The following is a 116,771-nucleotide window of genomic DNA, read 5'->3' on the forward strand; positions in this document are numbered from 1 at the left end:
GACATTGCCAGATGTGCCCTAGAGCAGTGGTTTAGGAAAACAGTGCTCTAAATATTTCTTGTGGCTAAGGATGTTCCCATTGCCTGCTCACTCACTCACAGTCCCTTTACCAACCCTCTTCTCTGGACATTCCCAAGTTCAGAGGTAAAAAGGTTTTTTTCACATCCCCAGCATTTGGTGCTATACATCAGAAACAGTCATTAGTAGTGGCCATTCCCAGGCCCCCAGATGTGGACACACTGATCTGATAATCTTGGTGACTGATGCCATCAATACAATGCCATCTACCTGTACTGACACAGTTGCCTTACTAGGGGCATGAGAGGGCCGTTTGTGAGGAAAAATCCCTAGAGCCCCTTGTTCTCTGCCACCCAAAGTTGTACAAAAGGACCAAGAGGACAATGCTTGGATGGAATATATTCAAATGTGATAATAGTTTTTCTGAGGTTTCTCTTATACCAGGTACTTTACATGTGCTACCTCATTTAGTCCTTATAAAAATAGAGGTTACTACCATTTTCCACAGAAAAAGACTGAGCTTAAGAAAGTTGTTAGTAAGAGGTAGAGTTGGGATTCAAATGTGAATACAAAATGCTTAATGAACTCTCAGCCCAGTTTCACTCCTGGCAGTTCTCCCTCCTTATCTCTGGCTTTGCCCAGCTTTCATTACCTACAGGAAGACTCATTCAGTCTTGTACAAACTTCCCAAGCCCCTTACTGCAAAGCAAGACCTGCTTCTACTCCATTGTCCCATCTGTTATTCAACTTGGATTCAGCCTCATAATTGCCTACTACTAAAAGTAAGCAAGCCATTATCCTTGGAGTCTCAGTCTCTTATCCTCTACCCTCTCTCCCCAGTCTGGTGAGCTAGGAAAATACCCTTTCCAAATGTCCTTGGAAAATAATCTTTTATTGCTTGGAATAAAAGATTAGAATCCAAGGCCTAGTCATTGTAGGCATTTAACAAGTACAACAATTATGATTATGTGTATTATTATTAGTGAAAAAAGGAGGAGAAACAGTAGGTTAAAGGTATTCTACAGACTGTGCAATGCAGAGACTTGAAGGGAGGCTGAGATCTGAGTAGGATCTATAGATTATATAGTTGTACTATATCTATTTTTACTTCCTGATTTCAATTACTATGATGTCATTATGTAAGAAAATTATTTTTATTTTTAGAAAATGCAAGGTATTTAGGGAGTAAAGGAACACCATGAATACAACTTACTTTTTTTTAAGAGGGAGACTCACTCTTTTTTTTTTTTAGTTGTAGATGGACACAATAACATTATATATTTATTTGTAAGTGGTGTTGAGGATCAAACCCAGTGCCTCACACATGCAAGGCAAATGTTCCACCACTGAGCTACAGCTCCAGCCCTACAACTTACTCTTAAATCATCAGCGTGTGTGTCTGTGTGTGTGTGTCTCTGTGTGTGCGTGCACACATACACATACATACTAAATATGTGAAAAATAAAATAAATACAGCAAGGCAAATTTAAGGAACCCAGATGAAAGGTATCCAGGAATTCTTGTACTGTTCTTGCAATATTTTTGTAAATCAAAAATTATAGGGATAGAAAAGATTGTAAGGGACTGGGGTTGTGGCTCAGAGTAGAGTGTTTGCCTGGCATGTGTGAGACACTGGGTTTGATCCTCAGAACCACATAAAAAAGCAAAATAAACAAAATAAATGTATTGTGTCCATCTACAACTAAAAATATTTTTTAAAAAGAACAAAAAAAGATTGTAGGGACAGGGCACTGAGGTAATGAATGCAGCATGCTCAGTGAAGGGCATGGCACAGGTCTCAAGTCCAGGCTTCCCCTTGGATTGTTAGGCCCTAGAAGAAAAGTCCCTCTGCATACAGAACTTGAGCAACAGCTTCCATGACCAAAGGTCCAGGCCCTATGAGTTTGGTCCACTGGAGAAAGCAGATACCCATCTACATTTGTAGCTTTCCCCAGCTCACAGGAGGTGCCTGCCTCCAGTACAAAGCAGAACCCCAGAGTGGGGCACATGAAAGTAAATCAAGGGGTATATCCCCAGGAAACCTAGTTCAGATGGGGAGATCCACCATACTGTGGGTCCTACTCCACACCCCTTTGTCAGTTAACCAAGACCCTGACCACTATTTCACTCAAAACATAATGTGAAATAGATGAATGGATAAAAAAAATGTGGCATTTATACACAATGGAGTATTACGCAGCACTAAAAAAAACAAAATCGTGGAATTTGCAGGGAAATGGATGGCATTAGAGCAGATTATGCTAAGTGAAGCTAGCCAATCTCTAAAAAACAAATGCCAAATGTCTTCTTTGATATAATGAGAGCAACTAAGAACAGAGCAGGGAGGAAGAGCAGGAGGAAAAACTTAACATTAAACAGAGACATGAGGTGGGAGGGAAAGGGAGAGAAAAGGGAAATTGCATGGAAATGGAAGGAGACCCTCATTGTCATACAAAATTACATATAAGAGGTTGTGAGGGGAATGGGAAAAAAAAACAAGGAGAGAAATGAATTACAGTAGATGCGGTAGAGAGAGAAGATGGGAGGGAAGGGGAGGGGGGATAGTAGGGGATAGGAAAGGTAGCAGAATACAACAGTTACTAATAGGGCATTATGTAAAAATGTGGATGTGTAACTGATGTGATTCTGCAATCTGTATACGGGGTAAAAATGGGAGTTCATAACCCACTTGAATCTAATGTATGAAATATGATATGTCAAGAGCTTTGTAATGTTTTGAACAACCAATAAAAAAAATAAAAAAAACATAATGTGAACCTTCAAAACTTACATGGGAAAGGGATATTGAAAAGGGTCACCCTCATGGTCAGGTTTTCATGACCTGATTAGTCCAACCACCAGGACTTAGGTGCATATATTTCATAGATTTTTCTTTCTTTCACCTTTTTATCTTCTCTTCCCTCTCCCTCTCCCTTGCCTTTCCCACACATGCTAGGCAAGCTCTCTAGCACTGTACTACTGAGCTATATCCCTAGCCCAAATGCACAGATTTGATACCATCAATCCAAGTTCTCAGCAGACCCAACTCCCAGGAACACTGCTCATTACCTTCACCCTTCACTGAGGTATCCCAGCTCAGTGACACTGAGTTCTTTAGACCACAGGGAAGAAAGACATAGTCTGCCACCAAAGGTTGGAGTTCTGCCACTGGCTACATTAGAGGACAGGAGGGTCAGGGACAGGAGTAGACTTGGGCAGGAAAGCGATCATAGCCAAGACAGGCTGATGAGCCAGGTAGGAACTTTTGGAATTAATGAGACAGATGTCCTCATTTTGAGACTCCTTTCCCGGCAAAGGCGTCCCAGAAGCTGTATTTGTTCTGGAGACACTCCTCCCCAACTGGGAAGCTAGCCATATTGGACAAAGGCCAGGAATTTGGAATTGGGATATATGGTCATTTAGGCCAGTATCTTGTGCTGATTATGATACCTGATGGTTATGTGGCTTCTCTATACAGAAAGTGGGGAAAAAAAAGTCTACAGAGAAAAAAAGCGGTGGGCAGAAGGGTGTGCAGGGGTGTGCCCTGCTCCACAACTGGCATGCATCTCTATGTTAGTTTTTTCATCCCTGTGACCAAAGTACCTGACAAGAACTATTCAGAGGAGGAAAAGCTTATTTGGGGCTCACAGTTTCAGAGCTTCTGTCCATGGTCAACTGGCTCCATTGCTCTGGGCCTGAGGTGAGGGAGAATATCATGTCAGAATCACACGGTGATGGAAAGCTGTCAGTTTATGGCAGCCAGGAAGCAGAGAGAGAATGAGCAACAAAGTGCCAGAGAAAAAATATAAACCCCAAAGGCACATTCTCAGTGACCAACTTCCTCCAGCCACACCCTACTGCCTATAGTTACCACCCAGTTAGTCCATTCAAATTATTAATCCTTCAAGTTGATTAATCCACTGATGAGATTACAGCTCTCATAATCTAATAATTTTACCTCTGAACATTTTCTGCATTAACACAAGAGCTTTGGGGGACACCTCTTATTCAAATCATAAAACCTCCCACAACCTCAAAGCATCTGGATTTCCCCTGAAAACAGGAGGATGATGAGAAAGGGCAAGAAAATTAAATTTACTTTTTGAAAAGCTAAGAGCAAACACAACTTAACAAATGAAGGCAGCAACCATAGAGGAAAAGTCCTCAAAAAGAAACTATAGTGCAGGCCATGATACTGCCAGTCCAGACTGAGCCATGTGGTGCCCCAGACCTGAGCAATCAAAGAACATGCCTGCTGAGGCAGTCACTGGTTAACATATGGACACCTGATCCAGGCCTCTGCCAATCAACACTGACCATTTGATAGGCTCCTACCTCACACCAAATACAAAAACCTACTCCAGAGCCTGTTAAAGAAGAGGACTTTGGAAAAAGGTAAGAACAAGAGGTATAATCTCAGAATGGCTGGGTGTGCACTCAACACAAACCAACCCAGAAAGACTGAAGTGTTGAATATACCTTTTAAACTTTTGGGGAAAATATTAGAAGCAAATGTGGAAGAACATTTTTATAATTTTGAGATGAAATGCTTTTTTAAACAAGATTTGAAGCCTCCAAATAAGAAAATGAAGATTGAAATTCATAAAAACCGAATACTTTTGTATGATGAAAGACATTGTTAATCAAGTTTTAAGTTAAGCAATAGACTGGGAAGATAGAACATATTTGATAAACAAAATTTATAGGTATTGTAGGTGGGTTCTAAAAAAATCACAAATCAATTAATTAGTAGAAAATACTTTAATAGTAATGGTTATAATATAAAATATCCCTAAAGGAAGAAATGTAACAATGAATAAACATATGAACAGGTATCCAGCATTTTGCAATTCAAAAAACAATTATGTGTGTCTGGTTCTCAATTCCAATAGTTTAATGAAGATCTAAATAAAATGCTAGGTTTAAAAGAAACCAATGAGATCAGTAAAAACCATAAAGTTTTATCATCTCAAACATAGACCAGGATGTAGCCAAATGTTGGCAAAGAATTCACTGGTGAAGCCATTAGAGAAGGTAATATTGTTCTATCAGTCAAAATGTTAAATGTATACAGTATTTCAACTAGTAATTCAGCCTCTATAAACTCTCTAGAAGAAACATTTGCACATTTTTACTCAGCTGAAATACTAAGATTTCTATCTCAGTCTTGTTGATGATATTAAAAACTGAAATTGCCTCCAGGACTATAAATAGGAGGTTGATTTTATAATATAATACATCCATCTGGAGAGATCTTACTGCTGCTCCTCCTTGCTTCCTCTGCCAAAGCTCCCTCTGCTTGGTTCTGAGTCCTCTTTGCTCTCTCTACTGGACACCATCCAATACGGTAGCCACAACCCACATTGAGTGCTTAAAAAACAGCCAAACCTAATTGAGAAGTACTGTGAGTGTGAAATACACACCAGATCTGTGTCCTAGGTCAGAAACACCACATTTTGTTCCAGACCATTAAATGAAACCCCAAGCCAGCACCTGAGGTTGCTCCAGCACCCTGGCCTCCTGCTTCTCCACCAGGTCTTCCTACTGCACTGCTGATGTCTCCAGAGGCACTTGAGCTGCAAGGATGAGAGATTAGGTGTGCATCCTGGGCTGAAGCTTCTGAGTGGACCAGGAGAAGCATATTGGCCTCAGCTGGACTCATGTGGGCCAAGCCAAAACTCCTTCGTGGTCCTCAGCACACACTGTAGTGATAGCAGCCAAGATGCCAGCTCTTTTCCTCTGATTTTCAGACATGAAGATCGATCTCTGCTCATTATGACGTGAGTGTGGGAGACCCTGAGACACTGTCCTGGGAACTGAGCAGGTGGTAATGTCTTACTAGGCTGGAAATCACTGTGGTGACAAGGTGACGGAGTAGTCACCATGGTGATGGGGATGGAGGCCTTTGGCCATAAGTCCCAGTTTTCTGCATGGCAGCTCTAATGACAGAATGGTCACTATGGCAACCACGGCCCTCTCAGGAGCACAGAGGCCCTGCAGGAGAGTCCCTTACTCCACACCTGGCTAGAGCAGGAAGTACCGAGTGCTACTGAGCCCAGGGAAGCTGGTTGGAGTGTGAGGGACACAGTCACTTGTGGCCTCATTACTCAAAAGCCGTCCCCAAGCCACTGGAGGATACAGACCTTTTCTGCTGAGTCTGTCTAGTGGACAGCAAGCCCTCACAGCTCAGCATAGCCAGAGAGAAAGTCGACTAGCACTGAGGACGCTGCCTCAGAGACGCCATGGCCCTGCCTAGAGAACACCCGGCCTGATGAGGCCTTAGCAAGGAGTAGTCCAGAAGAGAACAATGAAAAGGAGGAAATTGTAATTGAACTTCAAACCCCAAAGCAACCTGAGGTAGACCATATTCTCCCAGAGGCCCAGGGCTGGCTGTGCTCAGTGCTGGGGAGAAGCCTGGGATATCTCTGCTTTGGAAACCTGGTAGGAAAGGCTGGGGCCCAGCTCCCCCGAGCTGGCTGCTGTGCAGATGCTGGATGACAGAGCCAGGATGGAGGCTGCCAAGAAGGAGAAGGTAATTCTGCCTTATGAAGAGTTTTAGAAATGTCTGGTTTTGAGTACCCAACACTCGGGTTCATATGGCACCTGCAATAGTTTGTACCTTGGAATCAACTTTATATATAGGTTCTTTAAAGATGTGTCTGGGGTGCCCTGTGGGGCAGGAAGGCCCCTGCTTTCTAGACTGGCCCTGTGATCTGGGAGTCAGGCTGCCAGGAGGCCTGGAAAGCAGCCTCCACTGGGGAGAGGCTGGGAGGGAGTTCAGAGCCCCAGCTAGAGGGCTTGGGGGCTTGATTTTGACTCAGTAGACATCATGATAGGTCAAAGGCACCTCTTCCTCACAGGAAGCACCTACAAGATCCTGAGAGTTGAGGCTCCCTGGTGAGGAGTACAGAGAAGTTAGTTTCTCCAGCAACAAAGAGATCCAGGCATTCTCTGAACCAGCCCTAGGTTGAGCAGTGAGCAAGGAGAAAGGTGGGACAGAGGGCATTTGCTGTGAAATGTTGGGGAGAACACACCCACATCTCTCATGCTAGATACTGATCAGAACGAGAAAAGACATGATCAGTGAGCAGGATTCAGTCACTTTGGGCATGTTTTCCTCTGGCTTCTCTCCTCCTCTATGTGAAATGACATGGTCAGCATAAACACCCCGCTGGTCTGCTTCTAGCAAAGCTAATGATGTTAGGAGAAAAACAAGCAGCCCAAGTCATAGGGCCTGCACAGTGAAGTCAGAGGAAGGTGCCCAACCAAGTTTAGAGAAGAGATTATGCCCAAGGGGGCTACTTCAGACCATCTGGGGAGAAGGGAAACATGTTTTTTGGTTGATGCAAGCAGAGAAATTGCTAAAAGTGGTGAGAGCTGAGTGTATGGGCTGGAGATCTGGTGCTGTTCCCAAAATAGGGGAGAAACCATGGTGTGTGCATGTCTATGCTTTCATGCTTGTGTGTATACAATGCCCTTCAAAGAGTTGCCCCCAAACCCCTTCATTCACAGAAGCTTATGGGGTGAGATGTAACTCAGGCTGGTTGAGTATTGATTCTCAGAGTATGGGGCTGCCCATGCCCTTTCCATTTCTGCCCCACAGGGAGGGAGTGCTGGTCTTCACCAGGTCTGTGGACTTCAGGCCCCAGGGGGCTCAAAAATAAACTTTAAAGGAGTTACAAAATGTCAGTCATCAAGATATTTTTTAAAAATATTTACTTTTTAGTTGTAGTTGGACATAATACCTTTATTTAATGTATTTATTTTTATGTGGTGCTAAGGATCAAACCCAGGGCCTCACACATGCTAGGCGAGCACTCTACCACTGAGCCACAACCCCAGCCCCATCAAGATATTTTAAAAATATTTTTTTAGTTGTAGATGGACACAATATCTTCATTTTATTTGTCTTTATGTGGTGCTGAGGCTTAACTCAGTGTCTCATGCATGCTTAGCAAACACTCCACCACTGAGCCACAATCCCAGCCCTAACACAATATTTTTAAAAGATCAATATTAATTCAAAAAATTATGATGAGCAAAATATCAAATGCTAAATGAAAATAGAATGAGTATCACTAATTTTGGCACTATGCAGTAGGACCCAGGGTCAGATGAGGGCTGTGGAGCTGCAATGCCCATTCCCTTCCCCTCTTCTATGGCTGGTCAAGGATTCACCCCCCTTTCTTTTTCTTTTTTGTTTTGTTTTTAAATTTTTTTTTAGATGTAGATGGACACAATATTTTTATTTATTTATTTTTACATGGTGCTGAGGATCAAACCCTGTGCTTCACTCATGCAAGGCAAGTGCTCTACCACTGAGCTATAACCCCAGTCCCCCCCCCCTTTTTTTTTTTTAAAGAGAGAGTGGGGGGAGAACAGAGAGAGAGAGAGAGAGAGAGAATTTTAACATTTATTTATTTTTTCTTAGTTCTCGGCAGACACAACATCTTTGTTGGTATGTGGTGCTGCTGAGGATCGAACCCGGGCCGCACGCATGCTAGGCGAGCGCACTACTGCTTGAGCCACATCCCCAGCCCCGAGTCCCCCCTTTTTTTGAGGGTAGCCTGACATATTTAGGATTGTCTTAAGCATCTGTCTTCTCTGAGCTTCCCAGGTCCCCAAGGTCTACTTTTTTTTTATCCCTGGGAAGTGCTGTCCCCTGCTCAAGCCCAGGTCTAAACTTCGAGCAGCAGGCAATATCTTTCTCACACTTTCAAAGTTGTTCCCTAGATTTCAACTGTGGTTGAATCTATGCAAGCTCCTAGAAGGAAAGGGGGCACTTAACCACTGAACCACATCCTCAGCCCTTTTTATTTTGAGATGGGGTCTCCCTAAGTTTCTTAGGGCCTCTCTAAGTTGCTGAGGTGAGCTTTGAACTTGCAGTCCTCCTGCTTCAGCCTCCCAAGTTGCTGAGATTACAGGCGTGCCCCCTCAAGTTTGGCCCATTTCCTTTTTTGATTGCATTAAAGGAGATCAATTTTGCTCTTTCTATTTCGCTGACTGTGCACAGCCATCTTGCTTGAACTGACCTTCAGGGACTCACCTGTGGTCATTCCTTTATGATCCGTAGAAGCAGCATGTCCAGTGGATTCCCCAGATGGCCCTCAGCTCCCAAGGGGCCAGCCTGATCCTACTAACATGCCCTTATTCCTTACAGCCTCTTCCCCACTAGCTATGGCCGCTGAGTACCCTCCACTTCTGGTCCATTCGTATGGCATTTTCCTCCATTTCTTGATGGACCATCACTTCAGGTGACCTGAATGTTAGGCCTTGAGGACTTTTTGGTCCGTATTTTCCTCTCCCTTCACTGTGGTCCTTCTGCTGGTCCAGAAAAACAACTGGGTGACCCACATTTTCCACAGATCACCTGGTGGGGTAATGAGGAGTTCACAGCAAGTATGTTTGTTAGCATGGCACTTTTGAGGTAGGAAACTGAAGAGGTACTATTCAGGTTTATTGATCAGCTGGGCTGCCATGCCAATACCATAGATGGGATGCTTTAGAAAAAGAAAATTGATTTCTTTCTGCCTATCTCTCTCTGTGTGTCTCTCTATTTCTGTCTGTCTTCCTCTGTCTCATTTCTACTACAAGAGCCTGATACAAACTTTGATCTTTTCAGGACCCAAGTCTAGCAGACTTGAGAATGTCATCTAAATAGAACACTGAGCCTGTTGGGAACAAGCAGGCAACAACACACCTGCATCCCTCTTCAGACACTGGTAGGCTACCAGGTTCCTTCCTTCATACCCATTCCGAAGGCCTGGGCCTGTCCACTAGAATGAAGATGAGTTTTTCTTAGATTCATCATTAGCTTTTCTGTAGATTTAAAATTCCTACCACTCCTTCTCATAGAACTGCAAACAGTGTCAACTCTGCTTGAAAGTCCAGAGTGGCTGAGGCCCTTCCATAGTAGGACTAGAGGCCAGCTTGGCTGCTACTTCTACTTCATCTTCACTGGGCTCCAGGAGTGTCCCTGAGACTCAGAGGTGCACATGTGTGTCTGTGGGGTACATGTTTATGGGATCCCATGACAGTGAAGCCTCAGGCACAGGTGAGAATTGGCCAGAGCCAATGTAGTAAGGAACTGTTAGTAGGTGGAGGGCCATTGGGAAATTTTCCAGTCTCTCCAAACCCATTGAATTCCCAGTTCCTGTTTCTATCTCCATAGGCCACCAGGTATTCGAGCTCCTAGTTACCTGTAGCTCCTGCTACTGTTGCTACATCCCAGGCCTTGCTGATAGAGCCCTCTGTACCCTAGACAAGGTCTGTGTACTCCCCATATGCATATGTACCTGAGACTGTCCCTGGGGGAGGTAAGTGCTGGGCCTCAGTAGACAGACAAGCATTGGGGGTCCAGGGGCTGCCACTCAGCCTCTCTGGGCCCCTGGCAGGTCACTAATTGAAACAATGTTTTCCTGCATCAGCTGCTAAGGAAAGGAAGGAAACATTCCTGATAGAGTGGTTAACTGTGGGACAGAAGGTGACCTGAGTTAGAGGGAGAGGTGGACATAATTGAGGTGTGGGCACTCAAGTGACCAAAGGCTACAGCTCTGGTGTTTGTGGTCCAGCAGGTGCTGATAGCCTTGTCCCACTCCCTGTGGCTTTCTCACAGCTCATCTCTGTACACAACTACTCTAAGAAGTGAACATCTCCCCCCGTTCTGTGATGATGGAATGAAGGTTGACTAATGTCATGCTAAGATTGAACGGAAAATACAGACTGAGACGGAGCCAGACCTCTCAATTTTGAAGCCATGTGCATGGCTCCATGGCCCCCACAACACACAGGTTCACTGCCACTGCTCTGGACCATCCCAACAGCTACCTTGCAGAGCCTTTTACTAAGCAGCAAGTCTGAGAGCTCTAAGGGCCTCTTGAGGTGCTGGGGCAGGGTAGAAGGATGCTTCCTGCCCTAATCCCATGACACTGAAAATTATCTGTTGGTGTCAGCAGGACTGGTTGCTTCTGGGGGATCCAGAGAAGAATCTATTTCCTGTCCTTTTCCAACTTCTAGAGGTTGATGGAATTCCTTGACTCATGGGCCCTTCCTCTATCTTCAAAGGCAGTATTGTATTCTTTTCACCTCTGATTCCATCATCACTTCTTCTCTGACCTTTTCCTCCCTCTTCTATCTTATTTGCATCCTTGTGATGACATTAGGTTCACCCAAATAATCAAACATAATCTCCTGATTCTGAAGTTCTTAATTAAACCACGTCTGACAGTAAGTCCCTTCTGTCACATAAAGTCACACATTAATGGGTACTTTAAGTCATCTATAGGTCAGTTTTAACATCAACACAATATAAATGCTATGGAAATAGTTGTTACACTGTACTGAGTAGGGAATAATGAAAAGAGAGTGTATATACATGTTTAGTACAAACACATTTCTTCTGAATATTTTTGTTACATGTTTGGTGGAATCCATGGACACAGAACCCATGGATACAGAGATAACTGTGCACCACATATCCCAGCTCCCCCCAGGTGAGGTCTTCATGATCAACTGCTGCCTCATGCCAGGAACTATCAGCACTCCTCTCACCACCAGTGATCCTCATGTCGTCAGCTGAAAAAAGTTTCACCTCCAGTGGCTGACACCTAGGGTCACTATGGTACTGACTGTTTTAGGTTCTAGAAGCAGAGCATAAGATGAGGATTCATATACCTATTGTATATGAGTCTCTCTGAAGCAGGGCCATTTACATCCATCAGTCATTGGGGGTCCCTGGGGAGAGGCTAGAGCTGCCAGATGTAGCACATAACATTTTCAAGATACCCAGTTAAATGAAAACTTCAGATATGCAACAAGTAACTTTTTAATATATATCTCAAAGAATGCATGACATACTGTATTTTCTCCCCAACCACAGAAGACCTAACCACCCACATATTTCTCTGTGAGGCAACTTTGATCAGGGAGCAAGTTCCAGAAGAAGAGCCCAGCTATGACCTGTTAGCAGCCAGCCCTGAGCTTTGGGGAGGGGCCATGGACCAGCAGGTGCCACAGCATCTGCAATATTTGCAACAAACAAGATCATTACATAGATACACAGATATATCTACTCTTGAGTTCTTTAAAGATCAAATAATTAGGTAGTTGATGTTTTAAAGGTTTTATATCATGTGGAAATATTTGGTGGATTGTTATATCTAGAGAGAACTTTAGTGGTATTTGGGAATTAGATGGGTTTTGGATAGGCATCATGCTTTTTCTCATTTAAAACCATTATCCTGGGTGGGGCTATAGCTCATCGGCAAAGCACTTGCCTATCATGCATGAGGCATTGGGTTCGATCCTCAGCATCACATAAAAATAAACCAATAAAATAAAGGCATTCTGTCCATCTTCAACTACAAAAAACAAACAAAAAAACCCATTACTCCTATAGAATGTGCTGCTATCAGAAAATCAGCTGTCCTGTACATTTTCAAAATGGCTGCAAATGTCACAAGTATTGTTCACCCACTCAGGAAACCCATGAGGGGCAGCAAAGGCTGGGTTTAGTTGAACAGTCAATGCTAAACTAAGTCAGCAGGTAGAACAGATACTTCCTTTCAGTCCTTTCTGACACAGCTCACACCACTGCATCAAGTTACCTTGTGAACTTTAGCCTCTTGGAATTAAGCAAGGTGGTCCAGTTGGGTTGGGAAGATCAAGTCAAGTAAATCCTTGGTATGGAGGCAGTGAGACAGCAAGAGAGCCTCAAGCTGGCAGAAGGGAGATGGCTCAGGATGATCTTATGCACAGATCTTGGGGTTAAGTCTATAGATGAGGAGGGAAGCTTGTATTGTCTGTGCTCAGCTCCTCCCTGCATGATGTCAGTTTAGAGTGCTTATAACAGAGAAAACAGAAAAGGCCACTAATCAGGCATTTTCTCTGGAGACCTAGTTGTTAACCTTTTTTCAGCATAGCACAGGGCTTCTACCACCTTGCAGGAAAGCTTCCCCTTGCAGGCTCCTGATTCACCTACTTTCCTGATCCCAACTCCACCCATCCACTACTTTGTGTGCCCTCCTTGACCTCTTTAGAGCTCCTCTTCCTCACAGTCCAGGGAAGACTGGTTAACACCACTGTGTCAGTTAGGGCTATAGGCTGTACCAGATACCTGACTAAACTGAGTTCATCAATAGGTTTTATTACTTTGTATGATCAATAGTACAGAGGCAATGATTCTCATTGGGACTCTGGGTTAGCTCTTCTAATTCTCTTGACTTTACTCTCATGGCTGCCAGATATTGCCTCAAGCTCCAGAAACCAGGTCTAGCAGAGGATTGCAGGTGGAATGAGGTGAGGCAGGCCCATCCCTGGTGCTGGGCATATTGACACCTGACCCTGAGCAGAATGGAAGTCCTGTGGGCAAGGAGGAAGTCAGCACTGGTTCATAGGAATATGAAAGTGTCTGCCTCACTCCCAGGAGCTCAAGAGGCCAGGAGCTGTCCCAGGGGCCTCTCCAACACAGAATACCAGGAAAGTGAGCCTGAGCCTGCCTGCAGGATGTGGCCCTAGGTCTCACTGGCCTCTGGATAATAGAATCATTATTGGGTATTGAGAACCCATGATGGACCCAGCCCTGGGACTCAGAACCTGCAGAAGACCCACAAGTTCTACTCTCAAGGGATCTGCCTCTTAGAAGATGGCAATGGCACTTAACCCTAAACAAATAAAATGGGAAGTGGTTTCCAATAGTGACAGTCTCTGTATTAGTCAGATTTTTGTTGCTGTGACAAAAATGCCTGAAGAAAAAGTTTATTTAGGGGGCTCACGGTTTCAGAGGTTCATTTCGTGGTTGGCCAACTTCAATGCTCTAGGTCTGAATGAGACAGAGTATCCTGGAAGAAGGGTATAGTAGAGAATAGCTATTCAGCTCAAGGCAACTGGGAAGCAGAGTCAGAGTGGGAGGAGCAAAGGACTAAATATATAATCCCAAGGTACTCCCACTACCTCCAGCCATATTCCACCTGCCTACATTTACCACATAGTAATCAGTTCAAATTATTAATCCACTGATTAGGTCACAGATCTCATAATCTAGTCATTTCACCTTCTGCATTAAAATGGGAGCTATTGGGGATTATCTTATATCCAAACCATAACAGTCTCAAGTGACATTTGGGCTGAGAAAGGAAATTGGATTTTGACCAGATACCTTGCTTTCATGATATTTATTCTCCGACACTCAGGAGAAGTAGCCTGAGGTCCAGGACACTGGAATTCAGGAGTTCTGGCTCTCTTGGACAGAGAACAGAGTTTTCCCCTCTGGGAATCAGATCTTCTTGGCCCTATAACAAAATAAAATCTTATTTGAATAATAGGATTTCTCATCGAATCTTTTGGGATCAGTGGCATCTTATCTGTTTTGTAGGAGTGGACACAGGAGTTTTCAAGGAATGAATTGCTCGTCTGTAGTGACTAATAGGAGTCCCACCAGCTCCCCAGAGCTTTGTCTTATGCCTGAAGTACCATAGAGAGAGCTGGAGAATGGGTTCCTTAGTGCTCTGTCCCCAAAGGGAAAGATGTGGCTGCAGTCTCTCTAGGCAGCTGCTGGCATCTGAGTATTTTCAACTTCATCTTTTGCTCTTCATTAAAAAAAAAAAAGCTTAAGGTATAATGTCCACACAATAATATCCACTTTTGCTGGGAGCAGTGGCACACACCTGTAATACTAGAGGCTTGGGAGGCTGAGCCAGGAATAACCCAAGTTCAAAGCCAGACTCAGCAACTTAACAAGGCCCTAGGCAACTTAGTGAGACCCTGTCTCAAAATTGAAAATAAAAAGGAGTGGGGATATGGCTCAGTGGTTAGGTGTCTCTGGGTTCAATCCCTGGTAGAAAAAAAAATCTGTTTTTAAGTACACAGTTTGATGATCTTTGTCAAATGTATATGGTGATATAACAGTCATCACCACCAAGACAATATTTCTATCACCCCCAAATCTCCTCAGGCCCACCCCTTTGGAAACACTTGATCTGTTTGCTTTCCCTTTTATTTTTTGACCTTTCCCAGAATTCTCTATAAGTGGAATCATCATGTACAGAACTCCTGTGTGTGGCTTCTTTCCCTTGGCATGGACTTTGCATAGATCAGGAGTATATTAGTCTTCTCCCTGCCTACTGCTGAGCAATGTGTGTCTACAGTTGGGTTGTTTTCAGGCTTTGGCTATCATGAAGGAGGCTTCTGTAAACATTCTAATACATATGTGAGTCTTCATTTTGGAAAGATAAATGTCTGGAATAGTATTGTATGGTAAATGTATATTTGACTGAAGAAGAAATTGCCAAACACCAGAAATGTTTAAAGATTCTAGTTGCTCCACACACATGTTCCCCAACTCTTGGTTTTTCCCATCTTTTAAATGGTAGCCATTCTGAACTGTGTGTAGTAGTACATAATTGTGGTTTTAATTTACATTTCTCTTTGACCAATGATGCTGTATATATTTTTGTATCTATAGTGAGCATTCTTTGGTGAGTTTGTTTGTTAATTGGTTTCTTGTCATTTTATTGAATTTTATGTTCTGTATAAGGCATTTTTGTCATGTATGTACTTGCTAATGGGTGTGTGGCTCTACACAGATCTTGATGAGCACCCTGGGCCTGAGTCTATGTTAATTACTATGAACTCTGTCCACACTCTACTTCCATGACCTATGCCCCAGAATCCTTCATCCATCACCACTCCCTCTGCTATGATGGTTCAGCTTATTGTCCCTCCTCTAACTCTCAGAATCAGGATAACTCAGTGTTTCAGAGTGGACCTTAGAAACAGGGTTCAGGGTTTAAACTTCATATTAGTGAAGCTGAGAAGAGTAACTAAATTATTTTATCTCTCTGCAACATAAGGACCTCACTGAGGAAAATAAAGATACTTCATAAAGATGTCTTGAGGATCAAATAAATTAGTCCACATAAAAAGTTTAAGACAGTGTCTGGTACAGATTCTCCTTGACAGGGTATGGGGTTACATCCTAGTAAACCCATCATAGGTGGAAAATGCATTTACCATACCTATCCTACCCATCATAATTGAGCAACACAGCACACTATAGTCTCAGTTGTTCCCCATCATGATCATGCATTGGAAGCTGTGGTGGTACCTGCAACTCCCCAGCATTATGACAAAGGATTGTACCACTCACCCAGGGAAAAGATGAAAAATAAAAATTTGAAGTACCATTTCTATTGGATGTGTATCACTTTTATACCACCATAAAGTTGAAAAGTCAAAAGTCCAGCTATTGTAAGTCAAGGAACATTCTGAATACATGCATTTTTAAGATCATTATTCTCCCAGCCCCCTCTATCAGTGTCCTGATTCCACATCCCTCACACATATTCCCTGACAGCCATCAGAGCCTGTCTGTCATCCCTTATTTATTTGTTTTGGTACTGGTGATTGAACTCAGAGGCACTCAACCACTGAGCCTCATCTCCAGCTCTACTTTGTATTTTAATTTAGAGACAAGGTCTCACTGAGTTGCTTAGCACCCCACTTTTGCTGAGGTTGGCTTTGAGCTCGTGATCCTCCTGCCTCAGTCTCCCAAGATGCTGGGTGTCATCCCCTTATTTAGTAATCCATGGTAAGTCTTATCACCAGCCAAAACAGGTACATATTTGTTAAAAACTAGCTGGTTTGGTGTTCTTGTAAGGAGGAAGTTCTTCTACACTTAATAATATTTTTCTGTCGATATATATCCACATATTCAGGTTTTTTCTGTCTTCCTAAGTCAATTTTGAAAATTTATGTTATCTGAAAATCTTCCTTTTCCTCTATATTTTTAAAATGCATTGATGTCTTATATATAACTCATATATTTTTCAGCCTTCCTTATATCTATAATTAAGTCCCTTCCTCATTCCTGAAGTTGTTTATTTGTGTATTTTCTGTTATACTTGATCATTTACCAAGTGATTATCTATTTTATTGGTCTTTTTAAAAAACTGGGTTTGAGATTTCTTAGTCAATTTTACTGATTGGTTTTTTGTGTGTGTGGACGGGGATAACTGGGGGTTGAATTCAGGGGCACTTGACCACTGAGCCACATCCCCAGCCCTATTTTGTATTTTATTTACAGACAGGGTCTCACTGAGTTGCTTAGCGCCTGGCCATTGCTGAGACTGGCTTTGAACTCTCCTGTCTCCGCCTCTTGAGTCCCTGGGATCACAGACATGCGCCACTGTGCCCAGCTACTGTTGTTTTGTTTGTATATTTTCTATATAAATACAAATAGTTTCTACTTTTATCATTACTGATTCCTTTATTCTGATTTTTGTTTTATTTATTTTATCTTCTTTATGTTCAAGCTTTCAGCATCTTGAGAGAATCCTTTGCTCATTGATTTCCCATTTAGTTTCTAGCAAGTGCATATGAGGATGAAAATGTTACTTAAGCATTGCTATGTCTATTATACATATGTTTTCTTTTCAGTACTCTCATGGTCATTCACTTATAAAGGGTCTATAATCCAATGCTGTGTCCCTCTTTGGCCCAAATGCTACTTACAGAAGTACTTTTCCCTTTCCAAGTGCACAGAATTTTGGGTTGCCCTTTTGTTCATTGCTAATCCTTAGCCAAGCCTCATGTGCCAAGTGGACCCTCTGTGCCTTAAGTCTGAGCCACTTGAAACACTGGTATCTCTCCAGCCACTTTGACACTGTCTTTAGGGTCCTCCATCTGAAATGTGCTTCTCACTCATGTACTACAGCCTATAGGAAATTTTCTTAAGAAAGCAAGAATCTCCAGAAAAAATCTATTTATCTCTTTTATGTTTCCTAAAAGTCCCTGTAGCTTTGCCAATTTCAGTTTTTATTAAGTCTTTTGTCTCTTCTGCTAGATGGTAAGCTAAACCCTAGTCACTGTGCTCACTTTGACAGTGTTATGGGTTAACTGTTAGGTGTCCCACAAAAGCTTGTATGTGAGACAATGAAAGAAAACGTAGATGTGAAATGATTGGGTTATGAGACTCTTAACCTAATCAATGCATTAATCCCCTGATAGGGATTAACTAGGTGGTAACTATAGGCAGGCAGGGTGTGGCTAGAGGAGGTGGGTCATGGGTCATTGTGGGTGTGGGTTTGGGATATGTATTTTGTCCCTGAAGAGTGGAGTATTCTCTCTCTCTCTCTCTCTCTCTCTCTCTCTCTCTCTCTCTCTCTCTCTCTCTCTCTCTCTCTCCTGGTGTGATGTCCTGTGCTACCACACACTCTTCTGCTGTGATGTGCTGCCTAACCTGGAGCCATGAGGAATGGAACCAACTTTCTATGGACTGAGACCTCTGAAACCATGAGCCTTGAAATAAACTTTTCCTCCTCCAATTGTTCTTGTCAGGTATTTTGGTCACAACATTGAAAAAGCTGACTGAAGCAGACAACAAGTATTCTAACATTGGAATGACAGAGATTAGCATAGCTCCTGTGCAAGAATAACATGCAAACTCATGAAGAGTTCCATATTTTTCTGAACATACCTTCCTTAAGAACTTCCAAAAACAAAAAGAAAGAAAAGAAAAACTAGTCACTTTCATAAACTCAGACTGAGCGTGAACTGGGTACTCAATAATGTTGAAGGAATGAGTCATCTTGTATTCCCTTCTAAGTCGTTTTTGGTCACTAATGCCTTCATTCTGAGTGTATAAGGGCACACTTTGTTGCTATAACAAATACACTGAAACCAATACTACATAGAATTGTATTTCCCATCCATTGACCAACAATCAAATGCAGGTCTTCATCAGCTGGGAGATTCTCCCCTACAGAGTCATTTAGGAATCCAATCTCCTTCCATTCCATTTTAATGGCTCCACTCATCCCCTAAAGTTGAGTCATTATCTGCATCTAGTCAGGAAAAAAGTATGAAAGAGTTACTCTCTTCTTTAGTGCCTGAACCCCCAAATGGTATGTATCACTTCCACTCATATTCAATGGTGTTTTAGTTAGCTTTGCATTGCTATGACCAAAAGACTTGACAAGAACAATTTAGAAAAAGAAAATTTTATTTTGGCTCATGGTTTCAGAGGTTCAGTTCATAATTGGCTGACTCCATTGCTTTGGGCCCAAGATGAAGCAGAAAACATGATAGAAGTGAGTGGCAGAGGAAGATAGCTCAGGACATGACAGCTAGTAAGCAGAGAGCTCTGTTCATCAGGGACAAAACGCCCCAGTGACCTACTTCTTTCCTCCAGTCATGCCCTTCCTGCCTACAATTACCACCCATTAATTCATTCAAATTATTAATCTAGCAAATGGATTAATCCACTGATTGTGTTGCAGCTCTCATAATTTAACAATATCTCCTCTGAACACTCCTGCATTGTTTTACACATGAATTCTCAGGGATTACCTTAAATACAAACCATAACATTCTGTTCCTGGCCCCCAAAATCTCATGCCCACCTCACAGTGCAAAATATATTTAATTCATTTCCAAGCACCTCCACAATCTTAATAGTTTCAGCATTTCCCAAAAGTCCAAATCCAAAATCTCATCTGAGACTCGAGGCAAACTCTTAGCTATGAGCACCTGTAAAGATCAAAAGCAAGTTACATGTACTCAATATATGATGGTAGAGTAAACATTTCCATTCCAAAAGGTAGATATAGGGGTACAGAAAGACAGGATAGTACCAAAGCAAGAGAGAAAACCAGTTGAGCAAATAAGTCCTGTAGTTCCACATCTAACATCTGGGGCTCATGACGTCCTGAGCCCACATGGACTCTCCCTTGGATTGTTTCTGCTTGATTTCTGCAGATTTCCTCAGTAGACATTCCATGTTTCAGGAAATCCTTGGCACCTTCAGTTTTCTTTACATATCTTCACATATTGCCCTCTCAGGGGCTGCCTATAGGGATTCTGACCCTGCTATGCTCTGCCTGCCCTCCCACACTTTCCTTCAAAATCTCAGTGGAAGCCAGATGTGGTGGCTCACACCTATAATCTTGGGGACTCAAAGGGCTGAGGCAGGTAGATCACAAGTCAAAGCCAACCTCAACAACTTGGCAAAGCCCTAAGCAACTTAGCAAAAACCTGTCTCAAAAAAAATAAATAAGGTCTGGGGATGTGGCTCAGTGGTTAAGTGACCCGAGGTTCAATCTGCAGTACAAAAACCCAAAACAAACCTCAGTGGAAGGCTCCATAACCCCTTGACTCCAGTATCCTACATTCCTGTAAAACAGCCCCATGCGGATGATGCCAAAGTGTGTTGCCATCTTGAGCAGTAGCCAGGCCTCCTGGAACCATGGTTTCGGGGCTTCTGAGTGCCTTAGTAGCCAAGCATGATCAAACAACTTCCTAGGCCACTCTGTGCAAGCAGGCTGCCCCCCATGGTCTTTTCTCAAAGGAATTTTTACATCTACACCCTTGAATATACAATATGTATGTCCTTGCCAAGACCAGAGACACCCTCAAGCCATCTTTCCCATTGTCTCTCCTATTTACAAATCACTTAGCAACTCTTTAGTGCCTGTAAAATTTTAAACAACCATAACTTTCTTGGCCCCAGCTTTATACTCACTAACTTTTGTTGTTATTTGCTTTACACTCACTTTTCTGGTCAAATTGCAAGTTTTTCAAATCTTTTCACTATACTTTCTGCTCCTCTCAATAAACTTGGCTAAAAGCCACTAGCAATGTACATGTACTGCCTGAATGCTGTGCTACCTTGAAATTTCTTCCACCAGATTAATTAATCCATCACTTTAAGTTCAGCCTCACAGAAAGTCTCAGATCATGGGCAAAATGTAGACAATTTTGCCAGAATGTAATATGAGTGTCCTCTGGTCCAAGTTTCAATAGAGCTTTTCTGTTCCTCTAAAACCATCATGAGCTTAATCCTTACTGTTCATATTCCTATCAGCATTCTGGTCTTCTCAGTTCCCACCAAAATTGCCCATTAAGGTCTGCTTACTGGATTCTAAGGTTTCACCAGCCTGCATCTCCAAACTTTTCCAAATTCCTCCCACAAATGAGTTCCAAATGCTTCCAATCCACATGGTTTATTTAGTCACAGCAGTGACCCCACTTCTGGTACCAATTTCTGTGTTAATTCTGGAAGAGTGTAGTAGCTGGACTCTGATGTCCTCGGGCACTCACAGCAGCAATCAAAGCACCTTCTCAAGCAGAATCAAGTTTGTATCTACATCAGATTCTTCATTCTTCCACAGGCCAATCATTCCTAAACCACCCTCACTGACAAACCCAGAAACCTTTTAATCTTAAGCATTTATTAATCCAATCAAGTTGACAATACAGATAAACTATCATGAATAGATTCATCTCACTTCAAGGGAGGAAGAAAAACACAGAAGCTTGCCATCCAGATGCTCAGCATTGCAATCACAGTGGGGAAAAATGTCATGGATCTGGGTCCACAGCTAGCAACCTCTTCCACAGTCCACTCCACCATGTGCCTCAATCCACATACCCATGTATTTCCTTCTTACACACAGAATACACAACCCCTTATGCAGTCTCTGCATCCAAGACAAAGTCTAAGATGGGGGGGCAAGAAGAAGTTCTCAAATAATGCTATTTTGTGAATTAAAAATGAGTCACCCAACCACCATGGAAAAGAGGATTATGGGCAGGCTGTCTATGTTAGCTTTCCATAATCAACTTATAAAGAGAACTTATAAAGAGAGACTTATAAAGAGAAAAGGTTTATTTTGACTCATGGTTTTATAAGTTTTAGTTTATGATCAATTAGCCCCATTTCTTTGGGCCTGCAGCAGCACATCATAATAAAAATACACAGAGTTAAGCAAAATTGCTCATTTCATGGATGGAATGAAAAAGAGAGAGGAAGAGGAAAAGACTGGGTTCATAAAATCCCCTTTAAAGATATACCTTCAATGACCTAAAGGCTTCCCTCCAGACCAGGCTTTCTAAAGATGCAGCACCTGCCAATAGCAACACCCTGGGAAATAAAACTTTACCATGAGAACTTTGGTGCTTACTTAAGGTTCAAATTATAACAGTATCTTCTTTTAAAAAACCCATTTGGCTTTGTGTGGTGGCACATGGGAGGCAGAGGCAGGAGGATCACAAGTTTGAGGCCAATCTCAGCAGCTTAGCAAGATCCTTAATAATTTACAACCTTTCTCAAATTATAAAAAGGACGACGGATGTATCCAGCGCTCCACCCCACCCCCCCAAAAAATCTTCCATTTAGTAAGAGAAAGGATGGGAAACAAAATGCTTCCATAGCAATGATAAAAATATCACTTAACAGGCAAGAGGACCACCCCCTTGCCAGACTGAGCTTGTTTCTTGAGAGGAATCTGGATCTACCTCCACAGTGAACTCAAATGTCCACTGTCCTCTGCAGCCTCAGCCCCACATTTTGGGAAATCCTTTTACTACCACCTACATGATGATCTGAAGTTCAGACTATCCTTCCACAATCTACTTCCACCTGGTAAGTTTTGGAGAGCCCAAGAATTACTTTGTAGCTTGAACACTCAAAGGCTTTTTCAAGCCAAGCTTGTGGGATTTTCCTCTTAAAAATTTAGTAGGCATCTCATCTCTTTGCTCACAGGGAGCAAAATGTACCAATAACTACCACCAAAATTCTTTCCTAGATTGGTTTTTATGCCCACTTTATTTATTTTTTTGTTAGTCCCTATGCTCCCTTAACTTACTGGTGGGGACTTTAAGGCATCTGAAACAAGATTAAGGTGAACAGTCCCTTCAAATTAATCTTCATCATAGCATTGAGTCTCTTTGTTTACTGAGATTTCTGAATGGCCCTTGCCAGAAGTTTCCTTAGGCTTATGTTTAATTTTGAAAGAATCCAGAATTAATTACCTACTCTAACTCTGTCCATGTAGTGTCTGCAACTATGCAAGGCACAGTAAATAGTGTTGAATGAGTGGAACACACAAGTGTGATTGAGTGGCAATTCCATTTGAAGAAGGAAAAAATTTGCTTTTACTCTGAAAATAGGCCAGCTTGTTAGTCATCCTCCTTTTGAAACTTAGGATGAAATATGTGTACCATAAAATTTGCTATTATAACCATTTAAAATGTACAATTCAGAACCAGGCATGGTGGCAAACACCTATAAATTCCAGCAACTGGGAGGCTGAGGCAGGAGGATTGCAAGTTTGAGACTAGCTTAGGCAACTTAGTGAGGCATGCCTCAAAATAAAATAAAATATAAAAGGGCTGCAGATATACCTTAGTCGTAGAGCACTTCTGGGTTCAATCCCCAGTATTGGGGTGAGGCATTAAGGTACCATTAAGGTACCATTCAGAGGTATTAAGTACACTCAAAATATTGTGCAACTACCACCCCTGTTTCTAAAACTATTTCATCATCCCATTCAGAAACTCAGTAACTCCCCATTCCTCCACCCCCATGTCCTTAGTAGCCACTATTTTGCTTTCTGTTTCTGTGAATTCACTTTTTTTTTTTTTTTTGGTACTGAGGTTGGAGCCCAGGGGAACTCTACCACTGAACTACATCTGCAACCCTTTTGATGTTTTGTTTTGAAGCATGATCTCACTGTTCCAGTCACAAAATTTCAGCAGGGCCTGGAGGGAGGTGAGGGGCACAGAAAGATGCTACTTGACTCTGGTCTGGCTTTGGGGATCAGGCTGTATCGTGGGTACTAGATATGGGGGTTGCCTGCTTCTCCAGGCAAATTCATAGATAAATAGCTTACCATTGTATGTATAATTTGAAGTCAGGTATTGTAATAACCCCAGAAATGCTGTATGTGTGAGTGTGTGTGTGTGTGTGTGTGTGTTTAGAATTCATTTGGCTATTCTGGATTTTTTATTTTTCCAAATGAAGTTTAGAATTGTTTTCTCTAGTTCCATGAAAAACGTCATTGATATCTTTTTTTTTTATTGATTGTTCAAAACATTACAGAGCTCATGATAAATCATCTTTCATACATTTGACTCAATTGGGTTTTGAACCCCCATTTCTACCCCAAATACAGATTGCAGAATCACATCTGTTACATACTCACATTTTTACATAATGGCATATTAGTGACTGTTGTATTCTGCTATCTTTCCTATCCCCTACTATCCCCCCTCCCCTCCCCTCCCATCTTCCCTCTCTGCCTCCTCTGCTGTTGTTCAGTTCTCTCCCTTTTTCCCCCTCCCCCTTGCCCATCATAACCTCTTATAATTTTGTGTATCATTGAAGGTCTCCTACCTTTTCCATATGCTTTCCCTTCTCTCCCCCCATTCGTCTTTGTTTACTGTTAGTCTTTTCCTCATGCTCTTCCTTCCTGTTCTGTTCTTAGTTGCTCTCTTTATATCAAAGAAGACATTTGGTATTTGTTTTTTAGGGCTTGGCTAGCTTCACTTAGCATATGCCTTAAGAAATTTATCGATATCTTCACTATCTTCTATTTTGTTGGAATATAGGGTTTCAAAATACTTTCTAATTGTCTTCTGTATTTCTGTAGTGTCTGTTGTGATATTGCCTTTTTCATCCCGTATGTTAGTAATTTGAGTTCTCTCTCTTCTTCTTTTCGTTAGCATGGCTAAGGGCTTGTCTATCTTATTTATTTTTTCAAAGAACCAACTTTTAGTTTTATCTATTTTTTCAATGGTTTTTTTTTTGTTTCAACTTCAAACATAAGTTAATCAAGAAGGATAAAGAAGGGCACTATATACTGTTAAAAGGAACCATCAACCAACAAGACATAACAATTATCAATTTGTATGCACCAAACAATGGAGCTGCTGGCTAGCCAGGTTTCGTTTTGGCTGCTGATGGGAGGAAGGGTTGAAGGTCAGGTGTCTCTAGTTTTCCCCTAGTCTTTATGCAGGCTCACTCTGATACTCCCTCCCCCGGAAAGCCTAGGAGAGATTTTATTCGAATTCCCCGATGTCTGGGGGGTGAGCTGAGTGACACACACCTGTTTTGATGTTGCAATCTGTCGGAGAGTGGCGGTGTATACTTTGGCTTTCCAAGATGGTGGCCGCTGTCATTGATATCTTGATGGACATTGCATTGACTCTGTATGTTGCTTTTGTTAGTATGGCCATTTTAACAATATTAATTCAGCCTATTCATGAACATAGGATATCTTTCCATCCTCTTGTGTCTTCTTCAATTTCTTTCTTAACATTCTATAATTTTCATTTTTAGAGGTCTTTTACCTTTTAGGTGCTCTAGATTTATTGCTAGATATTTTATTAATTTTTCGAAGCTATTGTGAATAGGATTGTTTTCTTGATTTCTTTCTCAGCAGATTTATTATTGGTAAACAGGAAAGCTATTGACTTTTGTATGTTGGTTTTGTAACCTGATACTTTTATGGATCTGTTATTAGGTGAAGGTCTTGTGGTAGACCTTTTTGGATCTCCTAAGTATAGGATATATCATCTGCAAACAGTGATAATTTGACTTCTTCCTTTCCTAATTTTCCTAAATTCTTTTATTTTCTTCTCTTGCCTAATTGCTCTAGCTAGAATTTCTAGTACCATATGGAATAGGAGTGGTTGAAAATGGACATCCTTGACTTGTAGATTTTTAAATAATGCTTTCAGTTTTGTCCATTCACTTGATATTGGCTTTAGGTTTGTCATATATAGCCTTTATGATATTGAGATAAGTTCCTTCTATCCCTATAGTTTCTTCAGTGTTTTTATCATGAATGGGTGCTGAGTTTTGACAAAGGATTTCTCTGTTTCTATTGAGATGACCATGTTAATTTTGTCTTAATTATTCATTTGGTAAATGACATTTATTCACTTGCATATATTAAACAATCCTTGCAACTCTAGAATAAAATCAACTTGGTCATGATGTAATTTTCTTAATATGTTGATGAATATGATTTGCTAATATTTTATTAAGGATTTTTGCATCTAAGTTCATCAAGGATAGTGGTCTGTAGTTTTTTTTTTTTTTAATTGATGTGTTCCTATCTGGTTTTGGTATCAGGATGATACTAGTTTCATGAATGAATTTGAAAGTGTCCCCTTTATGTTTCATGGAATAAATTGAGGAAAATTGACATTAGGTCAACCTTTAAAGGTCTGGTAGAATTCAGCTGGGAATTCATCTGTTCCAGGATTTTCTTTGTTGGAAGTCTTTATTACTGATTTTATCTCATCATTGGAATGTATTTAGGTTTCTGTATCCTCTAGATTCAATTTTGGCAGGTTATATGTGTCTAAGACTGTATCCATTTCTTCTAGGTTTTCCAATTCATTGGAGTATAAGTTTTCAAAAGAGTCCCTAAGAATACTCTGGATTTCTGTGATGTCTGTGGTGATTTCTCCTTTTTTATCTATAATTTTACTAATTTGAATCATCTTTCTCTTTCTCTCAGTTAGTTCTGTTAAGGGTTTATTTAACTTTTGAAAGGCCCATCTCTTTATTTTGTTGATCCTTTTTGTATTTTTTTTTATTCTCTGTTTCATTAATTTCAGCTCTGATGTTAATTGTTTTCTTCCTTCTGATGGTTTTGGAATTGTTTTTCCTTGTGTTTTGAGGACCTTGAGATATATCATTAGATTGCTTTTTTGGAATCTTTCTGATTTTCTTATGTAGGCATTCATAGCTATAAACTTTCCTCTTAGAACTGCCTTAATAATTTTCCAGAGGTTCTGGTATATTGTATCATGATTCTCATTTGACTCTAAGAATTTTTAAGTTTCTCCTCTGATTTCTTCTAACACCCATTCTTCATTCATAAGTATATTGTTCAATCTCCATGTGTTCACATGGTTTCTAAAGTTTTTTGGGGGGGTGGAGGGTGGGGTGAGTATTGATTTCTATTCCATTATGATCAGATAAGATGCAAGGTATTAAATTTTTCTGGATTTCCCAAGAGTTGCTTCGTGTCCTAAATTATGGTCTATTTTAGAAAAGGTTCCATGAGCAGCTAAAAAGAAAGCGAATTTGGCTATTGTCTATAGATGTTTGTTAGGTTCATTTGATTTATAATATTTTTTTAGGTCTGAAGAGTTTTTACTGAGTTTTTCTGGATGACCTATCTATTACTGAGAGTGGTGTGTTGAAATAACCCAGTATTATTGTACTGGTGTTATCTGGTGTTTTATTCAAGTAGTGTCTGTTTTATGTAATTAAGTGCACCAATGTTTGGGCATAAATATTTGCTATTATTATATCTTTTCAAAAAACATCTTTAGTTGTAGATGGACACAATACCTGTATTTTACTTACTTATTTACTTACTTGTTTACTTATTTATTTTTGTGGTGCCAAGGATCAAACACAGTGCCTCACACATTCTAGGCAAGTGCTCTACCACTGAAGGCAAGTATTCTACTTATTGCATTGTTTGTTTCTTTGGCCTTATTTGTTCTTCTGATTTAATTTTGGCTTGAAGTCTGCTTTGTCAAACATGAGAATACTTGCTTATGATTGTTTTCAGTCTCAATGTGCATGATATATAATTTTTATGATATATCAATTTTAATCCTTTTATTTTGAGCCTATGATTGCTTTGCCTATGAGTCTCTTGCAAACAATGTATCATTGGGGGGTTCTGTCTTTTAATCAGACAGACAATTTATATTTGATGCTATTATAGACAGATATTTATTTCTGCCATTTTGATTTATTTCTAATGTTTAATTTGGTCCTGTTTTTCATTTGCTTAGCTTCTCTTCAAATGAGATTTATCTGTTCTCGAGCTCTGTGGTCTGTTTTAATTTCTTCTGTGTATAGTATTTTCTTAAGTATATTCTGTGGAGCTTAGTGGTCATTAATTCTTTTGATTTCCACTTATCTTGGAGGTGTATATTTCTACTTCAATTCCGAAGAATAGCTTTGTTGAATAAAGAAATCTTGGTTGACAGCTACTTTCTTTCAAGTCTTGAAACACATCTTTATAAGCCCTCCTTGGTTTTCAAGTTTGTGCTGAGAAATCACAAGTAATTCTGATTGGTTTGCCTCAAAGATGTAACCTGTTGTTTTCTCTTGAAGCTTTAAAAATTCTATTATTGTTCTGTATGTTAATAATTATAATGTGTCATGGAGATGTCTTTTTTGGTCTTGTCTGTTTGGGTTCTGAATGCCTCCTGTAACTGGATGCTTATCTCATTTTAAGGTTTGGAAATTTTTCTGTTATTATATTCCTGGAGAGTTTATCCTTGCCATTAGCCTGCAACTCACAACCTTATCTTATTCCAAGAGCTCTTAAGTTTGGTTTCTTAATATTGTCCCACAGTTTTGTATATTCTGGTCATGGTTACTTATTTTCTTTCTTAATTTTTTATTTTTTGGTGCTGGTGATTGAACACAGAGGCATTTTACCACTGAGCCACGTCCCCCGCCCCCCTACCCTCAACCTTTTTGAGACAGGGTGTCTCTAAGTTGCTGAGTTGCCAAGCTTGGCCTCAAACATATGATTCTCCTGCCCCATCATCTGAGTAGCTGGGATTACAGGCATGTGTCACTGCATCTAGTTCTTATTTTCTTTAATACTGCCTGAATGTTCAAAGCTGATTACTTTGTCTTCCAGCTCTGAGATTCTGTCTGAGACATTATCTACTTTATTAGAGAGACTTTTATCTGAACATTTTATTTGACAATTGTGTCTTTCATTTCCAAGATTTCTGTTTGTTTCTTTTTCAATATCTCTATGTCCTTATTGAATTTCTCATATATATCTTGTACTGTGCCATCTGTGACCCACACAGACGGCTAAACTAGAGGTCACTCAAGTGAAATTCCTAAGGCATCAAAATAAAACATGCCCATGCTTCCTCTCCCTATCCCACTATGAGTCAGTCACCTTGTATCAGAGAAAACATTCATCATTTGTTTTTTGGGGATTGGCTAACTTCATTTTGCATTATCTTCTCCAACTGCATCTATTTACCTACAAATGCCATGATTTTATTCTCATTTAGTGCTGAGTAATATTCCGTAGTATATATATATATGCCACATTTTTAAAATCCATTCATCTATTGAAGGGCATCTAGGTTGGTTCCACAGCTTAGCTATTGTGAATTGTAGAGCCCATCATTCTTCAAGTCAAGTTTATGCTGTGCCCTTGCCTTGCATAATGGAAAGGGCAAGAAAGCTCTCTGAGCTTCATTTATAAGGCACTAATCCCATTCAAAGGACTCTGCCCCTGTGAATTAACTAATTACCTCCTTAAGGCCCCACCTTCTAACACCAACACTTTTGATATTAGCATTTAACACATGAATTTTGAAAGGGCACAAACATTCAGACCATAGCACTTTCCAATTTACCCATTTTCCTTCCCTAATTGCTCGGGTTAGAAATTGCATATTATGTTGAATAGAAGTGGAAAAAGTGGTTTTGTTCCTGGTCTTATGCAAGAAAATTTTAAGTCTGAGTATGTTGTTAACTGTGGAATTTTCATGTATTACTTTTATCATGTGGAGGAAATTTTCTTCTAGGGATTATGTGTGTGTGTGTGTGTGTGTATGTGTGTGTGTGTGTGGTCACAAGTGTGCTGGAGATAGAACCGAGAGGTAAGGGGCTTTTTACAACTGTATGCATCTTCAGCCTTTTTCTTTTTTGAGACAGAATCTCATTAAGTTGCCGAGGTTCTCACTAAATTGCTGAGGCCAGCCTTGAACTTGTGACCCTCCTGCCTGAGCCTCCTGAATCACTGGGATTACAGATGGGTTTCACTGGGCCCAGCTCTAGAGTGTTTTGATCGTGACACAGTGTTGGATTTTGTCAGATGCTTTTTCTGAATAGGTTGATATGATCATGTAGTTTCTTTCTCTTATTCTAATAATGGATTGATTTTTGTATATTGAGTCACCTTCGCACTGCTGGGATAAATTCTACTTGATCATGATATATAATTCTTTCAATGTGCTGAAGAATTTTGTTTGCTGGTATTTTATTGAAAATTTTTGCATCTAGATTCATGAGGGAGTTGGCCTATAGTTTTCTTATAGTGTCATTGCCTGGCTTCAATATCAAAACAATGCTAACCTTGTAGAATGAATCAAGAAGTGTTTCTTCTCTTCAGTTTTTTTGGAGGAATTTGAGAGGATTGGAGTTGATTCTTTTTTAAATGTTTAGTAGAATTCACCAGTGAAGTCATCTGGGATTTTCTTTGTTGATAGAGTTCTAATTACTTATTCAATTTCTTTATTACTTGTTATTAGTCTAATCAGATTTTCTAGTTCATCCTGAATTACTTTTGGTAGTTCATATGTTTTCAGAACTTTTCCAGTAATTACAGTGGTTCAAAGTATACTTTTATAATTCTTTATATTTCTGTAAAGTTGATAATAATGTCTACTCTTTCACTTACAATTTCAGTAATTTGAATTCTCCCCTCCCCCATCATAATCTAGATAAAGTTTTGTCAATTTTGTTGATCATTTCAAAGAGCCACTTTTGGTCTTACTAATTTTTCTGTATTGTTTTTCTATCTCTATTTCCTTTATATCTACTCTAATTTGTATTATTTCCTTCCTTCTAGTTTTTTTTTATTATTAGTTGTTCCTTCCTTCATTGGATTTAGTTTTCTTTTCTTTTTCTAGTTTTTTTATTATTAGTTGTTCAAAAAATTACAAAGCTCTTGACATATCATATTTCATACATTTGATTCAAGTGGATTATGAACTCCCATTTTTACCCTGTACACAGATTGCAGAATCACACGAGTTACACATCCACACATTTATATACTGCCATACTAGTGTCTGTTGTATTCTGCTGCCCTTCCTATCCTCTACTATCCCCCCTCCCCTCCCCTCCCCTCCCATCTTCTCTCTCTACCCCATCTACTGTAATTCATTTCTTTTTTTCTTTGAAATCTTGTAATTTTATTTATTTATTTATTTTTATTGGTTGTTCAAAACATTACAAAGCTCATGATATATCATCTTTCATATATTTGACTCAAGTGGGTTATGAACTCCCATTTTTACCCCAAATACAAATTGCAGAATCACATCGGTTACACACTCACATTTTTACATAATGGCATATTAGTGACTGTTGTATTCTGCTACCTTTCCTATCCCCTACTATTCCCCCCTCTCCTCCCCTCCCATCTTCCCTCTCTACCTCATTTGCTGTTGTTCAATTCTCTCCCTTGTTTCCCCCAACCTTCCCCTCACAACCTCTTATATGTAATTTTGTGTAACATTGAGGGTCTCCTACCATTTCCATATGCTTTCCCTTCTCTCTTCCTTTCTCTCCCCCACTCGTCTTTGTTTAATGTTAATCTTTTGCTCCTGCTCTTCCTCCCTGTTCTGTTCTTAGTTGCTCTCTTTATATCAAAGAAGACATTTGGCATTTGTTTTTAAAGGATTGGCTAGCTTTGCTTAGCATAATCTGCTCTAATGCCATCCATTTCCCTGCAAATTCCATGATTTTGTCATTTTTTAGTGTTAAGTAATACTCCATTGTGTATAGATGCCACATTTTTTAAATCCATTCATCTATTGAAGGGCATCTAGGTTGGTTCCACAGTCTAGCTATTGTGAATTGTGCCGCTATGATCATTGATGTGGCAGTATCCCTATAATATGCTCTTTTAAGATGCTCAGGGAACAGTTCGAGAAGGGCGATAGCTGGGTCAAATGGTGGATCCATTCCCAGCTTTCCCAGGAATCTCCATACTGCTTTCCAAATTGGCCGCACCATTTTGCAGTCCCACCAGCAGTGTACAAGTGTACCCTTTTCCCCACATCCTCGCCAGCACTTGTTGTTGTTTGACTTCATAATGGCTGCCAATCTTACTGGAGTGAGATGGTATCTTAGGGTGGTTTTGATTTGCATTTCTCTGACTGCTAGAGATGGTGAGCATTTTTTCATGACTTGTTGATTGATTGTATGTCCTCCTCTGAGAAGTGTCTGTTCAGGTCCTTGGCCCATTTGTTGATTGGGTTATTTGTTATCTTATTAATTTTTTGAGTTCTTTGTATATGCTGGATATTAGGGCTCTATCTGAAGTGTGAGGGGTAAAGATTTGTTCCCAGGATGTAGGCTCTCTATTTACCTCTCTTATTGTTTCTCTTGCTGAGAAAAAACTTTTTAGTTTAAGTAAGTCCCATTTGTTGATTCTTGTTATTAACTCTTTGGCTATGGGCGTCCTATTAAGGAATTTGGAGCCGGACCCCAATATGTAGATTAGGGCCAACTTTTTCTTCTATCAGATGCAGTATCTCTGATTTGATATCTAGCTCCTTGATCCATTTTGAGTTAACTTTTGTGCATGGCGAGAGAAAGGGATTCAGTTTCATTTTGTTGCATATGGATTTCTAATTTTCCCAGCACCATTTGTTGAAGATGCTATCCTTCCTCCATTGCATGCTTTTAGCCCCTTTATCAAATATAAGAAAGTTGTAATTTTGTGGATTGGTCTCTGTGTCCTCTATTCTGTACCATTGGTCCACCTGCCTGTTTTGGTACCAGTATCACACTGTTTTTGTTACTATTGCTTTGTAGTACAGTTTGAAATCTGGTATCGCTATACCTCCAGATTCACACTTCCTGCTTAGAATTGCTTTTGCTATTCTGGGGCTTTTGTTTTTCCAGATGAATTTCATGATTGCTTTATCTATTTCTACAAGAAATGTCTTTGGAATTTTGATTGGCATTGCATTAAACCTGTAGAGAACTTTGGGTAATATCGCCATTTTGATGATGTTAGTTCTGCCTATCCATGAACAGGGTACATTTTTCCATCTTCTAAGATCTTCTTCTATCTCTCTCTTTAGGGTTCTGTAGTTTTCATTGTATAAATCTTTCACCTCTTTTGTTAGGTTGATTCCCAAGTATCTTATTTTCTTTGAGGATATTGTGAATGGAGTGGTTTTCCTCATTTCCATTTCAGAAGTTTTGTTGCTGATATACAGGAATGCCTTTGATTTATGCGTGTTGATTTTATATCCTGCCACTTTGCTTAATTCATTTATTCACTCTAGCAGTTTCTTTGTAGACCCTTTTGGGTCTGTTAAATATATTATCATGTCATCCGAAAATAGTGATTATTTAAGTTCTTCTTTTCCTATTTTTATGCCTTTAATTTTTTTTGTCTGTCTAATTGCTCTGGCTAGTATTTCAAGAACTAAATTGATTAGAAGTGGTGATAGAGAGCATCCCTGTCTTGTTCCAGATTTTAGAGGGAATGCCTTCAGTTTTTCTCCATTTAGGATGATGCTAGCCTGAGGTTTAGCATATATAGATTTTACAATGTTGAGGTAAGTTCCTGTTATCCCTAGTTTTTCTAGTGTTTTGAACATAAAGGGATGCTGTACTTTGTCAAATGCTTTTTCTGCATCTATCGAGATGATCATATGGTTCTTATCTTTAAGTCTATTGATGTGGTGAATAGCATTTATTGATTTCCGTATATTGAACCAGCCTTGCATCTCAGGGATGAATCCTACTTGATCATGGTGCACAATTTTTTTGATATGCTATTGTATTCGATTCGCTAGGATTTTATTGAGAATTTTTACATCCAAGTTCATTAGAGATACTGGTCTGTAGTTTTCTTTCTTTGAAGTGTCTTTGTCTGGTTTCGGGATCAGGGTGATGTTGGCCTCATAGAATGAATTTGGAAGAGCTCCTTCTTTTTCTATTTCTTGAAATAGCTTGAAAAGTATTGGTATTAATTCTTCTTTGAAGGTTTTGTAAAACTCCGCTGTATACCCATCTGGTCCAGGGCTTTTCTTGGTTGGTAGTCTTTTGATGGCTGCTTCTATTTCTTCCTTTGTTATTGGTCTGTTTAAATTGTGTGTGTCTTCCTGACTCAATCTGGGCAGATCGTATGACTTAAAAAATTTATCAATATATTCACTATCTTCTATTTTATTGGAATATAGGGTTTCAAAATACTTTCTAATTATCTTCTGTATTTCTGTAGTGTCTGTTGTGATATTGCCTTTTTCATCCCATACGTTAGTAATTTGAGTTCTCTCTCTTCTTCTCTTCATTAGCATGGCTAAGGGCCTGTCAATCTTATTTATTTTTTCAAAGAACCAACTTTTAGTTTTATCAATTTTTTCAATGGTTTTTTTGTTTCAATTGTAATTCATTTCTCTCCCTTGTTTTTTCCCCCTTTCCTCTCACCTCCTCTTATATGTAATTTTGTATAACAATGAGGGTCTCCTTCCATTTCCGTGCAATTTCCCTTCTCTCTCCCTTTCCCTCCCACCTCATGTCTCTGTTTAATGGTAATCTTCTTCTCATGCTCTTCCTCCCTGCTCTGATCTTAGTTGCCCTCCTTATATCAAAGAAGACATTTGGCATTTGTTTTTTAGGGATTGGCTAGCTTCACTTAGCATAATCTGCTCTAATGCCATCCATTTCCCTGCAAATGCCATGATTTTGTCATTTTTTAGTGCTAAGTAATACTCCATTGTGTATAAATGCCACATTTTTAAAATCCATTCATCTATTGAAGGGCATCTAGGTTGGTTTCACAGTCTAGCTATTGTGAATTGTGCTGCTATGAACATTGATGTAGCTGTATCCCTATAATACGCTCTTTTAAGATCTTTGGGGAATAGTCTGAGAAGGGCAATAGCTGGGTAAAGTGGTGGTTCCATTCCCAGCTTTCCCAGGAATCTCCATACTGCTTTCCAAATTGGCCGCACCAATTTGCAGTCCCACCAGCAATGTACAAGTGTACCCTTTTCCCCACATCCTCACCAGCACTTGTTGTTGTTTGATTTCATAATGGCTGTCATTCTTATTGCAGTGAGATGGTATCTTAGGGTGGTTTTAATTTTAATTTGCATTTCTCTGACTGCTAGAGATGGTGAGAATTTTTTCGTGTACTTGTTGATTGATTGTATGTCCTCCTCTGAGAAGTATCTGTTCAGGTCCTTAGCCCATTTGTTGATTGGGTTATTTGTTTCATTATTGTTTAATTTTTTGAGTTCTTTGTGTACTCTGGATATTAGGGATCTATCAAATATAAATCAAAGGCATTCCTGTATATCAGCGACAAATCTTCTGAAATGGAAATGAGGACAACCACCCCATTCACAATATCCTCAAAAAAAAAATAATACTTGGGAATCAACCTAACAAAAGAAGTGAAAGATTTATTCAATGAAATCTACAGAACCCTAAAGAGAGAAATAGAAGAAGATCTTAGAATGTGGAAAAATATACCCTGTTCATGGATAGGCAGAACTAACATCATCAAAATGGTGATATTACCAAAAGTTCTCTATAGGTTTAATGCAATGCCAATTAAAATCCCAAAGGCATTTCTTGTAGAAATAGATAAAGCAATCATGAAATTCATCTGGAAAAATAAAAGACCCAGAATAGCAAAAGCAATTCTAAGCAGGAAGAGTGAAACAGGCAGTATAGCGATACCAGACTTCAAACTATACTACAGAGCAATAGTAACAAAAACAGCATGGTACTGGTACCAAAACAGGCAGGTGGACCAATGGTACAGAATAGAGGACACAGAAACCAATCCACAAAATTACAACTATCTTATATTTGACAAAGGTGCTAAAAGCATGCAATGGAGAAAGGATGCATCTTTAACAAATGGTGCTGGGAAAACTGGAAATCCATATGCAACAAAATGAATCTGAATCCCTTTCTCTTGCCATGCACAAAAGTTAACTCAAAATGGATCAAGGAACTTGATATCAAAACAGAGACTCTGTGTCTGATAAAAGAAAAAGTTGGCTCTAATCTACATATTGTGAGGTCGGGCTCCAAATTCCTTAATAGGACAACCATAGCACAAGAGTTAAAAACAAGAATCAACAAATGGGACTTACTCAAACTAAAAAGTTTTTTCTCAATAAGAGAAACAATAAGAGAGGTAAATAGAGAGCCTACATCCTGAAAACAAATTTTTTTCTAGTTTTTTTAAGGTGTAAAGGTAGATTATTGATTTGAGACTGTCTTCTCTTTTAATATAGGCATTTTCCACTGCAAATTTTCCTGTGACCACTGATTTCATTGCATCCCATGTATTTTGGAATCTTGTGTTTTAATTTTCATTCATATTCTCCAATTTTCCTTGTGATTTTTTTTTCTTTGACCCATTGGTTGTTTAAGAGTATTTATTTAGTTTCTACACATCAGTGAGTTTTCCAATTTTCCTTCAGTTATTCATTTCTGTTTTCATTCTGTATGATCTGAAAGGTATTTTGTATGATTTCAGTCTTTATAAAATTATTGTCTTGTTTTATGACCAAAATATAGTCTATCCTTGAGAATTTTAATGAACATTTGAGAATAATGTTATGCTCTTTATGGGTCTATTAGATCTCATTGGTTTATATTGTTTTCTGAGTTCTCTTTTCTTTATTGATTTTCTATCTGGTTGTTCAATCCATCATTGAAAATGGTATATTGAAGTCTCCAATCATTAGTGTAGAACTGTTTTGTCCTTTGATTCTGTAAATTTTTGCTTCATGTGTTTTGGAGCTCTGTTGTTTATATATATTTGCATCTTGATAGATTGGAAATTTTATCAATATATAACTTTCTTTTGTCTCTTCAAATTTTTTTGCTTAATATCTATTTTTGTGATAATAACTTAGCTATCACATCTCACTTTTGATTAGTTTTTAAATGGAATATCTTTTCCACCTTTTAACTTTTAAACCATTTGTGTCTTTATGCCCAAAATGAATCTCTTGTGGATAACATAGTGCTGGATAATGTTATTTTATCCATTCTCCCAGTCTCTGTTTTTTAGCTGTTTTTTAGATTAGAGTTTAATCCCTCTACATTTAAAGTAGTTCATGTTGAGGAAGAACTTCTACCACTTTGCTATTCTTTTTATATGCCATCATATATGTTTTTGTTGTTGTTTTTGTTTTTGTTGTTGTTGTTGTTGTTCCTCAATTCCTCCATTACTGGATTTTAAATTTCAGTTTATTTTTGTGCTATTCCATCTTTATTTCCTTCTTTCAATTTCCATTTTTGAATTATTTTCTTAATGATTGTCTTGAGGGTGACAACTAATATCTTACACTTATAATAACCTAGTTTGGATAACAGTTTCAATACTGTACAGATACTCTATTCCCATACCTCTCCATCCTTCTTTCTTTATATTATTATTCTCACAAATTATGTTTTGTCTGCTGTAGCCCACTGACAGATTTATAATTTTTTTTGTGTCTGTGTGCCTTTTAAATCATATAGGAAAACGAGAGGAGTTATAAACCAAAAGTACATTAATATTCACTGTTATAATTACCTCTTAGTGCTGTATTGATCTTCACAGTCTTTTATTTCTTAAGCTATTTAAGTAGTATCTTTTTACTTCAATCTGAAAGTCTCCCTTTAGCATATCTTATATGGCAGGTTTACTGGTAATGAATTCCTTCAGGTTTTTTTTTATCTGAAATTTCTTAATACCTCCTTTATTCTTGGAGAATAGTTTTTCTGGTTACAAACAACTAACTGTCTTGATTGACAGGTTTTGTTTATTTCAGTACTTTAAATATGTCATTTCACTGCCTTCTGCCCTCCATGTTTTCTGATGAGAAATCAGCTCTTAATGTTATTGACTACGATTATATGCAACATGTCACTTTTCTCTTGCTGCTTTCAAGGTTCTATTTTTGTCTATTGACAATCATACTATATAGTATGTTTCCATATGGATCTCTTAGAAGTTTATCCTTCTTGAAGTTCATTGATCTTCTTGGGTTTATGTCATATTTTTTTTATCAAACTTGACAAATTGGTTTACCATTAGTTCTTCAAATATGTTTATGCCCTATCCATTCCTCTTTTCCTTTTGTAAATCCCATTATACTTACATTAGTATGTTTGATGATGTCCCACAGGTCCATCAAGTTTTGTTCATTTTTTCCTTTCTTTTCTTTTTCTGTTCTACAGACTAAATAACTTCAATTGCCTTATTTTCACGTTCATTGATTCTTTCTCCTGCTTGGTAAAGTCTGCCATTGAACCCTTCCAGTGATGCTTTCATTTAAGTTATTGTATTTTTCTTTTCTTTTCTTTTCTTTTTTTATTTGTTTTAATTATTACACATGACAGTACAATGATCTTCACGTATCATACATTTGAATCAGATGGGATATAAGTTATTGTATTTTTTATCTTAGAATTTATATTTGGTTTCTTTTTTAAAATTTATTTGTTTATTCTAATTTCTTATACATGACAGCATAATGCACTTTAATTCATATTACACAAATAGACCACATTTCATGTCTCTGGCTATACAAAAGCAGAGTCACACCATTCGTGTCTTCATTCACGTACTTAGGGGGAATGATGTCCATCTTATTCCTCTGTCTTTCCTACCCCATGCCCCCTCCCTTCCCCTCCCTCTTCTTTGCCCTATCTAAAGTTCCTCCATTCCTCTCATGCTCCCCTCCATCCCCATTAAGGATCAGCATCCTCATATCAGAGAAAATATTGAGCATTTGAGTTTTGGGGATTGGCTTATTCACTTAGTATAATATTCTCCAACTCCATCCATTTACCTGCAAATGTCATGATTTTATTCTCTTTTAATGCTTAGTAGTATTCCATTGTGTAGATATCCCACATTTTCTTTCTCCATTCATCTATCGAAGGGCATCCAGGTTGGTTCCAGAATTTAGCTATTGTGAATTGTGCTGCTAAAAACATTGATGTGGCTGTATCCCTGTAGTATGCTGTTTTTAGTCCTTTGGGTATAAACCAAGGAGTGAGATAGCTGGGTCAAATGGTAGTTCCATTCCCAGTTTTCCAAGGAATCTCCCTACTGCTTTCCATATTGGTTTTCCCCAATTTGTAGTCCCACCAACAATGTATGAGTGTGCCTTTCCCCCCTACATCCTTGCCAACACTTATTGTTGTTTGTATTCTTAATTGCTGCCATTCTGACTGGAATGAGATGAAATCTTAGAGTAGTTTTGATTTGCATTTCTCTATTTGCTGGAGATGTTGAACTTTTTTTATATATTTGTTGATTGATTGTATATCATCTTCTGAGAAGTGTCTGTTTAGTTCCTTGGCCTATTTATTTATTGGGTTATTTGTTTTCTATTTGGTTTCTTTTGATAAGCTTATTGTGATTCTCTGTTAATACATTGCTCTCATGGTTTCCTTTAGTTCTTTGTCTATGATTTCCTTTATTTCATTAAACATATTTAAGACAGTTGATTTTTTGCCTAAATATTAAAGTTTATTAATCTATAATGCTATGAACTGAGATCATGAAATGGCTGCACTTTTGTTCATATCCATCAAAATAGAGCTGAGGAGCCATTGAAGGAGTTCAGGTCCTTTCACGGTAACAACAGAATATTTTTTAAACTGGACCACACCATAGGAACCACAATATCCTGGACCCTAGCTTGCTCTTGATGCATATGCGAGTAGTGATATAATGAATAGCAGTCATTACTAGACATTTGGGCACATAAATTGACCATTTGCCTCACATAGTCATGGGTTTTTGCCTTTTTTACACTCTGGACACCTCCCTCCTTCACAATACAATCCAGTTGCTTAGAAACCTTGTAAGATGTTTGGTTTTAAAATGTCTATGACAAATTAAGTCCAGTGTCTGGGTTTCCTCAGGGACAGTTTCTTTTTAATTCCCTCTCTCTCTCTCTCTCTCTCTCTCTCTCTCTCTTTTGCTTATGATTGGGACATATTTTCCTGTTTCTTTGTATGCCTTGTAATATTTTGTTAAGAACTGGCCATTTTGCAGGGCATGGTGGCACATGCCTATATTCCCAGCAGCTTGGGAGTCTGAGGGAGGAAGGTCACAAGTTCAAAGCCAGTCTCAACAAAAGTGAGGCATTAAGCAATTCAGTCTCTAAATAAAATACAAAATAGGGCTGGGGATGGGCTCAGTAGCTGAGTGCCCTGATACCCAAAGAAAAGAAAAGAACTGGCCATTTTGAGTAGTACAATATGATGACTCTGGAAGTCAGATTCTCCCTCTCCCTTGTTGCTTGTTGGGTGCCTGTGTGCATGTACCCATGTGTCCACACACACTATATGTATATATATATGCATATATATATTATTTATATTTACATATAAAACCCAGCATGTATATATCTTTAAATATTCTTATAGATGCCACCAGGGAAGCTACAGCAGCCTGAAGGGGCAGAAGCAAAGGAAAGCTCTACTCTAGGCCCTCAGGGACCCGCTAGATCAACAATATTCCCAACCTCAAATTTCTAGAAGCCTAGGTCCTTTCTGCATTCTCTTGCTCCACTCAGCTGCTCTGGAAACATGAACATTGTTGCCATCACCATAGGAGGACTGAGGAGCTGTGAATAGTTGCTAGTTTTTCTGTGATGCTCACTTACAACTGTTAGTAGCCCTTCCCCTACCTCCATCAGGCATTCCTATAATTGCTGTTAGGGTCCAGTCAGGTTGCAGAATTATGAAATAGTTGATGCTTAGAGGGATTTTGCTAACTTAATGGTTAGTTAGGTGGAGGGACCATCCCTGGAACTTTCTATTCTGCCATTTTACATGACAAAACCTCATAGTCCTTCTGTTTTCAGACAAAAGTTTCATTGATTTAGTGTAGGAGTAGCGCCAAAGAGAATGTGCCACCTGGTCTGTCTTCTTGGAACCCTCTGAAATAATCAATAGGTAGTGGGAAAGAGTTTGGCATTAGACCTGCCATAGATCAAGAGTTTGGGATAGCTTGTGTCCTCGACTGGAATCGTGTTAATTGTTTTTCTGTCACTATGACAAAAATATCTGAGAAAACAATTTAAATGTCAAAAGATCCATTTTGACTCACAATTTCATAGTTTTAATCCATTGTCACTTGGCTTTGTTGATACTGGGCCTGTGGTGAAGCAGAAAATCATGACAAGAAGTATGTGGCAGAGCAAAGCTGTTCACCTCACAGTGACCAAGAAACAGAAAAGGAGAGAGAGGGAGAAGAAGGGAGTGGGAACAAAATATAAATCCTTCAAAGGGCCACCCACAATGACCTACGTCTCCCAACCAGGTCCCTCTTCCTAAAGGTTACTTACACCATCTCCTAATAGCATCACAAGCTGGCAACCAAGCCTTTAGCATGTGTCTCCCCAGCTAACCAAGGGGTTGAAATATCTATTGTTGGTAGCAATAATAGTTACAAACTATTGAACAACTTATGTCAAGAACCTTATCTGCATTATCCCATTGAACCATCTCAGTTGCCCTGTAAAGTAGGTGATTTGTTATCCCCACTTTTGCTGAGGAGAAAACTGAGGCCTAGAACCACTAAAGGACTTGTCAAAGCCCAGGAGCCAGTGAATGCAGAGTGCATCTTTGGACTCCAGCTGGGGACTTCAACTTCCTGTGTTACCTGGTATTGTCATGTTCACTGCATGGGGTCCTGAGTGATCCTCCTACCATTCTGACCCTCCCCAGCCAATATAAGGGACTTCTCCCATCCCTCACTCAGACTCTGTCTTTGTCTTCTACATAGCACTGACCTTTAGTCTTAGTTCCAGGCCTCTACCTCCTTTGCTATCAGAGGCAAGTGCTGAGGCAGGGGAGAGACTCTGTGGCTACCCTGTTCCTACCCTCTGCCAACTGAAGCTGAAGCCTTCAAACATCTCCAGCTTGGAAGCAGCCCTGAAGAATACTTCATAGCCCCAGAGTGTGCTTGGCCCTTAAGAGCTAACCATCTAGTCAAGAAGACTAAACTTTAACAATCCTGGAATCTGAATGACCTGAGGGTGAAATCTGGCAAAACCTCTTATAGCTAGTACATTCTAGCAAGTCTATTAACTCCTGTTGACCTCAGTGTCCCCATGGCACACAGTCAGTGGTAATCCATATTAAGGTGCTGACATAGCAATTTGCCTGTGGAGTCCACTGAGCACCCATTAGCTTTGGCATCTGATCTTGGCACATTAAGCTGTCTCTCAGTCTCTCTCTTGCTCTCTGTCCCTGATATCCTGGCTATAAACCCTATTCACTGCCTAACACCCTGCCATTCACCAAGCCCCTGGACTGCTCTTAGCACAAAGGCCTAGCCAATCTCAAATCTATCCTGTGATAAGCAAACTCTTGCAACACTTGCTGACCTCTAGGTATATTGCATCAGTGTGCCTGTTCTTGGTGCCCAGATGGTGCTGGGGGGAGTCAGGAACAGGCTGGTAATGGAGGAGCTGGCACTGTGGAGTCCCTGGCTTCCTGAACCCCAGTTTCTTTCCTATTTGCACAAGAGGTCTTGCAATTTAGTCAATGTGACACTAAATCTCTACCCTTTAAAATCTGGTCCTGGGAGCTTCTACACAAAAATATTAGTTAAGGCTCAATCTTTCAGTTTTTTAAAGTTGATTTTAAAATATTACTGAATCAATACACATCATAGCAGGAAATAGAGTAAATAACAGATAAGCAAAAATGAAAATAGGGCTGAGGATGTAGTTCAGTGGTAGAGAGCTTTTCTAGCATGAATGAGGCCCTGAGTTTAATCCTTAGCATTGGGCATGTGCGCGTGCGCGCACACACACACACACAAAATGCCTATTACAAAAAAGATAATAAATTAAAATCTCTAATATTTTCATCATCAAGAATAATGCTATAACCATTTTGCTGTATTTCCTCCCATATTATCTATATCTTCTACACATATCTATGACAAAAATGGATCATATCATGTTTTCTAACTATTTTTCCCTGTATCAGTCATCTGTTGCTGTTGCTATAGGACAAATTATCTCAAGATTTAGTAGCTTCAAACAATAGTCCTAAGCATAGAGGTACACACCTGTAATCTCAGCAGTTCAAGAGGCTGAGGTGGGAGAATTGCAATTTCAAAGCCAGCCTCAGCAACTTAGTAAGACCCTATGCAACTTAGAGAGAACTTGTCTCAAAATAAAACATAAAAAGGGCTGAGGATGTAGCTCAGTGGTTAAGCATCCTTGGGTTCAATTCCAAGTACAAAAAACAACCAAACAAACAACAATAACAACAACAAAAAACAAATCTAGGCCAGGCATGGTAGTGAACACCTGTAATGAGGCCCTGGATTCAATCCCTAGTTCCCCAAAACAACAATAAACCTTTACTATCTTACATGTTTTCTGTGGATCAAGAATTCAGAAGCATCTCAGTGAGAATCACTTGATGTCATGGACATCTTTCAATGCCAACAGAGGCAAACCAACCTTACCATTTTTTAAATAACTGCATATAAGTGTGTAATTTGTTTAGCCAGCTCTCTATAGTTAGATACATAGGGCATATACCATTTTTTGGTTCTAGAAAGAATAATCTTGAATATCCATCTTTGAATGTTATAGTTTGGATCTTGTATGTTCCCCAAAAGTCCAAGTGTTGAAAGTTTAGTCACCAGCCTATAGGCATTATTGGGAAGGGTAGAACCTTTAAGAGATGAGCCTAGGGCTGGGGATATAGCTCAGTTGGTAGAGTGCTTGCCTTGTACGCACAAGGCCCTAAGTTCAATCCCCAGAACCACCAAAAAAAGAAATCTTATTAAAAAAAGAGATGAGCCTAGGGGGAAAAAATTAAGTCACTGGGGCATGCCTTGAAGGGGATGTGTATACCCTGGACCCTTCCTTTCTGCTTCGTTTCTATGCCATATACACCAGCCATGATGTGCTATATTGCCACAGGTCAAAGCATCAAAAAACCATGGACTGAGACCAGTCCAGAAGAAGACTCACCACTCCGGTGAGTCTCGGACATGAGCCTGTCCCCAAAGCAAACAAGGCTCTAAGCCAGGGGTGGAGTGGTCAGTGACCTGTCACATGAGGTCTGGTGAGGCCATCTTTGCTCTATTTTGGGAAAGGGATCAATCGTGTTAGGGAGCCAAAATAAATCTTTCTCCTTTAAGGTGTTTATCTCAAGTACTTTGTCACATCAATGGAAAGCAACCCAACACACTGCACTTGTCATATTATATCCTTGAGATGAGTGAAAAAGTCCTGACTGTCTGTCAGTTCCTTGAACAGCAAAATACAGGCATACCAACTAGGACATAGAGTAGGGTCCCTTCTAATCTGCCCTGCCCTTTCTCTCCTCATTAATTCAGAGTTCACTATCTATGGAAACATCTTAGCTCATTAATGCACAGCTCTGTTTTGTTTTGTTTTTAAAGAAAGTTCCAAACAGAAACAGTTTGTTCATCTTCCTCAGACAGCCCTTCAGATACTGAAGTATGTCCTGGGAATCCCCATGGGCCATCATCCCTGAAGCCCTTCTCTTCCTGGCCTCTCTTTTCTGGACAGGCTTGCCCTTCCACCATGCTTTGAGTGTAGAAATGTCTTCTTGCCGCACTGATCTTTACTCCAGTGAGGTGCTGGCCCATTGATGCTGTTTCCTCACCCACTGAGGCAGCACAGGAAGGTTGGCATGGGTGCTAAAATCTGATCCTGGAGGCTTGTCTAGTGTAAGGAAATGGGTGTGCTGAACCTTTTTCTGCCCTCACAGGTGCCAGTAAAGAAAAGGAAGTCATCCTCAGGAAATGGCTCTGATAAAGGATGCTTATTACTCAAAGTACAAGCAATCCAGCCAAACCACAAAGAGGGCCCATTTGTCTTTGGCCCTCCCTTAGCCCATACCCTCTGTTGGTGAATTTGGATCCTCCTCACCTGTACTATGGCTTGGCTTAGGAGAAGGACAGAACCCCTGGGCAGCTGTTCCTTGGCCTGACCAGTCCAGAAGAAGACTCACCACTCCAAACTCGGACATGAGCCTGCCCCCAAAGCAAACAAGGCTCTAAGCCAGGGGTGGAGTGGTCAGTGACCTGTCACATGAGGTCTGGTGAGGCCATCTTTGCTCTATTTTGGGAAAGGGATCAATCGTGTTAGGGAGTGACCATACTAACCATTGGCAGGAGAACCTGGCATTCTTACAGGGCACCCTCTGTACTCTGACCCACTTGCCAGTTGCAGCTAATTTTAGCAAGGCTTGACAGGTGCTGGCAAGTGCAGGATAAGTGAGGGTCACTCTCAGACAAACCCAAGGAGGGGCTCCAGGAAATATGTACACCCCATGGATGCACGCAAAGTTAATCTGGGTCTGAACTTTGCAGTCACAAAATCTAATGTCCTCCCCACTTTATTCTTTTTTTATTATTGTGGTTCTGAGTATTTTGAGGGGAGTCTATGATTTACTGTTGAAGAGTAAAAAATGCATATTTTTTATGTGGGGGACATGTCAGGGTAGCCCTGGGGAACCGTACCTGTTTCTGCTCATGAGTACATCGGGTTATAGCTAATTCCGTGGCCAGATAGGCTTTGTACCTATTGGAACAGAAGGATACGATGCCCTGAAATCCCATAAACTGCACTGAGCATCTCAGCCCCTAGACCCTCCAATGCCGACTTGTACACTCCGCCATGGTCTAAGCTGGGTCCTTCCCACAAAAGCTTTGGCCTTCCTACTACTCAAACACCATTCAGGAACCCCAGATTATATGAAAAGCACATCAGACCTCTCTATAGATGAAAATCCATGAGAATCGCCATTGCCTCCAAGATCAAGTCTAGCCGCTCACTGGCACAATCCAGGCCCCTTGGCACCCCTACCTGTCTGTTCCTCCTGTCCCCCAAGTCAGCCTAGTGATGTTCTTCCCTCATAAGTCCAAGGAGTGTAGGGTGGATAAACTGGCTCTGACTAATCACCACTCTCTTGGCAGCAATCCTGACCAGTGCTCAGAGGGCTCACCATCCTGCCCTGGAGCCATGTCCCTAAAATTCCTATTGACCCTGACCCCACATGGGCCTCCTCTGTCCTTCTGGCCCTGCCCCTGACCCCGTGACAGTGGGCAGAGTATTTCAGCAACTTCCCGCTGGGTCTTTTAGTGCAGAAGCCCTTGGTTGCCTGTCTTGGGCAACACTTGGCCAGGCAGCCTTCACCTGTGACAGGTGGCCTCAGATGCCACAGCTGCAGCTTCGTCCCAGGCCTCAGCAAGCAGAAGCATCTCCACCTTCCAAAAACACCTCCTTCCTGTGCCCTTGGAGAGGTGCAATGGAGTACATGAGGAGCCTGACTCAGACAGCCTTGACCCTGGTAAGGGCCACTCAGATCCTAGGGATCTTGGATTGAAAGAGCAGCCCCCTTGGGTTTTTCTCTTTTTTTGATTCATATTGGGGACAAGGGTGGAAAGCAGGTACTGCACCACTTAAAGAAGGCATGTGGGCCTCTCGGGGTCTTAGATATGACCCCTCTTACTATTAACCCCTCCTTACTGGGACTACCATTGTCATCTCTCAGGGAGCCTTAGGCAATTTACTCCTGGGACTGATGGTGCCTGGTCTCAGGCTTTATCCAGTACTATTTGGCTTTTAGGGGCTCTTTAAGGCAGTTCTATGGGTGGTGGATTGCGATTTTCTTCCTCAGAAGTATCTGGGCAGCTAGTCCAGGGTCACACACTACTGTGGCTGGACAACATGGTACTAGGATTGGCTCTGATGCCCAGAGGCTGCAGTGCTTTCCCAGGGGTTGCACTGGTCCCTGAAAGGATCCTTTGGGTCTTGCAGTCCCCTCTGAGCCACCCATCCTGTGCTAGGATGGAGATCTCTACAGGGTATCCTGAATCTCCTCATTAGTCAAATGCACTGCTCTCTGGTGTCTTGCTTTGTACTGCACTCTTGGGTGGGATCTCAAGCCTGCTCAGTGCATCCTGCCCAGTCTTCTGCCCTTCCCAGTTTGCTGTTCAACCTGGATACTCTGGTGACCTCATCCAGGCCTGTGACCTTAAGGATTTCTCCATACTGTCTATCTCCAGCCAGACATTTCCCTGAACCCTGATTTTACACGGCCAGCTATACTTGAGACAAATGTGCCCTCGGTGGGCAGATCTGTGAGTGAATTTAATCCAAATCCTCATTCCCCCATCTGACCTACCCCAGTGAAGCCTCTCCTTCTTGCTGCTCATGCCACCCCACAGGGTCCTCTCAGATGTTTCTCTTCTTCTTACTCCATTCCTCAGTCTGTAGATATATTTTTTTCTGTAGACTCTTGCCATCTCTCCACCCTCTGCCCACTGTCTCTGCACTCAGATTGTTAAGAAAGTCTGATGTCCCCCACTTCCATCTTGCCTCAAGATGCCTCCACTCTGCATCCAGGAGCATTCAGGCCTCCCACTCCCAAACCCCCTACCCTTCACAGTCTTCAAGGAAACTCCTTTCTTTTCCTCCACCACCCACCTGCCTCCCAGGATATAGCAACTGCCCACCACCCACCCTCAGTATGGCATGATTATTTCCTATGGTTTATCTACTTTCAGCTCCTGCTCCACATGCCACACCACAGACAGCACTAGGTTTATGGTTTATACCCTTCAGGGAATGGGGGAAGCCCTCAGGTGGGAAAAGCCCTGTGTTTGGTTGTGATTGTGGATCCCCATTACATATCCTGTGACCTCTTGGGCAAGGTTAGCAAGAGGACTTGTGAGTTAACAGGGTTAACCTTGCCTCCCCAAGGTTGCTGTGGCAGGGCCAGGCACTGTCTGTGCTTTTCTCTCTGGAATACATATACCTGAGGAGCTGAGGAAGTGCCTCAAACTCCCTAGGCAGCAACTTCATTTCCTATCCTGCTCAGGAAAGTCTTGTAAGCTTGACACATAGAGAGACACTTGTAGCTCCCCAGCTGGGCTCATGGAAGGTCTGAAGGCCAGAGGAGTTCAGGGGCAGGCTCAGATTGTTGCCTGGGTTCACACCCCAGCTTACGCTTTGCCTCTGTGGGTTTGGGGAAGTGTGTGTTTGGTTCCCTTATTTGTGAGAAATGAGAATAATAAAAGTACCTGTGTCAGGGAAATTATAGGAATGAAGTTGAAACCCAGGAATGTCATAGTGGGCCTGGCCCACAGTCCCTGCTCCTGGGAACTTCCCAGAGAATCTGTGAGGCAGACCTCAGCTCATGATATGATACTCATTTTTCCCTTCCTATGCACACAGCCTTGAGATTGTGAGGTCATGCCTTGTTGGAGCTCCCTTCTCTGGGCTGCACAGACCTGGTTCTAGGAGTATAGGGATCTGCAGGTCTGATGTACCCCAAGGAAGGAACTTTTACCCTCCAAAAATGAGGCTTGCCTTTGCAGGGAGCTCCCCACAGCAAAAGCTGAGCCCCCAGGTAGCTGTAAGCTCAGAACCTTCTAGCACCTGTCCATCAACTTATCCCAAAGGTTGGGGAATGTTCATAAGTATGTCTCTGTGTGTGTGTGTGTGTGTGTGTGTGTGTGTGTGTGTGTGTGTGTGTGTTTAGGGTTCCCACAGCCCGTGTGGTGTAAATGAGGATAAGAGAATCTGCAGCACTTGGTTTAGACAGAGCTCAGACCTGTTTCATGTCCTATGACCTTGCAACTTGGACTAGTTAAACACACCTTATTGGAACCCCAATGAGAATGCAAACCTATTTTAATAGAAATCCATATTTTTTCTGTATCTCTATTTAAATAGATTTTAATTATTGACAGCAAATTTAAGTTTTTTATAATACTATATAGGGAAAATCAGACCCACAGACCAGATGCAACTTTATTGTGTAGAATGGGATAGGCTGCTGCCAAATGTCCCATCTCACTTCCTCACTGATACCCAGATATACTGTCTGCCTTCTTTTCTGTAAAGGCCAGCAGAAGGTCCAGTAGGTGTCCTGGGTTGATGTAAGATCCCTTACAGGGTCATGTGAGGTATTCTGTTACAGCAGGCCACACCCCCATGTGCTTCTTACAAAATGCTTTCAGGATTCTGCACAATGGATTCTTAGGAGAGAAGCTGCTAGATCAAAATTAAATTTTGATAGAAATTCCAAATTGTCCTCTGGACGGATGGTATCAGTTTGAAATCATGTGATGCCTGGGATTCCTCAGAGGCATCCTTTCTGGTCTAGAAGCAGGCAGAGGCAGGGCCAGTGACAGGGCCCTCTACCACCTGGGTAAAGAGAGGTAAAGACACAGGCTTCCCTGCACCCTTTGGGCCCTGCTAGCCCCAATGCCTGTGATGACAGAAACAGCAGCCACCATTTATCACATTCTCACTGAGACCCTCAAGGGCTGGGCAAGTTCTCCCTTCAGACCTGCAAGACGGGGATCACTCAGATCCTTTGTCTGATAGTATAGCCACATTCCAACCAGCCACCATGGGCCCAGTCCCAAGACACAACCTTCCTGCAAGACCTCAGCCTGAGTATTGGCTCTTCTCATCAAGAGCCTTGGGCTAAAGACCAGAGTCCAGGTTACCAGGCACAATATGGGCTTTTAGATAGAGGAGCAAGGATGGAGCCCAGAGGGGCCCAGGGATTAGACCCTTACAAGACCAGCATCATGTAAGAGCTTCACAAATGTCTTATAATCAGGTCCCTCTGAACAATTGTGTCTTGGAGGAAAAGCCTGGCAAGCTAGCAAGGACTTCCTGCCAACCACGCCTGCATGTGGCTTCAGGCATTGGCCCTAGGCCTGTGACTATACACATGACTTCTGTAAGTTTTTCTGCATCTAGAGGACAGGCAGACGCTGGCTCCTCAATTCTGATGCTGATGTAATAAGGTTGTGAGGTAGTTGTGAAAGCACTCGGCTCAGGACCTAACATGTTGGAAGGATTCAGCAAATGTTAAGTACATTTCTACTGGTTGTTCCCGGCAAGTGTAAGAGAGAAAGAAGAGGGGAAGGATGTAACTTTGGGACTTTGAACATAACCTGGATTGTTCCAGAATGCTGAGAATATCTCCAGGGACATGCCTCAAAATGCCAATGGGGGATTTGGGGTTTGGGGGCTACACTCCCAACTCATGCCCAAAGTGGAAGAGTGCTACCTATTCAGCCCACATAGGTATTTGATTCCTTTTTTGGCCAGAGCCCTTGTCAGTCCGATTCCTTTCTGATCTTCCCTGAGTTTAAATTTTTAGTGTGGAGCCTCTTTAAGAAAAGTGATTCTTAATTAAGGATCTGTATTCAATAGGAATGTTTTGAATTATAGGAAACCAAAAATCTGACTGATAATCAGCATGTGGAGTTGGGTGGGTCCATGGCATCAATCTTTCTTCCCTTATTCCCTGCTCCCCGTCTCCTCGTGGTTGCCAGTCATTCTTATATAGTTGCAGTCAAAATTTAGAGGGACACTGAAGTTTGCCCTCCTGCTAAAATCAGGTTTCCCTTCACCTGTCATTGACCTGAAATGAGTCACATGTTCAATCGCCAACAAAAAGAGAAAGAATTTCTGTGCTCGGCTTAGCCTAATCATGACTTAATGTGCTACTCTGCCCATCTGAGAAAAATAAATAAATCTCAGTTCTAGAAACTGAAGAAGGGGCAAGTGGCTGTATTTTTTCTTGGCTGTAATCCAGAGTATCTCCAACATTCTGAACTTATGTGAAAGACAAAAAGAGTACAAATTCTTAAAAAGAGTGGATCTCATTAAGAGTGGCTTTTATCAGAGAATCTTTCCTTTTTGGAATGAAAATATCTTTGTAATTGGCCAAGGGAGACCCTCCTCCCTCTGCACTTATAGTCTTCATACCATGGATGGTCGTGTTTTGCTAACCAGACCCCTGAAGGGCATACAGCCCATCCCTAGTAACTTTACCTTGGCTATCCCTGTGTATGCTGGTGCCAGTTGGCACATTTTACAAAGCCCTAGAAGCAGAATAACCTGGTCTTTACATAATCATACCACTGCCTTTCCCCCAATCAGGCTGAAGCCCTGTCTCACTAACTCTGCAGCTAGCACCTTCTCCCCTCCCTTCACCAATATGGAAAGAAAAAGGAGATTCTACAGGACATAGTGCCACAAGGAAAGCCTCAGGGACAAAGGACACCCTGCTCCCTGCCAGCTACTGCAGGCTAATTATTGAAGGGCTGGTTTTGGAACTCTTTAAATTCAACTGTGGTAGTTTGAAATGATGGGTATGTTAGCTTTCATCATGATAATAAAATACCTGAAATAAACAACTTAAAAAGAGGAAAAATTTATTTTGGTTCTTGGTTTGAGAGGTTTCATGGTCAATTGGCTCCATTGCTTTGGGCCTAAGGCAAGGCAGAATATTATGATGGCAGGAGCATTTATCAGAGGAGATTGCTCACTTAATGGTGAACAGGAAGCAGAGAGGAGGCACGAAGGGTCCAGGGACAAAATATACCCTCCAGAGCCTACCCTCAGTGACCTACTTCCTCCAACTAGGCCCCACCTTCTGAAGTTTCCACCCTGCTCAACCCCATAGTGCCACCAGCTGGGGGACCAAATCTTCAACCCATAAGCTGTTAAGGAACATTTAGATCCAAACTATAACAATGGATCTTCCTAGACCCAGGATCAGAGGATAAAAAGAGATCCTTGATGTGTGGAGATCTCTAGTGACAAGTCCACCTGGCTACTCCCATTCCCTCCCTGTGCAGGTGGAGCAGATCCTGGCAGAGTTCCAACTGCAGGAGGAAGACCTGAAGAAGGTGATGAGACGGATGCAGAAGGAGATGGACCGTGGCCTGAGGCTGGAGACCCACGAAGAGGCCAGCGTGAAGATGCTGCCCACCTACGTGCGTTCCACCCCAGAAGGCTCAGGTACCACAGGGATGGCCCCACACCTGAGCCAGCTGTTGGCCAGGACTTCCAGAGGCTCAGCTGTCCCCAGACAGGACTCCCTGGGCTAGTGATAATGTCTCCACCTCACTGGGCCAGTTCTTACCATTTACTCCAAAGGTTCATCTCTGGAGCTGATGGGCCTTAGCAAAACTGGCTATTTAAAAATCTCACAATGAATGAATTCTCTCCAGTGTCACTTGGCAGATGCCAACCCAGTCCTGAGACTGGGCCATTACCCTAAGTCCTCAGTGGTTCCCTGGGTTCTGGGTGTCTCCATCTAAAAGAGCAGTTCCCCCTGACATTTCCTTAGTTTACCTTTGACATCTCCCACAGCTTGCTCTGGCATATCCCCAATGTCTGGGCCATGCTCCATGTCCAACTCCCCTGGGACCCTTGTTCCTGCCCTCCTCCACTCTCTGGCTCTGAGGTCATTTGCCCAGGTCCCACCCAACTCAGGTTTGACAGGTAGTACCATAAGGCTGAGCATATCTCCCTCTGCCTGCAGAAGTTGGAGACTTCCTTTCCCTGGACCTGGGCGGCACCAACTTCAGGGTGATGCTGGTGAAGGTGGGGGAGGGTGAGGCAGGGCAGTGGAGTGTGAAGACCAAACATCAGATGTACTCCATCCCCGAGGACGCCATGACGGGCACTGCAGAGATGGTGAGCAGCTTGGGGATAAGAGGTGGGGTCAAGACAATTCAAAACCTTAGGGAGTCACCAGTCCTGGAAAAAAGAGCTCACCCACCCACCAGGGACAGGGGAAACTGAAGTCAAGAGGTCTAGTCAGCCTCAGAGGCACAGCAAGGCCGCTTAGAGGCCTCAGTAGACAGCCACTAGGCATGGCCAATGTGTTCAAGTCTCACGGTCACTGTCAGGCCAGTGTTGGTGATAGAACTGGCTAAACTGAGGTTAGGGGCAGAACTCCTAGCTGGTATGACCTTGTCCCAGAAGAAAAGTCAAAGGGTGAGGACTGTCTGACCTCCTGCAGCTGTGCAGCCTACCCTCCCCATTGCCTTCCACCAGGTGCATGCCAAATTGGGTGACAACAACCACAATGTCTGCCTAGGCAGCAAGGCCCTCCACCATGGGGAAGACTAGAGGGCGAGCATAGAAGTGAATAAACCCTGAAGGGAGGGGCAAAGCCAGAGTCCCTAGACATGACCAGGGGCAAGGCCAGTTTCCAGAGGGAGGGTTCTAAGGCAGGAGATTGCCCAAAACTGCCTGGCCCTCATACACCTGAAATTTGCTCTCTATCCATGGAAATGGATAGCAGGAATGGTATGGGCATCTCCCTGGATTCTGGTGCTCAGCAGGGAGCTTGGTCCATCTGCAGAGTACTCGGAAATGCCCCATTCTATAGACAGGCCTTTTGAGGGGATTTGAACCTTTTACAGGTATAGGGCAGCAAGGATACCTGGGAGTAGCACCAAGAGTCTCACAGGACAGTTAGCAAAGCCTTGGTGCTGGGGAAGCAGGTGACAGCACAGCTAAACTGGGCACCAGCCTCAGGAGCTGCTATAAACAGAGCTCTGCATCCAGGGAGGTGCAGGGCTTGAGTTCTGACAAACAGTAAGAGGTGAACTGTAGACAGGCCTGATGGTCATTGGAAGGGACTGATTGCTTAGCATCCCCTGAGGAACACCTTGGCACAAAGTCCTGGGGAAGGGCTGCCAGGTGGCCTAGGATGGTAACCCAATGACCATTTTGGTGCATCTCCCAGCTCTTTGACTATATCTCTGAGTGCATCTCCGACTTCCTGGACAAGCATCAAATGAAGCACAAGAAACTACCCTTGGGCTTCACTTTCTCATTCCCTGTGAGGCACGAAGACATTGACAAGGTGGGCCAGGTAGAGGGGAGGGATAATGAAATGGATGGATATGCACCCCAGAGGAACTCCGCCCCTGCTGCTGGGAAAGAGTCCAAACTCAGCAGGGAGAAAAATATAGATTCAAATTGTGGCCCCATAATTTACTGTCAGTGAAACTTTGGAAAATAAGAATAATTTCAGCTGATTCTTACTATGTGCCAAAGCCTGCCTACAATCCTGAGAGGCATGTGCTATAATCCCCCCTGCTACAAATGAGGAGAAGAAACTGAGGTTAAGCAGCTGACCACCTCATCACTTCTTTTTTATGTAAACATTTTTTAGTTGTGGATAATTACAATACCTCTATTTAGTTTATGTGGTGCTGAGAATCGAACCCAGTGCCTCACATGTACAAGGCAAGTGCTCCACCATTGAGCCACAACCCCAGCCCAACACATCATCACTTCTGGCTGAGTCAAAAATGTGAAGGATCTGAGATTTTTACCTCACCTACAACTCACAAGCTAGCCTGCCAGTTATGACCAAACACACACACACACACACACACACACACACACACACATTATCTATAAATACACATATAATACGTACATGACACATAAATTTTATATGTCTCTATACATATACACATACATAAAACATGAGGCCTCTGGGTCTGAAACAAAGCAAGGTCATAGCTCAAGGCAAAAGCAACAGCTGGAGCAACATCTCACATGGTTTTTCGAGGCCCCAGCTCCCTCAGAGACACAGAAAGGGCTGGGTGGTACTTCTTCTGCTACAGGAGAGGAACTCTGATCTTATACCGTTGCTCCCCTTGGGACCTATCTTTACTCTAGGGTATACTGCACATTCTTGGGCTGGGGGTGTAGCTCAGTGGTAGAGGGCTTACCTAATATGCTCGAGGTCCTGGGTTCAATTCCTGACACCACATACAAAAAAATACACATCACATTCTTAAATTGGCTGGGACCTAGCCCTGCAGAAATGTGAGATATTTATGGAAAATTGTTTCCAACATTTATCAAAGCTGTGTGGATACTGAAAACTTGTTTCCTCAACTGTAAAGTGAGATACATGTCCCTGTGACCTGAAAAGGAACTAGTCTAAGGCCATGGTTCTCTGTCTAACACCAGCAACCACAAGACCTTCCTCTCCCCACAGGGCATCCTTCTCAACTGGACCAAGGGCTTCAAGGCCTCTGGAGCAGAAGGAAACAACATTGTCGGGCTTCTGCGAGATGCCATCAAGAGGAGAGGGGTGAGAACACCTTCATCTGCCAGTTGAGGGAGGCCCTGGGCCCCTCCTCACTGCACCAGTGGACCCTCTCCCAAGCCCTATCACTGCAGCCCCATCTGTGCTTCTTGGCAGGACTTTGAGATGGATGTGGTGGCAATGGTGAATGACACTGTGGCCACAATGATCTCCTGCTACTATGAAGACCGCCAGTGTGAGGTTGGCATGATTGTAGGTAAGGGCTCCTTGCACTTCTGGCCCTTCCAAAATGGGCAGGGGCTCTGCATGAATAACTGGTTTCAGTCAGTGCAGTGCCTAGGGCTAGAGCTAAATGGTCTTGGAATATGTGGTGTTGGCTCTACATGCTGGTAGAAAGCATTTTGTAGCATCATGTTATCAGATGGTCCACCAGCTGCACACCTGCTCAGCCCATCAGATGTAATTAAAACCCTTTATCCAGGGCTGGGGATGTGGCTCAAGCGGTAGCACGCTCGCCTGGCATGCGTGTGGCCTGAGTTCAATCCTCAGCACCATATAAAAACAAAGATGTTGTGTCCGCCAAAAAATAAAAAATAAATATTAAAAAATTCTCTCTCTCTCTCTCTCTCTCTCTCTCTCTCTCTCTCTCTCTCTCTCTCTCTCTCTCTCTGTAAAAAAAAAAAACAAACAAAAACCCTTTATCTGGCAAATGGACCACACTGACAAATTTGTCCAAGTGGAAGAGGATAAACAAAAGTGGTGACATCCCTTCCTGCAAGGTCTTCCTATGGGCCTGTCCTGCCCAGGCTCCTCCTCTAACTCACTACCTCTGCCCCTAGATCCCACCCTGCCCCAACCTGGAGCAAAGCAAGCGTCTGGAAAGGGAACTGCAACCCTACCCTCCCATCCAGATCCTCCACAATAATCTCCAGAATTTCCCAGAAGATTGTATTCTTAGAAGGAGCTAGCATTTCCTGAGTAACAATCCAGTCAGACCAGATACCTGCTGTGCACACAGATGTGGGGGTGTTTTTCTATACTTTCTGAGCCCTGGTTACCCAGAAAGTCCATGTTAAAAGTTATTTATGAATTTGGGGATTTAGCTCAGTGGTAGAGCACTTGCTTAGCATGCATAAGGCCCTGAGTTTGGTCCTTGGCCTTGAGGGGAAAAAAAAGTTATTTGCTTCTAAGGGCCCTTCAGAACCAGCTCTGAGAAATAATGTATTTGTATTGGTAGGTTCCCATCTATAATTATATTTCCCCCAAAAATATTATATATATATATATATATACATATAAACATCATAAACATTTATATATGTATCTCTTAAGCTCCAGGCTGACCTCACTTTGTCTCTCGTCTTGTTTCCTACCTTTATTTTCACTCCCAGTACTGGGAGATTGAACCCCAGGTCCTATATATGCTAACAGCACTCTACCACTGAACTATATCCCCAACCCTTTTTTTTAAATTTATTTTTCAGCTGCAGTTGGGCACAATAAATACCTTTATTTTAGTTATTTATTTTATATGGTGCTGAGGTTCAAACCCAGGGCCTCACATGTGCTAAGTGAGTGCTCTACTGCTGAGCCACAACCCCAGCCCCTCCCCAGCCGTTTTTGATATTGTCTTGAGACAGGATCTTGCTAAATTGCCCAGGCTCCCTCAAATTTTCAATCCTATTGCCTCAGCCTCCCAAGTAGCTGGCATTACAGCTGTGTGCCACTATTCATAGCTCTTACTTTTATTCTTGCCTTTCATAGAGAAAGTTGTCTTTAAGCCCAGCATCTACACATGAGCTCTAGTTGGCCCTAGCTGTGCCCCCCCCACCACCAACCCTCTCCCTTGGAGTTACCTGGGGTTTCCAAGAGACCTCAACCTGAATTCTCACCAGAACAAGCTACAGCTGTTTGGCCCAGGCATACCGCTCCCAGGATGCTCTTTGGTGGCCCATGACTCACATCTGCCCCCACACACTCTTGGTGACTGCTCAGTGTTTAAAATCGTGTTTACAATAATTTCCAAGGTCTAAAATTGGGAGAATTAACATCAAAGTCTGGATTTCTGTTCTAACAAAACAAAACAAAAGAAAAACTGGAAGGCCAAGTATCACTGGGCTCTAATTTCTATAAGCAGCCCTGATGACCAGCACTGCAGTTTTCCCTGCTGCCTTCAGGGCTGTGTAGCCCACATAGTCAGCTCAGTATGATACTCTACCTTCACTATCAAAAATCTTAATAACTTATGAACAAAGGACCACACATTTTTACTTTGCTTAGGACATGGCAAATGACAAACCTTGCAGCCATTCTTGCCTGTGGTAATCTCTGGGCTGTTCCAAGAGTTCATACTATGCCTTACTCACTTTGGGGTGCCCCCCAAACAGGGTTCAGGATGTCAAAAAACAAGGCACTTTGACAAGAGAAAGCCATAAATCTCACAGCCACCTCTAGTTGGCAGAATAAGTTGGCACACAGTTGTTCTCCATCCACCCAACCAGCCAGGTAATGGGTGGGGAAGGTGTTACTGTCCCCTTTTAGAGAAGAGGACAGCCCAGAGACTGGCCCATTTACTCTGGGTCACACAGTCAGCCCAGATCTTCCAATCCTCTCTCCTCAGCTTGTGTAGCCTAATGTGTCCCCATCCCTGTAGGTACAGGCTGCAATGCCTGCTACATGGAGGAGATGCAGAATGTGGAGCTGGTAGAAGGGGATGAGGGCCGCATGTGTGTCAACACTGAGTGGGGTGCCTTCGGGGACTCAGGTGAACTGGATGAGTTCCTGCTGGAATATGACCGCATGGTGGATGAGAGCTCTGCGAATCCCGGTCAGCAGCTGTAAGGACACCCCCCAGCCCATCTCTGGGCTGCTCTCGCTGGGAATGCAGCAGTACATGGGAGCCCCACCACCACAGATAATGGCTTGTTTTTAAACAGGGGAAAACAACCTGCTCATTCCCCTGTAAGCTGGCTCTTCTTCAAGTCAGTCATGCCTTGCCCCTGTGAACCCAGAACAGGGAGAGGCACTGCTTAGATAAGGCCAAACTTCCCCGTTCTGACAGGTGACCTTGGTCATAGAGAAGGCTCTGACCCTCAGCAGTGTTTACCAGGTTTAACCCAGAGTTCCTTAAAGCACATATTTGTCTCCATTCACAAAATGAATATTAGTGTTTTGTGAAATGCTATAAATTAGCAGAATACATCTTGGGAACACCACACAGATCATAGCTATCACTTGTTAGCCACCTGCTAGGTGCCAGACCCATGCTAATTCCTTTATGAGCTTCATCTTCATCACAGGCCTCTATTAGGTGAGTAGTATTAAATAAATTTCAAGATAAAAGTGTGGAAGCCACCAAGAAAGTTTCAGAGGGACTGAATAGAGGCTTCAACTTCATCCCTTTCCCTCACAGAGCCAACAGGTGGGCCAGATGTGTTGAAAACGTGCACATTCCTAGTATCCAAAGTTTCTAAAACCCCTGTTTATAAACGAGTGAGAAGCATGAAAGCCAGGATGTGGGGCAACTGGGAGGGGGTGAAACCAAGACACCCCTATGGCTACCTCAGAACCCTAAGGGGGAAGTGGTGGAGACGTCCCCAGCAGGTCACCTGGTGTAACCCTCCTCCCATGTCCAGGTATGAGAAGCTCATTGGCGGGAAGTATATGGGAGAGTTGGTGCGCCTCGTGCTTCTCAAACTGGTGGATGAGAACCTGCTGTTCCACGGGGAAGCCTCAGAGCAGCTACGCACTCGCGGCGCTTTCGAGACCCGATTTGTATCGCAGGTGGAGAGGTGCGTGGAAGAGATGGGGCCAGCCACAAAGGACAAGAGGGCAAGGGCAGGGTCACAGAAACCCTTATGGACAGGGTCCTAGGCGAGGCAGAATCTCTGGCCTAATACACCAGGATGAGGAGGAACTGGGAGCAGAATCCTGAGTGTTCTCTGGCCCCAAGCCGAGCAGTGGCCAAGTAGCTACCCTGTGCACATTTCCCCCACAAGATGGTTCCTCACTCCCACAGACACCTTCACACTTCATTCACACTACAGCTCCCAGGTGCAGCAATGTTTTTGCACCACATTAGAGCACAGACCCAGGGCTTAGAGGGAGCAGTAAAAATGAAGTACTGGTCTCTGGCAAAATCTGCCTGCTGCCTTCCAGAGCACAAGTCCCAACTGCTTTGACTGGGTGAGGTGGGTAGGATCATCCCTTCTCCAGAGAGGGCCCATGGCTCTGCTAGCCAGACCTGGACAACCACCCTTCCACCTCCCACCCTGCAGCGACTCAGGTGACCGCAAGCAGATCCATAACATTCTGAGCACACTGGGGCTGAGGCCCTCCGCCACTGACTGCGACATTGTGCGCCGCGCCTGCGAGAGCGTGTCCACGCGAGCAGCGCACATGTGCTCAGCAGGGCTGGCGGGTGTCATCAACCGCATGCGCGAGAGCCGCAGCGAGGACGTGATGCGAATCACCGTGGGTGTGGATGGCTCTGTGTACAAGTTGCACCCCAGGTAATTCCCCCCCCCTGCACCCTAGGTGACCCTCCCCACCCTGGCACCCCTCTCCCTACTAAAGGGAGATCCAAATGGCGTGGCCCCCAGGAATTCATGAGCCTCTTTGGGTTGTCCCCCTAGGCCTGGATGGGATGGAGGGTCGGCTGGGTTCTGGGCGCCCAGGAGAGGTGGGGGTTAGCAGAGGTGAGACCTGGAGGGCCAGAAGAGCTTGTAAGGCAGCCCTGTTTCCCTCCGATTCAGCTTCAAAGAGCGATTCCACGCCAGTGTACGCAGGCTGACGCCCAGCTGTGAGATCACTTTCATCCAGAGTGAAGAGGGTAGCGGCAGGGGTGCGGCCTTGGTTTCCGCAGTGGCCTGTAAGAAGGCCTGCATGCTGGGCCAATGAGAGCCAGGCTGCGAGGGCTGAACCTGGACTCCATGGGGACTGCGCTCTCTGTAGTTGCTCCCAGCTCACCAGGGCAGGAAGCTGCCTATCCTGCTGCTAATCCTGGAAGATGGTGAGAGGTCACTGGAGCCCATCAGGCCTCTTGGCCTTTTCTCCAGAAGTCGGTGGGAGAACCCCAGAGCCCTGGGGTAAGGGGCTGAGAGGAGCAGAAACAGAGACTCCAAAGGCCCTGGCCCTTCCTGCTGAAATCAACTACTGAGATGTAGTTGCTCACTCAGGACTTTGTTGCATTTCCACACTGTCTGCTTCTCAGAGCTGCCAGCCTGGCCTGGGCTCCTGCTTTGAGATGGGAGTGCCCTTGGGCACCTGCTGTGGCTTGGCTTCTGTGAAAGCTCACCCTGCTTGGGAGGCAGGGGGCAGGCAACTCCAGCAGCTTGGCCAGATCAGACCTGGGCCCACAGGGGACAGTGGGCTGCTGGTCACCCAGGCCTCACTGTTTCTTGTGTCTGACCCAAGAGGATAAAGAGCCATAGGAGAAGGCCCAGCTGTGGGGAGAGGACTTCCCAGTCTGCAGGTGACCCCAAGAGACCTTTTTCTTCACACACACACACACACAACACACACACCCCTGAGATAGGCCCTTACAGGTGATGAGACAGAGCCCCCAGTATCCTGCCCCAAGCGTCCCACAAAATGGAGGAGGCACCATCAGGAGTCCTTCAGCCTGCTCCCAGAGGCAGGAAGGTGTCTTTGGCTCTAAGGGCACTAGTCCAGGAAGAAATCCCAGAAGCATTCAGCATACCTCCAAGGGACCATCTCAGCCCCCTCTCATCTTCATCATATCTCCCATGTGTCACACCACCCTTTCCATGCCCAACCTGGGACTATGTGGGGTTTTTAATTAAAAACTTTAAAAAGTTTGAATATGGCCTTTATTTGACCTCTGTGCATAAGAACCATGGGGACAATATATGAAGAGACAGACATCGTCATGTGGCTATATCTTAGAATGCGTTATCCTCCAGCCTGCTATACCTAGGAGAATGTGAAGAATGACAGGATAAGCTGTGGGAATGGGATGATATGGGGGATCAGAGACATAAAACACTGCCTGCCACACAATGAGTGGGATGGAAGGAGTACCAGGCAAGTCATTGTTCTAGTGGGCTGGCCCTGCTGCAAGTTGTTCTCAGGTCCTGTCCCCTCAGAGCCAAATAGGTAGCGACATGGAGTAGAGGCCAGAGATAGAAGATATCACACAATTCTAAGGTCTCTCTATAGAGACTTTGGTAGGTGAAATATCAAGTGTAGGACCTAACGCCATCTTTAGGTAGAATGAACAATTACATATATAGACAGATTTGTGTCATTGTGTTGCATATTCGTTTCTCAACAAAAGAAACTTCTTTGTCTCATTTAGAACATGACCCAAAGTTGTAATTTTGGAAAGTCACATCCTCTGTGAGATCTTCTAATTTTTCTGGTACTTCTAATGTGGAATTGCTCTGGTCCTCTTCATTCATTTGAGTTTAAGTTCTGTACTGTAAGTTGACACAGCATCTGATTGCTTCACCATCCAGATAATGGGATTGTTAGAGCATACACACATTAGGACATATTTTGATATAAATGGCTTTCAACTTCTTCATATTACAGTTTGAGGTATTATATTGATTTTTAAATGTTTTTGTGAAGCTAAGTTGCATATCTGAATTGAAAAAAAAAATGAAATGAATTTTACTTCCAGACAGTAAAAGAGGTGTTAACAAAATATTTAAAAAGGGAACCTGGGGTCTAATGGATGAGAGTGCCTGCCCTCTTTCAGCCCACCACTGATATATATGGGCCTTGCATAGCTGGGTTGGGGTGAGTGTTGCCAGCAGGCCCAGCCAGGGAACCCACTCCTGCTTTTCTCAAGCAGTCCAGCTACTCTAGCTCCTCTGAGATGCCCCTGATCCCTCAAGAAGCTGGTGGGGTTGCTACTCTGAACAGCAGAGGGCGTCCGGGCCCCTCTGTCCACAGTTCAACACTACCTGAGAGGCCCTGTGACCCTCTTTCATGGGGTGCCAGGGGAGGGTCCATGCTCCAAAAACTTCATGCAAAACAGAATCACATAGATCTGCTATGTGCAAGCCCTCTGGGGTTTAGGTGTTGAACAGGCTGGGTGTTCAGGAGGAAGCTACAAAAACAAGTTAGCCATCAAGTGAATGGGAAACATGCCCACAGTTCCCAGTTAATGTCATCATAGAGGTGCTAAAGGAGGTGGAGTTGAGTTGAGGCTTGTAGGACAGCAAGATTCCAAATGAAAGATATGAGAACACTCTAGAAGAGCAGGCCACAATAGCAGGGGCACAGAGGTGGAGAGTAGCCAGTACACTTTTCACCCCCAGAATTGCCCCAAAGCCAAGTAAATGGTCCTACAGGGTATAGACAACTCAGAGATGCCTGTTGTCACTTAGTCAGGGGGCAAGAGGCCAGAGCTGAAGGTCTTCACCAAAACCTCTGGGAATCCCAGGTCTTAGACCAGAGATCATCCTCAGAAACACTGTCTCCTTCCAAGCAAAGTGGTGCATGCTTGTAATCCTGGGGGCTTGAGGGAGGGAGGTTCAAGGCAGGAGGATCACAAGTTCAAAGCCAGCCTTAGCAACTTAGTGAGGCCCTAAGCAATTTAGTAAGACCCTAACTCAAAATAAAAAATAAACACAGCTGGTGATGTGGCTCAGTGATTAAGCACCCCTAGGTTCAGTCCTTAGGACCAAAAAAAGAAAAAGAAACTCTGTCTCCCTAAGCCTATAGGGCCTGGACTGGCCTGGCCTAGCCAGAGCCTAAACTGGACCTGCAGAAGAGATTCTCAGATAAGGGGCAACAGGAACCCTTAGCTGATACCTATAATGGTGAAAGCTTTGAGCTACTCTGCTCTGGGGAGACACAGTGAGTGGTCACATGAGATGGATGGACCCCAAGATGTTACATGTGGACATGAAGGTCACCAGGAATGTAACTGGAATCTGCTTGGGGCCCTCATCCTCTTCTAGCCCAGTCAGGGGCTGCCAAGTTTGGGCCTGTTCTCTGCTGCTCTCCTTATTTGGACCGCCAGGTGATAAGGCTGGGACATAAAGGGGGTCTGGCAGCAAGAGGGAGCAGCAATTCGTGTCAGAGAAGATGGTAAGTGCCTGATGGGGACAAAGAGACCAGCAATCTCCAGGGTTGGGAGGGGACGGAGCCAGGGACTTCTGTGGCTGTGTGAAGCCTGAAAGGTAGTACCCAGGGCTGGAGAGAGGATCCTCACCCTGAGTCTCCTGGGACTGCTCTTAGATTGTGCATGATGAGAAAGGGACTTTTAGGGGACCTGGGGAGAGGACTCCCTCTCATCCACAGTATTGTAGGCCAGCAGGAAGACTGGGATCCGGGGAAAGGCTGCAGCCACCAAGCAGACTCAGCGTGGATCTTCCAATGTCTTTTCCATGTTTGAACAAGCCCAGATCCAGGAGTTCAAGGAAGTGAGTGCCGCACCCCCAGGAAACCCCAACCCCATCCAAAACCTACTCCTTCCCATATGCACACTCTTCTCTGTGTGTTATGGCCCTGGCCCCTGATTGTCCTCCACACACCACCCAGGACTCTCTACCTCCTCACAGGCATTCAGCTGCATTGACCAGAACAGAGATGGCATTATCTGCAAGTCAGACCTGAGAGAGACCTACTCCCAGCTTGGTGAGTGCCTCTGCCTTCTGCCCACTACTCACCCACCTGCTCACCTGCTTTCCCAAGGGTCCCTGCTCAGAGAAAGAACTGTTTCCCTGCCCCCTTCTCTCTCTCCTTCCCATCTCCTTACACCTCCCTTTCCCTGCCTTTTCACCAGAAGCCAGGAAAAGGGGAAGGGCAGACTGGCCCTTCTCTGGGATACCAGGGTCCCTGTATTTGTATCATTCCCACCCTCATAGGCAAGGTGAGCGTCCCAGAGGAGGAACTGGATGCTATGCTGCAGGAGGGGAAGGGTCCCATCAACTTCACGGTCTTCCTCACACTCTTTGGGGAGAAACTCAATGGTGAGCCTGGGGCAGCTCTGGGTTCCCTTGACCAGACGTGGAGTCTGAACCTGCCAAACCCACCTGACCCTGCCAGAACCCTGTCTGGACTCTGCCTGGCCATGGCCTACCCAGGAGATGTGGAGCCTACCTCTGCACATCCTGGGCCCTGGTCAGTCCAGTGCTGACTTGAGTTCAGGAAACATCCATTCCTAAATCCTAACTCCTAGCCAGCCCTGCCCACTTCAGGAGGGTGATCATTCCCAGACCCTCTGATCCCTAAGGAACATTCCATAGGGGGGAATACCCCCACCTCTTATGGAACATGGAGAGCTCCCCCCCATGCAACTCTGGGCTCCTCCTGGATAGGGCTTGAGAAGCTGGGGACCTGAGTATTCACCTGGCTGCCTTGGTCTCCCAGGGACAGACCCCGAGGAAGCCATCCTGAGTGCCTTCCGTATGTTTGACCCCAGCGGCCAAGGGGTAGTGAACAAGGATGAGTAAGTGTCAACTCCCCTACCCACAGTGAGGGACAACATGCAGAAGCAGAAAGGGGCAGTGGGGCCGCTTACGTGGGGGGGCCACCTGAACCTTGGCCTTCAGTGTTCTTTGAGGGGTGACCAGCTCTTTCCTGGGCTATGCCACCCTTTCTCTCAGCTCAGATCCTCCCCACTTCCCAGGTTCAAGCAGCTCCTCCTGACCCAGGCAGACAAGTTCTCTCCAGCTGAGGTGAGCCTGCCCAACCCTGTTAGTACCTATCCCTAGAAACTTCTCAGGGCCCTCCCCAGCAGGGCATTGGGGATGCCTCCTGACCCACTGCCCCCAGCACCAGTATAGTATAGGCTGAGAGGGCAACTGGGCCTTTCCAGAGGATGTGCCATCTCTATCAAAACCTGTAGGGATAGATGTGGGGTTGGAGGGTGGAAGTATGCCAGGCAGGGAGACTGTGCAGACCAAGTGACCACTGGAAAAGTATCTTCATAGGGGGCTGGGACCATCTCTGTGACCAGGGTGCACCTTTTGACTTCTGCTTCCGTTTGAGCCTACTGCTTAGTCTGCCCAATGATGACCAACAGGAAAATAACCAGGCGTTTGGGGCTTGGAGTTAAAAAGTTTGAGGCCCCAAAACAGCCCCAGGTTGAGGGTAAAGGGTCACAGGTCCCCTAAGCCACATCTCTGCCAGTTGTTGCCTCCACAGGTGGAGCAGATGTTTGCCCTGACACCCATGGACCTGGCAGGCAACATCGACTACAAGTCCCTGTGCTACATCATCACTCATGGGGACGAAAAAGAGGAGTAAGGGGCAGGCCTGGGGTACCACAATAAACTCTGTTTCTGAATGAAAACTGTAATGTTGGCTTATCTGTGACAGAGGGGGTGGGGACCAGACAGGAGTCTCAGGGACTAATATAGGCCCACTAAGATAATGACCATCACACATACAACTCACTTCACCCCATGCTGCCAAATGAATTATGAACCATGACCATGAGCAGTTTATAGATGAGTACACTGAGGCCCAGAAAAGTGGTCACCTTGCTCAAGGCCAATTTCTAGAAGAGGACTTGTACCTCCTTCCACAAGCCCATGAACGAACCTCAAAGTAGGCACTACCCATATCCTCAAGGTTGTGTATAACAAAGAGTTTCTAGGCATTCAGCAAACTTTCCACCCAACTAGTGATAGCAGCCCCAACTGTAGAGCACCCTCGATCCACTGTACATTCCCCTCTTGGCACAGTGGTGTAGGTGGGTCCCATGTGAAACCATCCAAAAGTACAACCCAAATCTCATGGGAAATACAGGTGAGAATTATGGCATGACAGGAAATGGACACCAGAGCCCAGACCAGAGCACTTGGAGGTATTCAAAATAATACTAGAAATTGGCCTCAGGTCTCCTGAGCCCCTTATGCAAAGTACAGTGAAAAAGTACGGGAATGGGGAGGAAACTTATCTCACAGAATTGAGTGTCCCACAAGGAGAGAAATGAATTACAGTAGATGGGGTAGAGAGAGAAGATGGGAGGGGAGGGGAGGGGAGGGGAGGGGAGGGGAGGGGAGGGGGGATAGTAGGGAATAGGAAAGGTAGCAGAATACAACAGTTACTATATGGCATTATGTAAAAATGTGGATGTGTAACCGATGTGATTCCGCAATCTGTATTTGGGGTAAAAATGGGAGTTCATAACCCACTTGAATCTAATGTATGAAATATGATATGTCAAGAACTTTGTAATGTTTTGAACAACCAATAAAAAAAGAAGCTATATTCCATGCCTTAATAATTATGTCAAAATGGATCCTATTGTCATGTCTAACTAAAAAGAACCAATAAAATTAAAAAAAAAAAAAAGAATTGAGTGTCCCTATCTCCTACCTTATTTCAGAAACCAGTGGCTGAAGAAGTAGGTGACTCCTATCATTGGTACCTAAGGGACAGCAGGGGTCCCTCAAAGCACCTGAGGGAGAGATAGAGGCAATGACAGTTTAGTCAGACCAGAGCTGAGTAGTAGCAGCTCTTTGTGCCCCTCAGCTCCCTCCATGCCCTGCTGCAATGTCTGTAGTTAGAGAGATGAGAGGAGGTGATCAAGAGAAGACTGAGCCACCCATGTTGTCTTCCTGAAGTCCCAGGGGAAATCGTATTTTCACCTCAAGAGATGTTCAGTTAATCAGGATTTGTCAATCTTATTACTAAGTGGAGTCTTGAGATTTGATGTACTCATAGGTGGGATTTTTGTATGTGTGCATGTGATATTGGGGGATGAACACAGAGGGGCTTTACCACTGAACTATGTTTAAGTTGCCCAGGCTGACCTCAAACTTGAGATACTCTTGGCTCAGTCTCCTGAGTCTGGGATCATAGGCATGCACCTCCAAGCCCAGCTTCAAGAATAGCTGATTCTAGCAGGGCATGGTGGCACATGCCGGTAATCCCAGCAGTTTGGGAGTCTGAGAGAAGAGGATGGTGAGTTTGAAGCCAGCCTTAGCAACTTAGCAAGACCCTTAGCAATTTAGTAAGACCTTGTCTCAAAATAAACTATAACGGGGCATGGTGGCATATGCCTGTAATCCCAGCAGCTCGGGAGGCTGAGACAAGAGAATCGTGAGTTCAAATCAGCCTCAGCAAAAGCAAGGCACTAAGCAACTCTGTGAGACCCTGTCTCTAAATAAAATACAAAATAGGGCTGGAATGTGGCTCAGTAATCGAGTACCCCAAAGTTCAATCCTAGTACCCCAAAAATTAATTAATTAAATTTAATTTAAAAAAATAAACTATAAAAAGTGCTGGTGATGTGGCTCAGTGGTTGAGTGCCCCTAGGTTCAATCCCTGGTTTAAAAAAAAAAAGAACAGCTGATTCTATTGCTTACGAATGATCATGAAATTCATGAATCTGCTTGTGTTTCCATCCAGACAGTGGCCCCTGTTCATCACTCCAAGCATGCTGAGAAGACAGGGTGAGCAAATCAAGGAATTGTCCTTATGCTATCCTAAGTTTTTTTTTTTTCATGAAGTAAGGGATAAATTTAAAATCCAAGCCTCTACAGGTGAAATTGTGATAGACTTTGAAATGGATGAAAACACCACAGGTGTTTCATTATTAATTGGATGGAGTCCTCTGCACCTTTATCTTTAAGCAATTTCATAACTCTATAGGTTGTAGAAAACTAATAGCAAGGCAATAACTCTTGTCCACAGACGTGCAAATAAATGTTCAGTGGAAACATTTATTTTCCCTTTTACTCTGTGAAAGAAGCCAATTTTGCAACTGTTAAGCAGATTCACCTCAGCATTCCTGACTGCCTATCCATATAGATGCTTTTTGCATTCTTCCTGAATGAGTTGTAACATTTTATTGTTTCCCTAGTGAATTAACAAATAAAATCTTTGGTGGTGTTCACTATTTGCATGTGAGTCATGACTTTGCTTTGGAAAAAAAACTTAAAATATTGATAATGCACTGCATGTCTTCAAAAAGCTGGATGAAAGGATTTTAAGGGTTTTCACAACAAAGGAATGATAAACATTTGAAGAGATAGATATGCTTAACCTGATTTGGGCATTATTCAATGTATACATGTATAGAAACTTCACATAGTTCTTCATGAATCTGCATAATTATCATGAATTAATTAAAAACAAATAAGAGAAGATACAATATTATTATCTTTCTTAGAGCATTTCCTTTAGAAAACTTGTAATTGTAGGTTCTTTGTCAACTCCTTTTTTATGTAAATCTGCCCAAAGGCTTCTTGCCAATTTTACAACTCAGAAACGATTCATTAAGGACCTGGGAGCCCCATCTGAAATGTCATCACCATGGTAGACAACATTCTTATCTCCCAGTTTCTATGAGAGGGTGTTTCTATGAGAGGGTGGGAGTCTAAGTTCAGCCTGGTGCCTGCCTGAAATTGTAAACCCACTTCCTGTCTTAAGATATGAGTTTATTTTTTCCTTTGGATGAAAGCAATTAACAAACCAGATGGCCCAGGAGGACTCAGTGTACACTGCATATGAGCAGTGGTGTTGTGGAGACCTCTTACCTGAGGACAAGTTCCCCATTTCTCCTGAGAATGTGGACAGAATGGATTGTACTTGGCTATGTACAAGGGCAAGATGTCCATCTTTGCAACCTCTTAGAGGGTTGCCAATAATGAGCATTACAGTCTACTTAATGCTTATTCAATAATTTAACTGTTTTTTTCCATTTACTTTTGTGGAAGATTTTCTGGTTTGGCAGATTTTGTTTTTAATCTTCTGGCCAACATGGCCTGATGTTCCATCACTCCAGAGACTCTGCAAGCTGGGGGAAGACATGGGGGCGGGGGAGGGACTTTCCCCAGGAACAACTCTAGCCACGCTGGCTGGAGTGCAGAGCATAGGCTGATCCCCCAGAGGCTCAGGTCAGTGGTGGTCAAAGCCCTGCTAATATTGTATCTTCTGATCTTATCCTGAGTTCCTTTTAGCCCTCAGGGTGGATCTCAGGCCCTGCCCTGCACCCACACATCCTCCTTCTCTGCACATTCTTTCTTTATCCAAGTTAACACCACTGATAAGGTTAAACGCAGGCTCTTTAGCTGTGTGCCCTGGCATGAAGAATATGTGACCCTGCATGCTTCTCCAGCAGGCGTAGGCTGTTCAAAGTCTCACACTGTCAGGGCTTGATGGATGCCTGCTGTCTCACAGCCCACCCACTCTCCAATCCAGACGCTCTCCACAGGCTGAGACTCCTCCTCAGGCAGAGGTAGCCAGAAGGGAAAATACAAATTAAAATAATAAAAAGTTAAATGATAATCTCATAAAAGTTGAAAGTCTGCAGTGGTCGCCTGAGGCTGGGAAGAGTGAAGTCAAAGAAGGAATGGGAAAAGGTCAGTAAATGGTCCCAAGTCACAGTTAATAGGAGAAATTGCCTTCTCATGCTCTAACCACAGTGCACAAGAGTGCAGATGGTCCAGGTATGCTGGACAGATGGGGGAGTAGGTCCATGTGTGTCTCTTCCCATGCAGCTAAACTTCTGGAATTTTATGGACTGAAAGTTAGCAGAGCGGGCACAGCTGTGAGTGAGTCTGTACCTAAAGTAAAGGAGCAGACACACACACACACCCCAGTAGATACATAAGTGCTCCCAAACTGTCTGGAGCTTAGTGTCCTCATATGTCAAGGAGGATGGGACTGCATATTGATAGGATCTGATGGCCATAGAGTTCTTTGCCCTTGACACTCATCAGGGCTGGTGCTCCATGCACATGGAAATCAGCTCATCCCCAACTGATGCCCTTCCTCTTTCAGGACCCTAGAATAAAGCCTCCACTTTCAGCCTCCTTTGGTGGCAGGGGTGACCCCGTATGGTGACAGTGTTCTCTTTAAGAGACAGATATGTGCACCTCTATTAAACCCTAGCATACAGCTCGTACACAGCCTCCTTGGGCCATGAAGGTATGGGCAGGGGCTACAAACTGGGCCATCCTGGGCCCTGACATAAGGGTATGTCACACATCACCTCAACTCCTAACACAAAGAGAACAAGCTCCATCTGATAGAAGCTGCTGCTGTTGGGAATCTTTATACTTATAGTGGAACCTAATCCTAAACAATACAGAGTGACTTATCCCCATCTTCAGATAGGAAATAGAGGCACTGCATGGCTGAGCAACCTGTCTAGGGTCATACACATCCCAGAGAGGTAAGTTTGAATTTGTCCTGATCTTTGTTTAGATCCCAGAGCACAAGGCAGCTGTGTGGGGCTCCCTCTCTAGGAGCATAAACTAGCTGTACATATCCCATAGATCCTTGCACCTAGAAGTTTCTGTGTCCCCTGCATAACCATGGCCTTCAAATGAAAATGTCTGAATTACACAACCTTTTGACAACACCTACCCAACCTTCGGGCCTCCTCTTCTGAGGCCCTCCCAGAGTAGGCTGTTTTTAGTTCAGAACCACTTGGTATATCCACAGGCTGGGGGCCAAGTAGCACTGTATTAAAGAGCAGATGTTTCTAGGGAGGGCCACTACCCCTGATGATCTCCTCCTCTCCAGGTGGCAGAGTCCTGGAAGCCACAGTCACGACCGCACACCACCCAGAAGTGATAATACGATAGAATTCAGTACATCATTTAGTGCAAAGGTTCTACCATCATGAGTCTGAGGCCACTTCTCCACCTCCTGAATTGTTGTTGGTCTATGGCATGTTGACTTCCATCTTGCAGTTCTGCCCTCAATTTCTTGAAACCCAAAGTCACCAGGCTGAGACAAAATTCAGAATAAAAGATAACATGGAGAGAGAAGCCTGGCCCTTGGTCATCCACCTAAGACTGGACATGAAGGAATGAGGCCTTGATGAACCCTGAGCCTCAAATGGCCATATCCAAGCTTAGGAAGGAAGAGAAAAGACCTGCCTGGTCAGCCCACAGCGTTCTGAGAAATAAGAAACTGTTACTGTTTTGAGCCAGTAAGATTTGGCCCAACTTGTACTGTACCAATAGGTAAGTGGTATATCAACTTAGCCAATATCCTGATGAAGACAAACAGTAGCATTGACAAAGTTTTAAGATTAGTCAGAAACTGAGACACTTTTCTTGATTTTGACCATTGGGGTATAGAACCCTATACCCCAAATACTGTTTAGTGGCACCCCAGGTACCCAGCTCTCTGGCTAGTTACTTTGGGCCATGCCAAAGTAGAGGGCAGGAAGCACTGAGGTTGGAAGAATTCAGCTTAGGTATGTGGGAGGGCAGCCAGAGGCACAGGAACAACTCTTGCCAGATCATCAAGGCTGGCCCTCCAAGATCATCCTTACCTTGCAGTGAACCCCCTCAACCCAGTCTCTGCTACCATGTTGTGTGACAAGAATCCCCTGCTGGGGACTGGCCCCTTGCTCCTATTTAGAAAAAAAAACTTATTTAATAATACTGAATAATCATGGTAAGGAGACTTTATTCAGGACCATTATGATAGGTGTAAGGACCATGGTGATGGGATTTTGCAGTGAGGAGAAACTTTAGAATCAACTCCAAATACAGTGTTGTCATGTGGAATTTATAATCAAGGAGCAGGTGGAATCAGTAGTTTGAAAATGACTAAGAGAAGACAACAGGATAGGGAAATTCAGTGACACTAACCTCCCAGAATTCTTGCCAACGCGGTCAGACATCATGGGGGGAAGGAACAGGATGAAGAATCTGATCAGTTATGGAGACAAGGGCCTCTGGTTAAACTAACTTAGCGGGTTCTTTGCAAAAACTAGAGAAACAGAAGTGTGCCAGAGAGCCTAAGAAAAGGATCAGGGGTGCTTGCTTTGGCAGCATATATACTAAAATTGGAACAATACAGAGATTAGCATGGCCTCTGTGCGAGGATGACATGCAAATTCATGAAGAATTCCATATTTTTATGTATAACTAATTAAAACAAATTTTAAAAACTAAAATAAAAAAAAATGATCAGGGGCCTGACTCTAGTTTGGCCAAGTGGAGAATCTCTGTCTGCAAGGGGTTAGAGGGAGGAGACCTGGCTCTGCCTCTATGGCTTCAGGTCTCAGCCCACAGTCACTTCATCCAGGAAGGATCTCCTGACTCAATGCTGGGCACCATTCCTCCCAGGGCTGGCCTGGATCACCATGACTTCCTGTGAGCACTCTGAAGGTGGCAAACATATTTGTCAGCTCTGTCCTGGCGGAGAGCACACACTCTGCAAATGAATTGTGAAGGAGTGAAGTGACATGAATCTCTAGACTTGTGAAGGTTGAGGAGCTTTTATGTAGATGCTGTGGTCCAGTGAGTTTGTCAGACTCAGCTGTTTATAATTGGGGGTTCCTCACTGGGTAGTAAAGTACATCTTCGTCTAAAAGCCATCAGCATGGCACCTGCCCTGGTAGCCAGAGTCAGTGCACCAAGGGAGCCCCTGCAGTAGGAAAGAGTCTCCTTGTACCTGCTCTCTGTGCTGGGCATGTGCAAGTGTGCAGATGGGGAGAGGGGGTTGCACATGTATATGCATGTGTATGTATGCATGCAGTGTGGGTGATGTAAGGAGACCCCCTCTTGCTGGCCTCTCTTCCACTGCCCATGCATCCCTGTCATCACAATCTGCCCTCACTGTCCCTTTCCTCTGGGATACATGGCACTCTCTCTGCCACCTCAGGCATCTGGAGAAACCTCTGATCTTCCATTTGCCACTTAATCTCAGCCCTCCCCCTCCTGCCTGTGGATCATCCCCCAGGATGCTCTGCTGACATGCAAAGCCACACAGCTCCAAAATAGAACCTTATCTCTGCCGGCAGCACCTCCACCCCCTTCTCCTCAGGACCCCCTGAACTCTCCGCTTCTTCTGCATCTCCACCCCTCCCACATGCCAGAGAAATAGGCTGGACTTCTGAACAAACAGGGGAAACACCCTGAGAGTCCTGTGAACAGTTTGGTCAGAGACACTCATGTCACTGCCTACTGCCACTTGCATGCTTATGACTGGATGTCAGGAATCCATTGCAGCAGCCCCAAAAGAAACAGATGACTGAAGAAACTAAATCAGTAACCAAAATGTTAACCATACATTTCCCAGAAAAGTATGTATGATATGTGGGAGCGAGAGTGTTCTATAGCTTGTGACCATGTTTTAGCAAGTCTGTGCCCTTGGGCTGTGACTTTCACCAGTGCTTCTCAGGCTCTTTTTTCCTCCCATCACTTCCAGGCAAGATAGGAAGGATAGAAGTGCCTAGAGTTGGGAGTTGGGGACACACACACACACACACATACACACATACACACACACACACCGCCAGTTAGGCTCTGGTACAAACTTCCCTTGTGGGCAGATCTTGTTAAGAACAGAATGCTGGGGCTGGGGTTTTTGCTCAGTGGCAGAGCACTTGCCTAGCATGTGTGAGGCAATGGGTTTGATAGAATTCTGTTGTATTCAATTTTTTTCCAATAAGAAAACCCCAAAGAAGCTGGGTGCAGTGGCACATGACTGTGATCCCAGCAGCTTGGGATGCTGAGGCAAGGAGGATCACAAGTCCAAAGCCGGCCTCCAACAACACTGTGAGACCCTGTCTCTAAATAAAATATAAAAAGGAATGGAGATGTGGCTCAGTGGTTAAGTGCTCTAGGTTCAATTCCTGGTAAAACAAAACAAAACAAAAGAAGCCCAAAGAGATATAAAAGAATAGTAAATGGCCTCTAAATGACTGTTATGGTTTGTTTGTCTTTAAAGCCAAAAACCTTTGAAAATTGGCCTTCAGATTTGACAGATTAAAACAAATTCTCAAAAATTCACTTTCTCTAAGATTTCAACTGGCAAGCTTTCCTACTATAAGTTGTGTACTTTCTACCCACATGCTCCCATAAATGTAACTCTGTGTTCAGTTTATCCTCCTCTTCTAGAAGATCACATACCTACTCTAACAGCTGAGTCTTCAGGCTGCTAATGATATTAACTCTCAATATTTCAACAATTATCCTGATTTTTTTCAGAATCTGGCATTCTAGCTGAAGGCAGTCCTTTAAATAGGAGTTTGTCTGTCTCTTCTGCAACTTCTCCATGAAGTACCAATGTGTCCCAATATTTCCAACGAAATTTAAATCTGACACTGAATTTGGTTATGGTCAACTTCACAGCTCTCTTTAGAAGCCAGTTTAAGGATCTTAGTCCTCAGTTGTATCAGTCACTCATTTCATTTGTATGACTTTTTCCTTCCCTGAAGTCCCTATCTGACCTATCAGTTCACCTTGTAGAAGAACTTAGCTCACCCACTGTCAATCAGTTTCCTCCCCTGAGTAATGTTGCTGTCCGGCAGGTATGAACTGGATTTCCTGCTGCAGTTTCCCTGTTTGGATTTCCTGCTGCAGTTTCTGCTGCTCTCAGAGAAGTTTTCCTCACTGAAAGGCCTGAGAGGAATATTTCTTCTTGGGTCTGCTTTAGCCACCTCCTCTTTCTGACTGATGACAGATAGTCCTTTGATAATGACATCTCACTGCTCCTTGAACTATTCACAGACCCAGTAACCATTCTACTTTGGTTTTCAGCATTTTGTTGTGACAATGTGATAGACACTTTCCCAACAGTGGGATGAGAAGTCAAAATTGAGAAGGTGCCTCTTGGAATGCAAAGAGATCTCTGTTGACTTTGCTCTCTCTCACTGTGCACAGTCTGTATTCTTCTGCCATCACTATGGAGACAGGAAATATTCAGACCTAGAACTGTGTGGCTGTAAATCTGGGTAGATTCTGCTCTGTTTTTCTATAATATATTCACATGAATTCAACCTGCTCTTTGGCCTTTGGTCTTTGTTTAGGAGCTCCAACAGCCTCACTGGTTTACTCTCTTCCTCACTGCCATTAACAGAGGACCATATGGGAATCAGGCTTTCAGGCTGAGCACTGGACTTAGTGTTACCCTGCAGACCCTCTTTCTTTACTTGAGAAATATTGCATTTACCTTTTTGCTTGTTAGAGGCATCTAAGTGTCTTGGTTGATTTTTCAGAACTATGCTGTCATTTATTGAGTCTCTACTTTCTGCAGGTAAGATGTCAATATTTACCCTACTGAGTGTGACTAGTGACTCTGCAGTATTGCTCATGTCTGGTTTGCCAGTGTGGCCTTCTAGAACAGCAAGTTATTTCAAGGGACTGATGGCCATGAGTTTCTCCTGGGTTAAATATTTATCTTCATTCATTACATGTGACTTGGAGCCCTCAGCAGAATGTGGTTGGGGATGGATTATTTCATGATTTGATTCTGCCTTTCTAGAAAACCATGGTAACAATAGGTTTGGATTTAGAATAATCATTTTTAATGTTAGTTTGGAGGTTTTTGTCTTTGTAGACTCCAAAATCAAGGAGAATGGGTTTTTTATCTGGGCCATCTCAGGATGTTCCTCATAGAGGGTCTTTCTTCAGAACTTTCCCTCAATGTTCTTATCAGTTTTGCCAGCACTGGGCTATAAACTCTTGACATTGGTGGAAGCTTTCCTTCAATAATCCAATAAAGAATTCATGGGTTTTTTTGCATTGAAATCATGGTTCAGATTCAGAGTGGCCATTACATAAACACAAATCAAGATGTAGGCTCAGACCCTGGGAAACAGATTGCGGATCCCAGCAGGTGAAAGAAGATGTGAGGCACAGTTGAGATAATAGACGTTCTTTATTTGGAAGCTACAGCAACCCCCCAGTCTCTAGCTCCAGCCTCCTGAATCCTTCCATGGATCATCTTTTTTTTTTTTTGCACCGAGATTGAACTCAAGAGCACCCAACCACTGAGCCACATCCCTAGCCCTCCAGGGTCTCACTGAGTTGCTTAGTACCTCATTTTTTTCTGAGGCTGGCTTAGAACTCATGATCCTCCTGCTTCAACCTCCTGAGCCACTGAGATTATAGGCATGTGCCACCACGCCTGGCTCCATGGACAATTTTTTTTTAATATGCAGGCCAGACAAAGAAGACATATTGCCAACAGGTTACATAAGTGGATGAATGCTCACAAGCAAATTTTCATGACCTTGAGGACATACACTGAATCAGGGTGATCATGACTTTGGCTACATACAAAAACTTAGTCTACTGTAAGCCTCAGCAAAGAGTGTAACTATAGCCATCTTGGCTTGCCCAGCAACACAGTATCTCTAAGCCCAAACATCAGACTTACAGGATCTGTTTAAGAATAATTCAAGGCTCATCTAATAGGGTATGCCAATGAGGCTATTTTCCATGTCACAGTTTCTCTAATAGTCAATTCCTAGGTCACTCACTTGAATGATGTTTGTTCCTATCAGAAAGAGATTTTGAGTTGTTTCAGATCTATATAAAGGTTGTGTTTCTTATGTAAATACTGAAAAGTTATGCCAAACTGTACAAACCAGTCTACTATCAGACTATCAGGCAGAAATTTCCCTTTTTGCTCCTGGAGCTCTGGGTACAGATCACCAGCTTCACAGAGGCCATGAACAATGCAGAATAGACCTCTCCTCCCTCCCATGATGCTTTGCAGTTGACAGTGTTGGAGTACTTCAACTGAGACAAGAATTGAGCTTCCTGTTCAACAGCTGGAGGCATTTAAGAGCTTCATTTTTTTTTTTTTAAAGAGAGAGTGAGAGAGGAGAGAGAGAATTTTTTTAATATTTATTTTTTGGTTCTCGGCGGACACAACATCTTTGTTGGTATGTGGTGCTGAGGATCGAACCCGGGCCGCACGCATGCTAGGCGAGCGCGCTACTGCTTGAGCCACATCCCCAGCCCAAGAGCTTCATTTTTTTTGATAACATAAATTCTGATGTCCCACTGGTACTTCATAAGCTTCACCTCCCTGTAGCTTCCCTGCTCACAATCTGCAGGGAGCAGTATGGGCATATTCCCAGCTCAGACCCCATTTGGGATGTGGCAGCAGCATTGGGTAGGTCTGTGGGCCATGGCAGAAGGCCCTGCTCATGCTGGAGAGGCTGCAGGGGGATAGTCTATGGAGGTCTGGCCAGGGCAGGAGAACTGAGACATGACCCACCACATCATTGCTGCCATAGCTGATAGTAAAAATTTTTAAATAAATAAAACTTAGCAAACTTGGGGAGAGGGGAAACACCTGGTTTTCAGAGTTTTCACATTGTGAAATAGAAATATTCAATTTTCAACTAAAAACATCACAAAGCAGACAAAGAAACAGGAGTGTATGATCCATTCCAAGGGAAAAATTAATCAACAGAAACCATACCAGAGAAAGGCCAAATAGGGCTGGGCTCGTGGCTCAGTGGTAGAGTGCTCACCTAGCATGTGCAAGGCCCTGGGTTCAATCCTCAGCACCACATAAAAATCAATAAAATAAAGGTATAAAAAAAGAAAGAAAGAAAAGCCAAATAGGTGACTTGCTAGACAAAGACTTTAAAATAACCATCTTAAAGATACTCAAAATAAAAAGTTTCTTCTCAGCAAAAGAAACAATCTGTGAGGTCAATAGAAAGCCTACATCTTGACAGCAAATCTTTACCCCTCACACAGAAAGAGGACTAATCTCTAGGATATATAAAAAACTCAAAAAGCTAAACACCAAAAAAACCAAATAACCCAATCAATAAATGGGTCAAGGAACTGAACAGACACTTCTCAGAAGATGATGTACAATCAATCAACAAATACATGAAAAAATGTCCATCATCACTAGCAATTAGAGAAATGAAAATCAAAATTACTCTAAGATTTCATCTCATTCCAGTCAGAATGGCAGCTATTATGAAGACAAACAACAATAAGTGTTGGTGAGGATGTGGGGGAAAAGGTACACTCATACACTGCTGTAGGACTGCAAATTGGTGCAGCCAATATGGAAAGCAGTATGGAGATTTCTTGGAAAATTGGGAATGAACCACCATTTGACCTAGCTATCCCTTTCTTTGGTCTCTACCCAAAGGACTTAAAAATAGAATACTACAGGGACACAGCCACATCAAAGTTTGTACCAGCACAATTCACAATAGCTAAACTGTGGAACCAACCTAGATGCCCTTCAATAGATGAATGGATAAGAAAAAAATGTGGCATATATACACAATGGAATATTACTCAGCAATAAAAGAGAATAAAATCACGGCATTTGCAGGTAAATGGATGGAGTTAGAGAAGATAATGCTAAGTGAAGTTAGCTAATCCCCAAAAACCAAATGCTGAATGTTTTCTTTGATATAAGGTGAGTGATTCATAGTGGGATAGGGATAGGGAGCATGGGAGGAATAGACAAACTCTAGATAGGGTAGAGGGGTTGGAGGGGAAAGGAGGGAGCATGGGGTTATTAATGATGGTGAAATGTGATGATCATTATTATCCAAAGTACAGGTATGAAGGCATGAATTGGTATGAATATACTATGTATATAACCAGAGATATGAAAATTTGTGTTCTATATGTGTAATAAGAATTGTAATATATTCTGTTGTCATATATTTTTAAAAAGATACCAGAAGAGATAAGTGAAGATATGGACAGTCAAGAAAATGATGTATGCACAAATGGGAATATCAGTAGAGAGATAGAAAACGTTTTATTGTTGTTTAGGTAGTAAAAAAAGAAATTCTGGCTGGGCACGGTGGCACATGCCTATAATTCTAGTGGCTCAGGAGACTAAAGGAGAAGGATCCAGAGTTCAAAGCCAACCTCAGCAACTTAGCAAGGCCCTAAGAAATTCAGCCCTTTCTCTAAATAAAATATTTTAAAAAGATCTGGGGATGGGACTCAGTAATTAAGCATGACTCTTGGTTCAATCCCAGTACCAAAAAACAAATAATAATAACAATAATAGTAATAGGATGAAGGGAAGGAAGGGGAAATGGGATTAGGAAAGACAGCTAAATGAATTAAATATAACTTTCCTATGTTCATATACATTACCAGTGAACTCCACATTCTGTACAACCTAAAGAATGGAATCCTAATTAGAATTAATTAGTTATAGTCCATGTCTGTATATGTCAAAATACACTCTACTGTCATGTATATCTAAAAAGAACAAACAAAAAATTAGAAAAATAATTCTGGAGCTGAAAAGTACAATAACAAAATGAAATAGTCATTAAGAAATTCAAGGACAAATTTCAGCAAACTTGAAGATTAGATAATCTAAATTATCAAATATGAAGAACAGAGAGAATAAATGTGTTGCAGAAAAGTGAACAGAGATTAAGGGACCTATGGAACACCATCAAGCAGACCAATATATCTATGATGGGAATTCCAGAAAAAAAGAGTTCAAGAGATGAAGGGATTATTTGAAGAAATGATGGCTAAAAATTTCTCAGTTTGATAAATGATATGACTATAAATATCCAAAAAAAACTAAGAAACAAAACAAACCTCCAAGTATGCTAACCCAATACCCATGCTGAGGAAAAAAATGATACAAGTCATGCCACAGTATTCATAGTGGATTGGTTACACACCACCAACAGACATCAAAATTAGTAGATGCCCAAGTCCTTTAAGGTGGCTCTCTGTATCCACAGATGCAGAACCCATGGACACAGAGGGTCAACTATATAACAAGCTGCTAAAAGCCAAAGACAAGAAGAGTATCTCTAAAAAATATTTTTAAAATTTTAATCACACAATAATTGTACATATTTATGGAGTATTGTGTGACATCAATTTATGTATACAATGTATGATCAGGGCACCTTAAGCATTTACCATTTCTTTGTGTTAGAAACATTCAAAATTCTATTAACTATTTTGAAACATATAATTTAACTTATAATTTGAAACATATAACATAATTAACATATAATTTGAAACATATAACCATTATCATCCATAGTTATCCTCCTGTGCTATAAAACTTTAGAACTTATACCTCTGTACCTATAAACTGTTCAAGGAGACAATCTTGAAGGCAGCAGGAGAGAAGTGACCCATCAAATATAAGGAATACTCAAAAAGATAATCAGATTTCTCACCAGAAATCTTGGAAAGGAATGCTAGGGGGAGTCCTGCAAGTTGAAAAGAAAGTAACTCAAAACCAAGAATAAATAAATAAATAAAGACCTCTGGTAAAGGTGAACAGGGGTAATTATAAAAGCTAGTATTGCTGTAACTTTGGTTCCACTAAGTGGTTACTAAGTCTACCAAGTGGGATTTTCTTCTGAAATGCAAAAATGATCTGACATAACAAAATTTAAAAATGTAATAGATCGCCTGAATGAAAAGGGGCAGGGGGAACCACATGATCAGCTCAATTTATGCAGAGAAAAGTATTTGGCAAAATTTAACATCTTATCATGACAAAACAAAAACTTCAGAAAACAAGGAATATATGGAAACTATCTCAAATAATAAAATCCATATATGAAGAATTCACAACTAACATCACACTCAATGCTGACTTTTGAAATTTTTTCCTTTAAGATCACTTTCACCACTACCGTTTAATTTAGGTATGGGAAATTCCAACCAGAAACAAGAAAACAGAAAAGGCAAGAAACAGAAAAGGTATCCAAATTGCAAAGGAAGAAGTAAAACTATGTATGTTTGCCCAGTACATGTACAATGTTACAAGTGAAGCCTCAGTACAGTACAATGTTACCAGCAGTCAGGCTGCCTTTGTATGAATCCCAGTTGCTGCTAACTGGGTGACCCCTAATTTGCCTGTTTCTTCATTTGTAAAATGGAAGGACAGTTTATGCTTCAAAGGGTGGATTAAAATGTCAAGTACTTAGAACAGTGGTAAATCTATTACGGAGCTTCCTGGAAACCCTCCACCCTGCAGAAGTACTGGGACTTGAATGCAGGGACTCTCAATTACTGAGCTACGTCCCTTTCCCTTTTCATCTTAATTTGTGACCGGGCTAAAATTACCCAGGTTAGCCTTGAACCTAGTCTCAGGGTTCCAGCAGCTGTGATTACAGGTGTGCACTATCACGCTGGTCCACTACAGGAGGATAGTGTGTTCATATCAACTTCTGTCGGAGACTCACAGCAAAGGTGGGAGAGGGAGGAAAACTGTACAGGGAAGAACCGATGGGTTCAGTTAGAAATTCTACGAATCAGTGGGTAGAAAGAGTTCGAATACTGGGGTGTGGAGAACATCGGAGGGTGGGGAATATGAGATGGCCGCTGTGGAGCACTTGACAGCAGCCCGCCGGGGTCGGATGCAGAGGGCTGCAGGACTGGAGGGCAGAAAGGGACTGGCCGCTGGCGCCTCCTTCCTTCTGCCAGGATCCTCTCACTTGCGGCCGCTTGCGATCCCTTGCGCTCAGGTGAGCCACTCTGCAGGGACAGCGAGGACCCCAGGAGACTTTGGGAGACCCTCCAGGCAATTTCGCGGGGCAGGGCTTCAGGGAGAGGCCTGACAGTCAATGAGACCCAAAACGACCGAGTACCTCTCACCGCGCGCCCAACCACCCAGCTCCCAGCGTGCACGCATGCGTACGGGACCCGCTGCGCCTTTCCCCGCCCCTCGTTGCCAAGGGAACCTGGGACTCGGCTAAGCGCTTCCTTAGCTTGAGCTTCCCCGGCTAAGGGCGCGCGGGGATCGGCGGGATTCGGCGCAAGATGACGGACGGAGCTGAGCGGCAACGATTGGCAAGATGCGGATATGGGCGGGTCAGGCGCGTGGGGATTGGCAGAGCGCGGCGATGGGTGGGACAGGCGCGCCGGGATTGGTGGGATGCGATGATGGGCGGGCCGGGCGCGCGGGGATTCGCGGGATGTGGAGCGTCGCTTGGTGAGTGCAGACCTGCGGGGTTGAATGGGCTCAAGGCCACGGATCCAAGACAAGGGCTTCCGGGGCCGCAACTCGCATCTTGGGGAACATTCTGCACTACCGCGCTGGACCTAGCTCCGGACGCTGAGGGGAGGGCGGCCACGGGTGGGTCCGATTCCCGCCACATGCGACGCGGTAGCTGGCGGGCCGCAGCCACCGTAGTGCACATTTGGCTTAAAGTTGATGTAGATTCGCGCTTTGGGCGGATAACGAGAGCTTGCATTGTGCAGCACAGCTGTCCAGTACAGGGAACACGAACCAGCTACGGGGTTTTGAACTTCCTAAACAAAACAACAAGTAGGTTTGGGGGCGGAGAAAGCTGTGGTGGTAAAATATCCAAACTATTGTCATTTCAATTGTGTGTGAAGAATATCTTGAGTTATTGTTTGTATTTTCAAAATCACATGTACGTCCTGCAGGTACAACTCGGTTGAATTCCAATGAAACAAACAGTGCGGTTCTAGGTGCTGGTAATATCTCCAGGAATAAAACAAAAATCTTTGCTGTCCTGGAGCTTATCGTCTAGCTGGAGGAGGCAGGCAAACTTAAAGTATACAGTTTATTAGGAGAAAATGCTGCGAACAACAATTAGAGAAGCAGACATACCGGGGAGGGTTGCACTTGAAAATTAATATGGAGAGGGGTAGGTGAATTTTTGAGTAAGGACATGAAGAACCAGTGAGGTATATGGGAGAAGTACCAACCAGAATACAGATACCTCTCCTGGAGCCCCTGCTGTGGGAGGGTCATTAGGAGGAGTGAGAGACATGGTAGGGGAGGACCATTGGGGCAGATCTCATAGGCCACTATAAGAACATAGGGCTTTACATAGTGAAATAGGGAATCTTTGAAAAGTTTCCAACAGAGCAGCAACTGATTTATGTTTTTTTATTTAAATTAGTTGTATTTTTATTACTTAGTTGTTATTATTCTTAGATGGTAAGCTTATTTAGTAATAAGGCTGGCCTCATTTTTTGAGATGGAGCAGGGCTGGGGAACTGGAAGGAGGCAAATCAGGTATTCCAGTTGGGTTGTACTAAGTTTGAGACTCTGGTAGCTGTCCAGATGGAAATGCCTGAGTGGATGCCTGAATTTGGGATTTGCAGAGAGCTCCAAATGAGAGAATCACTCTCAGCTTTCCTTTTCTCCCTTCCTGGCCTAGGGTTACAGAGTGAGACAGATATCCAGACACAGATAGTTCCAGGAAAACACTATGTCTGTTCTCCCTTCCCCTAACCCCCCCCCCCTTTTTTTTTTTTTTTTTTTTTTTTGGTGCAGGGGATTAAACCCAGAGGTGTTTAACCACTGAGCCACATTCCCAGACCTTTTTATTTTTTTACTTTGAGACAGAGTCTCCAGAAGCTGCTTACAGCCTAAGTTGCTGAGGCTCCTTTGAAATTTTGATCCTCCTGCCTTAGCTTCCTGACCTGCTGGGATCACAGGCTGTTCACTACCCACACCCAGCTTATGTTCCCCTTCTATCTTAGTGCCCTTTGAAGTATGGGCAGCTTGGTTGAGACACCAGCAGAGTTCTGCCTTGGGTTGGGACAGGAGTGGCAAGAATGCCTTTGTTTTCTTGCAGTGACCCTCTTTGGCCTGGGCACAGCTGTCTGACGGACAAAGCAAGCCAAGAGTACAGCCATGTTTTCTGAACAGGCAGCTCAGAGGCCCCACACTTTGCTGTCTCCACCAACAGTCAACAATGCCACCTTTGCCCGGGTGCCTGTGGCAACTTACACCAACTCCTCACAACCCTTCAGGTTGGGGGAGAGAAGTTTTAGTCGACAGTACGCCCATATTTATGCCACTCGCCTCATCCAGATGCGACCCTTCTTGGTGAACCGGGCCCTGCAGCATTGGGGTGAGTTTAGGGGGTAATCCCCCCACCAGCTCAGAACTTAGAACCAAAATTTTTCTCTAATTTCTACTTCCTAGTTACCTTGGGAAAATTAACCTCTTTATCCTTCAGTTTCTTCTTAAGGTAATAATGAGGATTAAGTAACCTGTGGGTTTCATGTTAAGTTTAGTTCAGAGACTGGTTTGAGGTAAGGGCTTAGTTTTGATGGTGACAGTGAATATTTCATTAGCAGAGGGAAATGTTTTTCCTATCTTCAGTGCAAATTATTCCGCTGTTTGTTCACACTATAGCTAAAGAGCCCCTTGGTATGTCAAGAAGACAAGATTTCTGGAGATGCACACTATGGTCTCCTTACTTCACTGATGGCTTCTCCTGGCTTCCTGTATTGGTAGCCTTGAGTCTTCTGTCCCTTGGGCTTTCTCTATCTTTCCTAATAAAGTGGCCTGGGCAACATGACCCATTTTCTTTTCCTCATTTCTTCTTTGGTGATTGCACCTGCAATTAGATTATTCTCCGTGGTGAAAAAGGACCCCCATCTCCCACTTTTAACTTTTGGATGATGTTACATTTTCATGATTTGCATGAGTGGTTTTCCATGTTGTTTTCAAATTCATCTCCTATTTTGTTTTTAAATTGAGGCTTTTATAGGTAAGACCCTGCCTTACTTATCCCTAGCACCAGACTTGGTGAATCTCAGTCCTGGTGGCCCATGGGAACCACTGGGAACTTTGAGAAACACTGGCTGTCAGGCCCCTCCCACCTCTCATTGAACCATTGGATTAATTCTCAGTTTATTTGGGCAGTGGGAGAACTCTGGGCCTGGAAGTTTGCTAGGTAGATTAGCAAATTCTTTGGGGATGTGATGTTTTCTTTACCTCAGCCCAAAGTACTATTTGCCTGTCCTCTACCACATAACAAGGGGCTGCTTTCTGCCTCTACTAGAGGAAACACATAAAGGGGAGTAATTTGAACTTTTTCCTTGCTTTCCTTTAAGCCATTGGGGACACTGTCCGTGGACTCTCCTGCTGCTTGGGCCCAATATCAATACCACCTTCCAGGAGTTTTAAGCAGCATGTTCTTTCCCAGTGATTGAACCCGCTAACAGTGCTCCCAGGTGATTGACAGCAGCCATTGCATTCCACACACTGACTGTGGGCAAGAATTTAGGCAGCTGCCACAATGAAGGGGGTGACTGGCAGCAGGTCACCACAGACCTGGTGGTGGATGCTGGCTATCACCTAGAATACCCACAGGAGGCTTCTCTGTGTAGCCTGGGCTTCCTCATCAAAGCTTAGCCTGGGGCTGGGGATGTGGCTCAAGCAAGCCATAGCGCGCTTGCCTGGCATGCTTGCGGCCCAGGTTCGATCCTTAGCACCACATACCAACAAAGATGTTGTATCCACTGAGAACTAAAAAATAAATATTAAAATTCTCTCTCTCTCTCTCTCTCTCTCTCTCTCTCTCTCTCTCTCTCTCTCTCTCTCTCTCTCTCTCTCCTCTCTTCTGTCTTAAAAAAAAAAAAAAAAAAAGCTTAGCCTGCCTCTCAGAATTGGTCTCTCTCTACTCACCTGTTCCCTGAACATGCCAAGCCTTCCTGCTGTAGACTTTTTCCATTGACTGGCACATTCTCTCCCTAGCCTTCTGGCCTTACATTCTCAGTTAAGGTGGCATGTCCTTAGGGAGACCACCTTTGGTGACCTTAACCTGTCAGAGTCTACTCTATATTTTCTACCTCAGCTCCCTATTTGTCCGTGGGCAATTATTTGTGTACTGTCTGTTGGCTGTCTGCCTTCTGGAAGGGGATCAGTGAGAGCAAGTGTTGGTCTTGTGTCCAGTTTTGTTGTTGGTACCAGTGCATTACTTGGAGAAGGGTATCCTGCCTTGGGTTAATGTTTCCACCAAGTACTTAAGGGTCATACATTTGTATCCCAACTCTGTGACCTTAAACATAATACTTAACCTCTCAATGCCTCAGTGTGGGTATAATATTTATTCTTAGTGTATTGTTAGGATTGACTGAGTTGAGTGTACTGTGCTTAGTGGGGCCACCTAGGGCGTGAGAGCATATATTAGTCCATTTTCTGTTATTGTAACAAAATTCTTAAGGTGAGGTACTTCGTGTAGAAAAGAGGTTTATTTAGCTCATAGTTCTGGAGGTTAAACGGTGTGATACCAGCATCAGCTTCATTCCAGTGAGCTCCTCATAGCAAATAGTAGGAGCACATGCAAAAAAAAAAAAAGGGGAGAGATCACATCAACAAACTGAAAGCCAGAGAGCAGTTCAGGGACTGGGCTCATTCCTATAACAACTCACTCTCAGGAGAGCTTTAATCCCTTCTGGGGGCTGCTCCCCCAGTGAGATAAGGACCTCCCACTAGATTCCCCCCTCTTAAACATATCTCTACCTCTCACAAAAAGGTAGAGATATGTTTTAAAAAAAAAAGGTTTTGGACCAAACCTCCAATACACGAACCTTTGCTAGACAAGCCATATCCAAATTCTAGCAGGAATGTGTTGTTTTCTTTGGTGTGTGGTGTTTCTTACTGGTGGTGTGCCCCTCTTATCTTGTTTCAAATTACTCCCCTCTTTGTGCTTCCCCAGATGTACTGAGGAATGTTTTTGGTTCTTCCAGGGCAGGAAAGGGTTGGGCTGTGCAGGGGTCAGTTAAGCTGAGGGACTACATGATCTTCACATTACTGTGCCTCCTCCTTACAGGGGTTTTTCCTAGGCATGGGGATCCATTGTGATGAGTCCACAGGCCTTTAGAGACTTGCGTTCCTTCCTCCTGCCCACCCTGGCTCTCTACAGCTCTCCTCTAGAATGTACAGAACATTCTGATGTGTTCTAACTTACCCCAGGATCCTGGGTACGCCTGGTGATCAGGGCTGCCTGACTCCAGAAGGAACAGAAAACACAGTGGGGTGGAAGAGGGTAGGATGTCTGACCTTTGGATATCTCTGTTTTCAGAGGATGAAGCATTTGGGGACAGAGGATAGAACAGAAGAATGAAAACTCTTAAATTGTAATATTTTTAGGGCCGGATTCTGTTGGGATTTAGCATGCTTCTTTCTAAGAATGATTATTATCATTTAGGCATAAGTGAAGTAATGCTCTGTACTAGTTTCCTATGGCATTATAATAAAGTACCACAAACTTGCTGACTTAAGACAATATTTATTCTCTCCATTCTAGAAGCCAGAAATCTGAAATCAAGTTGTCAACAGGGTTGGTTCCTTCTGGAGACTCTAGGGGAGGATCCTTCCTCCTTCTTCCAGCTTCTGGTGGCTCCGGGCCCTCCCAGGCTTGTGACCACAGAACTCTGGTGCCTGCCCTATCTTCACAAGGCCTTGCTTCTGCATATCTGTCCCTATTTGCTTCTGACTCTTAGGTGGATACTTGGCATCTGGGGCCCCACCACACCCACAGGCTTTGTCCCTCTGGCAGACCCCCCTTCACTGTTGTGCTGGGGTCCAGGAGGTCTTTCACTTTATGTTCTCTCCTTCCTGGTAAAGACAAGGGCCCAGGCCTACAGCACTCTGGTGAGGCTCTTTGTAAGTGCCCCATTGCAGAGGGCTGGGCAGGGACCTCCGCTTGCTTGGTCAGGGGTGGGGCTGGTCTCTGAGTCTGTATCCCTTACACTAGGCAGTGAAGTTGAAGTAAAGAAGCTGTGTGAGCTGCAGCATGGGGAGAAGTGCTGTGTAGTGGGCACTCTGTTCAAGGCCATGCCACTCCAGCCTTCCATCCTGCGTGAGATCAGTGAAGAGGTAAGACCTATGTGGGAGGACACTGATGTGCCACCCTAATAGACCCAAGGGGTTGGGGATGGGTCTCTGCCCATGGAGAGCGAAGGAGCAGGTCCAGAGGGGCAGGGGCTACAATACCATCTTGAAACATAGGAACTTTGGTGGCCTTGATCCCAAGACTACCTACCATTTCTGCCTTTCAGCACAACCTGCTCCCCCAGCCTCCTCGAAGCAAATACATCCACCCAGATGATGAGCTGGTCTTGGAAGATGAATTGCAACGTATCAAACTGAAAGGCACCATTGATGTGTCAAAATTGGTCACAGGTGGGAGCCCAGTGAGAGTGGGTAGAGCCCAGCATGAATATGTTAATATGGGGAGAAACAGGGAATTCAATGAGAGGGTGGTGGAGGTAGGGAGTCCAATGAGGGTATATTGGTAGGAGGTTGGGAGAGACTTCACCATGGTTGTGTTGGGGAGCTCTGTGGGGGCTGTCAGGGCTTGTGCTTGAGGGGCTAGTGCATTTATGTTTGTGGGAAAGTAGGGTGCCATCACTGGGCGAGACCAATCTTCCAGCCTCTACCCAGGGACAGTGACCCCAGAAAGTTGGCTTTAGTTTCAGAGTCCTAAAGAAAATTAACTGGTGTGTTGAGAGAGGCTGGTGGTTCTACCCATTTGGGTGATGGGAGGAGGTGGGAACACCTGACCACCTCACTGCTCCCCAGGAACAGTCCTGGCAGTTTTTGGTTCCGTGAGAGATGATGGAAAGTTTCTGGTAGAGGACCACTGCTTTGCTGACCTTGCTCCACAGAAGCCTGCACCCCCTCTTGACACAGACAGGTGAGGAGTCCCAGTGCCAGGGCCCCAGTGCCAGTGCAAGGAGAGGTATATCCTTCCATGGCACCCTGCAGGACCCCACTGTCTCTGCAGGTTTGTGTTGCTCGTGTCTGGGCTGGGCCTGGGTGGAGGCGGTGGCGAGAGCCTGCTGGGGACTCAACTGCTGGTAGATGTGGTGACGGGGCAGCTCGGGGATGAAGGAGAACAGTGCAGTGCTGCCCATGTCTCCCGGGTTATTCTTGCCGGCAACCTCCTCAGCCACAGCACCCAAAGCAGAGATTCTATCAACAAGGTATGGAGGCTACCTGGCTGTATTCAGCCTTCCTGCTGCAGTGGGCGGGCTCCTGCACTGGGGCTGTATTCACAAGCAGCCCTGCTTCTTGAGGGTATATGGGCCAGAGTGGGGTGCAGGGTCTATGAGGCAACTCTAAATCTTTCTGCTGGTGGGCTTTGCTCTGCTTTCCTCAGCTGAGAACTTAGGTGGGCTCTGGGTGTCCCTTTGACCTCAGGGCCTAAGGGCTTCCTGGGTTTCTACACCCAGGCCAAGTATCTCACCAAGAAAACCCAGGCAGCCAGTGTGGAAGCAGTCAAGATGCTGGATGAGATCCTCCTGCAGTTGAGTGTGAGCAGCTTTGGGGGCTGGCAGGGTGTGGAGACCCCAGTCTGTGAAGCTGTTGAGTGGGGATCGGGAGGTTAGGTGGCTGACTTGGGAAGTGGGAGCTCCCTCAGGTCCTGCAAGCTTTCCCTGCCCTATGCCCTCTAGGCCTCGGTGCCTGTGGACGTGATGCCAGGTGAATTTGATCCAACCAACTATACGCTCCCCCAGCAGCCCCTGCACCACTGCATGTTCCCACTGGCCACTGCCTACTCCACACTGCAGCTGGTCACCAACCCCTACCAGGCCACCATCGATGGAGTCAGGTAGCCGGTACAGCAGAAGGAGCAGGGGAGGAGGCTGGGGAGGAGGCAGGGCAACAAAAGGTTCTTGTACAAGGTTGGCCTGGAGCACCCCCAAAATATGATATGAGCTCTGGGCTGGCTATTATGGGTGGAGCAGAAGCAGTGGGCCCCAGGCCAAGGGTCAGCAGAGCCTTGCCTTGCAGGTTCCTGGGGACATCAGGACAGAATGTGAATGACATTTTCCGATACAGCAGTATGGAAGACCATTTGGAGATTCTGGAGTGGACTCTGCGAGTCCGTCACATCAGCCCCACAGCTCCTGACACCCTAGGTAACAGCATAGTCACACTGGTGGGATCTGCGGGCGAAGACAGTTTCCTGAGATTACACTGCCTTGCCCAGGCCTGTTAAGGAGAAGCCTGTTCTGGAAGCTATTCTAGACTCTTAATTTGTCTTTGGCCATGGCTCCCCAGTGCTCAAGACCATGGGAATATATTGGAAATTTGGGTTTTGCATGGTATAACCCCCCAGTCCCCACCCCTGAGGGCAGAGGCAACAGGGCCCCTGACCTGCCCCTCAGGTCTTGTGGTAACATGACTTTTGTCACAACTGGTGACTTTTAGTGGGTATGAGGAGGAATGCTGCTGTATATCCTGTGAAGGGTAGCCCCAAGGCAGGACTGCCTAGTCCCGGGTATCCTCTATACAGGCTGAGAAGCCCTGCTCAGCAACAGGCCCCTTTCCAGGTTGTTACCCCTTCTACAAAACTGACCCATTCATCTTTCTGGAATGCCCTCATGTCTACTTTTGCGGGAACACTCCCAGTTTTGGCTCCAAAATCATCCGAGGTAAGTTTTGTCTTTTGACAACCCTGAGCTCACAAGAGCAATTTGTTCTTCCCTGGGGGAGAAGCTCCCATGAACTAGATTGCCTGGGGTCTGCCCTGTGACTGTTATTTTATTTAAGGGGGCCAGACTGACTGGGGGCTGAATGGCTCTGAGCTGTGTACTTCTGATGTCACCCCCACTGTGACTCCTCTTTACTTCTGGGGGCTTTCCTGTGAGGCACACCTTGCCCAGAACCCTAAGTGGATCCGATGTGGTTCCTTTGTAGGCCCTGAGGATCAGATGGTGCTGTTGGTGGCCGTTCCTGACTTCAGTGCCACCCAGACTGCCTGCCTGGTGAACCTGCGTAGCTTGGCTTGCCAACCTATCAGCTTTGCTGGTTTTGGAGCAGAGGATGATGACCTTGGAGGCCTGGGGTTGGGCCCCTGATTTAGAGAGGCAGCTGGACCAGGCCATTTGCCTTTGCAATATAAGCCTTGTAAATAAAGCATTTATGTTTACTTGTCTGAGCTTTGACCTCCTCCTGGGCATACCTGGGATAGGACCCTAGTAGGGGCCAGCCTCTCCCCCTCAAGCTGGTCAGAACAGCAATGGTCAGTGCCATGAGCTTGTTTTATTGGTGTGACCTTGGGTGCCTCCCTGCCCCTCCCTGAAGGCTGGCAGGCAGGGCAGGAACCTCTGCACAGACACTGGCTCTTGGGTCCTTGTCTCCTTTGTGTCCCCTGCAGGACCCACACGAGGGGCCTTCCATGTGCTGATGGGTGTGTCTGTGGGCGCAGGCTTGGGAAGTGCTGCTGTAGCTTGAGCTGGGCCAGGTGGTGATGAGACCCTGGTCTTAGAAGTCTCCAAAGTTCACCGTGTAGGTCTCCACTGTTGTGAAGGGGAACGCAGGGCCAGTAGCTATCTCCTCTTCCTCCTCTTCCCCCTCTTCCTCTTCCTCTTCCGGCTCCAACTCAGTCCCAAATTCTGTTCCAAACTCTGTTCCAAACTCTGTCCCATACTCTGTCCCAAACTCTGTTACTACCTCCGTGTAGGTCTCGGTTTCCGATTCCTCCCAACCTGCAGTGGTTGTAGGTAGAAGGCCCCAAGGTCCCCAGGTAGTGCCTGGGGTGGGAGCAGCAGTGGGGCTGGGGACAGGGGTTGGAGTAGTGGTGGGACCCACAGTGGTATTGAGGCGACGCAGTCGCATCCGCTCTCGCATTCGCTCTCGCATTCGCAGGCGGTACTGTAGGCGGCGCTGCTGCAGGCGGCGCTGCTGAGGGGTCATGGGGCGCAAGGGGTCAAGACGCAGAATGGGCCGGTTCCCATTCATGGCTATGATCTCCCGAATGCGTTTCCAGTTGGAGCGAGCCAGGATGAAGTTGCACTGGGTGGCCCCAATGTCATAGTCCACATTGCAGGTCTTGGAACTGGAGGTAAAACCCTCTGCATGGGCTGTCACTCGATACTCACCCGGGTTCAAAATGCGCCAGTAATCACCACCACTTGCTACACAGGAAAGACAAGCTGGCTGTCCCAGAGCCTCTTTAGCTCCACCCTGCCCCTCTGAGCTTCCCAGCCCAACCTCTTCTAGGTGCCCACTAGTCCCTGTTCTTCCTGTGGCCAGGCCTTTCTCTGGCTGAGTCCTGCAGAGCAGGCCATCTTGCCACACTGATATGTCTCCCTTTGTTGTGGGTACTTAGGGAGGACAAGAAAGACTCCACCTGGGGAAGGTGGGTAAAGGTATGCACACAAGGTACCTGTCTTCACGCCATGGTTGATGCCATTCACAGAGATGGTGGCATTGGCAATGGGAATGCTTTGTTCATCTGTCACTATACCTTTGATGCCACGATGCACCTGTGGGAAGGAGGGAGATGAGGCTGGGGGACCACATGGAGACCCTATTTTGAGGGCCCTGTCCCAGACTTCACCCTTCTCTCCACATGCAGCCCAGACTGCCCTACCTGCTCCATGAAGGTGAGCAACGCCTCCTTGTTGTTTTCCCACTCCCGGGGCAGCTCACTTTCATGGGGGAATTTATCACAGCCCAGGTAGATAGAGAGCTCCAGGCAGTTGGTGTGCAGGTAACTGAAGTCGTTGATAGCTGGACGGACAGACAGAATCACAGTCAGCCTCTCCTTGGGCTGTTCCCCACCACAGCCCATCCCAGGTTGACTCACTCCCTGATCGTGGATTCCACTTGGCCCCGTTGACAATGCCCATGCCATTGGTGTAGTCCTGGGCCTGACAGCCTCCTCGGTAGGGCTCTGTCATGGTGAGGTGAGCAGAGGCAAAGGAGATGGCCAGCCAGCGGAAGATGGCATGGTCTGGGGTCTCCTGAGCCTCAGATGCCTCTTCATCATCCTCTCCACGGGCAGCTGCCATGGCTGCAGCCAGCAGCTGCTCCTGGCTGGGTGTGCGGGCCATATCATAGGGGTAGGATACGAGCCGCTCACCACCATTCAGATTTGCTCCGAGCACAAAGGGGTTCTTCTCCATCCAGGCAATGATGGCTCTGACCTCCGTGGATACCTGGGGGTGGCCAGCACAAGGGGCCAAGACTCCCATCATCATACCCCCTCCATCTCCCATCGTCATACCCCCTCCATGCTCATGACAGTGGCTCACTCTCCTCATCCCGTTATGTCCCTCTGACTCTCTCCTAGCCCCTAAATCTCAGCACCTGAGGTTAAGCCCTTTCCTATTCCCCCAGCCCAGATTTTCAGGGTTAATTCCTCACCGTGGCATCTGGAGACAAGTAGCGCTCAGGGATGGGCAGGTTATTGTTGGGGACCCGGTAGGGGACCCATTTCCTCTCCTCAGCTCCCCAGAGCACAGAGTTTAGATCCGGAAAGTCCTCAAAGATGTCAAAGCCTTCCTCGGTCCACAACCCCAGTGCCCAGTTCCCAAACTCTGAGCCCTGTGAGAAGTCAACGGGGTCAGCTTTGTCCTCTTCAGCTGCTCATCCCCCAACCCCCACCCTTCCCTAGCCAGCCCCAGGTTCCACCTACCATCTGTGCAGCCACTTCATAACCATCAGGGTTCAGTGAGGGCACCAGGTGGATGCGAGTGTCCTGCACCAGGTTGCGCACACGGGGGTTCCCATCACGGTACTCTCGGCACAGGTACTGCATGAGCAACAGCAGTAGCTCTCGGCCCAGCACCTCGTTGCCATGGATTCCAGCTGTGTAGCGGAACTCAGGCTCCCCTGAAAGGGCAGGAGCCACAGCAAGCACTCAGTCTCACAAGGCCCAGGGCATTTGAGAAAGGACCCAGACACCAGGGGACAGGGGGCAGGGAGCAGCTGAGGCTTATGGTGCCCAGCAAGACAGGCCTGGATCCCCAGAGGGACTCCAGGAGCAAGCAGGAGGTGGTGAACTCCACATAGCAACTGCACAGGCCCTGCTGCAGTGCCAGGGTCTTGCCTCTGATCCTCTGTGGAGTGGAAGCTGAGCCAAGTAGCTCAGGGCCAGGCAGCCAGGGCTAGCAGAATGGTGCCCTCAGGCCCTCACCCAGCTCATGATCCCCAGGGTTGTCCGAGATCTCCATGGCATATATCTTGAGCCCTCGTGAGCTCTTTCCCAGGCTGTATGTGCGGGTGATGGTGGGGCATTCTTCATTCACCACCTTCATCAGCTGGCAGGGAGAGGGCACCACATCACTGACCATGCCTCTTCCTCTGTCCTGATCTGTTTTATGGGATGGATAGCTAAACCTAGCCCCTCTCAGGTGGCCCACAGGTTCTAGTCTTCCTAAGTCAAGGGGCAGTCAACATCCCTCTAAAGGAGGCTGGGCCCCTGAATCAGCAGGACTGGGCTAGGTATGAGTTCCAGTCACCCCTGAAAAGGGCCCACCCTGGCATGGGACACAAGCTTCTAACCTGGCGCATGTCCTTGTAGCTGTGGTGCCGGAAGTCCAGGTCATCAGTTGCCACCACCTCATTCTGTGCATAGTAGCTGTGGACAGCTGCAGAGGGGTAGGCAGTCGGGATCTTGATGTTGACTCACCCACAGATCAACTCCAGCCACCCCAACCCCTGGCCAGCCCCTCCATACTCACGAGTCACAGGGCAGCCCAGCACTTCCAAGCGCATGCACAGGCTGCCATTCCAGGTAAGTGGGTAGATCCGGATGAATCGAGCCACCACTGGCTCTGGAAGCTCACTCAGCACAGGTGTGTCCTTGTCCACATTCCCATGGAAGATCTGGGGAGGGACAGGCCTCAGAATAGCACTCCTACCCCTTCTGAGAGCCCACTCTGGCCCACACAACAGAAACAGCACAGGGTTCAGGTGCCTACCATTTCCTCATAGCCATTGGTGTACATCATCCATGTCTGGCTGTCATTGCTGAAGCCCACGAAGAAAGTGGTCACAAAGTCGTCACTGTGGAGAAGATGTTGTCAGGGCAAGGCTTCTCTCCTACACCAGGCCCCAGCCCCAGGTGACCTAATCCCCCTTTCTGAACCAGCAGGGCTATGGAGTTTTACTTGGGCATCAGGTACTAGGTCCTGTGCCTGTCCATGGCTGTGGGTGGTAGCTTGTCCCTAACCTCATGCTCATCTGAACTCAGGGGCTAACTACCATGGCTGAGGGTCAGGGGCAAGGCTGGCCACTCATGGATTTTACTGGCTTTTCTAGACCAGCTCAAGGGCTGACTGAAATGTCCCAAATGGGACTCCAAACCTTGCCAACTTCCCAAGAGCCCAGCCACGTACTGAATGCTGGAATCTCGGCCCTGGGTGATGACGCCAGTGAACCGAGTAGTCCTCCTGGTGTCCACCTCAATCCACTGGGTCTGTGAGTCATCCTCAGCACACCATGCCCCATCATAGTAGTCATCCTCATTGGTACCAGCCTGTCCAGGACAGTAGGTTCTGAGCATGGGTGGAAGAGCCCTTTGCCTGCTAGGGGATGGGCCAACCACTCACCCACCTGCATGTTGAGCCGGCCACGCTGTGCCCCTAGGCCATGGCGCAGCATGGAGGAGGCGCGGATCTGGTTGTCCTCAATGCGGTGCGACTCCATCCCAATGGGCGGGCACTCTGAGGACACACACCCCAGGCTGATGGCTAGGGGCTCAGATCTCCCTCCACCAGCCCAGAACCACAGGGCCTACAGCCCATTCCCCTCAAATCAGAGATGCTAATTGGAGGCTGTGGTAGCTTGTGGCTCTGCTTCCCCTGCTTGGGCCACAGCTGCCCTATCTGGAGAAAGAACATACTGATGGTGCTCAGCTCTCAGGAACTCAGGACTCACATTAAATCCCATGCAGAGCCCTGCCAGTCATGACTTCACCCAGATGATGAGGTCATCTGCACACTGGCCCCCACAAGGATGTCCACCTGTAAAGGCAGCTGGAGGCCTCGATTTTCACCCAAGGCCCTCCTCACTCCCAACCCTGCCCCAGCTGCAATTTTGTTTGGTGTACGGTTTTGAGCTAGTTTTTGTCCTATCCCTACCCCATCCCCACTCACTGATTTTCTCCACTGGAGCCCACTCCTCTTCTAGCTCCTCGCCCTTTCGGGGACCTGTAGACAAGGGAGGAACTAGATCCAAGAGCCCAAGGCAACAAGAGTCAAGATGCCCCCATGGGGACCAGCCACACACCTTTTTGGTCTTTGCCCTTTTCCACAGCCCACTTGTCCTCTGTTTCCTCCTTGGGGCTGCTGCCCTTTTTGGGTTTCTCTGGAGGATGCAAGGTAAGAGGTCTGTCATCCTGGGCCTCAGCATGGGTGTGGTCAGACTGAGCTGGGATGTGTGAGTAACAGACTAAGCTCTGAAATGGCTGAGTTGGGACATATAGTAGGTGGGCAGGTTGAGCTGGTGTACTTGGAAGTTGGTCAGGCTAAGTTAGAGTATTTGGGGGGTCAGGATGAGCTAAGACATATGGTGAAGCTTAGCTAGAGCATTTGGGAAGTCAGGATGAGCTTTGACTCATGGATGAAGCTAAGCAAGGGCATATGGGGGGGGTCAGGCTGAGCTAGGGCACATGAAGAGGATGTCTGGCAGGCAGAGCTGGCCGTAGGGGGTGGCCCTGGTCCCACTCACTTAGCTCTTCCTTCTCTTCATCTGTTTCCAACTCAACATGGGGCTTCTGTGGCGGAGGAGGCAGGAAGTAATAGTCCACTATGGGGAGAGAGAGCTTGGCTGAGGCAGCTCTGATCCTGCTCTGGGGGCCTTGGTTCCTGGGTTCACAGGAGCCTACAAAGCAGGACTAGGCAGGAGGGGAGGGAGGTAGGGACAGGCTAAGAAGAGGAGAGGGGTCCTCCTATGAGAGGGTGGGGCATCGGGTGGGACAAACAAGACCCTGCTGAGGTCCCCAACATGGTCCCACAAGGCAGTTTGGCCTGAGGCAAGAAGGAATCAAGACTGGGCAGAGAGTGGTACCAGGGCAGGTGACATGCCTGAGTGGCAGCTGGCACCCTATGGCACCATGAGGACTGAGCTAGAGAGAGGGTTGGAGGAACTGACAGGGATCTGGAGGCAGGAAACGAATAAGGACCTGCTCAAACCCATAGCCCAGGAGAGAGGGAATCTGCAGGTGCCACAAGCACTGGAGATGATGAGCTGGAGCAAGGTGACCCTCAGGAAAGGTAGCAAAGAGCTGGGAGGAAGGAGACACAGGACAGGGAGGGCTGGGCCTGCATGGAATTGAAAGCCTAGGGACACCCCTGTGGGGATAAAGGCAAAGTCAGGAGCCAGGAAAGCAGGCAGGGAAGGCCCAGTCCCTGGCCAGATTCCTGGCCCCATGTGTCCACTCACCTATATCCCTCAGACTCTAGGACACTGGATACTCACTGTCATCATAGTTAGGGATCACGAAGCCATCCCCGTAGTCAGGGGGCAGCACAGGCTTTGGAGGTGGCTCTGTGGAGGTGTGGAGTTGGGGGTAGGCCAGAGCCCCGCCCCTCCCCTCCATCTTTTCCCCTTTTGCCCCCCATCCTACCAATTATCTCCTTCCTCTCTTCTGGCTCCTCAACCTTCTCCTTTGGGCGCTCTGGCCAGAGCCTCCTCCTGATGGGTGGTGGCCTAGGCTGCTTCTGGCGCCGGATATACTCAACTGAGGAGAGGCAGAATCTGATTGGCCCTGCTGAGACGAGTCCTCAGGTAGGGCCACCATTACCCAGGCCAGGTCTGAGCCACTGGGACAGCAGCCTACTCACAGTCCTCGTAGTCCTCCCTTTCTATCTGGTCATTGTAGTCCAGAGTGGGCACCTCAGTCTCCTCCTCAGGTACTAAAGGAAGATGCCAGTGGCTACTAAAAACCCCATTCTGGGAAACCCCTCAAGTGCAGCAAGCCAAGGTGGTTTGTCACCCCGAGGCCAGAAGGATGACAGCCACTCACCAGGCTGGTGCTCTCCGGCCTCTACATGGATCTCCTCTCCTTGACCCTGCCAGGTATTTGGGAAGGCTTCTCCTGCAACACAGATGCCCCAGGAGCAGGTGGATGGGGGCCTGTCCTAACCACCCTGACAGCCTAAGGCCACCAGCCATCACAGGCCCTGTGGACATACTGCCAAGCCCACACTCCTTGGAGTGAGCACTCCTGGTATCCTGCTAGCAACCCTGAAGTTAGAGAGCTGGGCTGGCTGTTGACACCAAGGAAGACAGGAAAGAATCCTGAAAGTTCATACAGCTGGGGACAGAGATCCCCATCCCCAAGCTACCAAGCCCTCTTCCTCCCCAGGAGAGGCTACAGCTCTGAGGAAACTCACTGGTCAAATTGCCAAGTTCATGATAAAAAAATGAGGCCCCAAATCCTACTTTGTTTGTAGGGAGAAGAGTTCCAGGGACCTACCCTCCCCATTCCCAGCCTCTAATAGAGGTCAGAGCCCCATAACCCCAGAGAAACCTGGCACAAACCTCCCTCCTGAGGTGGCTCCCCAAGGTTGGTGTTGGAGGGTGGGGGCAGTGGCCACTCCAAGGTTTCCACAGGGGCTGGAGTGGGGAGTCTCTTCCCGGTCGGGGGCCTTTTGGTGGCCTTGGGTGGCTTCTCCTTGGGCTTCTTGGTGGCCTTGGGTGGCTTCTCCTTGGGTTTCTTTGTGGCCTTGGGTGGCTTCTCCTTGGGCTTCTTAGTGGTCTTGGGTGGCTTTTCCTTCCCCTTCTTGGGAGGCCTCGGGGTCCCCTCCAGGGGCTGCTTGGTTGCCTTGGGGCTTTTGTCCTTCTTCGCTTTCTTCCCTTTGTCTTTAGCCTTTTCTGGAGGTACTGTCCAAGATTAAGATATAGAGCCCACTCTGTCTCCTTGTGGCCACTCAGGATGCCCACAACTTGGGTACAGAGGCTCTTATCAGTCCCCAGAGCAGTTCAGGAAACTAAGAGGTTAAACACTGTGGCACACCTAGTATTTGAGCCTCAGCTTTCTGTGAGTCTGGGATTGTCACCATCACATCTCAGCCTCTCTAAAGCCTAAGTGTGTGACACTCAGATCCAGGGAGAGGCCTACATCTGCCAAAACCTCAAGAGGAGCCCTCCACAATCCACTCCTTCACCAAATGTCCGTTTATCAGTCATGGAGTACCATTCTGTGCTGGACATGGAAGGGACAGAGAGGTGACTAAATCATGCAGGCCTGAAGAAGCAACAGTCATCCCTGCAATTATACAAATTGAAGGACATGGACCTGGGGTATCCCTGCAAAGACAAAGAAACTTCAAAGAAAAGGCACACTTGGTGGGTCCTGAGGCCCCCAAAAGAAGAAAAAGTAAGAGATCTTGGATGGGTTGGGGACCTGAGGGCCACACAGGGGACAGAGGAATAGTCGAGGAGCTTCTGGCTGCCAGGTCATCTCAGGGAGTCTGGGAGCAGGTGCCCCAGGTGGGGCTGTCCCATGGGAATCCTCCCAGGATGCATTAGCAGGAGCTGCAAATGCTGCTGTGAGTTTAATGGTGGATGGGAGACACGAAGGCATTTTGGCTGAAATACAGGAAAGTTACAAAACAACCAGGAGAAGGCCAGTTCCAGCAATATTCAAAAACCCTAGACAGCAAGCCTGGGCTGCTGAAGGTGCCGGGAGGAGAGATGTACAAGGAGAGTCGGGAAAGATCTACAGCTGGGGCTACAGGGAGCAGGAGGAGGAATCTGCTGACCTCAAGAAGAATGAATGGTGCCTTAGAGTCTCCTGGGAGAGAGATCATAAGATCTTTTGCTACCCTCCAGAGAGCCACGGGAAACAGCCAAGATTTATTGACAACTGATTACATAAGAAACCTTGGGTTACATGCCTTGGTGATGCATCACCTCATGTAATTCTCATAATAATCCAGGATTGCCCACTGCCCACTTCCACTTATGGCCGTGGGCCATAGGTCTTCAGCAGCCCCTCCCCATACCTGTGCACTCTTAGGGTAGGTGGGCAAGTGCAGGCGTGGGGTGGGGGTGGGGTGTGGCCTGAAGAGAGGGCCTGTCAGGAAGGACAGCTGGGTGGTAACAGTTCCCTAGCCTAGCCTAAACCCTCTTGGGGCCTGGGGATGAGCTATTAGAACAGTTGTATCCACTGGCCCCCAAAAGCGGCCCTACCTCCCTGTGCTGGATGTGCCTTTAGGTCCCAGGGCTCGGCGCCAGCACTGCCCTCGCCCTGGCACAGCGTCCCAAGAGGCGCGGTTGCAAGTCCTCACCATGAACAGTCTGGGGAGGAGCCAGGCCCTTCAAGTCCTTTCATGCTCACCTAAGGTGCCAATCCCCCCACGGGTCGCCCGGGCCCCAGGCTCTCACCTTCTGCACCCGCCCCCAGCTTGCCCCCTGCCTGGGCTTTGCGGGTGCGCTGGGTGGGTTTGGGAGGCGGCGGGACCTCCACGTCGTCCTCCCGAGGTTCGGGCTCCAGCTCTGACAGGAAGCCTTCGAGGAACTCCTCGATCTCGTCGTCGGTCAGCACCGTCTGTGGGTGCCCCCCAGGACAGAGTGCTAGCAGTGCCAGAAGGCAGCCGAGCAGGGGCACGGTGCGCACGGCCATGGCCGCGGCACCGGGTGTGGGGGTGTGGGGCAGGGGCGCTGGGGGCAGGGGCGGGAGAGGGGTTCTGAGAACTGGAGCGGGGCGGGGATCCTCCGGAAAGGGGTGCAGAAAAGTGCGGGGGAGGGGATTCTGGGAAGGGGTGTGGGTGGCAGGGAGCAAGGGGATCTGAAAGAGGGTGGGAAAGGGTTTCCGAGATGAGGGGAGGTCTGGAGAGAAGTTCGGCGGGCTCTGAGGCTGATGCGGCTCGGGGGTGATGGGGGCGCTCCAAAGCGCTGGAGGCGACTGGGCACTCCAGCCCCGCGTGGCGAGCTCCCGCGCGGACCGCCCTCCAAAATGCTGCGGCCCGGGCGGGGGCGCCGGGGCTTCCGGAGCGGGCTCCCCACCCTCCGAGGGAGGAGGAGGCGAAGGAGGAGTCCGGCACCGACCGAGGGGCTGCGGGGGCGGGGATGGGGGGGGTGGAGCAGTTAGGGCGCCGCACTCTTGGCACTTCCCAATGCGCGGACTACCAGCGCTGTCCCGTTGGAGGCCGGAGCCCAGCACCGAGGATCCGAGGGTCTGGGTGGCAGGGACGACTGGGGGGGATGAAGGTCCTAGGAGAAGAAAAGGTACGGTCTGGGGGTGAGTATCTGACAAAGCCAATGCCTCTGCCCCACTTTGATCTTAGCACTCGCCAAGCCTGCCAGAGGTGCCTGGGAACTATGGGTCGTGAGGATTCTTGTCACCCCATCCTTTCCACTCTGTGAAGCGTTTGCCGGAGGGCTCTTCGAAATGTCACCTGCAGCAACCCAGTGTCAACTTCCCGCACTCATCCCGCCAACTTCACCAGGTTTGTGCAGGACCAATCCCTGTGCTTACAGGAAGAACAGCACATTGAGAATTCACTTTCTAGCCTGGGGCAGTACAAAACTGCTCTCAGCAGCAACTGCTCTGTTTTGGGTAGATGCCTCAGACAGAGGCATCACCCCAGGTCTAAACATGGACAAATTACCATTTCATTTCTTCCCCTTACCAATACCTGTGTTTTTTGTTTTTTGAGTTTACACCAGGCATTAGGTATCCTCCTGTATTCCCAGCTATTGGAGAGGCTGAGACAGGAAGGTTACTAGTTCAGGGCCATCTTGAGCAAATTAAGACGCTGTCTCAAAATAAAAAATAAAAAAAACTGGGGATGTAGCTCATGATGGAATGCCCCTGAGTTCAATCACCAATACTGCAAAATTAATTAATTAATTAATTAAATCTGTTTCTAATGGCTCCGGGTACCACATGAACTCAAGGGCACATAGATTGGGCATCAGGGCATCAGGATCCATCAGTGGTGTCCATCATGGTGCCAGTAGAGGGAGATTTACCACATGTGCCTTGGTGTTTAGCTTCTAGAAGGGCAAATATTGACTGGCCCAAAATGGCTATCACAGCTAAGGGCATGGCTTCTACCCTTGAAGGAATAAGGAATTCAATTCACCCTTGAAGGAATAAGGAAGCAAGACAAAGCACACTTGTAGCCAAAAGTCAAGGTGAGCAGTAGCCAGCAACCTTAATCCAATGTTGTAAGAGTTTGACCCTAGTAATGTAGTCCTGTAGGAACACCCAGGAGCCCTGGAAATATTAAGAATTGAGTTTGGACTTCATATGTATTTAGAGAGAAAAAGCAAGTCAGGAAGCACCTGGATCCTGATGTGCCCTGGGCCAGCCTGAGCATACAGCAGCAGCCACGCACATCCCAGTGGAGCTGCTAAGCTGAGCACCGACAGGACTCACCAGGAGTGGGAGAGTCCTCCAAGGCCTTCCCTCTGCTTTCCCACTGGCTCTCCTTCAGGGCACAGTCAAGAGCTGGTCCCTGAAGTCAACCCTGGCTCTGCCTTCCTGGCCCTCTGATCTCTGCAAGTGACTTCAACAGTACTCATCACTACTACTATGTGTGGATCATGCATGTGCCATACCTAGCACATGTGTTCAGATTCACACCCTACTGGCTCTTGGCTCATGATTCCCCCTGGAGACCAGCATGGGCCCCAGCCCCTGGGCTCTCAAAATAGCCCCTCACAGCCAGGCCTCTGCCTGCCCTAAGGGCCCCAGCCTGGTCCTAGTGGCAGCAAGTGTGAAGCAAGCTCTCATAAACCACTGTCCCCTGCAAACCTCTGACTCATCATTCTCAAAACTGCTTCTGGGAATTTGCTTTGCAGCTCCAGGTCGAGTGTGTCATGCTGGAGGCCCAAGGCTGAGTGAGGGGCTTTGGAATGTCACTTCTCTGGGAATGGCTCACACATGAATTGAATTTGAGCCTGACATCTTCTGCCAGGGAAAATAGAAGCCATTTAGAAAAATGAAAAAGAACTAGAAAGAGCCCTTTCCCTTAGCTGCAGTGAGTCTCCAACATGAATATGAACAGAAGCTCCCCCCCACCACCACCATGGGGAGCTGGACCCTCTGTGTCCAGGAGGGCTAAGGGTTTGAGGGCCTCCAACCGGGCAGGAGAGGGCAACTTCTCTCCAAGCCAGACTGAAGTTCCTCCCCTTGGAATCCCTGCTAAGCTTAAAGATCTGCCCCCAGGCGGTCTCTGGGGCTCTGCCTGGGATAGGGAGATCAAACAGGGAGCCTGTGAGGAATCTTCTCTCTCTGCTGAGGAGCATATGCCAACTCCCCAAAGGCACAGCCAAAACCAATCTAGAAAGTGGGAGGCTCCTGTTCTCCATGACCTTGAGCACTAAGGGGCTTCAGAGTCCCAGCCCCTGCCACACCTCAGAGCATCTTTATCTACATCCAAGGATTTTCCTGAGCTACCTTGGGGGGAGTCAGCTAGAGACCCAGGTGACCTTTCACCCCATTCCCCCTCCCTCCTGCTTCTCACAGCAGGACTGGGCTGGCCTGAAAAGGGCAAGGCCACCCTCTCCCTTGTTGCTACACAGTGAGAAGCAGAGCTGTGGAAGAGCCAAGGAACTCTGAGGGTGGAGGCCTAAAGCAGAGGAGGAAAGAGCAGAGAGAAAGGGGGCTTCGGCCAGTGAGTATGTCCTGTGAAGCTTGTGGGCCAAGAGTGCACCTCTGAGGACCCTTAAGAAAGAACCTTGCCAGGAGGATTCCCTGCTAGGGGAAGCCTCAGGAGAGGGAGAGAGAGGTCAGGCCAGGGACACCTCAAGTTGTCAGGGGCAAGGCCACAGAGGAGGAGTGGTGCCATGCAGAGTGTCACACAGGGAGGGGGGCGCACCAAGGCCTCTTACCCCTTTACAGTAACACCTCTCCTTCTAGAAGTAAGGGCCCCCTCCTCACCCAGGGAACTTTCTGGGATCAAGCCTTTGGGGTGGGGACAGGAGATGCTGCCAACAGGATGAGAAATCGAAGCTTTGAGTTAGACTGAGTTTAACTAGTTGATGGGCCAGCGGTGGGAGGGAGGGGCCAGAGCCCTGGCTTTGAGAACAAAGCCCTGGTTTCCTGCTTTCTCCCACTGGTCTGCATCCAATTTGCAGGCTATGACCTTAAATAAGGTCTCTGTTCCCTCAGGCTATGTGGGGGGGGGGTCTTCACAGGAAGGTCCCATTCCTTTGGATAGTCTTGTGGCAGGTACAGTTTGGGCCTAGAGGCAACACTGGTCTATCTGTACTTGGGAAGCATGAGGGTCAGTCCTGACCCTGCATGCTGGTGATCTGACCCATCTCTTCTCCTCCTCTCTAGACTTAAGAGTGCCATCTTATTCACTTTGTGACCATACAGTTTCCATTAGCCCTCACTCAACTCTTCTTGTTCAGAGACACACTGTGACTCCTGAAGGAGGACCCCAAGACCTGGATAGCCTCTCTTTGAAGATACTCTTCTGATCCCACAAGAGTGGGAGGCACGTAGGCTGGGGTTACAGCTTAGTGGAAGAGCACTTGCCTAGCATGTGTGAGGTACTGGATTTGATTCTCAGCACCACATATAGATAAATAAAATAAAGGTCCATTGACAACTAAAAAATATTTTTAAAAATAAAATAAGAGTGGGAGGCATGTGCTGCAGCTCCCTCTCCAGGAACTGGGAAAGTCTAAAGGTCTCAGCAGAAGCCCATGCAACACACTCTGTACCCAAGTACACTTGTCAGCTTCCCTGAGTTTGTGAAAAGACACCCTTAGCCATCTTGGCAGGACCTGCAGCACCATCTCAAGAGGGGACTGATGAGATGTTACTTGCCCCACTTCTCTGTGGCTCCACATATGGGGATAGACCACTATTCCTCAACCTACCAGGCCACCCTGAGTCCCCATCCTCCGCACCAGTTCAGTGCCCTCTCGTTTCCAGGGCACCATAAGCACCTCAAAGGTGTGTTCCTATCAGCGTTTCTTTGGTTCACTCAGGGTATCTATGGAACTTTCAACAAGGTGTAGGTCTGAGGGTGGTCCAGAGGTCCAGCAATCACAGATAGGTAACCTCCCTTCAAGAAGCTAAGGCTGGATGGGGCCAGAGGCATACAAAGTCAGCAATTCAAATGCCTAGACACAGAGGGCATAGGTAAGGGCCCTGAACTCCTTGGAGGGAAGGAGGAGGGGAAGCCCAGGCAGGCAGATTCTGTCCCCAGGCCCTTCAGGGCATCTCAGGTAGCACAGTGACCTAATACCTGCTAAGTATGTGCATTTCCCCATTTCTCAGAAAACTGAGACCCTGAGAAGGGACTTGTTCAGGACACATCATATATATGATAATGAAGGTCCAAATTAATCCCTCTGAGGCTGAACCAAACACTCCTTCCACATGGGCTTCACCATGTGGGGCCATCATGCAACAGGGCCACAGCAGCCTACCTCCAGCCTCCCTCCTGCTGAGGCCCATGCCTCAGCCCCTGAATGCCACATGAGCCATGAGCCTCACTAGGGCCTCAGCTTGACAGGAGATCTAAACTCACCTGCCAGCAGGCTCCAGAGGGCCTGTGTTCTATCTGGGAAGCCACAGAACACAGGGACAGGAGGCTTCCAAGGCCTAGGAGCAGATCCTCCCAACCTGAATCTGAGGCCACTGGGCCCAAGTGACACAGCTCAGACAAAGAGGGTTGTGCCCCCAGAGGAATGAACCCATGGTTAGTGATAGCTTGGGGGTTCCTTTATGCAGAAACTTGTTCCACAGTTCACTGTCCAATAGAACTGTGCATTTGTGTGTGTGTGTGTGTGTGTGTGTGTGTGTGTGTGTGTGTGCAAGTGAGCACGTGCATGTGTGAACTAAATAAAAGGTGCAAGAAGTCTGGTCTTAGCCAGCAGGCCCCCCAGATCCTAGATACTGTTTCTCCTGGAGACTGGGTTCACCCAGGCGCAAAGGAGAAGGGACCAGGCCTTGTTCCTCCCCTGGGGGAGGTCTTTAGAGACACCCGCTTCTCGGTAGCTCAGGTGCCTGGATGTCATCAGTAGGGTCAGCTTCTAGAGTCCACAAGGAGGGGTGATTCCCCAAGCTGTGGTGACTAGGGTCTTCCAGACAGCGTCTAGCCATCCTCACAACTGGCAGAACAATTTCCTTGGTTTCCAACAACTTGAAAACCACATGTGATTTTCCACAGTCCCCGGCTCTGCAGGCCTGGCTGCTGAGTGAGCAGAGTCCATGCTGAATTCCTTCCACTCACCGCAAGGCAGACAGCAGGCCCAGCTGTGGGGAGATTCACTGGGATGGGGGTCACCACAGCAAGGCAGGGGCGGACTTCCAGCACCGATGAGTAATTCTGCAGTCAGTAAATCTGGGAAGAGGGCATGTGACCACTTAATGTAACAATCAGCCCAGTGTTAAGTTACGAAGGAGGAGGCATTCTTCAAAACAAGGTTGAGTGGCAAAAATAGTTTAATCCCCACCTCACATCTTCATCAAAATTAACTCCAGAGGATGGAAGATATCAAGGTTAGGGGAAAAAAAAAAACACAAATGTAGTAAAAGAAAATACGAGTCCGTGTTTATATTCTTGGTGGGGGAAGTCATCTAAGGAAGGATAGAGAATTTTGATTTCATAAAATTTTTGCCTTCTGTATAATAAAAACACTCTGAAGATAAAATTTAAAAGCAGGGCTCGGGTCATAGCTGTGGTAGAATGCTTGCCTGGCATGTGTGGGGCACTGGGCTCAATTCTCAGCACCACATATGAATAAATAAAGATCCATCGACAACTACAAAAAAATTTTTTTCTAATTTTAAAAGCAAACAAAACATTGGAAAAGAATCTGTAATCCTTCCAATATGAAATAGCCTCTTGTAGCCAGGCACAATGGCACAGACCTGTAATCCCAGAGGCTCGGGAGGCTGAGGCAGAAAGCTCATGAGTTCAAAGCCCCCTCAGCTAAGCAACTCAGTGAGACTCTATCTCTAAATAAAATACAAAATAGCAGGGCTGGGGTTGTGGCTCAGTGGTAGAGCGCTTGCCTCGTGTGTGTGTGTGTGTGTGTGTGTGTGTGTGTGTGTGTGTGTGTCACTGGATTCAATCCTCAGCACCACATAAAAATAAATAAATAAAATAAAGGTATTGTGTCCATCTACAACTAAAAAAAATTTTTTTAAATGGTACAAAGATTTACAGGTAAAAATCCAGACACTTATGCCTTGATAAAGGAAAGCTGCTAAATAAACTTCTTTATATTTTTTAAAACTAATTTGACTATGTTGTTCCTTTAAAAAGTGATCTAGAGTGCTGCTTGCCTAGCATGCACGAGGCCCTGTGTTCAATGCTCAGCATTTCAAAAAGAAAAAAAGTGAGCCAAGACTCAGTGGAATACCGTGTGCTTAGCATGCATGAGGCCTTGGGTTCAATCCCCAGCACCAAAAAATGTATATAAATAAATAAACTCACAAAAGGAGAAACATAAATGACTGGGAAACATGCAAATGTTCTACCTCACTAAAAGTTGTAAAAGTTCAAATTCAAATGTACCCAATACTGCTTTTTCCTTAATTCTAAGTTAAAAATCTCTCAATGTAAGCAGTAATGGGAGATTACTGTTTGAGTACTACTAGTAACAGGTACCTTCACACTGTTTGGGTCATCTTATTCAAGGTCATTTGATTGAAAAGAGCAGAAGCCCTACAAAGCAGCTGAACCTCAATCAGCCATCTTGCTAAGTGACAGAAAATCTGATGCAATAATGACTAAAATAAGGTAGAAACATATTTTTTGCTCATGTAACTAAATTGAGGCAAGTAGTCTGAAGCTGGTATGGTAGCCTAACAACCACCAGAGATTCTAGCTCCTTCTATTTTGTTGTTCCCCTAAGCTCCACAGAGAGCTTCTTTCTCAAGAGTACAAAATAGCTATTTGAGACCCAGCCATCATTGCATCATCCCAGCCAGCAGAAAGAATGGAAGGGAATAATATTAATGCTCAACATCTTCCTTTACAAACACTTTCCAGAAGCTCACACAAAACTCCATGTTCACTCCATTGCCTTAGCCACAACTCTGTCACAGGCCATGCCCAGCTACAAAGAAAGCTAGGAAGTATGGTCTTTTTCTGATGTTCTGGACTCACTAAATGTCAGGTGTTCTATCACTAAAGAAGGAGACAGATACTGAGGAATAATTAACAGTCTTAGTTACATATGATATTCTCTTGCTTTTGTGTCTAGTAAGAGTACTAAAATCTTAGACCAACGTAAAAAAAAAAAAGTCAATATTTGAAAAAGGAAACTGTGAAAGCTGAAATCCCAGGAAAGTGTAAGAATAAGAAATCAATGGTGGCATTAGCAAGTTTGTAGCCAGTTTCTGAGTGAGGTATTCATATCCTTGCCTGTTTGTCTGCAGACTCAGCCCGTAGCTCTGCCAAGGAAAGCAAGAAACAGGCACCAGCTTCAGGAAGGGAGGGGATCCTAACAGGCACCCACCCCATTTCCACAGCTCCTGCCGTTAGAGAGGGTGCCAGAAGGGCTGGGGATGTAGTTCAGGGGTAGAGTATTTGCCTAGAATGCATGAGGACCCTGGTTCAGTTTCCAGCACCACCAAAAAAAAAAAAAAAAGAGGAGGGAGAGAGAGAAAGGTGGGGAGCAGAATGCCCCCCTAGTCTCTAGCTATGACCTCTTCTAACAGCCAGGCTTCTCCAAGGAGTTGTTTGCACTTGAAGTTTCCAATTCCTCAGCCCCAGGCATCTGTTCTTGCCCCTGGCATCTGGACTCAGACCCAGGGACCACACAGGCAACCAGTCCTGCCCAGCCACTGCAGGCTTTCTTTGAAAGGGTTAAGTCTAGGGTTGCCCCGTTTTTTCTCCTCTCCCACCCCCAAGGTGGGGGAGGGGGTCGAGTGATGTCATCAGCTCCTTTTTTCCTTATGAAAAACCAGCCTCTACCTCAGAGCAAAGCCTACCCAAATAGGTCCCCAACTGAGGGAACCATGATTGGTTTCCAAGTTTCCAGACAAAGGGGGGAATGAAAAAACAGCCTCTACTTCAGAGCAAAGCCTGTCCAAGGAAGGGACATGACTTTTGTCCTTGGAAAGACCCACAGAGCACTCCTAGGCACATTCCCACCCTGCTAAGTTGTTGAACTACTAATAACAGGAGAGATCTGCTGCGCCAGGTATCCCTGACTCAGTCAGGCTAGGTGGGGGATCCATAGCAGCCCCCTAGCAGCCTCCAATCAGCATGAGACAGGGAAATACCTGAGATGCAAGATGACCCTCCCAGTAGTTTATGGTGATTGATAACGTGTTGGGAAACCATGTAGTTCAGCACGAACACACCTCTTGGCTTAAACCAATCAGTTCAAATGAATCCCCCTCTTGTAGTAACCAATCACCCCTACCCAACTTGTTCCCACCAGTGAATGTGCTAATCATGTTTTAGAGTTGTTATTTGATGTTCCCGTGGTGTGTGATGATTTGCTAAGAGATGCTATGATGTATGTGGGGATCCCTGCCTTCTCCAAAGAGTGTATAAAACAGCTGCAAACCCTGGGCTCAGGGCCTCTCAGCGTCACCAGTTGCTGTGTGTGCGCGGAGGACGGAGCTAGCTCGCAATAAACACCTCTTTGCTGTTTACATCGATCTTGGTCTCTGGTGGTCTTTTGGGGGTCCCGAATTCGAGCATAACACTTACTCTGCCTTTTCTCTCTGGGAACCTGATGCTTTTTCCCTGTTTCAGAGACCTCCCCACCTGCCAATGATACTTCTTCTTCTTTTTTTAATGCTAACATCCTTGGCCTTTGTAATAGTTAATTTGAATTGTCAATTTGCCACAGATTAAGAGGATCAAGAGGATTATGGCTTTGTAGATAAGGGTATGTCTAGGAATGAATGGCATGTGGGATAGCCAACTGAAATGGAGACCCTCCCTAAACATGTGCAGCACCAACCAATAGGTTGATGGTTTGGATGGAATAAAAGTTGGAAGAACAAAGAAGCAGCAGCTGATGAAAGCTGCATTCTTCTTGAACGGTTCTTGTTTGCTGCTGCAATTGTCTCAGGATATCAGACTCTCTCTTCTTCACTTTTCCAAAATAGACTCTGATAGTGATTTTCCAGAAGGCTTAGGTCTCAGACTAGAGTAGCACTGTTGATTTCTCTTGTTCTGGGGCTTCAGCCTCTTGGATTGACCAGCTATTGGTTTTCCAGCTCTCCAACCTGCAGGTGGCCCTTGTGGACTATCTAGCTTCTGGTCGTGTAGCCAACCTAATAAGTGCCCCCCCCTTTTTTATACTGGGAATTGAACTCAGGGGCACTTGACCACTGAGCCACATCCCCAGCCCTATTTTGTATTTTATTTAGAGACAGGGTCTCACTGAGTTGCTTAGTGCCTTACCTTTGCTGAGACTGGCTTTGAACTCGCAATCCTCCTGCCTCAGCCTCCAGAGCTACTGAGATTACGGGCATGCGCCACTGCGCCCGGCCAAATCCCCTTTTTATAATTATACTTCCTATTGATTCTGTTCCTCTAGAGAACCTTGACTAATACAGCCTACTGCCTCCATGAGCCTAGAGCTTTGGTCATTCTCCAGCATTCTCGCCACAGCTAACCCACATGCCCATTCCAGGCCTCTCCTTGAGCCTCCACATATCACCCACAGACCATCATAGAGGGCTTGGGGAACTCCCCATGTTCTTCAAGGAGGAAGTTTCACTCTCTGCTTGAACCCTAACCCCCTCCCCAACTTCCTCTTCCCTCAGGCTTTGGAATGAGCCTGCCCTCCCAAGAAGCAGGTACCTCATTTCTGGGCCCTTGAAACCCATGCTCCCTCCAGTTCACCATGGCTGAGCCTCACCACTGCAGGCCTAGTACCTTGTCCCTTTGATAAATCACTCCTTCACAGTCCTGAAGGAAATATATTCCCAAGGGTAAGGAAGGCTGACTTGGTCACTCTGTGTCCACTAGCTTAGAGCTCACTTTTGGGGACTTAAAAAAAATTTAGCATACCGGGAGGTTACTATTGGTGCATCTGAAGCCAGACATCAGGGCCCTTGTGAAGTGTGGACTGCTGATAGGATGGGGGCGGGAGTCTCCTAGTAGGAAGTACCTCTCAGGGGCAGCAAGAGGCAGGGGCTTACATTCAACACAAGGACCATTTGCTCAGTCAGAGAATATCTGTAAACGACTTCATGTGTCAGGATCCCAAGCCCACACAGAGGTGCCCTGCCCTTGGAGTCTTCTCTCCAGAAGAGGAGAGTTGGCTACAACCTAGTGCTGGGGGTACATGGGGCCCAACCCTGAGGACCAGCATGGACTTCCTGGGGGAATGCATGAATGGGATGAACCAGGTGAATCCCTGGGAGAGGGTGACAGGATATGTCAAGGCTCCAGTTAGGATGACCTTAGGGGATGTCAGAAATAGGGGCACATGGTACGAACAGGGCCTGAGGACATGGGAGACCAGCCTGAGATTGGGTTCCATCATGGGCAGAGATGCTTCATGGGGCTAACTAGGCAGGGATAGCAAGTCACTGGGATGGCCTGCACTGAACAGAGGTGGATGGCCAATGGGGACAATGCTGAGATGGACCACAAGAACTGGCCCAGGAGTTTCTGGAGGCTAGGACAGAGCCAGCAAGTTTGAGAACTTGTGGGAGGTATCTGAAAGGGCTATGGGGAGAGCAGGGGACTGCAGATGTGGAGTCCCCCATCCCCAGGGCCTCTTACAGAGAACCAGCTATACATTCCTGTGAAGAGTGAGGGGAGGGCAGACAGCAGGTGGTGATAGGGACATATGAGCCCATTCTAGCCAAATGCAGTGGTAGAACTGGATATAAGAAAGGGGTAACCACATTGCTCATCCTCCCTTGAGATGTCACTTCCCAAAGTCAGTTTGTGGTGTGGGGCCTGAAGGGCCACAGGCTCCCATACCCTATGTCCCTGAATACCTGGTGCCAGGCTGAACACCAGGCACTTCTGTTGACCTCCCTGCCTGGTCTGCACTCCTGCTAGCTGTTCCCCATCACAGCTCAACTGGTTCTACACAGTTGCTACTGACACAGGGAATAGGGATGGGGACAGAGAACTTCAGAGTGGTCAGTGTCTTCCCCCTACCCTGAATTGCAGGACCAGGCAGTGCCTCTGTCCATATTGGTCAATGCCTTTCCCAGTTGCCCACTAAAGCCAGCAGGAGCCTGGGCTCAGCACCCACCTGGCAGAAGCCCTTTCATGCCCATGTTGGTCACCCCACTGGCTGTGGCTCTGTTGAATATGCTTAATTTTAAATATATATATATATATTTATTTTTTAGTTGTAGATGGACAAACACCTTTACTTTGTTTATTTTTATGTAGCTGAGGATTGAATCCAGTGCCTCACACAGGCAAGGCAAGTGCTCCACCACTGAGCCACAACCCCAGCCCGGATATGCTTACTTTTTTAAAAAAAATATTTATTTTTTAGTTGTAGTTGGACACAATATCTTTATTTTTTATTTATTTATATGGAGTGCTGAGGATCAAGAACCCAGGGCCTCACAAATGCTAGGCACTGAGCCACAACCCCAGCACCCCCCCCACCCCTATGCTTACTTTTAAAAAGTCCTTTATTATGCAAGTACTGCATGCTCATTGTAGAGAAATTAGAAATGACAAAAGGCCAGGGGCTGGAGTGGTGGCTCAGAGGTAGAGTGCTTGCCTGGCACATGTGAGGCCCTGGGTTCAATTGTCAGCACAAATAAATAAATTAAATAAAGGTCCATCAATGACTAAAAAATATTAAAAAAAAAATGACAAAAGGCCAAATAACAAAGCTATTCTGTTTTATCAAATTCCAGACCATCCCACCTCCCAGGAAGAATAACTACCAGTTTGTTACATCAAAGTCCAGAGGTGTTTTGGAAGTGAGCAGACCTGGAGAAGCCCTGAAGGAGCCAGACAGCCAGGTTCACACCCCAACACTGCTGTTCATCAGCTATGCAAGCTTGGCCAAGGGGCTTGCTCTGTCTGTGTCTACAACTCCTCCCCAGGAAGATGGGTCAGTGATGTCACCCTCTGACAGGAGTTCCAGCACATTCATGAGATGACACGTGTAAAGTGCTTACAACAGTCTGGCACAGATCACTGGGCAAGGCTTGATCTCATTTTGAATATGTGCACACTCTTAGAAACATTCTGTTATGGAAAATTTCAATCATCTGCAAAAACAGTGAGATGATATACTGAACTGCCTGCCCTGGCACCTGCTCCTGCAGTTCAACTCATGACCCACTTTATTTCATCTGTGTTTTACCTTTTCCTCCATCCGAAGACATCACATGATTTCACCAAGAAATATGTTATTGTGCCTTTCTTTTTTCTTTATTTTCCTTTTTTTTTTCTTTATCACGAGGAATTGAACCTAGGTAAATGTTCTGTCATTGAAGTACATCCCCAGCCATTTAAAAAATTTTTAATTATATTTTGAAAAGAGTCTTGCTAAGTTGCCCAGGTCGGCCTCCAACTTGTTTGTGATCCTCCCTGCCTCAGCTTCCCAAATATTTATTGTTCATTTTTTTAAAAAATTCTCTTTCCTATAAACTTTTATCATTTTTGAAAATTCCAACTATACCCATAGTGTATATTTCCTTAATTGCCCCATATGTTTTATTTTTATTTTTTACAGTTTATTCATTTGAAACAGGATCTAGATAAGGATAGTGGGCTGGGATTGATAGAACTCTTACATCTGTTTTAACCTATAGACTCCTCCTCTGTTGTGGTTTGGATCTGAAATGTCCTCCAAAAGCTGATGTGTTGGAGGCTCGGTCCCTGTGTTAGACAAGTTTGCAACACTGTGACCATTTTCAAGGATTCAAGACATGGTCAGCTGGTTCCATTGCTCTGGGCCTTTGGTGAGACAGAACATCATGGAAGGTTTGCAGCCAAGGAAATCTGCTTAGCTCATGGTGGCTGGGAAGGAGAGAAAGACAGAGAGAAAAGGAGAGAAGAAGGGGTCGGAGAGAAAATAAATTCTTTCAGGGCATGCCCCTGTGATCTACTTCCTCCAACACCTCCCAGGAATCCATTCAGCTATCATCAAATAGATTAATTCACTGATGAGATAGGAGCCTGTTAGGGTTTGGATATGAGGTGTCCTCCAAAAGTTCCGGTTAATGCAGTAATAGTCAGAGGTAAAATGATTGGACTGTAAGATCTGTGACCTAATCAGTCCATCCTTGTTTGAATGGACTGATTGGGTGGTAACTGTAGGCAGATAGGGCCTGGCTGGAGGAGGTGGGTCACTGGAGGTGTACCTTGGAAGGGTACATCTACCCTGAGGCCCCTTCCTCTACCCCCTCTCTATCTGCTTCTAGACCCTGCCATGAGTTGAGCAGCGTTTCTCCACTGGGCTCGTACCCCATGACATATTGTCTCACTTTGGGCCCAAAGCCATGGAATCAGCCATCTATGGTCTGAGATCTCTGAAACTGAGTTCCAAATAAACTTTCCCTTCTCTAAATTGTTCTTTTCAGGTATTTTGGTTACAGTGATCAAAAGCTAACTAAAACAGCTTCATCATTCAATCATTGCTTAAAAGCTCCACTTCTGGACACTGCTGCATTGCCTCCAACACATGAGCCTCTTAGGGGACATTCCAAATCTAAACCATAACAGTCCCCAAAGCAGCAGTGTTCCAAGGCAGGAGGTGATTGTTAATGAGGGCTCTAATCTTATCAATGGAGGAATTCATTGTTGGATTCATAGCTTAATGGGGTTATTGGGAGGTGGTGGAAACTGTAAGAGGTGGGGCTTAGTTGGAGGAAGTGGGTCACTGGTGACTGGTCCCAGAAGAGTATATCTTGTCTCAGGTCCCTTCCTCTCTGATCCTACCTGCTTCCTAGCTGCCTGAGCTAAGGAGATATCCTCTACCAAACCTTCTGTCATGGTGTTTGGCCTCATCTCAGGCCCCAAGGATGTGGCCAAGCAATCACCGACTGAAATCTCTAAAATCATGAGCCAAAACAAGCATTTCCTCCTTTTAAGTTGTTTATGTCAGAATTTTGTCACAGCAGTGGAAAGCTGACTGACACACCCTCTCTCTCTCTCTTTTGTTCTTGTACTTTATTTGTTGAATCTAGGCTGATTGCCTTTAGTGTTCCCCAAGGTCTGGATTTAGCATTCTGTGCTAAATACTTTAAGCATAGATGAAGCCATTCTATTTTTTTTTTTTTTTTTGTGAGCATGAATTTAGTCTAACAATTCAGAATGCCAGAAATGCATTTTAATTTTTCCTTGTAGCAGTGCTGATGCATGCCTGTAATCCCAGCTACTTGGGAGGCTTAGATAAGAGGATCACAAGTTTGAGGCCAACTTGGATAACTTAGTCTCAAAAAGGACCTGAGATGCAGCTGAGTGGGAAAGTGCTTGCCTAGCATGCATGAGGACTTGGGTTCAATCCCCAGTACTGAAAAAAATTTGTTTTCCTTTAGTGGGTTCATATCCATTTTGAGTATCGCATTCCACTTCAGTCTGTGGGATACCTGCTTCCCTTTTCTTCCCAGGTCTCCAGGGCACCAGCACGTAAGGTTGGGCTGGAGCATCTGGTCCCCAAGGTCATCTATGTGCTGGAGCATCTGTCTTCCCATCCACATCTGACCACAGAGTCACCATGAGTAACTCAGGGGGATGTCCAGGTGGTAGGGAGGGTACAGCTTGGCATCTGTCAGTTTACACTGCTCAAAACCACTCCTCTCACTCCGAGTAAAAAACCAAAGTTCCTCCAGTGACCTGCAGAGCCGCATGATAGAGCAACTTTCTACTCCTTTTCCCTGTCAACTTCTGGGTGAGCTATCAGTTGCTCTGGGTGCTCCCTCTCCCCTTACCTTGACTTTACAGCAGTGATACAATACTCTATGTTTCTATAAGTTGCTGCCCCTTCCCAGTGTCAGCTGGAGCCGCCATGCATTGGTAGTCAGCAGGAGCTGGAGTTGGTACTATCCCTGCAGCCTTGGTTCTTGTCTGACATGGCCTCTCATCACCACAGACCAAGCAGCTGCAAGCCTTTGTGAGGCTGAGCCTGCAAGGGCTAAAATATCATTTCTGCTGTACTTTGTGAGTCAAAGCAAGGAGATCCCAAAATTAAGGGGAGAGAGCAAGATCCTAACTCTTGTTGAGGGGAGCATTAAAGTCACTCTGCAAAATGATAGCAGGTAGAAGAAATTCAGGTGACCAGCTTTGCTATCACTGACTACACCTTCTGGCCCAGCACCATTCTCTCCTAATTGTTGCTCCACTAAAATGTCATGTGGGCAGGGGTTTCTATGCTATGCTCCTTATGTTTTGAACAAGCTGGAACACTACCCGATTTGTTGAATGGATGGTAGTAGGAAGGATGACTATGAAGTTCAATAACCAGCATTTTTGATTGCTTTTGCTTTTGCAGAGCTAGGGATTGAACCCAGGGCCTCATGTATGCTAGGCAAGTGTTCTGACACTGTGCTATATCCTCAGCCCCACTAGCCAGTGTTTAAATCATTTATGTGAGATATATGGTCCTTCTCCATTGCCAACCATGCCTCAGCTGTTGGCTGAGCCTGGACTGATTGGCTAAACAAACCCAAAGTGCCATTATTATTATTATTATTATTATTATTATTATTATTATTATTATTACGCGCTGGGTATTGAACCCAGGGACTTGTGCTTGCTAAGCAAACACTCTACCACTGAGCTACATTCCCAGTCCTAAAGAGCCAGCCTTCATTTTAAGGTTCTATCTCTTCTTCACTGTTCTCTGGCCAAATCTGTGGATAGAAAGGAGTGAAAATTCTGCTTTGCTACTCCATCACAGTCTTCACACTTGGATCCTATCCCAGCCCTCCAATTCCCCACCCCGTTTTTACATGGAGCCTGTCCATGAAGCAAACAGACACATACCTTCCTTAAAAGGCAGTAATAGTTTCTTAAAAATAAAGCATCTATATTTGTCACATAACCAACCAGTCCTTATGCAGTCCACAGTCCTAACACTAGCAAATCTACTGTCAAAAATCTAAATCCTGAGGATATCACCCCAGTTCTATGCAGGTCAGGGGAAGACAGGTAAAACTGGGTCCAGAGTAGCAGGTTGAAAAGTTCCCTCTCGCCAAATTTATATCCACTCAGAACTTCAGCATGGGACCTTATTTGGAATAAAGGGTCTTTGCAGATGTAATTAAGAAAAGAATCTTGAGATAAGATTATCCTAAATTAGGATGGCCTAAATTCAATGACCAGTTTCTATATAAGAAGAGTAGGGACACACCGACAGAGATCCAAGGAGAAGGGGGCCATCAAAGGTAGCAGAAGAGTCTCCTTCTCTGGAGAATGCAGGGAGCATGGCCCGGCTGATTCCTAGATTTTTTACTTCTGGCCTCAGAAACTGGGACAGAATAAATTTCTGTTGTTTCAAGCTTGCGAGTTTGTGATAATCTGTCACAGCAGTCACAAGACAGGAGTATACCAGTTTACTCTAACCACAGCTATGTGCCGAAGAGCTCAGAGACGGCCCGGGCCAGCACTACTAGGGCCAACAGCCCTCAGGAGCTTGGGTCCAGCGACATCAGCAGTTTGGCCACGCACTTTCCAAGTGCTACTGGCAAGCAGCCTGTAGGGAAGAGGTGATCAAGACAGGAGGTGGGCCTCAGAGCAGGGCAGAGTCCTGGTTCCTCAGGCCTCCAGATAGGCCGAGCACAGCACTGAAGTGAACCTGGAGCGAGGTGTCTGGGGAGGGGGCTTTGAAAAGGTTACAAGTACTGAGAAGTCACCCCTATGGACCTCTCTAGAGCTGAAAGTTGGAACAGGAAATAGCCAGATGAGATTCATCTTGGAAAAACACAAACTCATACATCTGGGCAAAAATAATCCAAAACATGCACCGGAATAGCCATGGCTGGGAAACAGCAGACAGATAGCAACCCTCAGGGTAGCCAGCAGAGCCCAGTCAGGAGATAGTCTGAACAGACTCCCTGATGTTGGAAGAGAAGGGGGAGGAAGCTGGGGTTTATACTGGAGCCCCCAAATCATGTTCACTGTTAGAGCCTGAAGTTCTTCCCACTAGTCCTGACAGTCCAGGGAGCAGAGGAGAGGAGAGGAGACCCTACCTATCTACCCATCCTTGCTGTAGACCTGCCCACTACCTAGGCCTGCCTTCCATGGGCCATCTC

General features: G+C 45.2%; 4 protein-coding genes, 1 long non-coding RNA gene, 1 other non-coding gene and 2 pseudogenes across 10 annotated transcripts; 6 read left to right on the forward strand and 2 right to left on the reverse strand.

Moving 5' to 3' along the window:
• Window positions 1–6,036: 6,036 nt before the first annotated feature.
• Window positions 6,037–60,316, forward strand: Gck (glucokinase). The gene is made up of 10 exons (XM_040291881.2): window positions 6,037–6,550; window positions 51,267–51,429; window positions 51,956–52,110; window positions 53,171–53,290; window positions 54,443–54,538; window positions 54,650–54,749; window positions 57,147–57,330; window positions 58,129–58,284; window positions 58,771–59,004; window positions 59,248–60,316. Exons 1-10 carry the CDS (start codon window positions 6,506–6,508, stop codon window positions 59,390–59,392), a joined length of 1,398 nt encoding a protein of 465 aa, XP_040147815.1. The 5' UTR covers window positions 6,037–6,505; the 3' UTR covers window positions 59,393–60,316.
• LOC120892085 (U6 spliceosomal RNA) lies at window positions 18,382–18,480 on the forward strand (annotated as a pseudogene).
• A 106-nt stretch (window positions 60,317–60,422) lies between the features above and the next one.
• Myl7 (myosin light chain 7) lies at window positions 60,423–65,430 on the forward strand. The gene is made up of 6 exons (XM_078039818.1): window positions 60,423–62,892; window positions 63,031–63,106; window positions 63,337–63,441; window positions 63,842–63,920; window positions 64,101–64,149; window positions 64,619–65,430. The coding sequence occupies exons 1-6, from the start codon at window positions 62,857–62,859 to the stop codon at window positions 64,718–64,720; spliced, it is 447 nt and encodes a 148-aa protein (XP_077895944.1). The 5' UTR covers window positions 60,423–62,856; the 3' UTR covers window positions 64,721–65,430.
• Window positions 65,431–71,204: 5,774 nt separating this feature from the next.
• LOC120892175 (U6 spliceosomal RNA) lies at window positions 71,205–71,308 on the forward strand. Its single transcript, XR_005736828.1, has one exon. It is a non-coding gene; the product is annotated as a U6 spliceosomal RNA (small nuclear RNA).
• A 1,883-nt stretch (window positions 71,309–73,191) lies between these two features.
• On the reverse strand, window positions 73,192–76,879 carry LOC144368561 (serine/threonine-protein kinase Nek4 pseudogene; annotated as a pseudogene).
• A 4,157-nt stretch (window positions 76,880–81,036) lies between these two features.
• On the forward strand, window positions 81,037–89,828 carry Pold2 (DNA polymerase delta 2, accessory subunit). 3 transcript variants are annotated; one of them, XM_005319235.5, is made up of 11 exons: window positions 81,037–81,106; window positions 82,728–83,006; window positions 86,646–86,767; window positions 86,950–87,073; window positions 87,473–87,587; window positions 87,678–87,876; window positions 88,126–88,206; window positions 88,348–88,505; window positions 88,688–88,815; window positions 89,230–89,331; window positions 89,597–89,828. In XM_005319235.5, exons 2-11 carry the CDS (start codon window positions 82,787–82,789, stop codon window positions 89,755–89,757), a joined length of 1,410 nt encoding a protein of 469 aa, XP_005319292.2. In that variant the 5' UTR covers window positions 81,037–81,106; window positions 82,728–82,786; the 3' UTR covers window positions 89,758–89,828. The 3 variants fall into 3 exon arrangements, with proteins under 3 accessions (XP_005319292.2, XP_021577982.1, XP_040147814.1); XM_021722307.3 differs by lacking the exon at window positions 81,037–81,106 and adding an exon at window positions 81,113–81,250; XM_040291880.2 differs by lacking the exon at window positions 81,037–81,106 and adding an exon at window positions 81,297–81,442.
• A 93-nt stretch (window positions 89,829–89,921) lies between these two features.
• On the reverse strand, window positions 89,922–99,601 carry Aebp1 (AE binding protein 1). The gene is made up of 21 exons (XM_005319234.5): window positions 99,023–99,601; window positions 97,175–97,516; window positions 96,657–96,728; window positions 96,475–96,546; window positions 96,258–96,371; window positions 96,110–96,178; window positions 95,360–95,437; window positions 94,919–94,996; window positions 94,786–94,839; window positions 94,244–94,353; window positions 94,027–94,166; window positions 93,610–93,694; window positions 93,370–93,514; window positions 93,191–93,276; window positions 92,823–92,946; window positions 92,322–92,518; window positions 92,051–92,230; window positions 91,491–91,842; window positions 91,275–91,414; window positions 91,068–91,167; window positions 89,922–90,816 (listed from the first exon to the last, which is right to left on the reverse strand). Exons 1-21 carry the CDS (start codon window positions 99,258–99,260, stop codon window positions 90,164–90,166), a joined length of 3,429 nt encoding a protein of 1,142 aa, XP_005319291.2. The 5' UTR covers window positions 99,261–99,601; the 3' UTR covers window positions 89,922–90,163.
• An 85-nt stretch (window positions 99,602–99,686) lies between these two features.
• LOC120891992 (uncharacterized) lies at window positions 99,687–112,074 on the forward strand. Of its 3 annotated transcripts, none has more exons than XR_013435042.1 (3): window positions 99,705–100,086; window positions 102,170–102,261; window positions 111,423–112,074. It is a non-coding gene; the product is annotated as an uncharacterized LOC120891992 (long non-coding RNA). The 3 variants fall into 3 exon arrangements; XR_013435041.1 differs by lacking the exon at window positions 111,423–112,074 and adding an exon at window positions 102,930–105,850 and having other exon boundaries at window positions 99,706–100,086; XR_005736602.2 differs by lacking the exons at window positions 102,170–102,261; window positions 111,423–112,074 and adding an exon at window positions 100,903–101,398 and having other exon boundaries at window positions 99,687–100,086.
• Window positions 112,075–116,771: the final 4,697 nt, after the last annotated feature.

This window comes from Ictidomys tridecemlineatus, chromosome 2 (genome assembly GCF_052094955.1).
Source record: "Ictidomys tridecemlineatus isolate mIctTri1 chromosome 2, mIctTri1.hap1, whole genome shotgun sequence".
Taxonomy (NCBI): Eukaryota; Metazoa; Chordata; class Mammalia; order Rodentia; family Sciuridae; genus Ictidomys; species Ictidomys tridecemlineatus.

Excerpts from the sequence above, each read along its gene's own strand:
- Gck (XM_040291881.2), top strand. The coding sequence starts at position 6,506 with ATGCTGGATGACAGAGCCAGGATGGAGGCTGCCAAGAAGGAGAAG. Across the intron at positions 52,111-53,170 it reads TGACGGGCACTGCAGAGATG|CTCTTTGACTATATCTCTGA; the intron begins GTGAGCAGCTTG and ends TGCATCTCCCAG. Across the intron at positions 57,331-58,128 it reads GCGAATCCCGGTCAGCAGCT|GTATGAGAAGCTCATTGGCG; the intron begins GTAAGGACACCC and ends TCCCATGTCCAG.
- Myl7 (XM_078039818.1), top strand. The coding sequence starts at position 62,857 with ATGTTTGAACAAGCCCAGATCCAGGAGTTCAAGGAA. Across the intron at positions 62,893-63,030 it reads AGATCCAGGAGTTCAAGGAA|GCATTCAGCTGCATTGACCA; the intron begins GTGAGTGCCGCA and ends ACCTCCTCACAG. Across the intron at positions 63,107-63,336 it reads AGAGACCTACTCCCAGCTTG|GCAAGGTGAGCGTCCCAGAG; the intron begins GTGAGTGCCTCT and ends CCACCCTCATAG.
- Pold2 (XM_005319235.5), top strand. The coding sequence starts at position 82,787 with ATGTTTTCTGAACAGGCAGCTCAGAGGCCCCACACTTTGCTGTCTCCA. Across the intron at positions 86,768-86,949 it reads TGCGTGAGATCAGTGAAGAG|CACAACCTGCTCCCCCAGCC; the intron begins GTAAGACCTATG and ends TCTGCCTTTCAG. Across the intron at positions 88,816-89,229 it reads CACAGCTCCTGACACCCTAG|GTTGTTACCCCTTCTACAAA; the intron begins GTAACAGCATAG and ends GCCCCTTTCCAG.
- Aebp1 (XM_005319234.5), bottom strand. The coding sequence starts at position 99,260 with ATGGCCGTGCGCACCGTGCCCCTGCTCGGCTGCCTTCTGGCACTGCTA. Across the intron at positions 93,277-93,369 it reads GCTGGGCTGCCCTGTGACTC|CTGTCCACAGCTACTATGCA; the intron begins GTGAGTATGGAG and ends ACCCCTCTGCAG. Across the intron at positions 92,947-93,190 it reads GCTACAAGGACATGCGCCAG|CTGATGAAGGTGGTGAATGA; the intron begins GTTAGAAGCTTG and ends TCTCCCTGCCAG.